General features: G+C 48.8%; 7 protein-coding genes across 11 annotated transcripts; 2 read left to right on the plus strand and 5 right to left on the minus strand.

The window, feature by feature from the left end:
- Positions 1–24,284: 24,284 nt before the first annotated feature.
- On the minus strand, positions 24,285–27,962 carry b4galt7 (xylosylprotein beta 1,4-galactosyltransferase, polypeptide 7 (galactosyltransferase I)). 3 transcript variants are annotated; one of them, XM_029512597.1, is made up of 7 exons: positions 27,452–27,962; positions 27,346–27,384; positions 26,272–26,607; positions 25,961–26,186; positions 25,605–25,688; positions 25,389–25,493; positions 24,285–25,171 (listed from the first exon to the last, which is right to left on the minus strand). In XM_029512597.1, exons 1-7 carry the CDS (start codon positions 27,502–27,504, stop codon positions 25,016–25,018), a joined length of 999 nt encoding a protein of 332 aa, XP_029368457.1. In that variant the 5' UTR covers positions 27,505–27,962; the 3' UTR covers positions 24,285–25,015. The 3 variants fall into 3 exon arrangements, with proteins under 3 accessions (XP_029368457.1, XP_029368459.1, XP_029368458.1); XM_029512599.1 differs by lacking the exon at positions 27,346–27,384 and having other exon boundaries at positions 26,272–26,595; XM_029512598.1 differs by lacking the exon at positions 27,346–27,384.
- Positions 27,963–28,351: 389 nt separating this feature from the next.
- arap3 (ArfGAP with RhoGAP domain, ankyrin repeat and PH domain 3) lies at positions 28,352–46,958 on the minus strand. 2 transcript variants are annotated; one of them, XM_029512974.1, is made up of 35 exons: positions 46,846–46,958; positions 43,064–43,223; positions 41,942–42,844; positions 41,775–41,806; positions 41,608–41,684; positions 41,230–41,294; positions 40,900–41,133; positions 40,507–40,576; positions 40,301–40,421; positions 40,036–40,220; positions 39,736–39,842; positions 39,426–39,625; positions 39,183–39,268; positions 38,873–39,055; positions 34,248–34,389; positions 34,042–34,146; positions 33,744–33,894; positions 33,558–33,660; positions 33,051–33,249; positions 32,904–32,967; positions 32,656–32,819; positions 32,368–32,580; positions 32,149–32,254; positions 31,927–32,074; positions 31,781–31,849; positions 31,607–31,681; positions 31,292–31,409; positions 31,079–31,207; positions 30,862–30,998; positions 30,703–30,785; positions 30,546–30,581; positions 30,406–30,469; positions 30,179–30,316; positions 29,916–29,954; positions 28,352–29,800 (listed from the first exon to the last, which is right to left on the minus strand). In XM_029512974.1, exons 2-35 carry the CDS (start codon positions 43,135–43,137, stop codon positions 29,333–29,335), a joined length of 5,088 nt encoding a protein of 1,695 aa, XP_029368834.1. In that variant the 5' UTR covers positions 43,138–43,223; positions 46,846–46,958; the 3' UTR covers positions 28,352–29,332. The 2 variants fall into 2 exon arrangements, with proteins under 2 accessions (XP_029368834.1, XP_029368833.1); XM_029512973.1 differs by having other exon boundaries at positions 41,775–41,809.
- A 1,779-nt stretch (positions 46,959–48,737) lies between these two features.
- stard15 (StAR-related lipid transfer (START) domain containing 15) lies at positions 48,738–60,079 on the minus strand. 2 transcript variants are annotated; one of them, XM_029512738.1, is made up of 6 exons: positions 59,982–60,079; positions 50,006–50,153; positions 49,820–49,923; positions 49,617–49,734; positions 49,490–49,542; positions 48,738–49,193 (listed from the first exon to the last, which is right to left on the minus strand). In XM_029512738.1, exons 2-6 carry the CDS (start codon positions 50,151–50,153, stop codon positions 48,981–48,983), a joined length of 636 nt encoding a protein of 211 aa, XP_029368598.1. In that variant the 5' UTR covers positions 59,982–60,079; the 3' UTR covers positions 48,738–48,980. The 2 variants fall into 2 exon arrangements, with proteins under 2 accessions (XP_029368598.1, XP_029368597.1); XM_029512737.1 differs by lacking the exon at positions 59,982–60,079 and adding an exon at positions 51,457–51,653.
- On the plus strand, positions 54,822–61,455 carry tgfbi (transforming growth factor, beta-induced). The gene is made up of 17 exons (XM_029512736.1): positions 54,822–55,135; positions 55,428–55,526; positions 57,421–57,485; positions 57,580–57,737; positions 57,829–57,993; positions 58,084–58,230; positions 58,301–58,442; positions 58,526–58,738; positions 58,831–58,968; positions 59,052–59,194; positions 59,506–59,642; positions 59,739–59,869; positions 60,049–60,173; positions 60,262–60,364; positions 60,448–60,515; positions 60,788–60,812; positions 60,889–61,455. The coding sequence occupies exons 1-17, from the start codon at positions 55,011–55,013 to the stop codon at positions 60,948–60,950; spliced, it is 2,046 nt and encodes a 681-aa protein (XP_029368596.1). The 5' UTR covers positions 54,822–55,010; the 3' UTR covers positions 60,951–61,455.
- Positions 61,456–61,911: 456 nt separating this feature from the next.
- LOC115050083 (exosome complex component RRP40-like) lies at positions 61,912–63,997 on the plus strand. Its single transcript, XM_029512816.1, has 4 exons — positions 61,912–62,197; positions 62,624–62,773; positions 63,258–63,409; positions 63,478–63,997. The coding sequence occupies exons 1-4, from the start codon at positions 61,973–61,975 to the stop codon at positions 63,683–63,685; spliced, it is 735 nt and encodes a 244-aa protein (XP_029368676.1). The 5' UTR covers positions 61,912–61,972; the 3' UTR covers positions 63,686–63,997.
- Positions 63,998–64,362: 365 nt separating this feature from the next.
- On the minus strand, positions 64,363–71,863 carry LOC115050211 (beta-1,4-galactosyltransferase 1-like). Its single transcript, XM_029513005.1, has 6 exons — positions 71,120–71,863; positions 68,134–68,369; positions 66,597–66,784; positions 66,098–66,220; positions 65,794–65,898; positions 64,363–65,668 (listed from the first exon to the last, which is right to left on the minus strand). Exons 1-6 carry the CDS (start codon positions 71,502–71,504, stop codon positions 65,539–65,541), a joined length of 1,167 nt encoding a protein of 388 aa, XP_029368865.1. The 5' UTR covers positions 71,505–71,863; the 3' UTR covers positions 64,363–65,538.
- A 952-nt stretch (positions 71,864–72,815) lies between these two features.
- On the minus strand, positions 72,816–83,044 carry LOC115050363 (matrin-3-like). The gene is given in 24 exon segments (XM_029513200.1): positions 72,816–73,228; positions 73,305–73,426; positions 73,578–73,659; positions 74,275–74,902; positions 74,984–75,114; positions 75,298–75,426; positions 75,508–75,527; positions 75,637–75,706; positions 75,813–76,082; positions 76,125–76,237; positions 76,319–76,473; positions 76,540–76,630; positions 76,739–77,124; positions 77,212–77,336; positions 77,423–77,539; positions 78,883–79,008; positions 79,129–79,306; positions 79,437–79,514; positions 79,594–79,632; positions 81,042–81,103; positions 81,246–81,493; positions 81,549–81,764; positions 81,847–82,197; positions 82,845–83,044. Coding segments are annotated over 23 exon segments (3,732 nt in total). The 5' UTR covers positions 82,160–82,197; positions 82,845–83,044; the 3' UTR covers positions 72,816–73,195.
- Between the last annotated feature and the right edge of the window lie 26,416 nt (positions 83,045–109,460).

Here is a 109,460-nt window from a genome sequence, read left to right on the forward strand (position 1 = left end):
AATCTGATGTGTAACAACAACTGAACAAAGTACAGCCTGAAAATGAGATGAGGCTGAAACTAAATTTGAGCCAACAGAGTCACTGATTATTGATAATTATTGATAATTACTAACTGATTGTGTCATAATTGGCTCAGTTTGAATCAAAACCATCAGAATGCAATTATGGTTCAACTTTACCCAGCATGCAATGCACAGAGAACAAACTCAGACCTGACCAGTCTTTTGTACTCCAGCTAGGTTCGACCGAACATGAGCAATAGCAGCTGTGTCGCTCAACATAAAACCTGACGTTGATTTATTTCACACTTTTCTCACAGAAAGTTCTTCACAAAACAAAACAATCTGAGTTCAAACACCAGAAGGTTAAGGATGCTAACAGCTGACCTTTAGCAGTTTATTGTGAAAACACAAAATGAGCCTGAAACGATGAACAGACAAACCATCTTGTCTCATCTAAGAGAAATAATTCAGATTTTCTAAACAGGTTTGAGTTCCGATCAGCTCTGGCGGTTTAATAGACATCGTGATCTGCATCCTCCCCCTCCAGGCGCTGCTACCTGCCTGTATGTTGGTGTTGTTGCCATGGAGACGTCTCAGTGTTCATCGGGAGGCTGAGCTGAAATAACAGATGGTGGGATGATGTATGTAGGTGAGAGCAACAGAAAGAAACCATCTCGCCTCCTTATCTCCTGATGGGGGGTCAGGTGGAGGGGGTGGGGCCAAAACCCACAAAGGTCGCCTTTGAAAACAAAGTTTTGTCTCCCTGATGATGTGAGTGAGTCTGAGACCTGGTCCACTTTTAGACCTGGTCCACCCTCAGACCTGGTCCACTCATTTGGAGACATTTGGAGTTTTTAGAGGAGGAAGTGGAGGCGTCATCACACCTGGGTTCACCTGAGTGACGAGGAGGACACGAGCCAATCAGTATCCAGCTGATCAATCTGGAACTGAAACAGACTCATTAATAGTGCCGGCCAATCACATTCAAAGAAACTTTATTCACACAATCAAAGTCCCATTCATCTTTGTGTGTGTCTATCTAGACATCTAGAGATGATGTTGGGCTACAGAGGGAAATTCCAGCTTGATTACATTGAGATGTTTGTCCCTAACCTTCCCATGAGGCCACAGCTGAAGATCATTAATACCCTAAAAGTCCATATATCTGAACACCTGGCAGGTATCTGACCCCAGGCTCCGCCCACTTTTTCTTTAAAATATGAAACCATCACACTGAGCATTTGCAGGGCTGCATCAACAGGAAGCAGATGGTCAGTTAGAGGTGGAGACAGCTATTCCAAAAATAACATGAGAAGAAGAGATGAGAGTAAAGCTTCAGGCATCGCAGTGGGCGGAGCCTGATGGATTCAATGTCCAGTTCAAGCTTGCGACGTCTCCGAACAGCAGCACTTGTTGCAGCAGCTTCCAAAGAAGAAGAACGTCAAACAGGAATGTAACATCCATAAAATTCAGTGATTCACGGCGGCCAATTATCAGCCGGCGTTTATGTGACACACGTTGACGACTGCACCTCTGTACCTGCCAGGTAAATCACCTGCCCTCATTACCAGCCAGATGATTGATGGGTAATGTTCCTCCCTAATGTGTTGCAGATGACTCGGCACGCCACAGGACGTGAACAACCTGCAGAGTGGAAACGACTACCCATGATGCACCACCACCATCTTGCACCTGCACTGCCAATGTCCTCAGTGATTTCCATAATATAACTCATCTGAACCCCCCCTGCTGAAGGCCTAAAGCCCGCCCCACCAAAATCCTAACCCACCCTGATTTATGGCCTCAGCACAATGCCAAACCTGTCGTGTTACCGGGACAACAGGGCTGCTGGGTATGATTTACAACCGCCATGACAGGATAATGAGGGGTTTGGGTGCTGAGCTGTGAGCAGCGGCGTCCAGGGACTGGAAGATCTGGTTCAGGATCCCAGACCAGCGTCAAGCTTCCACATAGACCAGAAAGACTAACCCTGAATCAGCGCCCGCGGGCTGCCCCACCTCCCCTCAGCGTTTCCTGTGCCGCCACCTGGACGGGCTGCTGTGATTGGCTGAGAGTGGTGCAGGGGAAATGACAGACTGCCTGCAGTCAGAGATGTTTTTATGAATCAGTGAAAGAGCTTTAATTAAGTTCAATGACAGACGAGGAATCAGACGAGGTGCTGTGAGAACAATGATGATGATGATGGAGATAATTAGACTTCATCACGTTAACGCAGCGCACAGGAGGAAAACTGCAGCTCACGCTTTTATTGTGGAGGGGCCAAGTGTTAAAGTTGACGATTTCTGTAATGAGCCAACTGACCATGTGACCTGGAGCCTTGTTACACACACACACACACACCTGCTGAACAGGTGAACACATAAACAGTAATTATACAAATGTTTTAAATACAGTCGCTGTCCTGCAGACAGGAAGTGATGCCACATCACATCTGTCAGGAAAGTGCACCTGAAACACAAAATACATCATTCTGGTAGCTGTTAGCACTTAAAGGTTAGCTTTTATCTGTTACCTGTTAGCTGTTAGTTCTTAGAAGTTAGCTGTTAGCTGTGTATGTCATCACATCTTAAATCAGGATCTAAACGTTTCAGCACACAGAAATCTGGAGCCGAACCTGCAGGCTGACGAAGTGGCTCTCATTAATTTGATACGAGCCAGCACAGGTGGTGTATGTGTGTCGGGGGGGCAGGATCCACTTTGTGGATCTGGATTACAGGGAAGGGATGTGGTGGTGCAAAGGGAAAGTTCTTCAGTCTTACAGCAGAGGTGGAAGAAGAGGAGACAAGCTCCTGGTCCTGTATCGGTCCAACGTCGGTCCAACGTCGGATCAATGCCACTGATATGTTGACAGGTCAGCAGGTCCACAGAGGACACAAGATTTCACAATAAAAGCCTTTGTTTCATAACGCTGTTAACCTGCTGCTGATGCTAATTATACCCCCCACAGCCCCACCCCCCCATTCAAATTAGCTCCTTTCTGCTCGTTTGCACACCTGTGCTCTGCTGTACCTAATTAAAAACCGAATCCTGCAAATTTCTACATCCGTCAATGGCGGCTCTGTTACCAAATATTGAGCAAGGAAGCACTGTGCTAATTAATGTTTGGGGGGGGGGGGGGGCTCATCTGCATAGGCCTGCAGAAGAAGAAGAGGAAGAACAGAAGCTCCGGCTGTTAAGGCCAGAGAAGCTCGTCATGTCGCTCAAAGGCTTTAAACACCCAGAGCATGCCCTTCTTATGCTCCTCCAGTTCCACCTCTTCTTCGTTTGTTGGCGGGGGGGGAACTCATTCACTCGTTACACTGTATCTGCTATTCTGAGTGGGGCTCAGACTCAAAGTGTTAGATTGGGAGAGAAGGTTCCTGCAGGCTTCAAGGTGAATATGCTGTTTCTGAGCCCAAAGCAACGTGTGAAGCAGCTCTGGCTGCAGCTGGGTGATAATCAGCGCCGCACAAACCAACCCGAACATGATGACAATTAGCAGGTCGACAAGACAGTTGCACAAGTGTCAGCGGAGTCACAGCAGAGCCGCTCCCCCGTCTCATAAATGACTAAAACAGTGTCTGAGGAATTGTAATTAGGCTCCAACAGACAAGCAGAGACGAAGGAAGTAGTGAAGACAAAGACCCGACCCAGGACTGGCTGGACCTGAGGAGACAGGAAGAGACAGACCTGAGGAGACCTGAAGAGACAGACCTGAGGAGACCAGACCTGAGGAGACCAGACCTGAGGAGACAGACCTGAGGAGACCTGAAGAGACAGACCTGAGGAGACCAGACCTGAGGAGACCAGACCTGAGGAGACCAGACCTGAGGAGACCTGAGGAGACCTGTGGAGACAGACCTGAGGAGACCAGACCTGAGGAGACCAGACCTGAGGAGACCTGAGGAGACCTGTGGAGACCAGACCTGAGGAGACCTGAAGAGACAGACCTGAGGAGACCAGACCTGAGGAGACCTGAGGAGACCTGTGGAGACAGACCTGAGGAGACCTGAGGAGACCTGTGGAGACCAGACCTGAGGAGACCAGACCTGAGGAGACAGACCTGAAGAGACCTGTGGAGACCAGACCTGAGGAGACCTGAGGAGACCAGACCTGAGGAGACCTGAGGAGACCTGTGGAGACCAGACCTGAGGAGACCTGAGGAGACCTGTGGAGACAGACCTGAGGAGACCTGAGGAGACCTGTGGAGACCAGACCTGAGGAGACCAGACCTGAGGAGACAGACCTGAAGAGACCTGTGGAGACCAGACCTGAGGAGACCTGAGGAGACCAGACCTGAGGAGACCTGAAGAGACAGACCTGAGGAGACCAGACCTGAGGAGACAGACCTGAGGAGACCTGAAGAGACAGACCTGAGGAGACAGACCTGAAGAGACAGACCTGAGGAGACCAGACCTGAGGAGACCTGAAGAGACAGACCTGAGGAGACAGACCTGAGGAGACCTGAAGAGACAGACCTGAGGAGACCTGTGGAGACCAGACCTGAGGAGACCTGAGGAGACCTGTGGAGACCAGACCTGAGGAGACCAGACCTGAGGAGACAGACCTGAGGAGACCTGAAGAGACAGACCTGAGGAGACAGACCTGAAGAGACAGACCTGAGGAGACCAGACCTGAGGAGACAGACCTAAGGAGACCGACCTGAGCTGCATCTTCCCAGAAGGTAGAAGGTGTCGATGCAGATTCATTATTTATTATTTTGGTAGTTGAATTATTCATATATCATCGTTTCCATGGTAACATCAGATTAATGTATCATCATATTTCAGGGACTCTCATGATGTCATCTGACCTTTTCTCACCAGTACGTAAAAATGAAGATGCGTCTTTCATTCCTGAGCTCACTTCCTGTTTCCTGTTGTGACTGAGCTGCCTCCTCCTCCTCAGTGAACCATGAGCTCAGCTATTTGTTTAAAAGGTGCAGGCAGGTTAAGAGGAGGAGCCTCATTATTCAGCTCTGTCTTTTCAGCCCCCCCCTGCCCTGTTTAGCTGCAGCCATGCATGCTTAACCCGGGAGGGGGACAACACATCCTGCAAATTAGCAGGCTGATTTCCCTCACATCGTTTGGACAAAGGATCCCGCCATTCACTGGCAACCCTAAACATGAGGCCAGCGTCACAGTGGCTGAGGAAGATGGCCGCCTGCGATTCAAAACGCTGCCGCCGTGTTGTTACAGCCGGGGATTACACAAATGACACAGCACGGTCGGTTTAGCTGCTGCAGGAAGTGAAGGATCATCAGGGTTAGGGTTAGACCTGGATCAGCGCGTTAGACGCTGAACACAACAACGTCCAGAACGTCTTACAAAGGACCTGGTCTGGACCTGGTCCCTGGAGGTCATCAGTGATCAAGAGGGTGGTGTGAATTACATTCGATTACTGCATGACAAATTGCGCCTCCTGTTACCTAGGAACCTTGACAACACATGACTTTTTAAGGCCGTCCGTTTCAACAGTTAGACGTTAGATGCCAGTTTAATTTTATAACTGCTGCACAATGAACCTTGGGAAGGATCCACCTGATGAAGGACATATTTGTTGGCCAACATGAGAGCGACAGTTAATCAAGTTTCAGGATCAGGATCTGACCCTGAAATGGGTTAACTCTGCTAGCTGCCCTGACAGGTTGAGCTAAGAGGTTGGACTGGGATCAGGGCCCATATAGAGACCTGGAGCTGAGGGTCCTTCAGGTGAAGCTGCTTATCTCCATCAGCTGACACATGATGTCACTGTCTCCCATGACAACTAACATTTACATCACAGTTGGCTCTGGACTTTAGCTGCAAATATCAAATGTGAATATATATCTGAACAGACCTGGTCAAGGTCCTGCAGGTCCAGCAGGTCCAACTCCCTGAGCCCCCCTGAGCCCCCCTGAGGCCCTCTGAAGTGATCTGAGGTGTTCCGAGGTCCTCTGACATCCTCTGAGGCCCCCTGAGGCCCCCTGAGGCCCTCTGGTCTGTGCTTTATAGAGACAGTAAACACACACACTGCCTCCCATGTAAATGTGAGGAGCTGACTGGAACAAGAAGGGTAATAATGGCATACTTGTTTTACATAAGTGCAATGAGGCAGTAAAAGGCTTTGTGTCTGTCTTTCAGTGTGTGTGTGTGTCTGTGTTTCTTTCTCTGCCAGAACAAATTGTCTCACTCAGATTATCAGATAATTAAATGTGGTGAGGCTGACAAAAGCTTCAGAACTTCAGTCAGAAATTTGAAGATTTAAACGATCTGAGGCGGATCAGAGTGCATTATGGGAAGAAGACAAGCTGGCGGAGACAGCGATGCTTTGGACAATGTCCTGCTGGGAAGCCTTGGATTCTTTATTCATTGTTGTTGTTCCTTTGACCTAAGCCTGGTTCAGACCAGGTCTTCACTGAGGATCAGGCTCCTTGTCTCACCGAGCAACATTCAGGAGGAATAAAAACCAGTTCAGGGTGTTGACTCTGCTCCCCCAGACCTCGGTCTAGTCTAACATCTCTGGGATGAGCTGGACTAACAAGTTCGGGTCTATGGGGGCTCCACCTCACAGATTCAGGACTTACAGGATCTGGTGGTGAAGTCTTTGTCCAGCTTCAGGGGTAGAGGAGTCCAGACCTACAGAATCAGGTGGTCATAATGTTCTGGCTGATCATTGGATCGCTCCAGGAGACTCTGGGGTCTGAACCCAGTTGGACATGAACCTCCACTGGACCAGGTGGGCCGCTCCAGGCCTCACTGTGACCAGGACTCTGTCACACTGAGTCCAGCGTCTGTGCAGACTGTGGACTTGATTTTGCAGCGTGATCTGGGCTCAGAGGAAGCTGTGAGCTTCCTGCTCACAGTTTAATAATAGTGAGGTTTGACAGAGAAAGTGAGCGAATTCAGCAGCAGGTTCCTGCCAGAACAGACAGTCGCTGAGTTAAAGCGTCGGTTTAAAAGTTGTAATCAGAAGCATATGCACCACAATCTGTTCTGCTATTTATTGGTGCGCTAATCACCGAGCAGCAACATTTCCCTCCTCTCCCTCCTCGCCGCCTCGCCGCCTCGCCGAGGCTCCAACGAATCTGGAAGGATTTCACAAGTAATAATTCATGGACTAATCTCACTGCATGACTCTAATTAACGCATCATTAAAAGCATAATTCACATAATTATAATTTCTCACTCTTTAAATGAGATGGGGGGGCTGACGAGCCAATTTACAGGAGGGGGTGTGGGGGGGTAACACAACGAGCTGCTGCTGTATGCACAACAACACAGTAACACTGATATAATAACAACAACTTTAATACAACACAACACTCAGAAACTACAACAAACTCATCCAAACAAAGTCAAATCACCAGCATCATCATCATCATCTTCATCCCTCTGACCCTGGTGATGACATCATAAGACGACATGTTGTCCAGCAGATGCTTCTTCGTACCTGTCAATTATCCCACTTTCACAAGCATTCACACACACAGCTGGTCCTGGTCCAGGTCCAGGTTTAGTACTGCTCTAGTTGAGTTTGTGTTTTGAGGATCAGACAGAAACAAACATGGCGGTGTGTTTTCTCACCTGCGTGAGAGCTGAGGTGTCAGCTCCACCGCCTCAGGTGTAGAAATGATGTCACCTTTCTTCCTAAACAACAGCACAACCGCCACACGCTGTGATTCACACCCACGACGCTCTACCTGAAACCTGAAAAGATGGCGGAAGTTCACACCCTCACACCAGGGAAGTGTTTGTCTCTGTTTGAAGGACGTTATTGGACGGCCTGTTGTCAGGATCGCTGTGGTGGACGACGGTCGTTCTATGACATCATCAGATCTGGCCCGCCCAGACTTCAGTCTTCTGTTCAGCTCTGAGCTCATTGGTTCCTCAGCCGCTGCAGCAGGGACTCTTCACCATCTTCTACAGCTTTTCTGTTTCCTGAAGCCAATCCCAGCTCACTCTGGCGAGGGGTGTGGTCACCCTGGACAGGTCTCCAGTCCATCACAGGGACAGACAGACCTACGGACAGTTTAGGGTCACCGATGAAGAGGCCCCAGGCCGGGAACCCAACCAGCACTGTGGCTCTGCGCTGCTCTCTGAGGATATCGTTGATCTAATTTTGATCTGCATTTCCCCAGACGAGTCCACCAACCACCAACCTTGGACCAGGGTCCTTCTGTCAAACAGGATCTGGTTTCCAGTCCAGTCCTTCTTGGCCAGTGAGAGGTCACATATCATCTTTGGCTTTGTTACTGTGATTTATTTCTTGTGTAAACAGGAAGTTAGGGGGCAGAGGACGAATAACCAATGAGCTGTCAGCTCATCAGGGGCTCCTGCTCTGTGAATTCATGTTAGTCAGAGAGTTTATTTGAACCAGAGATTCAGGTGACATGAAGTCAGCTGACATCATCAGGCCCTTCAGACTCTGCTGGAGCTGGAGTTTAAAGAGCAGAAATGAAAGGATTCACTCTGAAATGACGAGTTGAAGCTTTTCCTTCCAAAATGTAACAGAGACGTTTTAGCTCTCGCCCCCCCCTCCCCACTCCCCTCCCCCCTCATTGCACCCCCCACCCCCCCGTTTGGCGGATGAAGGCCTGGAGCTGCAGATGGCCGGCTCGTGCCCAGTCCGAAATTTTCCACACAAGATGTCTGGAGCGGCTCCCGTTTGCCAACGGCGGCAAACACAATGACGAGCATCACTTCTCCTGAAGGGGGGGGGGGGGGGGGGCAGCCGATGGGTGGAGTTGACTCCTCACCCTCCACCTGCTGCAGAAGTCTGAGACGCTGACGGACACTTTTCTTCATCTGCCACGAGTCTCCACTAAAAATAGCCGTGAAGCTGTCGGGACTGGGCGCCGTTTGTTGGTCCAAACTTTCTGCTGCTTCCTGTTGCAGTTCCGTGGTCACATGATGCTGATAGTTCCAGACATGGAATCGGGCGTGTAGGTGTCTCTGTGTTTTCCAGTCATTTTTTGGATTGACGCGTCTCCATTGTTCCTCTGCATTTGGAGGATAATCTGTGCCCCCCCCCATGGTGGGTGTCTGAGGCCTGACCCGAACAGACGCCGGCGGTGAGCGCCCAGCTTCCTCCAGATGATGATGATTGTACGTGGGCAGTTTGGTCCACTTCAGCCTGACGTCACCGTGCGGGGGAGTCACTCCACGTCTGGGCTTCCGGCTTTGATGTGGGGGTGGGGGCAGCTGAACTGGTCTAAGAGTTCTGGTTCTGGTCCGTTCCATGAAGCATCTCTGTGATGTTCAAGTACGTGTTTCTTCAGCTTTGACAGCAGGAAGTGATTCTCTGTCTGTCCTGTTTGTAGACCACGAGGACTGACTTGAAACAAAGTCATCGGTTGTTCCCGCCATTACTGTTGCATCACAAAGAGCACATTCTGTTGCCTAGCAACCCTGACAACTCGTAACTTTTTTCACAGTAACTTTGTTATTAACTCTGCTACTAACAGCTGATAACACTCCTCTTAAAGTTGTTATCAACAGAGCTATAAACTTCTTGATGTGATGTGGAATAAATCTGCAACCCCCGCCAGGAAGACAGCAGATTTTTATCTCGATGTTCATCAGATGATTCATGGAGGAGCAGCAGGATGTTTGGATCGGCAGCACAAAACCGTTTTCATCATGAGCAAAAACATAAAAACACATTTTCACATATTTAGTCAAATTCCTAATTATAGATCACAATTATCTACTACTAGAAGTGTTATTGCCCCACAGGGGATTGTGGGTAACAGGAGGGCAGCAGTGATTGGACTGTTGCTGAAAACAGGCCCAGATTTAAAATCATTAAATTTAATACAGGAAGCTGCATCTGACAACGCCACGATGACCTGCAGGAGATGCCAAAGGACGAGGCCTTCTGTGAGGCGTTCACAGTTAACAACAGCTGGAAGGAGACAATACTTCCTGTCAGGTACATGTTACCATGATAGCTGAGGGTCAGCTGGTTAACATGTCAGGTCATCAGGAAGTGATGTCACTGACCTCATCAGCACAGTGTGTCCTGGGTCCAGACTGAACTCCTTCGACCCCTGACCTCAGTAGGACTTGAAGAGGCTCAGAAACCCCCGCTGGTCTCTGTGGTCCCTCTTGGACCAGGACTCCTTCTTGACTCCTTTGTTTTGGTGCTTGGCCTCCAAAATGCTTCCTGCAGCCAAACCAGAGGAACAAGGGAGCAGGATGGAGTGACGGCGGCTCAGAGGGAGAGAGAGAAGCAAAATGAGCGTTTAGTCACTGGTGTGAATTGCCTTTCGCACCAGACAGATTTCCTGATCCCATAATGGCTCCAGCTCCCGTTTCCTGGTGCAAATTCTCTGCTGCGCTGGTGTCGGCTGCACATGCTCCGGAGGCCTAATGAGGCGGCATTAGCCGGGGGAGACGCAGTAATTAGAGCCAACGTCAGCGCCGAGGACAGATGGCACGTTAAGACAAGTCTCCACTTCACCTCCGCCGAGTGTGTGTCCTGACAGGAGAGAGAGGGAAGGCAGAATGTGTCAAAAGAGAGAGAATGAAAGATGGAAGAACGTTAAAATGTGTCAGAGGAAGGAGGGAAACCAGAAATTAGACCAAGACGAAATCGCCAAAAGTTTGTGGACACCTTACACCTTTCTCTTCACACAGTGATCATGAGTAAATGCCTGTAGAGCTTTTAAAACAGCAAACCTGGACCTGGATCTGGATCTGGACTGGGACCTGAGTGGGTTCAGGTCCTTGGCCTGACAGTTGGAGGACGATGGCTGTGTGGAGGTGGAGGAAAAACTTAAGTTAAAGCAGAGTGAGAGAATTTAAGAAAGGATGAAAAAGAAATAAAGAGAAAGCAGCAGGAGAAAATAACAAAAAATATATGAACCTGAATAATTTTAATGAAGAAAAAGGGATGAAAAGAACATAAAGACAAACAAGAACAAAATGGAAAGATGGAAGGACGAAAAAAGAAGAAGAAAGGAGAAGAAAAGAGAAAATGTGTGGCGCATTGGAGAGAGAGAGGAAGGATGAGACTGTGGAGGAAGAAGGACAAAAATAGAATGAGAGGTGAGGAAGGAGAGGAAGAGGAGAAAGGAGAGGGGAAAGCTCCAGAACAAAGATGGAGGACAGAAAAACACGACAGAGACAGAGACAGGAGAGGGAAATGGGAGAGGGCGAGAAGGGGGAGACACGATGATGATGAAGATGACGGGGCTACAGACTGATCACCTGAGGATCTGAGTGACCTCTGACCTCTAACCTCCTTCATCTGGACATTACTGATATCATCACTATGTTGAGAAGACACATTCAGCTTTGTCTTCACCCCCCCAAGTGTGAACTCTTCTCCATTATCTCACCTGGGTCGTCTGCTCAGGTGTTGGTGACATGAATCTATAATGACTTGATCGTGGCGGTGTCACCAGCCCTCGCCGTCGCCAACGACACTTTGACATAATGATGACTGTCACCATTTTCAGCTGGTTGTTGATGGTAATTTATTGTTCATGTAGTCAAATATTGCAGCATGTTCAGTGTGTGCCCAGCGACACAATGAGCGCTAATTAGACTGTAGAAGAAGAGTGGGAGGGGCGGGGGGGTGGGGTGTGCGTCTCAACGGTTCGTGGACTTTTCTGATTGGGCCTCTCATCAACATTGATCTGAATCACTGTTGTGCCAAAGGACAGGAAGTGATGAGTGTGAGGTCATGATGATGTCACATGATGTCACACAGTGATTGGAACTGGGTGCAGAATTCCAGAAGTCTCTTCCGCTCCTCCTGAGGGACACTGATGGTCCCACGACTGATGGGAAATGTTGTTTTGACCCTCGAGCAGTCGGCTCAACCACCATCAGCTGCCTGGCGCCCTCGCCTGGGTCAGTGTGATGTCATACTTCTGTCACCTGTCAGGGAGGAAACCCTGATGGGAGCAGAACAACTAATAAGTGGAGGGAAATACACAAAGACACAAACACACAGCCTATTGTCATTCAGGGTGTGGTTGTGTCATAATTAGTGATGAGTATGAATATATGTGTGTGTTTGAGGGATAAATCAATGGGGGGTGTGGGGTTCACACACACACGCACACACACACACACACACACTGGTTAGGCCCTGAGCAACAATCTGTTGTGACAACAACATGCTACCTTCATTATCAGCCCCACTCCAACCACACCTTCCTGCTGAACAGCTGAGGTGTGAGAGGGGCGGGGGGCATGGATTAGTTCCTACCAAACAGTTGGGAATGGACGCATACACACACACAAAAAGCAATACTGTTTTTTTTTTTTTATTTCAAACAAACACCATTTTAGCACACCACCAATCAACCAACTTTGCAAAGTAACAACAAAGAAAATGTATTAACAGAGAAAACACAAAGATGTTGTATGTGTTTGCGTCGCTTCAGGACAGCCAGGAAGTAAAACAAGAAAAAGACTTGAAGGGATATCGGAGTCTCCGCCCCGTTCTGGTGACCAACATGCTCCACTTGTATTATGGGAAACGCAGGACTTGTTTCTGGAGTGGAACATGAGGTTAGAGAAGATGTGGGTGGAACTTTGGAGGACAGGGAGAAGCCTACTGATTGACCTCACAGCTGGAAGATGGACACTGTCAGAAAGGTAGGAGGGGCTTACTGCCGCCCCGATCATGAAAACAAACACAGCTCAGATCTACCCGGTCAGAACCTGGTCAGAAGGATCAGGCGATGGGATCATGATGAAATGGCATCATCACTGTGGGGGCACTTCCTGTTGGAACATGGTCTGAGCATGATGAGGTTGACCTTTGACCTTTGAGTTAATCCTGGACTGTGCTGGCTCCCTGATGGCAGTCCAGGGAGACCGGAATTCTGGAATCAGGTCCACCAGTCAGTCCCTGGCCCTGGTCTCAAGATGCCACCTCCTCTTTCTCCCATCATCCTCTGCTCCTCTGAAGGGCGGGGTTTGGGGGGTTGGCAAGCTGAGAGTATAGAGGAAATGGGAGGACAGGTTCATTAAAGGCCCCCCTCCCTCAACAGTAGAAAACACAATGAGGCTCTGCAACTCCTGCCTGAGCTGAAACAAGTTTCCAACATCTGAGGGGTGGGGGGCGTTCAGTTAACGATGCCCCCCCCTGAAGGAATGTTCTGGTCTTCAGCACAGGAAGTGATCAACACAGGCCTTTCCTGCTAATTGAGGGGAACATAATACAGAGCGCGGCCCCGAATGAGAGAGCTGTTTACAGGACGAGGTGTCAGGGGCCCGACGGGAGGGCCCATTGTGTTGCTGCTACGCGAAAGGGATCAGCAACCGGGGTGGGGGGGGCTCTCTGAACTAATCCCCCAGGAACAAAGTGGGATTATCAGGTTCCCAGCGGCATGGGGCTGCTCCTCCATCACGTCATTAGTCGGCATTCAAGCGTCTCTTCACAACTATGAGCCAGTCTACAGAGTCCACAACCAGGTCCCACCGACAGACCAGAACCACAGGAAGTCCACAACACAACAGCCACAACCAGGTCCCACCGACAGACCAGAACCACAGGAAGTCCACAACACAACAGCCACAACCAGGTCCCACCGACAGACCAGAACCACAGGAAGTCCACAATACAACAGCCACAACCAGGTCCCACCGACAGACCAGAACCACAGGAAGTCCACAACACAACAGCCACAAACAGGATCAGTGACTCGGAGCAATCAGAATCCACATCAATGTGGATCAGCAGAGTCCGGACTGAACATCTTCATGTTTCCTTCATCTACAGAACAAAGTGACAGTTCACCTGCAGCAGTGTTCACAGTCATAAGACCTGCTCTGTTCTCTGTCCTGATTGGATGTTGCAGCTTGTCAATCACAGTGTCGCTGACCAACCTGTTCTGGACTCTGAAGTTTGTCCTTCCTGACAAGTGAGTGCAGATGTCAGAGAGCTCGGCTGTTTCCTGTTTACTAAGGTTAAAGTGATGGACAGTTGGGGGTGTGGCCTATTTGACTGACAGGTAGGTGAGTGTTTACATGACAACAAATTTACATCCACCAAAGCGTGAGCGTTGACCTGGATTTAGGGGGCGGAGTCATCTGTTGCCTAGTGAAGCTGCTCAACATCTGCAGTGACATCACAGAGGTGGCATCCATCTTTACTTATTTCATAACGTCTCCACTCCGCTGATTAAACACTGGACGGGAAGTTTAGGCTTGTTGTTTAACTTGTTTTTCCCTCTTCTGGAAAACATTCCCTCCTTTTGATTTTGATTCTTTTTGAACATTTTGATTAATTCGAAGTGACCGACTCCTGCTGCTCCTTCCTGTTTGTCACCCTGCGTCCTATCCGGTGTCAGAACGCCACCAGGCCACGCCACTGCCACTCGGGAGCAAACTCCTGGTCTGTTCCCGCGTCCACTCCAGAGCCCCCTCCAGGACTAATGTCCCACTTCAGCTCCCGCAGTTCCAGCCTGTAATTAAAGGGTGATTAAGAGGCTGGAGCTGATGAATGGAGCTAAATGCCCCACAGAGCTCATGCTGCTGGACACAGACCGGGGCAATTAACTGACTCAGGCTAATCAGCCTCAGAATTAAAACAGTCACAGTGTTTAGGATGGGGGGGTGTGATTGGGGGGGACAGAAGGTTGAAGGGAAAGAAAGGGGTGGGGGGGTGTTATTGTAGAAGGAAGGAGCAGCTCGGCAGAAGGCGTCTTGTTTTATCTGAATAAATTAAAAAAGGATCTCACACACACGCACTGTAACACACATACACACACACACTGGCAGATATTAAAGGAACAGTTTGTAAGACAATTAGGTGAAATGGAGACTCATTATAGGAGTTGGGCCTCAGGCGGCGCCGAGTTAAAGGGACAGTTCACTGATTTAAACTGAACGGAGGCTTTAACACGTCAACCAGATCCCGGTCCTGGTCCTGGTCCTGGTCTTAGGCCCTGGATGGTTCTACCTGAACCTCTTCAGACAGAACTCTGTCTGTCATCGAGGCACTTTACTCAGAGCAGGTTGAGACCAAACTCCATATATGTGAATCTTATTTATATGTAAGAAGTATTTAAACTCATCAGCCATCAGACCGCCACCACCAGACCGCCACCACCAGACCGCCACCATCAGACCGCCACCACCAGACCGCCACCATCAGACCGCCACCACCAGACCGCCACCACCAGACCGCCACCACCAGACCGCCACCATCAGACCGCCACCACCAGACCGCCACCACCAGACCGCCACCACCAGACCGCCACCATCAGACCGCCACCACCAGACCGCCAGACCGCCACCACCAGACCGCCACCACCAGACCGCCACCATCAGACCGCCACCACCAGACCGCCACCATCAGACCGCCACCACCAGACCGCCACCACCAGACCGCCACCAACAGACCGCCACCACCAGACCGCCACCATCAGACCGCCACCACCAGACCGCCACCACCAGACCGCCACCACCAGACCGCCACCACCAGACCGCCACCAACAGACCGCCACCACCAGACCGCCACCACCAGACCGCCACCATCAGACCGCCGCCATCAGACCGCCACCATCAGACCGCCGCCATCAGACCGCCACCACCAGACCGCCACCATCAGACCGCCACCATCAGACCGCCACCACCAGACCGCCACCATCAGACCGCCACCTCAGTGGTCAGCGTGGAGCTGGTGTGTGTCCTCCCTGCAAATAGAACTGATCAATTTCCGTCAGAGTTTAACAATGTTCACTGAAACAGAACAAAGTTAGAGTGAAAACAGGAAGTAGCTTCATTCTGTCTGCTGACCTCTCTTGACCTTTGACCTGCTGCTCTCTGCGGTGTACAAACAGCATTAAGTGTGAAACAGGCAGCATATGTCCTACTACAGACACACAAAATCCAAAAAGTGTGTGAAGAACAAACAACTTCAGAAAACAACAACACCAACACAGAGAACAATGGCCGCTCTGTCGGACGACTTTGGCACAATGCTGCGCTAAAATATGTCACCGCAACATGTTCGCCCCGAGTGGAGAGAAGGCGACGCCTCCACTTCTCACAGAGTAAACTGCAAATGAATCACAAGTGACACACACAGACACACACACAATCACACTTGTTCTCTTATTTAGGCCCAGTAACATTCTACTCCTTATTTCTGTATTTGCTGGGGACACAGTGCAGTTAAATACAACACAACACAACACAAAACTAAACAACAAAACACAACTTGTCAAATACATTTAATTTGGTTTTGTCACTTCGACTCAAAGTTGTTTTTTTGTCCGTTACTGTTTCCAACGCACTCTGACAGGTCCAGGCTGTGTGAGTGTGTGAGTCGAGGCAGCTGCTGTTGAAGTCAGTGTGGTTTGGTTAATGAAGCTCACCTGGAGGTGCAGATGGTCCAGAGGACACAGTCAGCTGATCAGTTGTTGCTCTGTCTCTGAAGTTTGTAGGAGTGACTTTATAAAAACATCTTTAGTGTTGGCCATTTGTAAATTTTATATCTGAGGCTCTTCACCTCAGCAGCATCAGGAAGGTCTGTGTCTGTGCGTTTCGGGGGCACTGCCCTTGGCCGTTGGAGGTGAGAAGAGCTAATCATGAATTAAATGATCTGGCACTTTACAAAATACACGACAATTGCACAGATAATTATACCAAGCCTCCACAAAGAGCCCAGGGTCACAATTAACACACAAGCCCACATGCGCACACACACACACACACACACACGCTTTCTCTCCTTTTGTTCGCTGACACGTTGTGACTTAAGGAGGGTATCAAGTCGCTCGTCCATCTGTGAGGAAGACACACACGCACAGTGGTTGGATGATGGTTCTTGGTAAAAGTGTGAGGTATAAATTGGACAGATGATGTCATAAGTCACCATGACAATCCGTTTCCTGTGAGGGGATGACTTTATCTTTTTGTGTTGTTGTTGTTGTTGACTCGTTACCACAGCCACAGCCTGAACCTCAGTTCAGGTCTACGGACTAAAGGTGGACTGTGATTTCACCTCTAGTGACAAAAAAACTGGAATCACTTCAGAATTCATGTCAATCAAACTGTGAACTTTCACCCTTAATGCTGAATCTGTTCATCCTCCAACTGAACACAGGTGTGTGTATCAGTCTTCAAACTGACAGCAGTGAAGCTCAACACCTCGTTACATAGATCAGTTTTCAATCCAGCTCATGTTTACCAAACAGAAGAGCCTGAAGTTGCAGAGTCAGTGTGTGAGATTTTTTTTAAACTTTAAATAAAATAAAATAAATTCGATAAAATATATTCATTCCAGAACTAGCTGGGTGTGTTTACATACCACACTGATGCATGACTGACACTTCCTCCACTCAGAAGATTACACACACACCACCACTGCCTCTTGTTCAGGATGTAGTTCCACCTTCACTTCAGTCAGCTAGTCTAATTTAACTGAATCCTTATTTTAAAGTCGAGTTTAGTCACGTTTACTTTGGTTTAGTTTATTTTGGTTTGGATGAGATAAATTTAGTTTAGATTAGATTAGGCCGTTGGCACCAGGTTGTTGTGTCGATTCAAAATGTTTGCTTTTATGGAGTTTAGTTTCTCAAAGCTTGTTCTGTGATTTGTGGAACTTTTATGTGATTCTTTTGCTGTGGGAAGCAATGGGAAGCACAGAAAGGACGGGGCTCTGTAGAAGTTAAAGGGAAGTGGGAGAATTGAGATGTGAAGGAACAGAAGAGATGAGTCAGATCAGGACAGCTCAGTTTTTAGAATAAATAAACACAATGTGCTGTGGACAAATCAGAAGCTAAGAGCCTGTCATTTCACAGAGTTAAAGAGGAATCAGGAAAACCTTAATTCCCTTTCTTTTTTTTATTTTGTGTGCCTGGATTTGGGTTGTATTCCAAGTTTTTGCAGGAAAATCATGGGTGTTGAAAAATTGGAAGCCGCCGTAGATATCGCTGAGTTTATTTCAATTTGCAGGATTTCCTGTAGGAGTGAAGCAGAATCTTTCTGTTCTGTGCAGTTAATTGTCCATTCATCACACAGCTCATGGTGTGTGTTGTGTTGTGTGTCATTACAACTTGTATGACTGTTTCTGTGACTCGTCATAGCTGAGTCGTTAAAGCGTCAGAAGCTGCTCACGCTGTCAGTCACTCAGGTATGTTGATGCCTCACGCACTGTTTGAGTTTTAATGGACGTTTTAATTTACGGCTTCCTGTCAGGACTGTTTACACGTCACCCCACCACAACAGAAAACACCTTCACCTGAAAAGTCCCTGTGATTATCCTGAGCAGGTCAATCACGTTGGATCATTTCCAGAGAAGAAGAAAGGAAACTGTCCTCGGAGCATCATTACTGTCTTGTTTCCTGTCTCTGTCTGACGCCAACCTGCTGACCTTTAACCTCCAGTTGTAGCTTCTCTTCCTCCAGGTCAATCAGCTGTCACTCAGTCTTCCCTCCCCCTGCTCCTGGTCTGGGGGGTCACAGGCGTCCAAAGTGAAAACAGCCCCTTCAGACTCTGGTCATTTTTCAAAGTGAGCTTGGTTCATAGTGCGACACTTCAGAGACGTCCAATCAGACATGAATCCACAGGTCATCTGCTGGCTGGTCACTGTGACATCATCATTTCGATGGCCAAAGATCATGTCACGCTGGTGTGGACAGACGATGACACAGGAGATGCTGTTGATGCTGTTGTAACTATGACAACTGATGTCCAGCACACCATCCTGTGTGAAGGAGCCTCTTCAGGAGACACTGCTCTGGGTCCAAGTGATTCATGGTGCATCATGGGATACCGAGTCCTCCAAACAAGACTGGACTAAAACCAGAGCTCAACACCTCAAAAGAGAAGGATCCTGTTTCAGAGGAGGTGTGAAAGGGGAGGAGGGCTGATTCTTATCTGATCCAGACCACTTGAGGAGGACACACCTGTGGTATCCAGGTCCATATATTATCACCTACGTATCCCCTCCCCCTCCCAGGGGTGGGTCAGACAGCCAGGAAGTGATGGTGACAGCAGAGAACGCCTCTTATATATGGAGCAGATGATGAAGGTGATCAGGACCATGACAGGAAGGAAAAACAACCTCAACCAGGTCTGGACCGGGTCTACCGCTGATGCTGAGCCTCGTAACCCACCTGATCTTCAGGTGAAGATTGTATGGTTTCATGATGCGTTTTCCTCAGATTGAGGTAGACTTGATCTGCTCGGGACTCTGCGTAGACCACACTTGATTGGCAAGTCCAGACAAACCTGATGATTGGAAAGAGTCTAAATCTGAACCTGATTCTTTTGTTTTGTTCAGATGATCCTGGTAACGGACCTGACACCTGCATCCTGCTGCTGCAGTGCCGGTCCTGTCCCTGGCTGTGAGGACCTCCTGGTCTGACCCTGTCGATCAGGACTTTGGACTGTGGTCTGATCTGAGCCTCCTGTCAGAGGCTCTTTGATCTGCAGCTCAGAGGATGTTTACCTCTGTGGGGGGGGGGCTCAGGTGAGTGTATTGGTGATAGACACTGCCTTTGTCTCCAGGTGTCTGTGTGTGTGTGTGTTGCTCAGGAACACTCAGGCGTTTCCTCTCAGTTCTACATTGGAGTGTGTTGATGTTTCTCTGCTCTCGTTTGTGTTCTCAGCCAGGTGTGTGTGTGTGTGTGTGTGTGTGTGTGTGTATGTGCCCCCAGGCTCTTCCTGTAGCAGTGTATATTTCCACCCCCCCATTCCTCCCTGGCCTGGGGACTTAAGACTGTTTCATCTCCCCAGTGAAGACTATTAGCTGCTAAACAGCTCCCTGCTCGCTTTAGTCAACAGTCATCAACAGGAAACAGCTGCTTACGTCCTGCTAACATGAGCTTAAAAACCCATTTTAATGCTCAGCAGCAACGACCTGGAAACAGTTTCAAATAAAACAAGTGAAGAAGAACAAACAATCTGGAGGAAAAAGATCAAGTCACCTGGTTTGATTTTAACAGAAGCCGAATCAGGTCATCACTGAGACGTCTTTGGACACGTCTCTGATCGTCTACTTACACACTGAAACGCTCATTTTTAGCACCAACACTCAGACGCCATTTTCACTGCGAGTGGGCGGAGTCTGAGGCTGTGTCGAGACACGTCGTCCGTCAGTAAACACACACTGGGCCTTCACACAAATCTACGAGGTGTCACTTTATAATCTGACAGAGGACCAGAGCTGTCTGATGGACCCCCCCCCCCCCCCAGAGGAAGACCTGCGGCCTTCATCACGACCTCAAGGGAACGAGGGAGGAGGAGCAAGGAAAGGAGATAGGAGCTAAAGAAGGATGAAAGGAAAGGAGAGAAGGGAGGATTAAAGAAAGAGGTCAATCTAGTATGAAAGAGTGAAGGAGAGAGGAAAGGAAGCATTACAGGTATAAAGTGTTTTCTTTGGACTGGACCTGATGATTGGTTTTAATAATGATTCATTTTCAGATTACTGATCAGGTGATTCATTAATTCTCTGCTCTCTGTTGGTCCCTGTTGTCGACATACAGGTGGATTGTGTTACAACACAAACATGAGCAGCTGGTCATCACTGAGATTACCCTAAAAATTCTGTCATCGTGGAAATGTAACACAGTCCCTGGCCCTCCTCTCTGTCCTGTCATGTGACCTCCTAAACTGTGAAGGAGCGCACAGTGAGCAGCACCACCGCCACCACCTTGGCAGCAAATCCTAATATGTTCAAAGAGGCGAACCTGAGACGCACCTGTCAGTCAAAGAGGCCATGCCCTGAATTTGCTGTAACTTCAATCCTTAATGAAAAAACCAGATGGTCAAAGGTTGAGCAGGGCCATCTTGGCCAGTGGGCGGAGTCTTGACCTTTGATGGTCACCTGGACACAGAAACATCATGTTTGGTGACAGGTTGAACTTTTATGACACATCAGCTGCCGTAACACACAACAATGCAGCAACAGGGAGGGCGGAGCATGAGTTAGACTCCTCCCTCATAACATCATCAGGGCCGAGATATGGGTTCAGGATCAGCTGTTTTATTTTTATCAAACCAGGTTTTGGGATTGGTGTCATTAACACCATCATGTCATTTTTGATGCAGCTCTTTGTGTTTTTGTGGGTGAAGTTTATCAACGCGTTTGTTGACGGACTTCCTGTTTCCTGCTCGGACTGACGGGTGTGATCCGACAGCTGTGACAGATGAGTGTCAACCTGAAGCCTCTCACTCTGTAATTGAGGAAATTCTTGTAAATCAAAGATGAGCTTTAAAAGGGGGACTCCCTGGATCCCCCCCCCCCGGCCCCTGGGGGTCCAGACCTCAGCTTGAGCTGCTGATCCCGACCCGTCAGTCAGCGAGTGGTGGGGGGGTCTGTAAACGGTAATTTCTGCTGTAGTGGAGGACAAATTGCTGCAGGAGCCGAACCATTAGTTAAACTGTGTTTCAGAGACGTGTTTTCACCTGCAGAGCAGCTATGCCAGAAATGTCATAACTCAGCGCCGGGCTGCCGCCGGCCAGACACCAGCTGGGGGGGCCGGGGGGGTGAGACAGAAATAATACAGACTGTTCAAGTTCTCACACATGAAAACATTTGTCATCACTGCAGGTAGACACAAACACCAACTACCTGGGCCTGGTCTGAGGGCTGGACTCAGCAGTTGGGGGTGGGAGGCTCCAACAGATCCGTCATGGTTCAGGAAAAGAACCAGGTCCAATGTACCCCATGGTTCTGTGCAGAAGCAATAAACTGAGCTGTCATCACTCTGTCGTGTCAGTGTTGTTGTTTCAGCTCAGATCAACAGTGACGGTTCAGCTGTTGGAACGAGGACCTGAACACACCGATTACCTGTTGTTAAGGTTGCTAGGCAACAGAAGACACACCTTGTGATACAACAGGAAGAATTAATGACCAAAAGACCTTCACAAGCCAGGTCCTCTGAAGAAACTGAACATCAGAGCTCCGGGGCCAGGAGTGGACAGGAAGTGAAATTGGATTAAAAAAAAAAAGAGTTTCAGAAAGAAGTGAGGTCATGACAGATCACGTCATGTGATGCGATGCCCAGTTTGTCTCCAGTCACATGATGAACCTGGTTCAGGAGCAGGAGGCAGGTGTCTTCTTCTGTTCGTCAGACTGCCGATCTGCTGGGACGTCTGGTCTCAGCTCATAATAAACAGCACAGCGCCTCCCAGTGGTCTGACTCTGAACCAGCTCCGGGGGGGTCTGAAGTCCTGGACCAATCCCAGCTCTCCCTGGGCAGGTCTGCAGTCCATCACAGAGACAGACAGTCCTACGGATAGTTTAGAGTCACCAATGAAGAGGCCCCAGGCCGGGAACCCAAACAGGACCTTCAGAGATAACCACTGTGTTATTGGCTTTAATTGACCCTAAATCAGTTAAACCAAAACTGCTTGATCTCAACAATGTCTGAGGATTCATCTCATCATCCACGTTTCCCCTATATGATATACAGCCTGTGTGTGTCTGTGTGTGTTTGTGTGTGTGTTAAATGTCTGTCAGGTTTGGTTCAGATGCTTCCAGCAGCAGTGAAGCAGCCAATCAGAGTGTGACAGACGAGTGAGAGTCCCGACCATCTGTAGGTGGACTGATGCCGGCGCGCGCGCGCACACACACACAGACACACACACACACACACACAGATAAGATGTAGATTGTAAAAACATGGAAGTATCTGATGGTTATTCGGTTGTTTTCTTGTTTCTCTCACTGCAGGATATCAAAATACGTTTAAGTCTGAGCCGTTTTAAATTTACAACCAGCTTCTTCTTCTTCAGTAGATTCTGTGTGCTGGTGAATCTCCGTAGTGGAGCTTTTAAGGTTTTTCTGCTCTGAATTTAATCATTGGGTCGGTTTTCATCAGACTTTGATTTGAACTGTCTCTTTGTTGATGCAGGAAAACTGACTTCCTTCTCAGCTCATTTTGTTCATCTGACAGTTTCACTTAAAGATAGTGAGGAGAGTGACCCCCCAAACACTTTCCTTCCATTAGCTCAGACTTATTTGAGTTTCACTCCATCTGTTCCTTCACTGTTTTATTCCTTGTGTAGTGAATTTGACTCCAGTTTACATTTGATTTTTTTGCTAATTGCTTCATAATAGAAACATAATTCCTCATATTCATTAACAAAGACTGAAAATGAAGTGTTGGCACCACATCTGCTCTGGAGGCCTCAGCATCTATAAATACGTGTGAACCTCATTATTTCTATACAATTTCCATGATCTTATATTACTGCAGAGATGAAGAATTATAATTACTGGGTGGGGAATTAAAGAATGATCATGAAGCCGGAGTACGGCTGTGGTCTATTTGTGGTGAGTGCGGAGGTGTTTCTTCCAGCACAGCCGCCTCCAACAAAAGGTGAAAATTGCACCCGGGGGAACAGCTTTGAGGGGGAAAGGTGTGGATTCTCCCCATTCTCTTTGTCTTTGTCGCCGTCTTTGTCCCCTTCCACAAAATAAAAAAATCCACAACTACACCGTCACAGCTGGATTTGCTGCACACATCAGAGATGGGCTGTTGGGGCCCCCAAGGGCCTTCAGGAAACTCAGGCTGCTGAGTGCTGCGGTGCTCACCTACCTGATCAGAGGCAGAAACCACAGACAAACAGGAAGGAAAAAAAACAACTGTGACTTCACAGGTGACAAAAAAAGATCAACGATCTGACAAACAAACCTGATGATGATGTTTTCTCCCGCCAACAGCTCTGGTATCTACACTCTTGGATACGCGTCTGTCTCTGAGGACATTGCAGCATTAGATCTGTCCATCATCATCAACCTACGAAGGTCACAACCGCAAACAGGAACTGACATGGCCGACAACTTCAGTCCCAACATTCAGTGAGTTCGACTGCAGAAAAATCTGCCAACAAAATTACATTTTTACAGATTAAAAAAAAAAAAAAAAAAAAAAAAAAGCTTGTTGTGCTTGTTGTGACGTCACAATGTCCCAGAAGTGCTGACAGCTGGTTTTAAGGTTCAGTTTCTGAATCCAGACCGTGGGTTTCTCTGAGGACAGAGACCTTTAATACTGGAACTGTATAATATAGAATCTAGACCTTATATAGGATCATCAGGAGCAGGATAACAGACTAGCCAGTTATAACACCTGTGCTTCTGCCTGCTAGTGGCTAGGCTAAAGGCACAGATGCTGGTGGTTCTGGTGTCATTCTCAGCAGACACTTCCTGTGTATTTTGGGTCTCAAATGACATTCAGTCAACAAGTAGCAGTGGGGCCAACATTAGCTGTTAATGGTAGCATGCCCATGGGAGTTAGCATGTTAGCACTGAGTCCCGAAGCACAGCTAACATCTGCACAAAAACAACAGAAGAAGAAACAGCCTGCAGCTCTTTTAACAGTCAGATTTATATAAATAGTTAACATCGTACAAACACAGCGTGAGATCACTTCCTGTACCTACAAGAAGAGACAGGAAGTTCATCAGAGCTGGGCCCTGAATTCCCTATGCAGGTTTATATCTCAATGATCTCACAAATTAAAAAGTTGTGACCCAGACAAAGACCAGGATTCAGATTTTCAAAGAACTTGTAGGCTCTCTGAAGGACCTGGTCTTTGATTCTGGGTGACTTCTGGTTTAATTTCACAGAATTTAACGTGCATGTTCAACAGGAAGTTCCTGCTGCTCAGTGTCAAAGTTCAGATCAGTTTGGCTCAGTTTTCTTGAAGCTAAACAAAACAAACTTTTCCTGATGGGGGTCATTAAAGTCTCCAGGTCTTCTTCTTTGGTTCATTTCATGTTTCTGTTAAGAATAAACAAACTGAGAAAAAAAAGGCTGGGGGTCATGTCTGATCCACTTCCTGCAGAAAAGATTGAACCAGGGACCACATTACTGAGCCACCGGCGCCCAGCCATCATTTAGCCGTTGTTTCATTTGCAACAGACTAAAAACAAAAAAAAGAAAGAGAAAAGAAAAAGAAGAGACTGTTTGTCCCAAAGATGACATCTTGAGATGAGATGGGCATCTGGTCTGTTTGAGCTCAGTGTGACATCATCAGAGTCCCCAACAGGAAGCACCAGTCGCCATTAAAGAACCAAGTCCAGCACCCCCTGAAGGACCATGTCCGAGTCTAGACCAGAAGACACCACGGGGTCAGGTTCTGGTCACAGTCCAGTTTGGTGTTGACAACGGTGCAGGGAGCCCCCCCGATGGTCAGCTCCTGTCTGGACTCCACCTGATACCGAAGGTTTGTCAGCCCCCCCTCTGGGTCCACCTTGAACTGCTCCTGAACCACATAACAGAAGAGACCTCATCAGCAAGATATATAACAACTGTGACCGGGAGCTTTTAGTTTTATCCATTTTCATTAACGACTTTAAACTGTCCATGGTCCCTGGATCTGTCCCTGGATCTGTCCCTGGATCTGTCCCTGGATCTGTCCCTGGATCTGACTCAGGCTATGGACCTCACCCTGTCTCTAGACCTGACTCCAGACCACATACCTGTTTCTGGGCTGCCACCCTTTTCTGGTCTCTCTTCCTCCAGGCCGGGTCATGGATGTGGTGGAAGGTTTTAAATCCAGTGGTGATGCCAGTTGGTCTAAAAAGCTGCAGAGGACACGATGTCCGTCAACCGATTGACGATGTATCAAACTTTTCATGCCTCCAGATGTTTGACACATCTGATCCGACAGGAAATGATCAACAAACAATAATCACCTGCAGCTCAGCTTTCTTCAGCCGCCGGTAGAACTCGTCGTCTTCTCGTCCCCAACCCCAGAACCGGTTGGACATCCCATTACACTGCGAAGACAAGCAGGATCAGCAAGATCTGACAGGACCTGGTCCAAAAAAATTCACTCGATGGACACACTAGACAGACATCCTAAATGTCACATGACTCTTCAGAGCTGCTGCTGATCAGTCTGACCCCCCAACATGGACAACAGGGACCCAGATCCAAGTGAACTGAGGATAGTCCCCCACCAGCAGCCGTTCTGAGGTCATGCAATCGTGTGACATGTGAAGATTCGCTGATCATCAAGCTGGGGACCAGGACTCAGTGTACTCTGTACCATGTGGTAATGGTTCTTGGTGAGCAGCAGGATCCCTCCCACGTAGGTCTTGTAGTGGTACAGCGGGTGCAACTCAGGTGAGGCCACATGGAACGGTCCATCCTCAGGGAAGCCATAGTCCAGAGCCTCATTCAGGGGCAGCAGGTCCACATCATGCATGGCCAAGTAGTCCGTGTCATTTCCGCTCTCCAGGTAGCCCACATTGATCAGAGACGCCCTATTGAACCTGAAACGGGAAACAGTCATCAGGTTTAGACCCAGTCTGGATCTGAACCTGGAAGTAGCCCTCTGTTCCATGATGAAGTCCTCACCTGTAGTGGTCCACCTGGTTGATGACCAGGATCTTGTGGCGGATCTTCTTCTTGTTGAGGAATGTATGCATGAAAGGGATGAAGACCAGCAGCTCCTCGAAGCGCTCCCTGAAGGGGATGATGAGGGCCAGCTTGTGAGGGCCCCAGGACGGGTCGTCCGCCATGGACGCCAGATTGACCTGGGGGCAGGATGGTTGCGGCTGGAGGGGTCGTCCGTCCTCAGTCATGGAGGACAAGTCCCCAGTACAGCTGAGCTGCAGCCAGAGCAGAGAGAACAGGACCAGAAACATGCAGAGAGCAAACAGCTTGTAGACTGTGCACCGACTGGACAGGAACCTGGGGGGTGGGGTGGGGGGGTTACGAAAAGGAAGTGACAAGGAGAGGAAAGGAATAGTCACCACTAAGCAAAACATCAAATCAGTAAAAGATCAATCTAATCACTAAAAACAAACAATCATCAAACCATCAAAAATCCAAAATATATATAAAAAAACATCAAACCATGAAATCAGTAAAGATCAGGTTAAAGATCAAACCATCAGAGATCAGTAAAGATCAGGTTAAAGATCAAACCATCAGAGATCAGTAAAGATCAGGTTAAAGATCAAACCATCAGAAATCAGTAAAGATCAGGTTAAAGATCAAACCATCAGAGATCAGTAAAGATCAGGTTAAAGTTCAAACCATCAGAGATCAGTAAAGATCAGGTTAAAGATCAAACCATCAGAAATCAGTAAAGATCAGGTTAAAGATCAAACCATCAGAAATCAGTAAAGATCAGGTTAAAGATCAAACCATCAGAGATCAGACTGTGTTCACGTCACCCTTTTTGTGGCTGCTGGTCTGTTCAGACCGGGACCTGGACTCCAGTCTGAAGAGCCTAACACATTCGTTCTGTCTAATGACCATCAGGGTTGATTCCACTGTTGCTAACACTTGGAAATCTATGGGAAAAATGTCCCTACTTCCTTTTGCAGCAAATATTTTCATAATAGGTTTGGGGGCCCTCAATGGCCGCTGCGGGGCCCCCGGGGGTCCATGGACCACAGTTTGAACCCATCAGTCTCTACTCACTTCCCGTGGTCCTGATGGGGGACTTTAGAGATCTGGTTTCTTTAGGAGACAGGTCATCAGTTACCGCACAGCAGCTCGGTGTGATGGGTGAATAAAACAACCGTACCTCTTCTCCTCTTTGAAGTAGAGCACCGGTTTCCTCCGGGATGAATACATCATCTTTACCGCCGTCGGTCCGGGTCGGTCCGGTCCGGGTCCAACACTCAGCCCAGGAAGCAGCAGCGGCGGAGCGGCCGTCCTCACTCCTCCATCCCGCTGTCAGACACCGAGTCCTCCCGGCTACCTCTCCGGAGCGGCGGCCTCACACCAGATCCATTGGTCCGTCTCTGTCCGGGTCCCACCGGCCGCCTCCCGGTAACGGTTACCGTCCACGTAGCAGGTACGGTCCGCTCTCACCGCCGCTCCGGACTACCTTCACTCATCCTCGGCCTACAGTTCGTCTCTTCCCCCAACCCCGAGCGAGCTGGACGGAGCGGGCACGGCGGAGCCCGGAGACCAGAACCGGGGACCAGAACCGGAGACCGGACACCGAGGAGGCACGACCAGAGCTGAGAAAAATCCGGTAACGGCCCAACAGGAGCAGACGCAGCGGTACACACCGGAACAGGCTCCGGGCGGATCGGCGGAAGTCACACAGAGTTCCGGTTATTTTAAGTTCCTTTTTTTCAGGCGGTTCATTCAAAGTTCAGGGGATTTACCGCCACCTACCGGCCGGAGGGGGACCGGGCCGGACCTGGTCTGGTCTGGTTCCAGTGTCAGGTACCTCTGCTCAGGCAGCACAGGCTCTGCGCCGGGACACACCCACCCAGCCTGCATACACCCTGCTTGGAGGTGGAGGAGCATCAGGAGCAGAACCTCCAGAATCAGTTACAGCTTCTACCCACAAGCCGTGACACTGTTGAACACATACACACGAATATGTACTCCTGCTTTAATTATTTATACAAATATATTATTTTCTTTTTTTTGCACTGTTGTTTGGCTGAACCGGGCCTCAGCTCTTAACTTTGTTCATCACGTGTCAGTATATATTGGTGGAATGACAATAAAGTCTCATGAAATCCTTGAATCAGATCCAATCCAGATCAGACTGGTTCTTCCTGTCATCCTTCACTCACTCTGGCCTGTTCTCATGTTAGATTATATTTTGTTTCTTTGTTCTCAGTGATTCTTTTGTTAATTTTCTGCCAATTTCTGATAAAATAAACTGTTTTATACGGAGCCTGTTAGATGTGCACTTTTTTCTGGAACACGTTTTAACATTTCTTCCTTTTCCCCAAACACTTTAATCGCCATCAGAGAATTTATCACCATGAACAATGGAAAAGGACAGAAACAGTTTTTTATTTACAGGAACAATATGAGTGTGTTAACTATAAAGAGTCTCCAGTGAAGAGGAAGTGATGTCATCAGGAGAGCTCAGAGGTTGAGAGTGACATCACGTGTTAAACCAAGAAGCTGCTGATTACAAACTAAAATGTATTTAATTTGTTTCCTGAAGATGAAGCAGCATCACAAGACGACTCCACATTCAGACCAGTGACACTGATGGGAACCCCGAGGGGAACACCTAGATTAGTTTGCTGCTCTGGAACAATGAGCTGAGGACAAAGCTGCATCAGACGCAGAGCAGCTGTGGACATCTGCAGTGACATCACCTGTGACATCACACTTATAACACCCACTAAAATGACAGCCCAAGTGCAGTGTGGGTAATATAGGCACCAGGATTAAACAATGAAGAAGAAAGGTTTAATGTAAGATATCTGAAGACCAGGCAACTGGTCCTGGTCCTGGTCCTGGTTCTGAGAGTCTGTTAGAACTCAGCTGCTCAATTAACAGTTTACTTATTGATCAACTTTGATCACTGTCTCCTCCAGTCTGATCTGGATCCTGGACTTGAGATTAAGGACGTCACGGCAATATCTCTGTGCTGCCCCCTGGAGTCTAGACAGGGTCTGTGGCAAAGAGTGCACCCCCCACTCTGTCAGACATCATAGGGCCTCTCCTCCTCCTCCTCTTCTTCCTCAGTCTTCCTGAAAGCAGAAGACAGCTCCTGCAGCAGGAGTTCCTGTGATGGCGTGCAGATGCTCTGGCCCCGCCCCCTCCTCTCTGGCTGCTGGGGGGGGTTGAGGTCTAGAGAGCTGCAGTCTCCTTCTCCATCTCCTCCCCCTCCACTGCTACCGCTCTGCTCCAGAGTCTCCACAGAGCCTCCAACTGTCCGGACCCGGTCTGCGGCCATCACGGGGTCCAGATGTCCGGTTTCCACAGAAACCAGTCTGAGCCCTGGGTGGTCCTGGACCTCATGGGTCTCTGCTGTGCTGCTGGACAGGAAGCTGGTCTCCAAAGACCTGAGGACCTGCAGGCCGAAGTCTCCAACCTCCTCGTAGAGCGGCTCGGGGAGGTCAGGAGATTCTGACCGGTCCTCCAGAGAGTCCTGCTGCACCTTCATGGGCTGAAGACACAGAAATGGTGAAGACCCGAGTCCTGCAAAACCTCCTCCTAAACCCATCTCTTCAAAATAAAAGCAGAGTCATGGCAGTCTAAACAGGAAAAGAAAACATACTCACAAAGTACATGGAGAGAGTTCGTCTGTCATGGAGCTTTCTCTGCAGAGGAAGGAAGAGGAAGTCTGATCATTTCCAGGAAACAGCTGATGTGAGTCAGATCAGTGTCTGTTTGTTCTATATTATATTTAATATGCGTGATAGAAATAATACGCATCATATGCAAACATCTTGGACGGAGATTAAATAAAGTCTCAGACCTTCGCTTGTGTTTTACAGTGAATATCTAAATGATCAGATGGAACCAGGATCCAGTTCAGACTCACCAGCGTCTGATTGGCTGAAAACATGCTGCTGTTGCTCTCATCTCCTCTGATGGGGACGAGTGGCATCGTGCCAAACTTCTGTTTGCAAATGTCCGAGGATGAGTGACGCCTCAGCACCGGAGGACCGGGATCATCGTTCTGCACAATACCACACACCAGAGTCAACGGGGAACTCGCACCACGAGACCTGGTCCCGATCTGAATCCAGGATTACAGAGTCACCCCACCTGAGCTCTTAGGAAGCTGCTGATCCATTCCCACAGGTCGGCCTCACTGCTGCAGCACAGGTACCTGAGTCAGAGGCCACAGATAAGTCAGACAGAGATCAATGCATCAGACATCATCTGACTGACAGCTGGATACTCACAGCTGGTGTTTGTCTGACATCACCGTGAAGCCCCACCTACAGGAAACCACTTGTTAATATTCAGCTGATGGTGTATCAACGCAGTTGACCTCTGACCTCTGCAGGTTTGATCTGTCTGATATTGACCGGTGAGTCCAGCACATTAGGCTCCTCCTACCTGCTTGGAGCTTTCAGCTTCCTGCGGATCCCGATGTAGATCTTCATGGACCTCAGAGACCACTCCTTCTCTGGTTTGATGCTCTGGACAAAATCGCAGACAGGTTAATCTGACAGAACCCTGGTCTACGGATCTGGTCTGATCTGAACCTGGTCTTACCTTCTTGTCTTTGATCAGCAGCAGTTTTTGGTCTTTGATCTGAAAAGTTCTCTCCTGAAACTTGTTCCCCTGAAGAAGCTTTGGAGGTTCCTCTCTGCACCGCAGGAGGCCGAGCTTCATGGTGTCACTGTGGTACGCTGGTGGGGGGGGGGCACAGTGTATAAAGTGTGTGTTTGTGTTTGTGTGTGTGTGCTGATGTGTCATTTTGGGGACCTACAGGTGAGGATGGTGAGGCCTTCTCTTTTGGGGACTCTCTTCACCACCAGGTACGCTGAGCTCGGGTCGGCCATCTTACACCACTGGAGGGCCTGTTCCAGGACCCGCTGCTTCGGGTGCAAGGGACGCTCTGAGAGACAGACACGTGTCAGAGTGAGAGAGACAGACACGTGTCAGAGAAAGACAGACAGGTGTTTCTCTGGTGCTATCTCACCCAACTGTCCGTCCTCAATGGCCTCAAACGTCATCCACACATCTTTGTCTCCGGCCGGGACATTCCTCATGTACAGAACCTGATTGGTCAGTTCCTCAGCACACATGGTGGGAGAAACCTGCAGAGGTCAGAGGTCACTCAGTGTCACACCTCAGTCTGACCACTTCCCAGCATGTAATGGGAGGTAACAGGGAACCAGAAACTTACTGCTGCCTCATGATTGGCTGTGACTTGTCTGTCACCATCATTGATTGTTTACTAATTAATGACAACCAATCAGTGAATGACTGACTGATAGCTAAAATTCAGATTTACCTTTAAAGTGATGCAGCAGTCGGGAATCTTCATCTCCAGATAAACCTCAATGATCAGATCACCAGCCTGGGACAGCTGCACATACAATCACTGATCAGTCACTAATTGGTCACATTTACAGAGTTTGTGATGTTTGTGTAAAATGAGGAAGTGACATCATCACTATGAGACCACCTGTGTGTCCTTCCAGGAAGTAATGAGACTGATCTCCAGCTCGATCTGAGTCTGATGCTCTTCATCAATCTGAGACACAAACAGAGAACCTGTCACCTGATGATGTCATCAGATGATGTCAGCTGATGATGTCAGTGGAAACTCACATCGAAAACGTGCAGGTAGTTGTCTATCAGGTCCTCTACGACCTTGACCTCGTGCTCGCCCTTCCCATCGGTCTGGAACAGACTCGGAGCGAAGAGCAGGGACAGGTTCTTGGTGCACATCTGGTTTAGACCGGCACATTTCTGGACCCTGAGGGACAATGGCTGTTAGTTCACCTGACGGCTCGGACAGCGCCACAGTGTCAGGTGTGAGTGTGACCTCACCTGTACAGGTGACCAATGAGAGCAGCCAGAGTGGTTCTGTTGACCCGAGGAAGAGTCCGGATTATGTCTTTGTACCGGTCAAGCCTCAGAGTCCTCTGGGGGATTTCTGAGGACACACAAGGGACACAGAGGACCTGAGCACTGAGACTAGGCCTGAAACAGGACCTGAGACTAAGAATTGGGACCAGGATATGGGACCAGGCCCTGGTCTGGACTCACTGGCAGCCTCCTGCCACAGCGGATGTAGGTCAGCCATGAAGACCGGGTCCTCGATCTCCCTGAAGAACCTCTTCAGGACGTCCGTCACGTCCTCGATGAAATGGTCTCCAATCCGCAGTTTGACGTTCCGAGCGTCTCTACGAAATTCCTCCATCAGCAGCTTGATCCTGGACTTGGCCCCGTTCTTCCTGTAGATTCCCTCGTGCCCCAGACCTGTACAAACCAGAACCATGAGTTCTTCCCAACATCATCAGTTCAGGTCTCCTCTGGTTTGGGTTGGTCCCTCACCATACTGAGTGATGAAGTTGATGCAGCTGTCCACAATGATGGGAATGTCGTTCCTGCTCAGCTGTTGTTCCTTCAGGGTGTTTCCTTTCCCACCAGCTGCCCTCTGGATGTCCAAGTACCACAGGGAGAAGTCAGAGCGGCCGACCCCCTGGAGGTGTAGAGTCCTGAGGGGACAGCAAACAAAGCCATGAAGACAACAAAACCGGGACAACGTGGAGCAGTATCTAAGGAGATGACCATCCTCTCACCTCCCCCTCTCCACCAGGACCAGGATGTCCTTCTTCTCCTGGTTCTCGCTCTCCGACGCCAGACCTTCAACACAAACACAGGTGGGTTCATCAAACTGTTCAGACCTAGAGCATCTGGAAACCAGGACCAGGACTGAGGACACTGACTGAGCTCCTGGAGGCGGTTCAGGTTGATAATGTCCTCCGCGGCCCCGTCGTTCCGGGGACAGATAAATAGGTTGGACTTCTGCAGGACGAAGTAAGCTTCCTTCCACTGCTGAGGATCCAGCATGGCCCGGTACCGCAGGAGACCCACACGCTCAAACTCCCGGTTCAGGAGACAGTGACAGCTGAGCGGCGTCGCAGCCTGAAGGATGACATGCCACCAGCATTAGACCAAATAGAGTGGGTCCAGGGTTTTAATACGCTGGACCACATGGTGGATCTGAGGACCCATCAAACCTCTGACCTCAGACCAGCTGAATGTTTACACTCTTTAGCGCTAAGGGCTGAGACTGAACCTGGACCACTTGGGCCATAAACTTGGTCACTCTGTAACTGCTGCCGCTGGAAATATAATGATTATAATATCGACCAAGACCAGGACCAGGAATTAAGGAGCTTTAGGCTCTCAAACGAAGATGAAGGTGATGAAGGTGAGTCAGAGTCCCTGACCTTTCCGATGGCCTTGGTCCAACTGTGAAGGTCGTCAGGTGTCTCCAGACCGAACAGGTACAGCTTCTCCGACGTCAGGTACAGCTCAAAGGTGTAACGGAACCTGAGGGAGCAGGGCAAAAACACAGTACATCACTTAGAGTGGCCGTTTCTATTGCAATGTGAGGACAAGAGAGGCATCTGTACCTGTCGATGAAGCCGTTGTGTGAGGAATCTGGCCGGTTGACGCCCAGACAGACGATGTCTCTGACACTGATCTGGAAGCAGGGATCAGCTGATCGGTCCGACTCGTACAGGAATAGACTCTGATCTACTGAGCACCAGAACTTCTGGAAGTCTGGACAGGATCAGAAGAGGGCGGTGAAACACAATCAGACTGAACAGGTTTGGAACAGCATGGAAACAGCTGATGACGACAGTACAGTGGTGACTCCAATCAAAGATTCATAACATTCAGTAACCTTTGACCTCACCCCCCCCTCACCCTCTCGTGTCTTCCTGGACAGTGTCCCCCTCTGGACGGAACTGGACTTGTACAGAAAACCAGAGTGAAGAACGGGCTGCATGATCTCATCATACACACTGGGATCTGAGAAGAGACACACACAGTGTCACCTTGAAGATCAGGGACTGGACCTGGACTCGGTCAGATCGAATTACAGGGATTATAATAGATCACAGAGTCCAGACCTGAAGTGCTAAAGTGATCCACCAGCTGATGGTCTCGCTGGCCGCCATTAGAGCCACTGACAAGACGAGCTGACTCTGCCTCTGAGAAAATCTGAGTGACGGTTTTTAAAAGTGTCTGTTCAGAGACAGCTGAGCACAAGACCTGAGAGAGAGAGAGAGAGAGAGAGACATTGACACAAAGTCAGAGACTTGACTTTTAACCAAAATTTATTTATAGCTCATTCTTAAAAACGTTTGCAAATAAGTTAAAAGTTTTATATATATATATATATATAAAAATCAGGAAATTCAGAAAGTTAAATTAATAAAAAAGTACAAACCAAAAAACATGGAAACTTATATTCACACCCTCTCACACACACTAAGGTGGAAGAAAAAAGCTAAATCTAAATTAGGCTAAACTAAACTGAGCTAAGCTAGGCCAAGCTGAGGGCTGTCCCCCAGTGAGATCAGGACGTGCCCACAAGGCTCTGAACCCGTTCATGTTCCCGGTCAGGGTGAAAAACGCTCGCTCTACTTTCAACCGAGCCACCACCAAACCTTTCAAACAGCGGACCGGGTCAGTCCAGCCTTCACCCCTCATCTGATTCTTTCTGGTTCTCCAGATCGCCAACTTAGCAGCTGCAAAGATAAAATTAATCAAAACCAGGGACTGTCTCTTCCTGGGGGTGTATCTGGGACCAAACACAAATAGGGATGGAGAGATGGTTTCTCCCTGGGTCTCCACCCACTCGTTCAGGAGGTCCATCAGTCCTGCCAGGTGAGGGCAGGACAGCACCAGGTGTTGGAGGGTTTCAGGTTCAGGGCAGAAGGGGCAGTTCTCCTCAGTGCCGGGGTCCAAGTGAGCTCTGTGTCTGGTCGTAGCTATAGCTCCGTGTATAATCCTCCACTGGAGGTTGGCCATCCGTTTTTCAACGGGACACTTATACAGGAGACGCCAGCAGCCTTTAGGGGAAGAGTCTGATTCCAACACCCCGGTCCACCTCGACTCCCGAACTCCAGCCAGCCAGTGGAGGTTCAGCAGCTTGATGCAGCTGAGGTACAGGTGTTGTTTGCTGTATGTGCTAAATGTGGCCAGCACTGGTGTTCCCAGGGAGAGGAGCTGACCGCTGTCCTCAGTCCACTCCCCCACAGGGATCTAATCCCTGCTACCTCAGCCAGTGGTGAGGTGACCCAGCTTCACCACTCCCGCCCCGATGAGTTTCTCCCTCAGTGATGGCGAGGAGAGGGCAGCAGCAGGCAGGAGGGGGTTAAAAAACAAGGGCTCCTCAAAGAGCCAAAACCCTGGCCGAGGTTTAGGGGGTCGGGCGACAGTCAATGTCATCCAAGCATCAAGCAGTGACCTGTAGAAGGGTGTGAGCCCCACCAGGTCGCATCCAGCTGGTTTTAAAAGGAAAAGGTGCTTATCCAGTCCAAGCCGGCCAGCTTTCCGAAGAAGCAGGCTGGCCAACGCCGACCAGCAGGGGGGATGTCCATACAGCAGCCGCTGAGCTGCTTGAAGCCTGAAGGCTGAAGACCTGATGTCCACCAGGCCCTGACCCCCCTCTGCCACAGGGAGGTACAGGACCGACGCTCTTACCCAATGACACCCAGTCCAAAAGAAGTCCACCAGGAGCCGCTGTATTTGTTCCAGGTGGTCAGGTGGAGGCACCAACACCTGCAGCCTGTGCCACAGGGACGAGGCGACCAGGTTGTTGATGATCAGAACTCTTCCCCTGTAGGACAGCTGAGGTAGCAACCATGTCCATTTAGACCACTTGGCCTGCACTTTCCCCAGCACTCCCTCCCAGTTCTGCCTTTCCCTGTCCTTACTGCCCAGGTGAACCCCCAGAACCTTTATCCCTGTACTCCCCCACTGCAGGTTTCCAGGAAGGCCAGGAGCGGTCCCCCTGCTCCATTTCCCCACCAGACAGGCCTCACTCCTCCCCCAGTTTACTCGAGCAGAGGAGCCGTTCTCATATAGGGCTATGCTCCTCTCCAGCTCCTCGACATCCCTCTGATCCTGGACCAGAATGCTGATGTCATCTGCATAGGCTGACACCACGACAGGGGGGGCCGGCTCAGGCAGACTAAGTCCTTTTAGCCGCTTCCTGAGCCTGAATAGGAGCGGCTCGATGGCAATACTATACAGCTGCCCTGAGATCGGACAACCCTGCCTGATCCCCCTTCTCACCTCTACAGGACAGCTGAGGCGTCCCCCCACCTTCACCACTCAACACACACTCTTATATAAAAGTTTCACCCAAGACAAAAAGTGCTCCCCAACACCAAACGCCTGCAAAGTGGCAAATAAAAACGAATGATCCACACGATCAAATGCCTTTTCTTGATCAACTGCTAAAATGCCAACATTTAGATTATAACATTAGCAAATGTCAAAAATGTCTCTCATTAAAAACAAATTGTCCTGTATGGATCTGTGTGGGACACAATATGATTGGTTGACCCCAATCAATTGTCCAAGACAACCTTTTAGTCTGTTGGATAAAGCCCTGGATAAAATTTTGTAATCAGAGCATAAAAGAGCCAGAGGCCTCCAGTTTTTTAAAAGCGTTAGATCCCCCTTTTTGGGCAGCAGGGAGATTAAAGGTTTCCTTTATTAAAAGACTCCTTAAAAACATCCAGCAGGTTGTGCCCCAGTAGATCACAGTCCTCCGCCCGGAACAGGTCAGAATAATAATCCACAGCATGCCTCATTTCCGCCGGGTTGGAAGATAGCCTCCCGTCCGGCAGACGGAGACGCACCATCCTCTTCCTCTGGCCCTCAGACTTTTCTAAACCAAAGAAGAAGGTGGTTGGAGCGTCCATATCCTTCAGTCTGGTGAAGCGAGCTCGGACCAGAGCTCCCTTGGCTCTCTCATTCAGAAGGCCGCTCAGCTGCTGGGGGTGCTGGGGATGCACTCTCCAGCTCCCTGATCTCCTTCTCCAGCTGCTCCACAGCCCTCCTGGTGTTGGTGGTTGAGTAGGCCGTGTACTTCTGGCAGAAAATCCTGATCTGCCCCTTTCCCACCTCCCACCACTGACTAATGGAGGGGAAATCCTCCTTTCTGGACTTCCAATAACACCAAAAGAGTTTACAATTTTCACAAAAGGTATTGTCCATTAAAAGTTTCACATTAAAATGCCAGAATGGTGATGATCTCTGGGTAGGGGATAAAAACAGCTCTGCCCTCACTAAGTGATGGTCTGTAAACCCCACAGGGAGGATGCTACTATTTGTTATACGGGGAATAAAAAACCCAGAGATGTAAAACCTGTCCAGTCTGGCTGCACTGACTCTGTTATCTGTCACCTTTACCCAAGAGTGCTGCCTGGCTGACAGATGTTTTGTCCTCCAAACATCCACCAGATCAGACTCTCTCAGCAGTTGGTCCAGAAAAGAGGAGGACTGAGGGTGGGGCTCCTGTCCCGTCCTATCCACCCAATCTGTGCAGCAGTTCCAGTCCCCCCCCCAGAAGAACAACCTCCCCCTGGTTACATCTGCCAAGCCCATCTTTCAACCTCTGGAACAGAGTGAGGCGTTCAGGGCCGTGATTTGGAGCATATATGTTAAAAAAGTTAAAAACAAAAGTCCCTATTTCAGCTCCGCCCACTTTCCCTCCTGACCACCTTCCTGCCCCTGCTCAGCCCCGCCCTCTTTTCCTCCCTGACCACCTTCCTGCCCCTGCTCAGCCCCGCCCTCTTTTCCTCCCTGACCACCTTCCTGCCCCTGCTCAGCCCCGCCCCCTTTCCCTCCCTGACCACCTTCCTGTCCCTGCTCAGCCCCGCCCACAGTATTTTCCTGACCACCCGTTGCCATGGTTACATGGTCAGCGCTCACCTGCTCAGCCTCAGACCCGCCCCTTGTTGGGGGGCTCAGCTCCGGAGCTGGGAGCCGCGACTTCTCCTCCGGCCTCTCCAGCCGCAGCCGGAGGCCGGCCCCACGCTGTCGGAGCGGCCCCCGCCGGGTGCTGCCTGTGCGGACAGACGACCCGCTTGTGCCCCACATCTCCGCACCCGGAGCTGGCGTACACCATGTAGAAGCTGTCCTCATGCTTCACTCTGAAGGACACCATGAGCACCTGCCTCCTCAGGGACTGAACATGTTTTAGCTTGGCGTCCCTGCAGCCCAGACCCACCGACCGGAACCCGCTCGCGAACCTCCCGAACCTCCTCAGCTCTCTCTCTAGAGCCTCGTTCGGGATGAACGGAGGGACTCCGGACACGGTGACCCGGGTCGAGGGCAGCGCCAGCGGGGAGACCTGGAGGAACTCGTCCTCCAGGTTCGGCCCGCTCTCGATCAGCTGGGTGACAAAGGCCTGATCTTTGAGGAACACCACCACTTTGTTCATCCGGGAAGCCACGAAACACGGTAAAAAACACCAACAAAGACACCAAAAAGTCACTAAACACTAAATAAACACTAAACAATTAAACCAGTAACCAAACAATGACACACAGGAAAGAAAAGAAAAGAGAAAAATAGACTTTTAGTCTGAAAGCTCACTCACACACTCTCACCGATCTCCACTCCCAGCACACACTGGGAGAGAGAGAGAGACATTGACCCAGAGTCAGAGTCAGAGAGAGAGAGAGACATTGACCCAGAGTCAGAGTCAGAGAGAGAGAGAGACATTGACTCTGACCTTGAGCAGCTCCTCCTGGTTGCTAACTGTGGGGTGGGGGAGGCGGTACCGCCCCTCCTTGTACTTCTGGGTGATGAAGCTCCGCCTCTGCTCAGGTGAGGCGTCGCAGTCGAGCTCCTCAGAGACGGACAGACGAGCTGCCCAGAAGTCGTTGGCGCGGTCGTTCCCCAGCATGATGAACAGCTGAGCACAAATACACAGGTAAACAACACACCTGTCTGGGTCGGTCATCGCAGGTCATGTGACCACAACTTGAGCAGGTCAGCTGTCCACAGACCGCCACAGGAGGACCCGGCAGTCCTGGTCTCACCTGGACGATCTCGTTGCTCCACACGCTGGTGTCCAGTTTCAGACTCTGGACCTTAGAGACCATGGTCCCCAGACCTCTGTGCTGACCTGCACAAACACACATGTACGAGTCACAGGTATGTAAACTGGAAATTGATCTGGTCTGTTCCGGAGCAGACTACTCCGACCACAGTTGGACCTCTGGAGGCGCCTCAGAGCTTTCATGAGTGGACTGTGAACCTGGTCTGGATCTCGACCGTCCCACCTGCACAGTTCTTGCAGATGACCACACACAGGTTGATGGAGGCCCAGTCCGGGTTCAGGGCCTTGCAGTCAGCACAGATCCTGTTGGACCGGTTGGACCAGATCTTCTCGGCCACCTCGTAGTCTGACAATGTCTCGGCAATGGACTCCTGCAGGGCCTCCATCCAGTCCCGCTTCTCCCGGTCCGACTCTGCTGTGAAGCTGAGGACGCCAAACAGATTTCTGATGTGAGGCGGAGGGGTCACCATGGTAACAGTATTGGGGTCAGGTCCTGGACCAGTTCAGTCAGGTCCAGATCAGACTGCTGGTACCTGAAGGTCTTGTAAGGCGTGATGAGTTCGAAGCTCCGGTGCTTTCCGTCTCTGATCGTCGAACCTCGAGCTTCAATCACTGTGATACCAATACCTGAACGGAAACACTACACAACAGACACACAAATGGAGAACGGAGGAACAAAGGAGACACCACAGACACACAGAGACATACACTGGTTACAACAGGTGACGTCACCATGACTCCACCAATCAGCTTGTTGTCTCCTCCCCAATTTACTGGAAATGATGTCACCATTAAGTGACCTAACCTGCAGGTGGGTGGAGCTTACGTCTCACCTGCTCACTCTTGTGGAGCCAGATCTGGTCGGTGTTGATGGCAGCATAAACTTTGGATTTGGTTCCTTTCAGCTCCAGGGCGCCATGCTTCTGACAGTGAGACCCAGGACCGAACCGCCTCCGCCCAAAGACCAGCTGCTCCTGGACGTGTTCCTGCAGTGTGGACACCCACCGCCGCCGCAAGCCTGAGGAATGGGGAGGCCACCATCTTCATCATCACCGTCATCATTAACATCATCATCACTGTCATCACGCTGTGCTTTACCTTCGTTTTCTGTTCTGAACACAAAGACTCTTTGACTTGTCACTATTTCAAACTTGTTGTCTTTTGCTGGGCGGGTCATCTGGATGACAGCCAATGGGATCACTCCTTTAGGGTAGACGTCCTAAAACAGGAAGTGAAAAAGAGCTGGTACTGACTGGTCACTTCCTGTTGCTGTTGTTTGTTATTGTTAATAGTTGTGTACGTACCTTGTCACTGCCGAAGTACATCAAGTTTTTACCATCAAACTTCACGTAGCGTTTCTGGAAAACATAGTTCCTGAAGAACAGACACGCACCTTCGTCACCATCATCATCACCATCATCATCATCTCCTTCATAAAGTGTGAATCAACACTGACTGAGGAAGAGGAAACAGACACACACCGAGTGGAAGATGAAGAGTCAGAGGAGGAAGAGGGGGAGAAGGTGATGAGGCAGCTCCTTAGGAGGCAGGAAACACAGGGAGGAGCAGAGCGAAGGAGACGGAGCAATGCAAGCAGCACTGAAGAATGACTCCTGACACACAACACAGACACAGACGCTTCCTTCAGAATCTCTCTCTGGGAATCAATCACACCCAGGCGTGTAAATCAAACACACCCCTGTGGAGACAGCTTGTCCAGCCAGCCGCTGATGATGGGCGGGGCTCTCTCTGTGAGGGATGTGTAGCTGGCGTACGGCGAGATGGTCAAGTCCTCATCGGCCTCAGAGGAGGGGGTGGGGGGAGGCAGGAAGAGGGTGGGGGGCGGAGCTTCCCCCACTGTACTGTAGCCCTGAGAGTCTCCGGGCTGAAGAGCCTGAGACAGACGCTTCGTCCAGGACAACTTCTGACACCTGAGGGGACACTGGGACTATTACATCACATGATTGACATGTGGGTCATCCAATCACATGCTCATCTGGTGATACAGCTACATGGTCTGGTCTTACCCATAATCCTCTTCGTGGTCATCTTCCTTTCTTGTCTCACTTCCCTCTACTCTGCCTCTCTCACTCTGGACAAGGACGACAATTAAAGAGTTTAGGACTGAAGGACACAGTGAAGGACACAAGGAAGGACACCGTGAAGGACACAGGGAAGGACACAGTGAAGGACACAAGGAAGGACACAGTGAAGGACAAAGGGAAGGAAACAGTGAAGGACAAAGGGAAGGAAACAGTGAAGGACACAGTAAAGGACACAGTGAAGGACAGTAAAGAACACAGTGAAGGACACAGGGAAGGACACAGTGAAGGACACAAGGAAGGACACAGTGAAGGACATAGAGAAGGACACAGGGAAGGACATAGTGAAGGACAGAAGCTCACCTTGTGGACTTGTCTCCTGGTCTGATAAACCGTCTCACAGTATGGACTGATCTTCTCCTCCTGGTCTTTGGTGGACACTGTAGGACACTCAGAGTTAGCTGAAGCACAGATCTGGTCTAGTTTGGACACTGAATCTGGTCTAGACTGAACCCGGATTCTGAACTCACCTGGACCTGGTCCTGAAGAGTTGGAGAAGATTCTGCTGGAAACAGAAACAAATGGAATCAGAGACGGAGACTCACTGACCCCTCCCCCCTCTCCTGATTGGAACTGACCAGCCTGTAGGACTTGTGTCAGTGCCCCGCCCCCCTCCTCTAATAGGCTCACACTGTACCTGTTCCTCTCGGGGGTTTGTCTGGGAGGGGTAGGAGGGGCCGACTGTTGACTGCAGTATCTCCGCCCTTCTTCAGGGGCAGATCCAGGTAAAGTGCCCCAGTAGATGTCGTTGGAGATCATCTCCAGCCCCCCTACTTTGGATGAGCTGGAGGGGGAGGAGCCAGAGAGCACACTGCTGTCCAGACAGGAAGTCGGAGCAGACACGGCCTGGGTGTCTGTTTGTATGGGTGAAGAAGGCGCCGAAGAGGGCGGGGAGCCCTGAAACACTGAAGGCAGGGCCCGATGGTTCAACCTGGGCGGGACTGGAGGTAACAGCCCCCCAGCGTCTGACAGAGACAAGCTCCGACTCGGACTCGGCCTTCTGCTGGGTGTGGTCAACTGTTCACTGAGGCCAAAGGGCAACCTGTCCCGGGATGGCGCCGTGTCCCCTGACGTAAAATCCTCTAACACGGTGAAACATATGGACTCCTGGGACAACCTCCTGGGGGGGGGCAGAACTGGGTCTGGGGGACAGAAGTGGATGGGTGCAGTCCTGCGGCGGTTGAAGACAGTTCTGGGTTTAGGAACAGGCTTCACTTCCACTCTGCTGCTGCCTGGATCTGCGTTCCTCAGCATGGCAGTAAGATCCGGAGCCGAGCTGTTCCTGAACGTCGTGGACTGACCGGGGGACACGGTGCCCTGACCTCGCACCGTCACAGACTGGCACCGGGCGCTAGGGTGGTCCAGCTCCACCTTGTGATTGGCTCTTTGAGCTTCGGTCCTCTGAACGTAAGCAACCAATCGTAGGATCCTCTTCCTGTGACCCGTGGCGGTCACACCCAGACTGACAAGGGCATCATGATCCAGGTGGGTGAAGTCTCTGGCCAACAGGAGGCCAGCTCGGCGGAAGGTGTTCAGGTACCTGCAGAGACAAGAGGCCAGCAGACGTCAGCATGTGGACCTGGACTACATGTAAAATGTAGGATAAAGTTGTCGTTGATCACAAACCAAGGAGTGGATGTGGATCTGGAATCACAGGATCCAGATAGTATCTGGATCAAATTTTATCTGGATTTTGTCAGTGAGTCAGTTACATCATCAAGTTTTTGTCACTGCCCCCCACCCACCCCCGACCCCCCACCTCTCTAGGTGGATGGCTCCCAGAAGCGTCTCAACCGGCGTGCTGCCATCCAGTGAGGCCATGACGACCAACATGGAGTCTGGGTCTGATGGCGTCTCCTCCACGTCTGGGAAACAGCTGGGCCATTTCTGACCTACTGGAGCTGATGACGGCAGTCCATCTGCAGGGACCAAGACAGAATAGGTTTCAGTCCACGCACAGGGACCAGGACCAGAACCGCCTGCACAGCCTGTAGTCACTACAGTGAGATGGTATCACTGCAACCTTTGACCCTCGAAGGTTATTACCCCGCCAGCCAAGTAAAGACACAGAGGATGAACATCACATGATGAACACAACCCAGGGTGACCTTTGACCTCTGTACAGACGACCCCCACCTCATCAGGAATGATGTCATCTTTCACAGAAGCACAAACAGACACATTTGAAAACTCATGGACTCACATTTTTCTTTTTGGAGACACAATGAACAAAGAACACCGGACACACACACACAGGATGCAGGGAGTGTCAGCAGCTGAGGCATGTTGCCCCGAGCTGAAGGGCGGAGAGTTTTCAAAGAGACAACTGTGTGAGTGTGTGTGTGTGTGTGTGTGTTAGCGCTTTGAGGTTTTCATGAAGACCAGGTCTGCAGGTCTACAGTCAGTCAGTGAAGACACCAAAATGGTTGTGAAGCAAACACACACAAACACACTGTCCAGCATGAAGGAGGATGTGAGTCACAGCTTCCTGTCCTGTTCCCTCCCCCAGACTCAGTGGAATGAGGGAATCAAACCTTTGACCGCCCTGAGCCTCAGAGGTGGGCTCATTCTCAGGGCTTCAGGATCACAGGACTGGTCTGAGGACACGGAGGAAGAAAAGACCAGGTCCAGGTTTCGAGGGGACAGGAAGTGGAAGCTGCAGATAAAGACAGAGATGAGGAAACAGACACTCCCATCCTACTTCCTCCTCTGGAAGGAGGAGGCCGAGACCAGGTCTGAGACCAGGTCTGAGACCAGGTCTGAGACCGACCCCTTCGTTTAGTCAGCCTCAGGCAGGGATGTCCACAGAGCGGTCTCAGACCGGACTGGGACTTCTGGTGCACCTGATCCTTTTGGTGTCCACGGACGAGGTTGATGATGGTAAAGATCTGAGCCATTTGTCCTCCAACAGATTGGACACACCCAGACGCCTCTTCGTCATCTTCGTCTCCTCCCCCCTCTTCCTCAACCTCTGACCTCTGAAGGGTTTGTGGAATAATCTAACCCTTTCATAATAATAGTCCAACCCCAACATCACCTTCTGAATAAAATGATACAAACATTTAGATGAACTCTGTGATGTCATGACTGTAACCCTGACAACCGTTAGCTAACCAGCTACAAGTCATAGCTTCAACGCCAACTGTTCATAAAGTTTCCCAGTTCAAAGATATTAGTTTAGCAGCTGAAACAGGAAGTTTAGACAAACCAGGGCGGAGCCTAAACACAGTGAGTGATACGCTGAGAGGCCTGTCAATCAAAGAGATAGACAAACAGAGAGAGAGAGACAGAGTGAGACAGACGGAGTGAGAGAGACAGAGAGAGTGAGACAGACAGAGTGAGACAGAGAGTGAGAGACAGAGTGAGACAGACAGAGTGCGAGAGATAGAGAGAGTGAGACAGACAGTGAGCAAGTGAGACAGAGAGACTGAGAGAGACAGAGGGACACAGACAGAGAGTGAGAGAGACAGAGGGACACAGACAGACAGAGAGAGTGAGACAGATGGAGTGAGAGAGACTGAGAGAGACAGAGTGAGACAGACAGAGAGAGTGAGAGAGACAGAGGGACACAGACAGAGAGAGTGAGAGAGACAGAGGGACACAGACAGAGAGTGAGAGAGACAGAGGGACACAGACAGACAGAGTGAGAGAGACAGAGGGACACAGACAGAGAGTGAGAGAGACAGAGGGACACAGACAGAGAGTGAGAGAGACAGGGTGAGACACCTCCCCTGAATGGGAGGGTTAGAGAGAGGGTGGGCGTGCGAGGCAGAGTGATAACAGTGAGCTCTATTGTGACCAACAGAAGGCTGATTGTTTCCGAGCTGTGACTGGAACCAAACAGAACTCTGGGAACTCTGTGTGTCCGAATGGGGTGGGGGGGTCCAGATCCAGAACCAGGATGAACACCTGTCCTTCCAGGACCAGGACCTGTTTGCATGCTGCGTTCACAGACATCCAGGACGTTCTCTCTGGTCCTGCCTCAGGGTCAGGTCTTTGAGGATCCTGGTTCCTGTCCAAAGACCAGGATCCACCAGGTCTCAGTTAGACCCTGCACTGAACTCTGGGTAATTTTAACTTCCAACGTCCTGTTTAGGAAATTAAGTGGTGAAACACACACATACACACACTTTGTTGGTCTTTTGTCTCTTAGCTAACAACTGAACCCCAGACCTGGTCCCAGACCTGGTCCCAGACCTGGTACACAGGTTTTTAAACTAAACCTGGAGAACCAAAAGGAGGATACTCTGCAGGGGCGGGAATCGAACACAACAACCCCAACTCTAATATCAGTTGTTTCCTGATGGGGAGGGGCTTGAAGTGCTCTGACCAATCAGCAGGGTTGTTCCCCAGGTTGACCTTCTGAGTGACATCACAGTGACATCACAGTCAGCCAGGTCTGTTTTACTCTGAGGCTGAAACAGGAAGTTGAGTTTCCCTTTTAGAGGATGTTTGTGTTCCATGTGAACGCCCAGGTTTCCTGCTTTCCTGAACGTCTCACACAGAATCACTGCCTCACACCAAACCGTCCAAATGTCAAAATGTCAAAATGGTCAAACTGTCCAAACCGTCCAAACTGTCCAGACTGTCTCACTGTCATTGTCTTATTGCTGGGGCAAACACTGGAGGCAGAGAGGGTTCACTGACTGAGGGTCAACAGGAAGCCATGACATCACAGCTCCACCCTGTAGAGACGTCTCCACCACAATCTGTCCTAACTGATGAGGACCCTCAGACCCCCAGACCCTCAGACCCCCAGACCTTCAGACCTTCAGACCCCCAGACCCCAGGACGTTCAGACCCTCAGACCCTCAGACCCCAGGACCTTCAGACCCTCAGACCTTCAGACCCTCAGACTCCAGGACCTTCAGACCCTCAGACCCTCAGACCTTCAGACCCTCACACCCCAGGACCTTCAGACCTTCAGACCCTCACACCCTCAGACCTTCAGACCCTCACACCCCAGGACCTTCAGACCTTCAGACCCTCAGACCCTCAGACCTTCAGACCCCCAGACCCCCAGACCCTCAGACCTTCAGACCTTCATACCCTCAGACCCCCAGGACCCCCAGACCCTCAGACCCCCAGACCCTCAGACCCTCAGACCCCCAGGACCCTCAGACCCTCAGACCCTCAGACCCCCAGACCCTCAGACCCCCAGGACCCCCAGACCCTCAGACCCTCAGACCCTCAGACCCCCAGACCCTCAGACCCTCAGACCCCCAGGACCCCCAGACCCTCAGACCCTCAGACCCTCAGACCCCCAGACCCTCAGACCCTCAGACCCCCAGGACCCCCAGACCCTCAGACCCCCAGGACCCCAGAGCGTTTTTGACGGATCAGATGGGTCAGTTCTCCCGTCAGAGCCGAAGCCCACCAAAGTAAAACCGGACTGGAGTCCGGGAGCCAGAACTGATCTGGTCCGAGGGATCGGCACTCTGAGCGGGATGAGCCGCTTCCTGCAGGACTCGTTGGGACCGACCGGACCCTAACACAGATCTGATCCAAGTCTCGGTCTAAAACAGATTTAAAGAGTCTCACCTCTGAGCCAGTCCGGGTTCTGGTCTCTGGACTTCGGCAGGTGTGTTACCTGAGGACTGAACCAGTAGAGTCCGGAGCTAGTCTGAAGTGGACTGGAAAGTCCAGGAGCAGAAACTCTGTGAGCCGGACGTGAAGTTACCGTGATCACCTGCTACCACCACTTCCGGTTCACATTTCAAAATAAAGGTATCCAGCCCACTGAAAATGCACTATCTTCGGTTTGTGTACCTCCAAAGTAAAATACATGGCTTCATATAAACAGCTTTATTTGCAGCAAAGATAAAAAACCATAATTCTAAACGTCTGGCCAAATATTTAATAAAACATATTTGATAATTTATGAAATGTGTCAGACTGAAATGATTAAATATTGACGAGTGTTTAGAACTCATGACAGGTTTTTAAACACTCTTACTTTGAAGTGTCACTGTTGGAGCTCACTATTTGGACCCAGCCCTGTCTTCTGTCCTCACCAGTCCAACACCAGATAACAGATCCTAAGTCCCAGTTCTAAACCACATCAGACCAGACGCTCTGATCCAGACCTCGTCTCCATCTTCATTTGGATACTGAGAGCCTCTTCCTCTTCCCCCTCCTGTCCCTGCTCCGGTCCATCAGGTCTGTGGTCCGGGTGGGTACAGGTTAACCAGGGTCCGGTCCTGTGAAGTGGACTGGGTGTGACAGGATGTCCTGAGAACTGTGTCCCGTCCGGTGGGAGAAGTTTCCTCCTTGCTACCCAAACAACAAACCAACAGACAGGAAACAGGAAGTGCCTGAGACAATAGAGCCCAAAGAGGATCCGGATCCAGCTGCATTCTTCAGGATACAGGATCAAGACCTCCAGACCAGCGAGAAGACTTGGGAGCAGTTCACTCAAACACAGTTTCAATTCTTTACAGATCTGCTCCATGTTTCCCAACCTGCACCCCCAGATCCCGTCAGGCCCCCTTCAAGCCCCGTTAGGCCCTGACAGACTGTCAGAACAGGACGGTATCATCCTTTCTCACCTGCCAACGTCTGTTTACATTTGAATCTGAACTTTATTGATTTAAAGACAAATCAGTGAAAAAGAACAAAGATAGTTTGTGGGAAAGATGATCCACTCCACTCCACGCCCTAACCCAAACCCTAACCCGCTGACCACTAGGGGGAGCTGCAGACACACACAGTCTGTCAAGTTTAATTCAAACCAACCAGGATGGAGGGAACCTGTTCAGGGGTCAGAGGTCAGAGGTCATTAGGTCATTGCACAGAGTTCTTTATTCATCATCAGAGAGAGAGAACCTGATGAGTCAAATGACACACACAACATAAACAGACATACACAGACACACACACACAAACACATGACCAGGACCAGAACAGGACCAGAACCAGGACCAGGACTAGGAACTGGACCAGAACAGGACCAGGACCAGGACCTGGACCAGAACAGGACCAGGACCAGGACCTGGACCAGAACAGGATCAGAACCAGGACCAGGACTAGGAACTGGACCAGAACAGGACCAGGACCAAGACCTGGACCAGAACAGGATCAGAACCAGGACCAGGACTAGGAACTGAACCAGAACAGGACCAGGACAGGAACTGGACCAAAACAGGACCAGCACAGGATCAGGACCATGACCTGGACCAGAACAGGATCAGAACCAGGACCAGGACTAGGAACTGGACCAGAACAGGACCAGGACCAGGACCTGGACCAGAACAGGATCAGAACCAGGACCAGGAATAGGAATTGAACCAGAACAGGACCAGGACAGGAACTGGACCAAAACAGGACCAGAACAGGACCAGGACCAGGACCTGGACCAGAACAGGACCAGAACTGGGACCAGGACAGGAACAGGACCAGGACCAGACCTGGACCAAAACAGGACCAGAACCAGGACCTGGACCAGCATGTATTGCTCAGGTTGAACTTGGGTCTTTGTCAGAGTTCTGTCCTCCAGGTTCACAGACCAGGTCCAGATTAGGACCAGGAGCTGTGATGTCATCTCGGTCAGATGACCTTTTGAGTTCCAAAATGAAACCTGACTAAAGATTATCTGAACCTGATTCACAACGACAGAACCAGTATCACTTCAGGTCCTGGTCTGGTCCTGGTCTAAACCTGTGTGCTGTCAAACACATCTAAGTGTCGTCGTCGTCGCTGTGGCGCTTCTCCTCGCTCACGCCACTCTCGTCGATGTTCTCCAGAGATTCGACTCGCTGCAGCGTCAGATCCGAGGCGCTGATGTTCTGCAGCATGTTCTGCTCCGGAAACATCCACGGCTTCACCCACGGATCGTGCTTCCTCTTCCAGTCCGGATACTTCAGGGACGCCTTGTAGATCTTCCTCATTGCCTGACGGTCAGGGACAGAGAGACAGACAGGGGCACAAAGAGGGACAGACAGGGTCAGAGAAAGGGACAGACAGAGGGACAGGGAGAGGGACAGAGAGACAGACAGGGACAGAGAGAGGGACAGAGAGACAGACAGGGGCACAAAGAGGGACAGACAGGGTCAGAGAAAGGGACAGACAGGGACAGAGAGAGGGACAGATAGAGAGACAAAGAGAGGGACAAGGAGACAGACAGGGACACAGAGAGGGACAGACAAAAAGACAGACAGAGACAAACAGGTATTGGACAGGACTTTACCTTTGGACCTACAAACTGAGAGACCCTGTTGACCACCCACTTTGGCAGAGAGCCTGTGGACAGAGACAGGACGTTACTGTGAGGACCCTGAGACGTTTGGAGGACATCTGAGCTGACGTGTCCTCACCTCTGGGGTCCACCTGGGTCAGGTAGTACAGGGTGGAGCAGCTGGCTCCATCGGACTGGATCAGGTACCCGGTCAGCAGGGACACGGCTCGGACAAAGTTCTTCTTTGGAGGATGTTGCTGCTCGGACGGGACGAGACAGGTCAGACCTTCACAATAAAACACAGACCTTCAAAATAAAACCGTCCCTGATGCGTGGACCGACCGGATGTTTGACAGACGAGTTGATGATCAGGAAGTCGTTTCCCAAAGGAAGCCAAGACCGCATCGTCACAAAATCCCTGTTCTTCAGAGGACTGGGACACTTCCCTTCACACACACACACACACAGAGGACATTAGCAGCCTGTCTCAACCCGTCTGAGCTGTCTCTGATCTGCAGCGTCTCTCACAGGAATAATATCCGACGTCCGCATTGACTGTCAGCCGGCCGATGTCATAAGTCTCGATCATGTTGGTGTCCCACTTCCTGCGGTAGCTGGTGTCATGGAGGACATCGTACAGCGTCTCCGCCGCCACGTCTTTACACACTATCCTCATCTGGGACACAATGAGAGGACATCAGAGTTAACGCAGTACCAGAGCTGTGGACACCCTAACCCTGGGGACACCTGAGACACCTGAGGACACATGGGGACACCTGGGGACACTTGAGACACATGGGGACACCTGAAGACACCTGGGGACACCTGAGACGCCTGAGGACACCTGGGGACACTTGAGACACCTGGGGACACCTGAGGACACATGAGGACACCTGGGGACACCTGGGGACACCTGAGGACTCCTGAGACACCTGGGGACACCTGAGGACACTTGAGACACCTGAGGACACATGAGACACCTGGGGACACCTGAGGACACCTGAGACACCTGAGGACACATGGGGACACCTGTCACAGGTGACCTGGTTTTTGAGACATTTCTATGAGGCAAGTAGAAGCCACCCCCGTCCCCGTCCCCGTCATGTGAGACGTCCCTGCAGGACGTCACTGTTTCCACTGCAGATCCAGTGACTGACTGACTGACTCAGGTAACTTAATCGGCGGCAGCTTCAATCATTGATGAAAACTTCAGAGTCCGTCACCAAAAGACCAAGTCCTCCTAAACCAGTCCCCTTAACCTGGCCCCTCAGCTGGTCCTTTGTAGACCACCAGGATCCAGTTCAGATCTAGGGCAGACCCAGGAACCAGAGCTGAGACAGATGTTGAAAGGCTGAGCTCTGTGAGACACCGTCTCCTCACTTCCCCTGGGTGGTGATGTCACACGTGGTTATGAAACCAGGATTTGAGCCGCGGCTGAAGTGACACATGGTCTGGATGGACCCGGTCCCTGAATCAGACAATGGGACCAGAGAAACCTAAGAACCGAGTCCAGAAGAATCACGTGTCCACAGATATCACGTCACATGGTGCTTGAATTATTGATGCTTGCTGCTGCAGGTGGACGTTGGAGACAGGTGTGACTTCAGACCACACAAGACCTTCACAATAAAAGCATGAAAATCTTTTTGGCACAGTGAAGATAGATCATGTGGTCAGGTCAGAGGTCACTCATCAGACAATCAGCTGTTTGTCTCCCAGCTGTTCCAGGTGTGCCAGCTGATCAGTGTTTCTACTTTTTAGCTTTAGTTTGGTCTCATCCAGTTTGGACTCTGCAGTGACCTGTAGACTGAGGTGGATTCGATTGCTTTCATTTTCTTTCTCACTTATCTCGTCTCTACAGTTCTCCAGAGGCCAGTGCTACACATTAGCCAGTTTTAAAAAGACCAGTTAGGTCCGGGTCTCGGGACAGGATCTGAAGGAGATCCATAGGGATCCTACTTCTACCTGATGGTTCTCACCTTCAGTTTCTGGACCGTCTGGTTCTCCTGGTCCCGGGTCCAGACCGTCACCCCTCCTTTACTGTAGCGGCTCGTCCAGCCATCCGGACTCAGACATTGGTCTTTGAATGAAGAGAAGTCTGAGTCGTCTGGGATCTGGACCGGCATCTCTGCTCTGGAACAGCAGAAGTCTACAGTGAACCAGAGACCGGGTGTCCCCTTGTACCCCTAACCCTCGGCTGCTCCAGCTGGAGGGACTGAGTCTGGACTGGGAGACTGCCTCTGTCTGGTATTTGATCCTCCCAGTGAGGACAGAGGTCCCACTCTGCTGCAGGAGCCAGAGACCAGCAGAGACCAGGAAGACACATTGCGTTTTTCAAATTAAAGGCACCTACCTCAGCCCATAAAAAGGTTTGATTTTCTGCCACAGAGGATGAACTGTGGAGCCAGAGGTCAAAGGTCGCCACAGAGTTCTGGTTTTGGTAATAGAGTGAGACATCTTCACAATGACCTGTCTTTGGTCTCAGAGTGACGCAGCCTTCAGGTGCTGCAGTAAATGCCGCCTCCCAGGCTGATGAGCGAGAGACAGATCATGTGATCAGGTGAACAGGTGAGTCACTTACCTACCTTAGCATTTCTTCATCCATGCACTCGAAAATAAAGTGTCACCAGTCTTTCAAAATAAAGCTGTGGCTGCAGATTGATATGTATGCTACTTGATTTCTCACAGCACCTGAATGCATCAGTCATGGACACCTGCTGTTCAGGTGGAGTAGTGGGAGGAGCCATATCAGGTGTCACCTGTGACACAAAGCTTCCACAACCTGAAAGACATCTCAGGATCCTCCCCCTCCTTCTCCTCTCCCTCTCCCTCTTCTTCTTCCTCTCCTCTGCCCCTCCTCTTCCTCTTTCCTTCTCCTCTGCTCCTCCTCCTCTGCCCCTCCTCTTCCTCTTTCCTTCTCCTCTGCTCCTCCTCCTCCTCCTCCTCCTCTTCCTCTTTCCTTCTCCTCTGCTCCCCCTCCTCTTCCTCTTTCCTTCTCCTCTGCTCCTCCTCCTCTTCCTCCTCTTCCTCTCCTGCAGCTTCAAGATCATTTTTAATTTCAGGCGAAAAAAAATTGAGCTTCAGTCTATAAAAAACTCACCAGCGGAGGGAGCACTACACAATGGGCCTGTGTGCGTCTTTGTGTGTCTGTACGTGTCTGTGTGTGTGTCTGTGTGTAGCAGTTGTTAACACAGAGCTTCTTTGTTTCGGCTCAGTTGAGGTTTCCAGCAGATGTTCTCAGAGGTCAAAGGTCATGAGTGGGGCGAAAAGAGTAGCTTTCACTGACTTGTGTGAGGACTTCACTGAGGAGTGTGAGGAGCACACATACACACACACACACAAACACACCCTGAAGTCCCACCAACTCCGTTTCATCTCTGACCTTTGACCAGACCAGGACTCAGTTGGACTCCAGTGGGAGGAGTGGTGTGTATGTGTACTTCTGTACTAATGAGGTTCGAAGATGTCCACCACAGAAGAAGAGAACTTGCAGCTGGTGATTCACCTTTCTGTATGTCAACAGTTTCCATCTTCAGAGCAGCTTTAACGGGTTGTTTCCAGCTGATGGACGCCGTCCTGGGTTAATGATCAGGTCATGTGATCAATACCGATAATTGCTGCTTTAGCTTTTCTTGAGATTAAAGATGAATCTTTAAAACTGACAATTCAGACTGGTGGAATGCTGTGATGTCGCTTGGTGGACATCCAGCATCAGACTAAACCTCATCTGATCATCTTCCTTCTCCTCTGTTACTGGGATTCTTCCTCAGATCAGGATCGGGATCAGATAAGGATCAGATCACAAACTGGGATCTTGGGATCGACCACTGAGCTTCAGGACAATAACTTTATGTGTTTTGAAAAAAGATGGATTATTTTGGCTCTCACTACAGCAAAATGGATAACATTAAGACACTGGAGAAAAAAACAGCCACCTCCTTACGAAGAATGGACGACAACAATGGCACAGTTAGCTGCCTACGAGAGGGTGACTTACTCCCTACTGGATAAACTGGATCGGTTTATTTGGAGCCTTTTTACTGGCTGGTTGTCTAAAAGTTAATGGTTGCCTTGATAATACAGTGTTGTCATTGATTTAATGTGTTTATGTATTGAGAAGTATCAGTGTGGTGGTCTATTGTTGTGTTTGGTTTGTCTTCATTTGTCTGTTTTTGTTTTTTCTACTCATTTACTAAAAAAAAAAAAAAAAAAAAAAAAAAAAACAACTAAGGGAGTAAACTTCTGGCCCTGATGACCCCCTGATTGAGTGAATGGATCTCTCCCTGCCTGTATTATTTGTTTATTCAACTTCAATAAAAAGTCGATCACAAAAAAAAGGATCAGATCGGGATCAGGATCAGGATCAGATCAGGATCAGATCGGGATCAGGATCAGATCAGGATCAGATAGAGACTCATCTCTCCATTGCTTTTAAGTCTTCAACACCTTGAGTTCACTGTCACTGCTCCAGAACCAGAACTGGGAGAGACTGTTGCTCAGTATAAGTCTCAGTCTCTGATCCAGGTCCAGACGGTGGCTCCTGGACCACGTGAGTTCAGATCCGGAGCGGAAGAGGCCAGCTGGCACAGACCGACAATGTAAACAGAATAAATCTGCGATGAGTTCACTGACACTCTGTTTAAAGTTCCATGTTTAAAGTCAACACTGATCCTGTGACTCAGCTCTGAGTTTGGAAACTGTCCTCATTAGTCCTCTTGTCCTCTGTCTTTAGTCCACCATCTTCAGTCCTCAGTGCTCTTGTCCTCATAGTAGCGTCATGACTCATGTGTGTTTATGTTGTTGTGTGTCAGAAGAACAAAATGTCAATTTGTTAAAACCTGAGAGCGGCCGTTTGTCAGGACTGGACAGGACAGTGAACACAGCTGCTCCTGTGGACTGACTCCGCCTCATCTGGACCAATGATGATGACACCAGGTGGACGTGGACTGGATCAGACCCGAGGTGTCCACCCTCAGACCTTGGGGGTGTTTTCATGTCTGCCTGTCCCTTTCATGTCCTGGACTGAGAAATCCAGAATGTCTTTAGCCTGAATGTGGTCTGTGTTGGTCTCAGGGACAGGACCTGGTCTGAGCTGTGCACGTATGATCCAACTGCTCTGAGTGTCCCTGAACGCCTCACCTGTTGAAACCCCCCCCCCCCCCCCCCCCCCCCCCCCCCCCCCCCCCCCAGATGTTTGACAGATGTTTGACAGATGTTTACTTCAGGCAGAATGGCGCTGCCTTCACTGACAGTCGGATATTCTTGGCACTCTTTGGTCTCTTTATTCCCGTCTTTTTGTACTTCCTTCCTTCCTTTCCTCCTCAGGTCCTCAGCCCTAACCTGTCAGGACCTGGTCCGATGTGGTTTTTCAGATTCTTCTGAGTCGGGGTCTTTCGTCCCGCCCCCCCCTCGGCCCCTCCCTCCCCTCTCTCCATAAATCCGGTCTCTGGTGGACCGGGGACTTCGGGCTGCGGAGCAGGAAGAGAAAGAAGCAGAGACCGAGCTGCAGGATTTGAGTCTTCAGAACTTGGAGATGAACGTGTTCGTGCTGGACCTGGTCCTGGTCCTGGGTCTGTCCCTGGTCCTGACCGTCTGCGTGGCCCGGTCTCCGTACCAGGCGGTCCTGCAGCATAGCCGGATCCGGGGCCGGCAGCAGGGGTGAGTTCTGTTCCGAACCGGGACTTCGGCCTAAGTCTTCTGGTCTATGAAGTCCAGGACTTCTGGATATAAGTCCGGGAGACTAAAATTTAGTGGAAAGTCCACCTTAAACATGCAGTCCTCCGTTTAAGGTGGAAATCTGGAGTCCGTTTGAAATATTTCACTTCTCCGCAGCAGAGTCCCCAGTCCACCTTAAACTGTTTAAAATGATTGATGCTGGATTAAACACTACAGCTCGTTCTGGTCTTGTTCTGTGTATTGACTTCTGACCTCTGACCCCTCCTCTTTACAGGCCCAATGTGTGTGCGATGCAGCAGATTAAAGGCAGTGATAAGAAATACTTCACCAACTGTAAACAATGGTACCACCGCAAGATCTGCAGCAAACCCACGTGAGTCTGAGCCAGCTCAACCAGACCGTCCTGGATCTGGACTGATCCAGTTCCGGAGGAGCCAGGAGCTCCTCTGCTGTCTGGATTTCTACTTGAGTGTGTGTCTGTTTGTGTAGTTGTCGTCCTGCTGAACGGAGGAATGTCCTCTCCGGAGGAATCCTCCTCTCTTATATAACCACAGAAGAAGAAAAGATGTCAGTCTGGCAGAGCCATCAGTGTGGTGGTCCAGGTCCCTGAGGGTTCGGTCAGAGACCTGGACCCTGAGGCCCAGAGCACAAAGTCTCTACCTGCTGCTGTGTTCAGGGTCCTGTGGGACAGTCTGATATTAGACTACTGTGTGTCTGTCTGTTTTAGTGTTTCCTGTGACAGAAGGCTGTTTGGAGGTGCTACCAGGACCAGTTCAGAGTAGAACTGGTTCAGGGTAAAACCAGTTCAGGGTAGGCCTGCTGTTATATTTTCACTACCTTCTCTGCCTCTCCCGGAGACCTGAATCCAGTCCACCAAGGACTCCAGGTTAAAGGACTCCAGATGCTGATGTGAGAGACCAAGACCAGACTGAATCGTGGTGCTTCACCAGGATTAGACCTGATTTTGTTTCCATGGAAACAGCTGCTTCAGCATTTTAACTGAAGCTGCCAGTAACTGTCAAAATGATTCACTCGTCACTATGGTAACGGTTTCCTTCCTCTCTCTGTTCTCTCTGTTCTGATCTGGTCTGGTCTGGTCTGATCTGTGTTTGTACAGGTCTTCAGGACGTTTCTGGTCTTTAGTTAGTTCTGGACTGACGTAGTCTTGAAGACTCTCAGTGAGTCTCAAATGTCTTCACAAAGACTCTTTAGGCTCAGGAGACAAGGAGACAAGGAAAGAGGAAGTGAGAGTGTCTGTGGTTGTTTGTAGGAAGTGAAGATGTTAGACTCAGTCCAGACCTGGTCCTGGTCCTCTGGTCTTTGTGTCAGTGACCAGTTCCTTCACATCAGCAGCTGAGTGCACATCTACTCACCCCCCGTCTCCTCGCTCCTCTGTAGAAGACTTGTCCTGCTGTTCTGTCTCTCTGCTGGTTGTCTCCCCCCAGATGAATTATTGAGGCCTCTGTTTGTTTTGTCAGAGGTCCACAGCGGCCATCTTTGTTTATGTGGGGAACAAACGAGAGTCGAATTTCCATCTGGTTGGATAATCAGTTCAGTGTGTGCCAACACACACACACACAGACACACACACACAGTCAGTAGCTGATCTCCATCTGTTTACATTTTACTGCTGCTGAGATTGGAGTCTTGGACCTGAGACCTGACACCTGAGAATGGGATCTGGACCTGAGTCCTGACACTTGGACCCAGTTCTGGACCGTTCAGTGCAGCTGAACATTCAGCCTGGCCTTTTATTTTGTAGTAACCAGGAAGTGTGGCAGTGCTGGCAGTCCAGTGTTTTTCCTGGCGGAGTCGGGATTCCCAGATTCTTCTTCTCTCAGAGGAAATTAGCTTTATGAGCCCAGACGGCTGAGCCACATTTATTATGGAAATCTCCACAGGAAGTGGTGGCGCCGCCTCATTACAGCCCACATGTGCTGTTAGTCTCAGGGGGGAATCGAACCTGAGACTTCTATGCCCTGTATCTAGAGCTAGTTTTGATTAGAGGTCCTGGACCTATGGTTGTGAACCAGTCCAGCACCAGCCTTCTCTGTGTCAGTAAACTTGACCGGTCTGCATTGATGCGGTAAATTCTCTGTAAACTGGTGCATGATGGGAAACGTGTTTATGATGGAAACAGTGGTAGGAAACTTTATGAGCATCGTTACACACAGACAGGAATTTATGAGCCTCAGAAACGGAGCAGCTACAGTCTGGGGGGGGGGCTGTGGTGTTGGCTGATGGACTTCCTGTGTCTCCTGCTGCAGAGTGATCACCTATGAGTGCTGTCCTGGATATGAGAGGATTCCTGGAGAGAAGGGCTGTCCTGCAGGTATGACCTCTGACCTCTGACCCCTCAATGCACACACGCACACACGACTGACCCTGTAACAAAAGCTCTCTGTCTGTCCCTCTGTCCATCTCAGCGCTGCCCCTGGTCAACATCTATAACACTCTGTCTGTGGTCGGAGCGTCCACCACTCAGATGTATTCTGATCGAGCCAAACTGAGGGACGAGATCGAAGGTCCAGGAAGCTTCACCTTCTTCGCTCCGAGCAACGAGGCCTGGGCCGCCCTGCCCACCGTCAGTGATGCCAGCGCTACGAGGACGGTCGCTTCCTGTGGTTTGTGCAACCGCGCTTACCCACGTTGTGTTTGTTGTCGTCCCACTGTAGGAGATCCTGGATGCGCTGGTGAGCAACGTGAACATAGAGCTGCTGAACGCTCTTCACTACCACATGGTGAACCGCCGGCTGACGTCCGAGGAGCTGAGACATGGCTCGTCCTTTGCCTCAATGTACCAGGACTTCCATGTCCACATCCACCACTACAGCAACGGGGTCAGGGACACAGAGACACACTGAGAGACACTAGGAATCTATGAGACAGATGATGATGCAGAGGCTGACGAAGCTCCTCTTCTTCCTCAGGTTGTGACAGTTAACTGTGCCCGTCTGATCAAACCGGATCAACACGCCACCAACGGCATTGTGCATGTGGTCGACCGCGTCATCACCGCCATTTCCAACAATGTGCAGACGCTCATCGACGTTGACGAAGACCTGGAGACGCTGCGTGTGAGTCCCAGAGTGCTGTTGAGTCTGACCCGAGCCCGGGTTCAGTCTGACCTCCTCTGTTGTGTTTCAGACTGCCATCGCCGCTGCTGGTCTGACCGCCATGTTGGAGGAGGAGGGGCAGTATACCATCTTCGCACCCACAAATGAAGCCTTTGAGAAGATTCCGAAGGAGACCCTGAACCGGATCCTGGGAGACCCCGTGGCCTTGAGAGGTGACCAGGCGGCGTCCTGATGCTTGTTCTGACAGACATGACGATCGTGACTCTGATGTCATCGTCTTTCCCCGCCCTCTCAGACCTGCTGAACTACCACATCCTGAACCAGATGCAGTGTGCTGAGTCCATCGTGTCCGGGACCCCGATGGAGACGCTGCAGGGAACGGTCCTGGAGGTCGGCTGTGACGGAGACCAGATGACCCTGAACGGGAACGCCATCGTCACCAAGAAAGACCAGCTGGGAACCAACGGAGTGATCCACTACATCAACGAGCTCCTGATCCCAGACTCAGGTACTGGTCTTGGTCCTGATCCCAGACTCATACTGGTCCTGGTCTCAGTCTCAGGTCTTGGTCTAGTTCAGTCAATTCTTTGTCTGTTTCAGCTAAAACTCTCCTGGAGCTTGCTGACGGTTCATCTGTTGCTACGGCGACCAGACTGTTTGTGGAGGCGGGGCTTAGGGCCCACCTGACGGGGTCTGAGGCTCTGACCATGTTGGCTCCACTGAATGACGCTTTTAAAGGTAACGCTCGACCTTTGACCTCCGTGGCTGCATATTTTCATTCAACTGACAGGACATTCTGCCCTTATCTTTATGTCCAACAGGAAGCGTGGCGATGACACCAGAGATGAGGAAGCTGATGACCAACCACCTGCTGAAGGAGCAGCTGTCGTCCAAGTCCCTGTATCATGGACAAGAGCTGGAGACTCTGGGAGGAGCCAAGCTCCGAGTTCTGGTCTACAGAAACGTGAGGACTACGGGGGGGGTCGGGCTCTAAATCCTGGTCTACCGAGACTTGAGAACCATGTGGGGACTGCGTGTTGTGGTCTGACAGAGCAGCTGCTGATTCTGGTCCTGAGGCTCCATACCACAGAATTTATTTCATAAGAAAGTGGTTTGGTTTCTTCTATCTGCTCTGGTTCAAACCAGTCCAGCAGGGCCCAGGTCCAGGTTTTGGAGTCAGTTGCCAGGCAGAGTAGATGGTCCTGTGGGTGTGTGTGTCTGTGTTTATAAATGTCTGCTCAAGGTCCTGGTCTGAGACTCTCTGGTTCTTTGTAGAACTTGTGTATAGAGAACGCCTGCATCGCCGCCCACGATAAGACAGGACGTTACGCCTCCATGTTCACTGTGGACAAAGTCCTCACCCCCCCCATGGGGACCATCATGGACGTCCTGAAGGGAGATGACCGTTTTAGGTGAGACCAGAAGAAACAAGATTGTTCTGTCGCCTGTTTGTTTGGAGCTTTATTTTGATGGGACATGAGGACTGATGCTGAACATCCTGTCCTCAGCATCCTCGTTGGCGCCGTCCAGACTGCAGGCATGACGGAGCTGCTGAACCAGCAGGGGGCACTCACCTTCTTCGCCCCCACCAACGATGCCTTCACTGCTCTCTCACGGACTGAACTCAACAGGCTCATGGGTGAGTAGAAACTTATTAAAGGCTACTTCAGGTCCTGGTCTGTCTCTGGTTTGGACCAAATGAAGCTCCAGTTCTTCATTGTTTTTCACTTTAAATGAGTTTGAAGACTTACTGTGAGCAAGACAAGGCCCAGACCTGGACCCGGACCCAGACCCAATAACAGGTCTCTGTGTTCTCAGGGAACCCCCAGGAGCTGGCAGGTGTGCTCCGGTTCCACCTGGGGGAGGGGATGTTGGTCAGTGGAGGAGTTGGCTCTCACACCAGAGTCCACCCTCTGGAGGGAAAGAAGCTGGAGCTGGGTGTGGTCAGTCCCTTCCCTTCCAAAGCACACACACACACAGGAATACCTGTTATTGATCAGTGATCAGTGCTGATTGGTCTCTTCCTTTCAGAGAAACTACACCATCTATGTCAATAAGGTCCCTGTAGCCGAGGCTGACCTAATGGCGACGAATGGCGTTGTCCACGGCATCAACAGCATCATCAAACCTCTATGTGAGTCTCCGCTCAATCCAGACTCTGGTCCCCGTCCTGGTCCTGGTCCTGGCCTCTTGATGGTTGTTTTTGTGTCTCCACAGCTTTGAAGGTGGATCGAGAGCAGGCCGATGGACCTGCTGCTGCTCTCAGATCGGTGACCTCTGCCAGGGTGAGACACGGGACCAGGGAAAACCTGCCGCACACTCTGATCTGAATCAGAACCAGTCCGGGTTCACATCAAAATCTGGTTTAATTTCTGGATCAGCTGAATTCTAGACCGGAGTTTGTATCCAAACTCTGAGTCAGATCTGATTCTGGATCAGAGTCCTCGGACCAGGTCTCTGAGGACATGAGGGCTACAGGGTGGTGATGTGTTCAAGGGGCGTGGGGGACAGTGGTTCTGAGATTGTGTGTTCTGACTCCCTGCTCTTTGTCTCACAGGCTGACTCCAGGAGCTTCAGGAATGGTGAGTTTGAGTGTTCAAGTGTAAAGTCTGTAAATGAGAGCATCAGGAGCTCATCCTGTCCACCTATGTTCCTCAGACGATCTGTTCCAGAAGGTAATCCGCAGCCGTTCCAGTCGGACCATGAGCCAGGGTCAGTGAAGGCAGCACGATGGCTGAGCAACCAAAGAAGAAAAACTCAATGGGTTCTCACTCCAAAGGATCAAAGGTCACGAATCTTCAAGGAAAAGACTCCAGGAATCCTCAGACACTGGTTCCCTGAAAGCAGGAAGTGATTAACAAATTAAAAGTCTCCAATTCTTATGTGTGTTGGAGGCATTCTGGGAAATGTAAGAAATGTAGTAGGAGGTTTTCCTGCAGTCAGTGAATGTATCAGAGGTTCCGAAGCCTTTCTCTTCTTTTTCACTTCATGAAGAAATAAACAAAAATGTTATTGACATTTTGAATGATTCTTTTTTATTTTTGTGTTTCCTGTAAAAAACAGATGTAGTTTTGACCAAACGTCACTTCCTGCATTTTTGTAAATGTTTGTTGCTTTACTTATTGTCGTTGTTGTCATCTTGTAGCAGGTCGCAGGCTGGAGCTCAATCAGACAGGCTTCAGGATTTTTTCCGTTTTTGTAAAATAAAGACGAAAGTGAAACACACTGTGTGTCCGTGTGTGTGTGCATGTTAATGAAGTGTGACCTTGTTCTGTGAGACGTTCGCTGGCTCAGATTAAACCCAGTAAAAAGCAGCCTGCCCTGTTGACTTCACCTGCGCCTCATTAATCAGTACCTTTCCTGGGTCACCTGAGTTTTATTTTGATAGTATCCAGACTTGGACTTCCTGCCGCTCTGCAGTCCAGCAGCTGGACGCCGTCTGTCTGTCCTGGTGTGTTTGGGCGGAGCTTAGACCGGTGACATCATCAGTCAACGTCTCACTTGATCTGCAGCTGCTGTATTCTGTATTCTGTATTCGCGCTGTCTGTGTTGTCATGGTAACCCCTGCTGTGGCGCCACCTGCTGTACAGAGAAGCTCGTTACTTGTGACGTCAGAAAACACGAGACTACAGACTGTTTCCGGTCACGTGTTGTTTCTCCGGCCTCCCGTGGCTGACGGACCTACTTCCGGTGTGTCACCGTGATTTCGGTCCGTCGGTGTCAGTCTTAGCACGTGTTCCTGATGTTTTCCAGGCTGAAGGACAAAGTGGGGCAGGTCCAGCTGCCGGGGGACGAGTTCTCCTGGGAGGCTGAGGACACCATCCCCCTGACGGACCCGGTCCGACCGGAGAGGGTGGTCTGCGGTCCCGGACTGAGGCGAAGCGGAGACCGGCTGCTGGTCTGTAAGAGCGGCGTCCTGCGACACAAACAGCCCAACGTGTTCTGGATCGATTCCCAGCAGCGGAGGGTGAGCCAGTCCGGTCCTCGGTCAGTCGGTCTACCGGTCCACCGGTCCTCCGGTTCTCCGGGTCTCTGATCAGTCGGTTCACCGGTTCTCTGGTCAGTCGGTCGTCCAGTGCTCTGGGTCTCTGATCAGTCGGTCTACCGGTCCACCGGTTCTCCGGTTCTCCGGTCAGTCGGCCCACCGGTTCTCCGATCAGTCGGTCCACCGGTCCTCTGGGTCTCCGATCAGTCGGTTCTCCGGTTCTCCGGTCCACCGGTCCTCTGGGTCTCCGATCAGTCGGTTCTCCGGTTCTCCGGTCCACCGGTCCTCTGGGTCTCTGATCAGTCGGTCCACCGGTCTTCCATTTAGTCAGTCTTCTGGTCCACCGGTTCTCCAGTCCTCCGGTCAGTTGACAATGGCTGAGTCTGTCTCTGTGTCCTCTGTCCTCAGTATGTGCCCGCCAAAGGAGAGACCGTCATCGGCATCGTGACTGCCAAGTCCGGAGACATTTTCAAAGTGGATGTTGGAGGAAGTGAAGCTGCATCTCTATCCTACCTGGCGTTCGAGGGGGCGACCAAGAGGAACCGGCCCAACGTCCAGGTGAGTCTGTGCTCCCGATTCATGCCCCCAGGTGAGGGATCTGATGTCCCCAAGGTTAGGGGACCTGAGTCCTGCATCACAAATTACGCTTCAGTCACAAAAAGCCCTTCAAAGGAAACTGCACATCCTAGTTATACTTTGTGTAAAGTTTAGAAAAGTCACTTTTATTTATCAAAAAACTGATCGAAACATGACTACAGCTGTTTGTCTGCTTGAATTATGACCTTCATACGTTGTTAATATAATTTCCTCCTCTTTTTGTCTTCTCTGTGATCCGATTGGTCGGATGCAGCAAGCCCCACCCCTTTTGTGAATTGATCTAGATGGAAAATTCATCTTAATTAGAGCCGTTGACGGCTTCATGGGGCTGATCTGGATTATGAATGTCTGGATAAGTGAAGCATGTTAACGAAAAGAGATGTTAGTCCAGCTTCGTGATACAGGCCTCAGGTATTTAAACCCCATTTATTTATTTGCCCCCCAGGTAGGGGACCTTGTGTTTGCTCAGTTCATCGTAGCCAATAAGGACATGGAGCCAGAGCTGACGTGTATCGACAGTTCAGGACGAGCCAATGGGATGGGAGTGTTTGGAGCAGGTGGGCTGGTCTTCACCGTCTCTCTGGGATTGGTCAGGAGGTAGGTCTTCATCATCATCATCACCGTCATGATGGGGTGTAAATTGGTGACACGTGTTGGCCCCCCAGGCTGCTGAGCCCCCTCAGTGAGATCCGGTCTGATCTGGATCAGCTGTTCCCCTGTGAGCTGGTTGTTGGTATGAACGGGCGTTTGTGGGTTCGATCCCCGAGCATCCAGCAGACGCTGATCGTCGCCAACCTGCTGCAGAGCTGCGACTCCATGACGGCACCACAGAGACGGGAACTATTCAGACGAGTCCAACAGGGGGCGCTGTAGACTGCATCAGACCACATCGATGATCCTCCTGGATCATCACCTGGCTGCAGTGATGTTACAGCGTATGCTGCATCACCCTGGTCCTGATGTAAAGATCATCAGTTGGATGGAAACTTCTGCAGCTGAGTCCTGCTCCATCTGAACCAGACCTGAGATCTGTTACCATGGAGACCATTTTCTGAGTCCTGGTTCAGGGCTATCTTGATGAGATAAAATAAAGACCAATAAATCTTGTGGACCTAGTTTCCTGAAGGTGCTACCTGGTCCATGTGAGACCAGGTGCTCCAAGTTCTCATTCATTTCATAATAAAATATTTATGAAACAATGTAACTCCGTTCTGTCTGCTGATTGATTGAAATCACTCATCAGGTGGTGGTCTGTACCAGGGTTTATGATCTAGGCCTGATGAAGGAGAATCCAGTTCTGGCCTGGATTTTCATCAACAGACCTACAGAGACCTGTATCAGGACCGGACAGACCCTGTGAGCAGGTCCACACCTCCTGTTTCATGAGTTTTTCCCTGAAACTGGAAACTAGGTCCTAGATCTGGTTTATGTTTGAGAGAACATGATGCGACTGGGAGACTCAGGAATAGGACCTGGACCCACACAGACTTGAACCAACTCACAAGGAGGATCAGAAAAATGTCTCCCGTGGACGTTTACACAACACAACATCACAATCAAACTGGATTTAATGTGGACACAAAAAACTTTGATCACATGATCAGACCTCAGGTCAAACAGTCACTGGGCTGAGTTTAAGGCACAAAGGAAAAAACAAGCAAACCTCCATGTTCAAGGGACTACAGCGTCATGGCAACACACACACACACACACAGTGAGGATGTTTGTTCTGCTCAGACTCATCAATAATGAGCTGTCAGCTGATCACATTCACATTAAATAAAATCTTTGGTACCAGCAGCTCTGATAAGGACACTTAGATACAATCAAACATTTACTCAGCTGTGGACATTAAAACAACCATCCATCAATCTGCAGCTGTTCATTAATCAATTATCCTGATTGATCGCTAATCAGATCATCCTGAAATGGCATTTTGGTTTGAAGCTGATCTGGTATGAGTTTAAAGTTAAAACTAAAAACGGATCATTAAGAACTTTGGGAAACGGAAGCGCACGCATGCGCACACACGCACACACGGCTGATCTGGTTCTGAAGTGGAACTGGTTCCACAGAGTCCAGTTCAGTGAAGTTAATCAGGGAACAAACTTCACTGCTGCTAATGCTAACGCTAACCTGTTCACAGAGCCTGCGACATCATGTGACCTCTCAGCTGTCAGTTTGAGACAGAAGCTTTAATCTTCCTCACAGCCGATGATGAACTTGAACCCAGACTGTGTGAACTGGATCGGTGTAGTAACAGTTCTTCCTCCTGTAACATGAAACCTTAACTTGGATCTGGTCTCTGTTGAACCTGGTCCAAAGTGCTATGAGTTAAGAAAAATTTGACCTTTCACAGGAAGATCTTCAGATATAATTTAAGGCCAGAACCAGATTATCTAAATCTAGATCATGAAACAGACCAGATCTAGAAATACCCTGCTAAACACCCATAATCCTCCAACATGTAACCCAGCAGCCCCAGTGGCTGCTGCTCTGATTGTCTGATTTTCAAAATTAAAGGCTTGCTCAAGGACTATTGCAGCAGCGCTGAAGACGCTCCAACTGTCTGATGTGCAAAAACAGGAAGAAACAGAACAGCAGAAAGGATCAATCCAGCAAGTCCAGTTGTCCGGACCAGAAACGAGAGATTCAAGTGTCAAAGGCAATGTGGGGTTTCCTGTCAGCCTCCTCCTCCAGTCACATGTCCCTCGGCCACGCCCCCCTCAGGGCTTCCCCACGTCCACTGTAATCATGGTGAACAGGTCCAACTTGTCCACCCTCACCAACTTGTAGGACAGAGAGTTGAACCCGTCTTTGTGCATCGTCTCCCTGGTGTGAGCGATCCGGTTGAACCTGCAGGAGAAACAACATCAGTCCTGATCCTGATCCTAGACCACCTGACACCTATGTCGAGTCCTTCATACAAATCCTCCTTCGCTGAAAGCAGTCTAGACTAGTCCTAGTCCACCGGCTCGTACCTCTGAGGGTTGGGCTCGTTCTGTTTGTCTCTCTGGTGTCGGATCATACGACACTTTCCCACCTCCCCACTGGGTCTGGAGATGGACATGCCTTTAGTCGTCAACCTGAAACAGGAAACATGGAAACTATGACATCACACACAGGATGGAGGTCAAAGGTCAGAGGTCAATGCAGTGGGCAGACATGCTTCTGTGATTCATCAGATCCTGAACACTGAGACTCAAACAGAGTCTGATCAGCTGACCCAGACTCCATGGTGTGGTCTGGGACCTTAGCCCAGATCCAGCTGAGTCCTGATTGTACCTGTTGTAGATGTCGTCGTCCTCGCCTCCCCAGCCCCAGTAGTTGTTGGGGAAGCCATTGATCTTCAGGTACTGCTCTTTGCTCATGGAGGAAACGCCGCCAAAGTACTGATTATAGGGCAACCTGCAAGACACAGAGTTTACTGAAGAGGCCCTGAACACACCACAGAAACAGGAAACAGGAAGTGTAGCGCCAGGCAGATGGTCTTCCTCTGTGGTGTCTCTGTCAGCATTATCTGAACACAAACAGCTGCTACCCTGTGACAGAAAGCGCCACCCCCTCCGTTTTCCCTAACAGACACACAGACCTGATAAATGTTCAATCTTTAAATTTATGGCAAATTTGTTTAATGATGGCTGCTGAGGCTCATCAGCAGAGTTCAAGATAAAGCTTCTGCTGACATCATAATGATGTCATTAAAGATGGTGGGTCTTAACTGACCAATAAATGTGAGCTGTGGGAAAGCTGATTGGCCCAGTGCCGTCAGGTGTGATCTCACCTGAAGCCGAACTTGTCCATGGCCACAGACAGGTGTCTGGGCTGGGAGAAACACCTGTAGGTGTTCCTGTCGTCCATGGGGATCAGGTCCACGTCACTGAAGACGAAGCAGTCGTAGTCGTACTCCTTCAGAGCCTCCACGTAGCCCACGTTCAGCAGCTTGGCTCGATTGAAGATCTCATCTCCATCCTGTACCAACAAAAACAGGTCTGAGTCCAGAACATGGTCTTGGACCATGTGGTCAGAGGGACGGAGCTACAGTCCCATACCTTAAACCTGGACTGGTTCAAGGCTGACAGCTGGTGTGTGTGTGTGTGTGTGTGTGTGCGCAACCCCTCAATGGGCGTCTGGCTGCAGTAAACACACATCAGGTTGCTAGGCGACCAGCACCTGCTCTCAGGTGGCCACATGAGAGTCCAGAGCAATCAGTGTCCTCTGAGGGAGGGGCTACTGGCAGCTGGGAGGCGTGTCTTCAGAGTGATGACGGTGAGGTGAGGTCATCAGTTAGGATTCACCTGAGCGTCACCCAGTTCACCCAGCCACAGCCCAGGTGTGATCTGAAGCTCCGCCCCTTTAGGGACTTGACCGTCTTAGTGATGTGAAGTTGACTCACCTGGTCTGGATCATGGTTGACTCAGACCAGGTGAGCCCATCGAACACAGTGAAATATCAGAGTTGTGTTGTTGGTCAGAAAACGGCATCTTGAACAAATAAAGATGGACCAGGTGAGTTCACCTGAGACGAGGAAGCTCCATCAGCTCAGAGGAAACAGAATAAAGAAACTAGTTTACCAGAGTGACGCTCAACGCCAGCTGCTACTGGCTTAGACCCAGCAGGGGGCGGGGCTCAGCGTCTCCAACAACCACAGCCATTGGTCAGAAACACCTGGCATGCAGGAGGGGTCGGGAGGGCGGGGGGTGAGGAGGAAATAAGACAACGAAGGAAGATGAAAATGAAAGAGGGAGGAAGGAAGAGACGATGTGTGAGTCAGAATCAAACACACACACAGCTGGAAGAAAAAGAAGAGGAAAATGTTAGTAGAAGAGAAGTCAGATCACCTCAGACCTCAGATCTGGTCCAACACGGGACTCTTAAAGACGCACTAGGTGCCAATGTTGAAGTCTATGGGAAAGATGCCCCTACTTTTCCTTTGATTTACCAGCTCAGTAAACGTTTATCGAGTCAGCCTCTAAATGAAAGTCTACAGTACAACATCCTGAGTGACGAAACCGCCCGAGCACAGTAACAGGAACACTCTTGTTCAAACAATAGACGTATTTTTCATTCCGACAAACGGCAAAATGATTGCCATGCTATTATTTCACAACTTTTTGATGTTGCCATGGCATTTTTTAGGACACACCCAAGTTAATACTTCTGTTTGACAGAGTTGTCTGGCTCACCTGTCCATGGATAAACGGGTAAGTCCTGTTTTTCTGATGAGCCATTACAGATTGAAAGCACTTCTTCAGTGAACTGAAGCTGCTTGGACTGATGAGACCGGTCCGGTGTTCGTTGGACTGTGACATCACACATACCTGGTTGATGACGTAGACTCCATAGTCCAGCTGCTGCCTCTGCAGAATGGGGTGCAGGTAGAACAGCCAGTACTTCAGGTGTTCTTCACGTTTGCGAAACGGGATGATGACAGCGACCTTCTGAAGCGCCTCACAGTCTTTGGGTTTGTAGCGACCCCCCGGCTGCAGGTTGGGATTGTCCTCCTTCACCTGGTCCAGATTCACTGGGATGTTGAACTCCACCCGCAGAGGACCCACTGAGGACAGAAACATCAGTGAGTCCACAGTCGCTCAGCTGGACCCTAAAAAAGGACTTATATCAGGTTCTTCAGTTCAGATTAATCCACAATTTAACTAAAGATCTGGACTACAGATCTCGGGAGGGTCTCTACTGGTCCTGGACTCAGGCAGTGACTTCACAAAGACTTTGATCGGTAAATAATCAGAGGATCAATATATGGCGTTCAGTGTCATGGGAGACATCAACTTCATAGATCAGAATCATTCGAGTGCAACCTGATGACACTGGATGAATTCATCAAAATTACCAGGTTCATGAACCTGAATCAGCAAGGTACACACACACACACACACACACACACACACCAATGACAAGTCATTGAGTCTCAAACACTGACCTGATGTCTGGCTGATGTGAGTCAGGAAGTAAACAAATGTTTCGCAAACGCAACTATGACCACAAGCCCTCACTCAAGCATCCCCAAATTGATGTCCCTGCTGAAAAAATATATAATTCATACTCAGGATAGAAACTAAATATTCAAAAAACCCAAACGCTCTCGTTTAACTATACTCCCCACCCAGATATTCAAGGAAAATATAACTTTAAATGGGACTCGCCCCAAAGTAAATATAGCCTCACTAAAGATATATCAAAACTCTTCAAAAACAACTACAGCCTCATTAATTGAGAGATCAAATCTGATATTTTGAGATGGTCCCTCCTCCCACTTTATACGAGTAAATGAATAGAAATAATTAAAATGAATGTGTTGCCACGGTTCCTTATTTCTTCCAATTATTGCCTCTAGAGGTTCCCCAAAAACAATTTGATGAGTGGAATGCCTGGATCTCAAGGTTAATTTGGAACAGTTGAAGACCTAGGGTTCAGTTTAAGACTCTGCTGCTGAAAAAAAGAGAAGGGAGGAAGAGCTTTACCATGCTTACAGGATTATTACTACGCTGCACAACTGAAACCCTTAGTATACCGGTGCTCCCCCAATTACAAATCTAAATGGAAATGCTTGGAAACCACACAGATAAAAATTCCAATACAATCAATCATAGGAAACAAAAAACAAGCTAAAAAATATTATGACAGCTTGAATGAATGGACTGTATTCACTCTAAATCAATGGTTTAAAGTTTTGAGGAAAGTACAAATAGAGAAACAGGCCAGAGTCCTGAACTGGGTTGCATATGACCCGGAGTTTGATCCTGCTAGTTTGGATGAGTCCTTTAAGCAGTGGGTTAAGAGAGGTATCACATTTTGCTCCCTCGTTTCATAGCAGATTTCAGAGCTATGAGTTAATTTCAGACACATTTGGACTGGAGAAGCAGGACTTTTATAGATACCTGCAAGTCAGAGACTATTAAACTAAAAAATTAAAAATCATGAAGGAGAATGAATGCAATTTGATCTCTATATTTCATGATGCTTACAAAAAAAGATAACAAGAAGTTTGTCTCAAGAATATATGAAAGAATACAAGCCTCTAAAAAGCATTCTACGACGTACATAAAGCAAAAATGGCAAAAAAGGCTAAATTGGCTGGAAGAACATAGTGAGATTTTTCTTAACTTCTAAGATAACAACATTGCAAACAGGCTCACAGAGCCGTGGCCTCGTTGGAGACAATGTGGAACCTCTATGGCTAACCACAAATCCAATCGTTTTGGAGGGAGGTGTCAACTGAGATAAATAGGATAATAGGGGCGGATCTAGGTTTCTCTTTTGTTAACTTATATCTCAGTAGAACCCCAGAAACAGTCCTACATAAGGACAAAAACTTCTGGCAAGTAGCAGAAAAGCTATAACTAGAAAATGATTGCAACTAGAGCCTCCAACATTGGCCAAGTGGCATGCGATCATTGAAGAAATTTATTGTATGGAGAGACTTATTTTTGTTGTAAGACTTCAGTTGGAGAAATGTTCGCTGGGAAAAATTGATTGTGTATGCAGCATAAACAGCATGACATAACATGATGGATGTATTTTTATATGTGTAAAAGAACAACCTCAGTTGTGCCCATGATGATCTCATGTTCCTTTTTCATGGAAAAGAATTAGTAAAAAAAAAAGAAGAAAAGAGCTACGACAACAAGACCTCCAACTTAAGGGTTGAGAGATCCAGACTCAAGCCGACAAACATCAACAGAGTGAAAAGCTTCTGTCTCTGGATGGAGACGTCAGACCTGATGGTTCATTTGGAGGTTTTTAGAGCAGACTCAGACTTGGGGGGGGTCCCAGCTGAGGAAACATGAAAACAATCAGTCTGATAATAAACTGCTCAAAGTTAGATCAAAGTTACATAATCTGAGACAAGGCAGAGGATCCAACACCCAGAAACCACATCAGACCTGCAGTCCACCTGTAGGACCCACTGCGTCCCCGAGACGCCTCAGAAACAACACGCTGATCAACCAACCCGGGTCAGCTTTAGCCCCGCCCCCTGACTGACCTGCAGGAGGATCAGCTGAGGCTGTGATTGGTCCAGAGATCTGACACCTGGAAAAACTGTGTGTGCTGGAGAACTACCAAGGATATGATCTGGGCTTGGCCCCCAAAACCCCCAGAACAGTGGTGGAGCCTGGTCCAAAAGTACACACACTTACACCGAGGTCAGAGGTCAGAGGTCATCCCCTCTAATCCCTCTGATTAATCTGATCAATGATTGGCTGCAGTAGAGCTAACTGACTCTGTGAATCCTGAATGAATCTGGATCTCAGATATGTGTGGTGGTTTATGACCCCAGTTCAGTCTTACCCAGTAGAGGGGATGTTTCTGGGCATTTGTGCCGCTCCTGCTCCAGGTCCTGCCCCGGTTCTTGCTCCGGTTCTTGCTCCGGTTCTTGCTCCGGTTCTTGCTCCGGTTCTTGCTCCGGGTCCATCCTCCGCGTCGCCTTCGGGGGCACCGGGTCGTCTACCGGCTGTCCTCCGGCTCCATCCTTCTTGTCCTCGGGTTCGGGTCCGGGTCCGGTCCACTGAGTCCCGCTGTTGGCGGACTGTTGGTTCTGGACGAAGGCGGACCGGATGTCCAGAGAGCGGACGTAAAAGACGACAGTGACGGAGATGTGGAGGAGACACAGCAGGACCACCAGTTTACAGGTCCGCTGGAGGAGGCTGAAGTTCGGCCCGGAGTCTGCGGACATCGCGGCGGCCCGGTTCTTCTTCTTCCCGGCTTTAAACACGCCCGGTATCGACCTGGTTCTGCGTGCCGGCCCGGACTCGCGGACTTCCGTCCCCGCTGAACCGAAACCTAGCTGCTGCTGTCGGGCTCCATTTTCATGAAGTTCACACCAAAAACTTTTGTCGCCGTCGGTTCCTGCTTCCGCCGCCGGACTCGGCTCTCTGCTGTCGGCACCCCGCTCCGCCGCTCCAGGCCGTTGCGGTCCTTCGGCCCGGTTCCGTTAAACCTCCGGTAATAGACAGAAAATTCACCCGCCGCGAAACTAACCGATCCGAAAGGGTGACGAGCTGAGAGCGAGCTCCGGAAACGGCTAGCTTTAAGGCCTACGACGTTTCCGGTTAGATTTCACAATAAGACGGCGGAGTCAGAAAAGGGGTCATCATCCAGAGAAACAGCAGAAGAGATGATTGACAGTGGCCTAAAATAAACAGAATAAAGAATAAAGGCTTGGTGAACCGGACCTGCAGCAGAAGCTGTTTCCATGGAGACTCCGGTCGTAACAGGTCGGCAGGTGTATCAGACCGCCCACTGACCAATCAGCTCTCTGGAAAATTACCTGCCCGTTTGTTTTTTCACTTATTGGTTAATCTGTAACCTTCTTGTGATGTCTTATAGTCCCGTGTGTAATGATTTACAGGACAAGAACGACAGGAGAGTGAAATGTGGATTATTTATTAGTATGTTAGTTAGTTGATTAGATTAGACTGAATGTTATCTTCATAACGGCCTGAAACTGTTATATGAAACTCATCAAGGCTGTTTCTTTTCAACTTTGGGGCAGTTCAGTGAAGGGCTGCTGGGGCACTGAGGATATGCATGCCAACCGTATATAGAGATAACCTTTAAGGTCATCAGGGCCCATTTCACCCGCTCTCTGTGGGCTGACGGCGGCCCCGGACCGGGCATGCATTGTTATAGATAGAGTGTAATCCTGAGTAGCAAGTGTCTTCAGGCAGAAGGTCCCTCATGACCGGGCGCTCACACACAATCATGTCAACCATCTGTCTTAAAGAGAACAGCCTGAAAAAAGGAAAAGGATCCAGTGAGCTGAAGTTCTCTGGATGAAAACGTCTTTTTGATGACAGAATCATCTCTGAACACGTGAAGACGGGGTTTTATTACTGCACCTTGTTTTAGGGTTCACCTTATTTATACAGCAGTTTTGATAATGAGATAAAATGAAAAAGTGAAGCTTACTGCAGAAAAAAGTTTCTGTGACAGAAGAAGAAAGGTAAGAATACAACATGAAAACACAAAGAGCCAGATCTCAGGTCACAACATGCAACTTTTTAATTTTGATTTGAAGATCAGTCGCAAAGAACATTTTATTTTGACAGGTGATGGATGTGATGACAGAATGAACAGGAAGTCCATCTGAATCAGGCCATCAAAATAAATATTGTTTCAACAAACTGATAGTGTTGTTTAGTTTTATGTTTTCTAAAATAAACCACTGTTTAAATTCAGATGTTTTTTATTTATTTAACTTTTTCTATTCAACTGGAAACAGAAACAACCAAACCCCTTTAAAGGTGATGTCATTGTTGAGGATTTCTAGGTAATGTAGTCTTGGAAACTGGTTCCTGTTGTTCGTGGTTGGAGCCAGAAATCTGGACGCTTTAGATCAAGAGAAAAGCCAAAGATGAGTTTGTTTCAGCTCGTCCACGGATCAATTCCCGTCTTCTCCTGAAAACAACCAGAAAAAAGATTCAAACTGAGCTCAGAGCCATTTCTGGTGTCTGGCTGAACTGCAGCTCGTTACCTGGTACTTCCTGTAGTGGGCGGGGCTTCTGCAGTGCTGCACCTTGGCCTCGTCTTCATCGGCATAGATCACCTGACACAGGTGACAGAAATAACCCACCACTGGCCGAACAAACTCTGTTCCTGTGGAGGCAAGACACACAAGACAGGGCAACAGTGAACGCACCATAGGTACTGCAATGTTTCCTCCTCAGGTGGAATCAAACCATGGTGTTGGTCCTCGTGCTCCTCCCTGCATCAACTGTTCAGGTATGTCAGCAGTTTCATTCCTTACCGACAGGTTTGGTGGATCTCTCAGGGTCTGCTGTTCCAGGTTTTAGCCCCCAGTCCTGCATGTGTTTGTCACTGTCAGGTTTCTGAAAAATAGATTTCAGAGAATTCCTCATAGCTCAGCTGAATCACCATTCCTTTACCTGAGTGCGGCTTAGGACACACAAAAAATTATTTGAACATCTCAACCTTTTATTGATCATGATTAACATGTTAATGTTGCTAGCTCTTGACAAAATAATTATATTACAAAGAATTATTAGATTATTATAATTCTGCTTCTTCTTATAATCGTTCAGTTGTGCAACCTGATTGAAACAATTAGGAAACTAATTAAAGAAGAATAAAGATCCAGTGTCTGTCTGGTTTTAACTAATCGGACACTGACGTTAGCAGTTGTTAGCTAGCTTAGCTCAACTGTCTGAACAACAATAACCCATAAATTTGCAATTTGGCATACTTAAACAAAATCAACCGCAACTACCAACATTCACAGTCCTTAACCTCTGAGCTAATATGTGGTCAAATGTTGGATTGTCAAAGTTAGAAAAATAACAGCTTCAATCCCTGGCAAGCTACGATAGCATGATACATGATGCTGCTCAAAAATCAGTGTGAAAGACTTTCAGCGCCCCAATCGAACCGAGTCTGCTCAGTCAGGTGTGAAAACGACCTGGGTCTGTGACCTTTGGTGGTCGTACCTGTTGAGTTTGTGGCTCTGGAGGATCTTCGGTACATTCTGCTCCATCTGGACTAGATTCTTGTGATCCTGATATCTCCTCCCCCTCAAGGTCCTCCTTCTGTCCAGGACCTGAGTCGTCCTCCTGTTCCTCCCCAGACTTTCCTGACATGGACTTGGTCTCTGGATTCTTCCTAGAGACCAACTCCTCTTCTTTAGACCTCTTGGATCTGGTCTCTTTTTCTAGTGGCAGTCTAGAGGTTTCTTGAGACGTGCTTTTGGGGGTGAACTCCTCCTCTGGTCTCTCCATGGAGACAGACATGTCTTCTGAAGGTTTTGTCTTGGATCCAGATTCTTTGCCCGGAGGCTTCAGGGAGTCCTGCTCTTTAGATTCTTCTGACGTGGTTTGGGTGATGGATTCCTCCTCAGGAGTGTTTTTATTGGTTGATTCCTTCTCTGGATTTTCTCTATGGCCAGACTTTTTGGCTCTAGACCTTTTGGATTCTAACTCCTTCTTCCCCTCAGACGGTTGGCAGGTCTCGTCTCTATCGGAGGTTCTGGAGTTGCTCCGACTCTCACTCCTCTTCCTCCTGCTGCCTCGACTTCGGCGCTCGCTCTTCTCTTCCTCCTCGTCCGATTGGACATCCCACCTAAAGACACAGGGATTCAGGATTAAGGACCAGAGACCTGATGGTCCACAGGGACATCTAGGACATGTTGAGGACACTGACCCATTGATCAGTCTGTGGTACTTGTGTGAGATGCGGACACTGAGTTTGCAGCCGTGAAAGGTGGCGGGTCGGCAGCTGAGCTCCTGAGCAGCTTGCAGAGCCTCCGAAGAACTCGACATCTCGATGAAACCCTGAAACACAAACAGACTGAAAAGGAACCGCCAGGTAACTGCAGTTGGGATCAGGTCGCCAAACAGGATGAGCTGCTGGATTTGTGTTAGCAGGGAGATCCAACAAGTGCTCCTCCAGAGAGCGGGGTTAAAGTCATAATTTTCTGTTTAGAAGATGAACAACAGAAAGTAAATGCTTCTCACCTCTCGCCGACGGCGGACCAGGAAGTAGCGCACAACTTTCCCAAAGCCTCGGACCAGTTTAACAAACTGAGCGTCGGTGTAGAAACGCTGTGGCAGGTTGGACAAATACACAACTCTGGAGCAGGGAGGCTGCAAATGGAGGACGACAACACGTGACACCAGGCAGCGACAAAGTGTGAGAGCAACAACGGCTCTTTGTGAGATACTCACCTCAGGTTGACCTCCAACCTCTGGACAGGAAACAGATTCAAGATAAAGAAGAGCAAAGAGTTACTGGAAAGGTCAAAGGTCAAATGGCAACTGCCACCCCAAATCAGTCACACTCCTCCCTTCATCTACCTGAATCAGACTCCGCCAGTTCATCTAAAGTGATGCAGTTCTCCAGGTCTACTGGGAAACCTGGTTCTTCCTGAGGACACACCCACACAGTGACATCATCACATCACTGGGTCATGTGACAAACATGGTGATGTGTAACTGTGTAACTAAACTGTGAGTTAAACTGGTTCTTATACCTTGTCTTCTGGAGCCTCAGCTGCATCCTCCATCTCTCCATCCTTCCCTTCCTCCTTCGCCTCCTCCATCGCTCCATCCTTCCCTTCCTCCTTCGCCTCCTCCATCGCTCCATCCTTCCCTTCCTCCTTCGCCTCCTCCATCGCTCCATCCTTCCCTTCCTCCTTCGCCTCCTCCATCGCTCCATCCTTCCCTTCCTCCTTCGCCTCCTCCATCGCTCCATCCTTCCCTTCCTCCTTCGCCTCCTCCATCGCTCCATCCTTCCCTTCCTCCTTCACCTCCTCCATCTCTTCATCCTTCCCTTCCTCCTTCGCCTCCTCCATCGCTCCATCCTTCCCTTCCTCCTTCGCCTCCTCCATCTCTCCATCCTTCGCCTCCTCCATCGCTCCATCCTTCCCTTCCTCCTTCACCTCTTCCTCTTCTTTCTCTGTAGACAAAAATCACTAGTTTTTTAATTCCTCAGTTTCCTGTTTTTGATGTTTTTAAAGCACCTGAGTTCTTTTTCTACCTTCCTCAGGTGAGTCACTTCTCTCTGCTGGGCTGCTGGATCCTCTATAAGCATCCTCCTCGACATCTTCCTCCTCCTCCTCTTCTTCTTCTTCTTCTTCCAGATCCTCTCCGATCACCTCCATCCCCTCAATGTCACTGTTGTATGTTGATGACCTGCGGATCAGTGAGGCGTTTACTGAGCTGCTCAGAGTCAGGACTTTACAGAAGTATCTGACTCACTCTGCCTCCTCTTCACTCTGCTCATTCTCTGCAGGTCCAGGCCTGAACTCACTGACAGGATCTGGTTCAGGGTCGGTCCTGGACTCGGAGTCTGTGGACAGAACAGTTCAGGTCATTTCCTGCTGCAATGTAAGACCGATGACACAAGCAGGACATTGATCGATAAACAATAACTGCTCTTTGAAGAGTCTTCTCCTACCCAGTTTTTCTGGTTCCTCTCTGGACCCATAGTCCTTCAATTTCTCTCTGGATTTGGACCTTGTTTTGGTCCTCCTGTCTCTGCTGGATCTTTCTCTAGATCTGGACCTGGTCCTCCTCTCTGTGCTGGATCTATCTCTGGATCTGGAACTCATGCTCCTGTCTCTTCTGGATCTACCTCTAGATCTGGACCTGGTCCTCCTCTCTGTGCTGGATCTCTGCTCTGTTCTGTCTTTACTGCTGCTCCTCCTTTTCATCTCCTTCTCTTGGCTCTCATTCCTCTTCCTCTTCGTGTCTTTCCCCATTTCCTTCTCTTCAATCTGATTCCCCTCCTTCTTGGTGGACGCTGTCTCCCCTTCCTCGTACTTCTGGGCTGAAGCCACGTGCCTGCAGGAGGAATCAAATGGAGACTTTAGTCTGAATCGTGACACTAGATCTGAGCCCGCTCTGGCCCTGCAAGGTTACCGTACTCACATCAGGCTCTTGTATTCACCGGAGAAAGAAACTTTGAGGGCATCACTGTTGATCCTCAGGATATTGGAGGAGTAATAATCCACCATCTTCTGAGCATCAGGAGCGTTTTTCATCTCCACGAAGGCCTGAATAACAAAAACAGCTGATGTTTCCATGGAAAATGGGAAAACCACACTGACTTGAGGAAAATGGTCGGGGGGTTCTATCTCACCCTGGATGGCAGGAACAGCGTGTATAGCGGAGGGCCAAAGCGTTTGATGATGCTGATCAGATCGGATCTGCTGTCGTCTCCTGTTGGAGCTGGACAGAAACTCACCACCCGAGAGCTCTGGAAGGAAATGAAGGGAAACAGGTTCAAATTGTGCTCCAGCACCCAGACTCAGATTTTGGTCTGGATTTAGAATCTGGTCTGACACCAACTGTTATCATAGGCCTTGTTCAAACTCTGGGCGTTCAGATGCCAAAGTGACCTTTAACAACATAACCATTTATCTGACGACAAGAAGAAAATAATATAATATCATTCCTGAGCAGCAGGAACCGGGACCAGATCAAGAGTGTTGACGAAAATGGAGACAAAAAAATATTACAGACAGAGAGCCAATGGGTGAACTGCTCATCGAAGGCATGGGGAGAGGTGGTCAAAAAATTTGAACTCCAAAAACAGATAGAACAACTTATGGCCAGCGCATGACCCTGAATTTACACCAGCATTACCAGATCATAGGTATAAACAATAGGCCGATTATCGAGTTACCACTGTATGCAAAATCATTTAAAAATGCTTTAACTATTTATGTCAAATGTATGGGTTGGGTGGGCAACCCATACATTTGCAAGAGAAGATCCAGGTACTCAGAGTTTGGTGATTATTTTTGTAAAAAGCAGAAAGGCTGTAACCTCACAGATCCACCAGCAGTTTACATATTATACACAGTCATCCTCCACCAACGTCTGGACTTGTTTTTTTATAACTCCCAAGCAGGAGTCCAGACAGACTGGGGCACAATTGGCCTGCTGGAGAGAATGTGGAGAGGTCCTGGCTGACCAGGCCCATGTTTTTTGGACTTGCCCCACTGTCCAGATTTTCTAGGGGAAAGCAGTAAAAATAATTTCAAAAGTTCAATGTTTCATTATCAATGTAGCATTCACAACCCTCTATCTTGGAGGTATGCCAGATGGACTGAATAAAGCGGATATTTATCTTCTTAGGGTCCTGCTGGCTGCAAGTAAAAAGGCCATCACAAAATGGTGGCTCCAGAAAAATGCCCCCACCACAGATACTTTTGTTAATATTGTAAAACAACATGTCCTAGAGCAAATGACTTACTCAATCTGACTCCAAAAAGATCTGTGTGAAAACGATGGCAGAAATACATACTTATTTGGCCAATGAGTGAGACTACTTGCACGTACATGTATATTTTGTCTTTTGGATATACTGATCATCCCTGGACCTTGAATATGTCTAATTGTTCAGTGTCTCGTATTTTTCCTTTGTTGTATCTTTTGTACTAAAAGATGAAAATTATCTATAAATAACAAGTAAAAAAAGAGTGCTGTACAACAGCTGTCTGCTCAGGCCAGACAAAGCCTCCCTCTGAGACACTCTGGATTTCTGCTCTCCCAGGTCTGATTGGGGTCAGAAGTTTTCCCACAGATGGTGCGTACCTGCAGGAAGTGGAAGGTGCTGGAGATGCTGAACTGGATCTGCTCTCCGTTCACGGTTGGAGGATAGTTCACATGGAACGTCACCAGGTCCTTGGCCTGATCAACGGAGCCAAGCTCCACAAACGCCTGCAGGGTTTCAACAGCATTCAAGATGAACGGGAGAAAACATGACGACGGATCTGCATAAACCAATGAGAGGCAGAGAAGCGTTAACATCTGGGCATGTGATGGATGACATCGACTCACCAAAGATGGAAACATCAGGATCTTGATGATCTTTCCGAACGGGTCGATCAGCTTCCTGAGATACGCCTCGTCCACTGACTGAGCGGGAAACTTCACACACACCACTTTACCTTTGTCTGACGCCTGGGAGGAGAGTCAGGACAATCACGAGGCGAGTCAAAGATGGACAGGAAGTTAGCTTGAAGTTTCTACTGGAGTCCTCACCTTCTTCTGTTTGTTCAGCTGAGGCTCTGTGGAGAAGCAGGCATTACCATGGTGACACAGATCGCACTACTGCTTGCATCACACTGGAGCACAGCTGGATCAACTTACTCTGTCTCTGATTGGCTGTCTGCGGGGGCCAAGGGGCTTCCTCTTCATCTTTCCTCTCTGACTGGTTGTTGGCCCTTAAATTGGAAATTTTTTTCTGTCAGGTGTTTATGACATCATGAGGATGACGATGGTGACATGATGATGTACACTGACCTGCTGACTGTCTCCATACGACAGTCCCATTTTGGACACCTGAAGAGGAGAAGTGAGCCATGAAAGCAGTCAAGAAAAGGCTGTGTCAAAGTCAGTGTCTCGTCCTGATGACATCACTGCGTCCCAGGCTGTTGTTATCTGTTCTGTCTTCAGCTGCTCTTCGTGTGTCAAATCAGTTCATTTTTACATTGAATTTCACATTTATTGTTTCCAGGCACTTTGTCACACTGTTTACATTATTAATGTGTCTGACGTGGAGAAAGCCTTGAGGTAGTCATGAGCGCATTCTTTCAGATAACATTGTTCTGGGCCGAACCGGCGGATAATGTGATCTCACTCTGCAAATAAGCAGAATAATAGAAGCCTTTGTGTGTTTGTGTCACTCTGAGCTTTCCACCTGATAAGGAGGGTGGAGTCCTAAGCTGATGTTTGCTCTGAGCTCATTCAGCTCACATTAGTTTGTAAAAACCTTCAGTTCAACTTACCTGAAGACCAGAGTGATGTTATTTAATAGACTGACAGTAACAAGACCGCTTCTGTAAACAATGACTTAACTATGAAGACCAGCTACCACATCCAAGCTCAGAGGAGCTGGACGGAACCTCCAGAGTCCAGACTTCAGTTTATGTTCAACTTTGTTGTTGGAAATCAAGTCTGTGAGGTTTGTGTCCCCTAACAGAAACACCACGCTACCACATGTGGAGACTGTTTTAACACTCAGATAGGTGTATCGCCAAAACTCTGAACATCACAGCAAAGGTCATTTCTTCATAATTGTTTAATTTTAGTTTGGGTAAATGTTTCATCTGGATCTTCATCCAGGATAGGAACAATACATCTCTGGTTTGAGTTCAGGTCACACAGCCTGTTGACTGGACTGTTAGAAGACAACCATGGACAATGCTCACAAGAGGGGGACGTCACAGAAGCTCATGGTTAAAAGTTCTGGCTGTTGGGAGAGTCCTGTGTCCAAGATATTCATGAAAAAGGCAAGTGTGGACAAGCAGCAGGGAAGACCAGCCTGAGCTTTGGGCGCTACCAAGACCAGACATCTTCAGGAAACAAAACTATCCCAATCCTGGTGCCAAGGTGCTCCAGGACCAGAGACAATGAAGAGGAGTCTTGCCTGGGCTGAGGAGGCCAAAGTTTTTTCAGATAAAAGGACAGATAGAAGGATTTGTGTAGATCTGGTTTTAAGTACGAGAGACAGACTCAGAATCCAAGCTGCTTCAAGTCCACAGTGAAGTTTCCTCAGAGGGGGATTATTTGGTCTAAAGTCAATGCAGCGTCTCACCACATTATTGCAGTGTCCCAGGTTCGGCTGAGGCTGCAGGTCATTCTCTCACTCTCTCTGTTTCTTGTCAGCCCTTTGACCAATAACTGTCTGAATAAAAGCATAAGAAACAAACAAAAATAAAATGATGCTTTGGGTGTGTGTGTGGACTGACCGCTGCAGCAGGTTGAGCTGTCCATCTGCATGCTGAGTGCTGTTGATGTGTTTGGCCCAGTCCTGAAACACACAGAAGGAAATGTGTCACTCTGCAGCTGACTGAGATCAGAGGTGGAGCCTCACTGACCCCTCCCCCCACACCGAAGCCCCGCCGCCCCCCCAAGACTGCAGAGAGAGGACTGAGGACCAGGACAGTACTTACCCTCTCTGACAGCACAGTGATATCACACAGAGAGCACGAGTATGGGTGGACCCGAGGGGACGTCCCGTGGAAGTCCAGAGCCTCCTTGATGGACGGCATGGAGGCAGTCAAAGCCTGCTGACTGACAGGGGACGTTTCAGGCTGAAGGTGCCCCCCCCTGAGGTTTGTGGGGAGGGGCAGACCTGTGATCAGCTGATCCAGGCTCAGAGAAACGGGAGGGACGACTTCTCTGTCTTTGTCCTGTGGACCTGAAAGAGGCTCTGTCCTGAGAGGATGAGGAACTCGTGGCTCTGCTGGTCTTACCATACTCAGAGAGTCCTGGTCTATGGTGGAAGTAGGCCATGTGCAGGGATGATGATGTTAGTGAAGATGAAGATGGTGGTGGTGGGTCCGCTCTTACAGACCTGCTGGCTCTAGAACCCCCCCAGTGGACCTGGACTGGCTCAGATGGAAAAGAAGTGGCTTGGCCCAGCGGGTACCGGACCGGCTGGCTGCGGAGCTGGTCCCAGTCTCTGACAGCTGGTTGGAGGTTGGAGCCGGGAGGATAAGAGGAGGAGGAGGATGGAGCAGTGGGAGGGCAATGCTTAAGGTCCCCCTTCTTCCTTCATCTGTTGGAGCACATGCGGCAGGGACTCCACGGTGAGGACATCCTCGGGCAGCTCGGCCAGCAGAGACAGGTCGCTGGGCTCCAGACCGCAGCTGCTCAGGATGCTGAGAGCGCCGTCCTGCGACCACTGAGCCGAAACCCTGGAGGACGAGGATGACTGCTGAGATGATGACTGGGACTCCTGAGGCGGCCTGTAAAAGTTGTGGTCCGACGAGGTGTGACGGGAGTCCGAGGAGCTGTAAGGTCCATGATCGGGTCTGAGGTCAGTGTCAGATGGCGTCCGTCTGTGCGGCTGCTTGTGAGACATGACTGGATGAAGCTGAGGAGAAACGCTCGCTGCGTTTCCTGCAGACAGAAGGTGTCAGAGAAGACAGGAGATGTAAATTGGGGCTGTAGGACAGACAGGAAGTTGAGGACGGGTTGTCCAAAGAGAAATATTTCAAACACAAACGTTTGAACAGCGAGGAGCACGAGGTTCAGGTCTGTAGGACTAAAACAGGAGAAGAAGATGACGGGATGTTACCTTCAGGAAAGGAACCAGAGGAGACAGCAGAGACACGATCAGAGATGGGACAAGTCCTCAACACGTGATTATTACTGCTCTGATGATGTCATCGGTTCAAGCTGCTCTGGTTGGTTATCTCCCATATTTACACATTTTACTGTATTTCTGAGATTTAACCAGAAAAACAGGAAGTTCATTGATGTTTTACGAAAATGATCAATGAACAGATTAAATCAGGATGAACTGACGAGGAGATAAAACAACAGACTGACTCAAACATGAAGATCCAGGACTAAGACTAGACTGGATCAGCTGAACCGGATCAGACTTTTACAGGAAAAAAACACAAACACTGACAACACAGACAATGACATCATCGGCCCAAAACATTATCTACCCGGATTAAAAATAAATAAAAGCCTTAGTTTACTGGGAAACGTGAACTAACAGTGCTAACAGCTTTAGCCTGCTGAGCTAACAGCCTCACCTGAACTGAAGCAGCTTCACAACAAAAACGGAGGAAACTCGGTGAAAATGTTTAATAACGACCAAAAAGCAGGTGGACCTCAGACTAGACGGGGAACAGCTGACTGCAGGTAGAACAGCTGACTGCAGGTAGAACAGCTGACTGCAGGTAGAACAGCTGACTGCAGGAGGAACAGATTTTCGTTCTGCTGCTGGCTTTGGCTCTTCTTCTTCTGTGGTGTTTCCGTTTACCGCCGTCGTGCGGCTCGGCTGCCCCCTGCTGGTATTCAGCTGCTGCCACTTCTTCTTCTGATTACATTTACTGGAGCACATTTAGATCCTCCAGATTTATTCAGTCTGTCCTCTGTCCTCTCTCCTCTCTCCTCTGTCCTCTCTTCCTCTCTCCTCTCCTCCTCGTCCTCTGTCCTTTCTCCTCTCTCCTTCTCCTCTCTCCTCTGTCCTCTGTCCTCTGTCCTCTCTCCTCTGTCCTCTTTCCTCTGTCCTTTCTCCTCTGTCCTCTGTCCTCTCTCCTCTCTCCTCTCTCCTCTGTCCTCTCTCCTCTCTCCTCTGTCCTCTGTCCTTTCTCCTCTCTCCTCTGTCCTCTGTCCTCTCTCCTCTGTCCTCTCTCCTCTGTCCTCCGTCCTCTGTCCTCTCTCCTCTCTCCTCTCTCCTCTCTCCTCTCTCCTCTGTCCTCTGTCCTCTCTCCTCTCTCCTCTCTCCTCTGTCCTCTGTCCTCTCTCCTCTCTCCTCTGTCCTCTGTCCTCTCTCCTCTCTCCTCTGTCCTCTCTCCTCTCTCTCTCCTCTGTCTTCTGTCCTCTCTCCTCTGTCCTCTGTCCTCTCTCCTCTGTCCTCTGTCTTCTCTCCTTTCTCCTCTGTCCTCTCTCCTCTGTCTTCTGTCCTCTCTCCTCTCTCCTCTGTCCTTTCTCCTCTCTCCTCTGTCCTCTGTCCTCTCTCCTTTCTCCTCTCTCCTCTGTCCTCTGTCCTCTCTCCTCTGTCCTCTTTCCTCTGTCCTTTCCCTCTCTCCTCTCTCCTCTGTCCTCTCTCCTTTCTCCTCTCTCCTCTGTCTTCTGTCCTCTCTCCTCTCTCCTCTCCTCTCTCCTCTGTCCTCTGTCTTCTCTCCTTTCTCCTCTGTCCTCTCTCCTCTGTCCTCTCTCCTCTCTCTCTCTGTCCTCTGACTTCTCTCCTCTCTCTCTCTCCTCTTCCTCTCTCCTCTGTCCTCTCTCCTCTTCTCCTCTCTCCTCTGTCCTCTGTCCTTTCTCCTCTCTCCTCTGTCCTCTGTCCTCTCTCCTCTCTCCTCTGTCCTCTCTCCTCGGTCCTCTGTCCTTTCTCCTCTCTCCTCTGTCTTCTGTCCTCTCTCCTCTCTCCTCTCTCCTCTGTCCTCTGTCCTCTCTCCTCTCTCCTCTCTCCTCTGTCCTCTCTCCTCTGTCCTCTGTCCTCTGTCCTCTGTCCTTTCTCCTCTGTCCTCTCTCCTCTCTCCTCTCTCCTCTCTCCTCTGTCCTCTCTCCTCCTGTCCTCTCCTCTGTCCTCCTCCGTCCTCTCTCCTCTCTCCTCTGTCCTCTGTCCTCTGTCCTCTCTCCTTCTCTCCTCTCTCCTCTGTCCTCTGTCCTCTCTCCTCTCTCCTCTGTCTTCTGTCCTCTGTCCTCTGCAGCCTTACAGGCTGTGATGTTCGTTCAGGTGTTCTTTATGAACAGAATTGTTGTGATGCTGTTGCGTTGAGTTGTTGTGTCCATCCTTAATAATTTGTGTGTTGTGTATTCAGTCTGACTTTGGTCCAAACTTTCCCTCCTCAGGTCCCAGATGTCTCTCCAGACTAAACCTACCTGATGTTCCAGTGTGAGAATCAACTGATCCTTTCTTGATCTGATTCTGATTTGAAGAGATTTCTCAGAGAAAAAAAAATATGATTGTAAATATAAACCTTCCATCACCAAGGAATAATTTTTTAAGTTAGAATTAAAACGTTTTCTAGCAGTTAGTATCTGAGAATAAAACTAGTTCAGTGAAGAAAAGAAAGTCAAGAAAAAGTCAATTTTGTATCACAATGAAAAGATGTTTTTAAATATAATGAAAAGTCCCTTTGTTTGATAATTTTATGTTGAATGCCCCTAATGAACTAAAATAATGAATAGAAGGAAATTTTACTTGAGTTCATGAATCTTTCAGGCCTCTAATGTGAAAAATGACAGTTAAGTAGAACAATTAAATACTATGAAACAAATGAAAATAAAAATACAGCTAAAGACAAACTAAAGTGCTTATCAAATGAATAAATGGAACAAAGAGGATGAACATGTTTTAAATGACAGTTTGCTGCTTGTTGAGTGAAAAACCCGGCATGTGACTTTTGATGCGTCGTCAGTTCAGCAGGTGGAGCCAAAGACCAGATGATCCAGATCAGACTGCAGACCTGATCCTACTGCTGGTTCCGTGTGCTTCTGAAATAAAGACCAGAAAACACAGCTGATGATGTTTGATATTAAGATCAGCTCAGATTAAAATACTTATAATACCAGCTGATTTATTGAATCTGCACATTTTTGTCAAGTTTAATAAAAGGCAGATTTTTAATGGAAAATTAATTTCACTGATCAGTCAAACCTGGATTGAATGAAATGAATGAAATGATTTAAAAACATAGCAACGCTGTGTTCAGTGAAGTAAATAAATACATTCACACAATCAGAAAATACAGCATCACAAATCTGATATTTATTTCTTTCCATATAAAAGTGAGGGAAGTTGAAGTTATAATTTAATCTATTAACTATGTGTGATCAAATTTGCAATCAATAATCAATCAATCAATCATCTGCCGCAAAGAAATATAGGATATCATCATTATTATTATTATTAACACCACCACCACCAACTACAACAACAATAATAATAATAATAATAATAATAGTGAACTGTCATATACGAGAGATGCAACTGCAAAAAATTCACATAATTTGTTTTTTACATAAACTTTAAATGACATGATGTGAATCATTTAAAAGCAAATGAATTCATAGAGGCAGAATTAAAAAAATACAAATATGCTTATTATGAAAATGGTATTTGTAAACTGTACTTTATTTAGATGTTTTAGAAGGTTGTAAAAATAATACTATAAATCTGTAATATTGTTGTGTCTGACATGAATCTGTGTTTTTTACTGTTTAACGCGGCAGCACACTTTATTTTATATTTTACAGTGATGTGAAAAACACGAAGACCAGTTGGATCCAGGTCACATTCATCTTCATCTTCTGTTTCAGTTTGTCTTCTGTTCATTATATCTCTCGTCTTCATGTCTGTTCATGCCACCTTGATATCTGCCCAGGGTCCTGGTCTGAGAGCCAGCCTGAGGCCCAGTTCAGCACCAGGTCTGGGAGGAGTCTCCTCCACCTGCAGAACATTTGCTCATATAGCTATAATTGCACATAAGAGTGTGTATTTGTAAACTCAGCTTGCTTTATTCTTCCTTTACTGACGTCTGCTTCACCTTCTTCTGTTGTTGTTCATGTTTTCATTTTATTTCACTGCTGTTGTCTTTAAATTTTTCTCATTGGATTTTAGCTGTTGTCTGGACGACCTTTGACCTTCTGATGGTTTACAGTTTACAGTTCACAGTTAAATACAGAAACCTACGAGGCAACACAGCAGATTCTGGTTCTGGTTCTAAATCCTGCTGAGTTCTTTCTTCACACTGACTCTAATTATTTTAACATTGCTCAGCGACTGAGTGTTACTGTCTGTACAGTCACAACCACTAAAATGATATTAGACAGAATAATAACTGATGATCAGGACCAGAATCAGGACAAGGTCTGTCAGGTCTGTGCTGCATCTAACCAGGCCACTCGAGGCGTTCAGGGACCAAGCTGAAGCTCAGGTTGAGTTCCTTCAGCTCGTGTTCTGTGATTTGATCATGCGAGGAAGGTCCCGAGGGATCGAGTGGTACAAATGGAGGATTTCTTCAGCTCCGTTTTTACTGTGAATCATGAAACATGTGGCGCTCTGATGGGATTTACTTTACATTTCATTTCCAGTGTTTTACGTTTAGTTTTTACGCAGGACAACAAAACTGAGCCAAGAAAATAAAACTAGTAAAAAAAAGAAAATAATACAAACAGTTCTGATCTGTTGGTACAATGTTAATTATATTATATGACTGTGTGAAGAAAATGGTCAATAAAACGTAGAATAAGAAGATACAACTAAAGTTACAGAAACTATCAGAAGAGTAATTTGACAGAAACACAAAACAAACTCCTGCTTTATTATTATTATTATTATTATTATTATTATTATTATTATTTATTTCATTCTTATTTATTACTTATAAAGTTGAATGTTTATTTTTAATGTTTGTTAATTGTCAGACTAACTTTTCTGAATTTAGACGGATTCTTGGTTCGAAGCACCAAAAGAAACAGCTTTTTTCAATTGATGTTTAAAAGACAGATTTGAAATTCTCCTACTGATTTACTCCACGTTGTATTTGTTCAGTTTTGGTAGAATATCGATAGCATAATTTTTTTTTTTTTTTATTCATCGTGTCAGAAATGTTCTTCTGTCATAGCAGAAAGTCATTGAAGGCTCAAACTGACTGATTTTTATAAGAATAAACGTGATTAATGCCATTTTTATCTAAAATGATATTTTAAGTAGTATATTTTTATATGATAAAACAATATTTAAACTTAGTTTTTGGATTCAACATATTGTATTATTATCATATTACTGATATTTTAAATGTGTTTTTGTTTTGAAATTTGATGGAAAATGTTTTTTTTGATGGAGCTGAAAAGATTAACCTCCGTCTGATGTGTCTCTTCAGATTCAGATTCTCGTCCATCCAGTGATGACACATTGTCTCTGTCTTTGATCAGCTGAGTCTCCAACTCGTCCTTGAATGACAATTAAAACTCAACATCACCATCATCATCCTCGTCATCTTCATCTACTGTATTTAAAATAAATTGACCAAATCAGACTTTAAGACTTTGTCCCAACGTTTTCATCATTCCCCTCCTCCTCCTCATTTGTCCTCTCATCCCCTCTTCTCCTCGTTCCCTTGTCCCTTCATTCTTTCATGGCAAAGTGATTCTCTTCACACTATGAAGGAACAAACAGAAAAAAAAAAAACAATAAAAGAGAAAAAATCTAAATCATCGCCGAGCCTATCAGTCCTGAATCTGAAGTCCTGAACCTGATCATTGAATTTAGTTCTTAACTTAAAAATAAACTTCGGTTTGAACAGAAATGGTGAAATAAATTTATTTTGCTTTTAGAACAAAATGAGGAGAAGGTCACATTCAGTGATGATCAACAGACCACCTTTACTTTTGGACCAGATGAAGGCCTGAGATGTGATCTGGTCTAAGGTCTGCCCTGCCACATGATAAATGGATGTCTCTGCATTATGAATGGCTGTTTTGTTCATCGGAGCACTTACTGCTCTCCGACCCTGAAGCTCCTCCTTCACGTTTCCGCCCCATTTCCCTCCACTCGGCTCGTCCTGATATTCTTCTGCAGGAACATGAATGTTTAAGTGAAGTGTTTTGTCTGAGCTGCAGTTTGTTTTGTCATTAAAATGGAAGAGCAGCACGTTGCTTGCTCCGCCGTCTGAAGGACAATATTGTTTAAGTGAAGTGAAAGTGAAATATTCATCAGCTGGTTGATTCAAGTTGATGTGACACTTTTCACACAACAACTGGAGCTGAAGTGGATCCTGAACCTGATCCTGAACCTGATCCTGATCCTGATCCTGATCCTGATCCTGACCCAGATCCTGAACCTGATCCTGATCCTGAACCTGAACCTGAACCTGATCCTGAACCTGATCCTGATCCTGAACCTGATCCTGATCCTGATCCTGAACCTGAACCTGAACCTGAACCTGAACCTGATCCTGATCCTGATCCCGAACCTGATCCTGATCCTGATCCTGAACCTGATCCCGAGCCCGAGCCCGATCCCGATTCTGATCCTGATCCTGACCCAGATCCTGAACCTGATCCTGATCCCGAACCTGATCCTGAACCTGACCCAGATCCTGAACCTGATCCTGATCCCGAACCTGATCCTGATCCCGAACCTGATCCTGATCCTGATCCTGAGCTCACGACTTGGGACACAGATGTTGAGTCACATCATGATGAACAAACAAATAGTAACTGACAGTCACAAACAATAACAGTCTGAAGCTGGTGTGAGTTTGTTGTGTTGGCAGAATGAAGATCAGATTTTTCATCATTACTGAGCAGAACTCCTGATCAGATACAGAAACGACCCAAACAGAGAGGAAGGAAACATTCAGTCTGAACTGATCAGACAGAATCAGGTAAGGAGACTTTTCAAAAATGACAGACAAAAATAGTCAGGCTCTAAAGGGGTAAATCCTCAACATGTTAAGTTTAACGTCGACTGAAGACATTTATCAAGGCAGCAAAGAAGAAGATGGTCGGCTCAGGTTGGGCCCCTGATCCTGTGGTGGGCCCCTGTGGCTCCTGTCGGGCCCCTCTGCAGCCTGATGGCTCCCTGCGGACGGATTGAACGTAATGGTCGTTCTAAATGTAGCTCTGTTATTTAAATTGCTAATTATGGAACAAATAAATAAAACATGACCTTGTCGTGTTTTTATCTGACACTGTAAAAACTTTAACGGCTGTAAATCAGCTGCCGTCGTCATGGCGACTCGACAACGTCGGGCGGTTTTATTGGCAGCTCAGGAAACGTCTCTGAGCTTCAGACTCACAGATCCTTTATTTTAAACAACCACAAACTCATATTTTCATTTCAGATTTTTCTGTTTTAGATTTGCTCATCAGAAAAAGTTTAAAGTTAACATTTATATTAAACATTAGAACCTTTTAATGCCAGCGTCACATGCTTCACTGGTATATGAATAAGTTTATATAATGCTGACAAGTATACCTATCATTCCATCAAGTTTATTTCATATTTTCATATTTTTTAAGTTTTATTTAAAATATGACAAATAAATCTTTTTATTGGCACAACGGCAGAATTTAAACAGGAAGTCTGTTTGAACTCCTGTTTTTGATATTTGATGTATTGTTATTTCCTGTGTTTGAGCTGACGGAGGTGACGTGGCGACACTCCTGCTCCTGTGTCGTCCTTTGGGGGGCGTCACCTTCACGGGTCCGAGTTTCATCTGCACTGAACAACTTAAATCTTCAACAAAGTCAATTATTGGCGCAGCAGCTTCGGAGACTGAATTCACGTCTTCAGGACAGAAAACAAACTGAGCTGCCGTGAAAAGAGCTCAGCTTCATCCTGTTTGCAGCGTGACCACCGCCACCACTGCTGCCATGTCCACCGAGGCCCCGACAGTCAGGACTGCAGGACTGTAATTACTGCTGGTCTCACAGGGACGGATCAACACTGACCTGATTGGAAACTTCAGAATGTGCATCAGGAGAAGAGTCATCATCATGAAGGAATAATGATGTTTCCTGACTGGCATTCACTCCTCAGACCTTTCTTCGGGGTCAAAGGTCGTCTGACAAGTCCACCTTCTCCTCCTCCTTCTGGCGTTAGAAAACCAAGTCGGAGACGGAGTCTCTGCTCACCCTGACCGGTGAGACGTCTTTGGGTTTGACACTGAATGATTTTGATTTGTCAGCTTCACTTTCAGATCAGTTTGTGATTAACTGTCTCCATGGAAACGACCGATCTAAATATCACAGACAGATAAATCAGAAAAGTTTGAACTCTCCAGCAGCAAACGGACGCTCCTTCTTCCTCTTCTGTGGATTCCTCACTCGATGAGACAAAGTTGGATCGGCTCGTTTATTTTGGTCCAACTTTCCTAAAATTTCCCTGAAACAAAGAATGAAAGTCAGTTCCTCTGGCAGCGGCGCCATGGCACTGTGATGTAATATTGATGACCCTCCTCGTCTCCCGACGACCTCCGTTTGGTCGTCTCATGTTTTATTTTTTATTCATGAGGCCCCGTGTCCCCTTAACCGCCTCCCTCAGATCCCATAATGCATCTGTAATGTTCTGTCAGGTGAGGCATGATGGGAGAGGTGATGACGGAGAGAAGCTCCTGGAGGGATCTGGATAATTTCTGATGACAGGAAGTCTGACTCCTTTTCTTGTTCTGAATCTGACAGGAGCCGAGTGACGAACCCTGAGGAGCTCCAGAGGACTCAGTCTGCACCCCCCGTCTCCTGCTGTTCTTATTTATCACCCTCACTAACATGTCTCACCTCCCTCTCCCTGGTCTCCCCCCTGAGTCTCACCTGTCCCGTCCATGTTTGTTGTCCCTCCCCTCATTAACACTGGTTCCTGATGGATGTCGGGTGTGGGGGGGGGGCTCACCCACAGCATCATTCTCGCCCCTGTTGCTATGCGTAGGAAACCCCTCACCTCTCTGTGGGGGTGGTGGTCCAAGTGGCTGTTTGGCTCGGCCTAGAGCTGCTCACCATCTGCCCCCCCCCCCCACCACAGACCGCCATGAGCTGACACAGCTGGTTCACCAAGGTGATGATGGCAAAAAGACTGACTGCTGCATTCATGGCCCACAGGAGAAATGGGACACACTGAAAGGGGGAAAAAAGCCACAAAACAGGAAGTGAGTGTGCCTTTTAAACATGCAGGTACCGACATCAGAGTACGGCAACAGCCAGATGACACACTTCTGTTGAACGCATGTTTGTCAAAAGTGTTGTGTGTCACTGACCTGCTGATGATACCGCTGATGATGACGATGATGAAGATGACCACACAGTCATTATCATTCACTCTGCTCCCACAATCCTCGGCTCCAGCTCCAATTACCGTGTGATTGTGTGTTTGGCACAGGAAACATAATTAACAGGCGGCGTCTCTGCCAACCCAAGCAGCCAACATACCGTTTGTGTCGAGCGTCGATCTGAACACGGGAACGCAAACACAACAACAGCAGCAACGACGACAACAACAACACAACTCTGCACAAAACAGTTTGGAGTTCAGAAGCAGAGCGCTGGCTTCGTGTCCCAAGAGGATAACACAATTTGCCGTAATGGTGGCAGCAGCTCAGCGGCCCGCTCTCTGATGGACCAGCCAGGAGGTAACACACAGATATCTGACACACAAATCTGTGTTTCTTCATGACACCGATCGTGCAGCGACATATTGTTTTTTTTTCCACCATGACACCAAGTTTCCTGTTTTAACATCAGTGTCAATAAAGTTTCATTAAAGTTCATTAAGTTCAAATGAAGGACTAAGGGTTGATTGGGTGGTACAGTCTGTCAATCACACAGTAGCCACACCTCCTGCTATCATGATTTTATTATTTTTATTTATTTATTTTTTTATTTTTGGGTGAATGAAAACAAAGATGGGTGATTTCACAGAGGGTTAACAGCTGGAAACACCTGACTGTTAAACCCTTTATGGATGTCACAGGCCTGCTCAGGATTCAGACCTGGTCTCAGGTTTCAGGCCACGATTAGTGAGTCCTCACAAAGATGGGAGAGGCTGCTGCTTCCCTTTTTATTTATCGGGTGGCATCGAGTCACCGCTGCCTATTTACAGCAGATTGTTTCTCCAGATGTTTTACAGGGAGAGAAATCCCCAAACACAAACACACACACACACACACAGTCCTGCTTTTGTCCAGATGGAAGTCATTCTTTAAAAGACTCCATAATCCTCCTTTTTCTGTGTGATTCCTCTCACAGTAAGGAGAACACATCTTCCTCCTCCTTGTGTTGCTGATGCTCTCCAGTTGTGTCCATTTGTTTCCAGTTAAAGTGATGTTTTGCTGTGTCAGTTCACCATCGTTGATTTGAACTTTGACCTGATCTCACCTGGTCCACTCACCGCAGGCATCATCATATCGACTTTTCTGAAACTTGTTATAAAATGTCCATTAAAGCAGCTTTTAACTGAACATGGATAACAGATGTCCCCTGAACGCCTCACATGCTGCCTTCTATGGACACTAATGGCTGGTGTCTCATTCAGGGTCAGGGATCATGGTAGTGGACTCTGGACCACCTCTGAGGTCTGGACCAAAAGACAAAGTCACATCAGACCGGAAGATTTTGAGCCGACCCGAACACAACATGAAGAGAAGAAGGAGAAGAGGTGATGATGATGTGAGGGTGAGGTTTTACCCAGAATTCCTGTCTGCCTGAGCTGAACATCTTTGGAACCCAGAATTGTACATCCATGTGTCACTTCCTGTGACTCCGGCAATCACGTTTCCTCATTTGTTCCTCTGGTGAAAATGAAGTCCCAACTTTGATCTGGGAGGAAACTTCAAGGATCATAACAGAGATGAGAAGATTCCCCGAGCTTCTCTGGAAAAACATCCACCTCTGTGAAGTCCGCACTTCCTGTGAGGTTTCCTCTAAACAAGAGCTGACGGTAAAACTAAAGGAGAATAAAACATCTTTGTTCTGAGTCTTTGTATCGCTGCTTCCTCTCAGTCAGTGTGGGCGAGAGGGAGAAACAGAACAACACCCCGTAAAAAAGTGAAACGGCAGATTGATGAAAAGCCAAACTGATCCCAGGACACCGCGTTCTTCTTCTCCACAATATTAAAAACTCCCACACGTTTCAGGAGGAGGGCAGAATTAGCCTGGTGGGACGCGCTGGAAGCTGCCGTAATGACTCATTTGTTTCATCCTGATAGATGTCTCTTCTGGATGGAGGAGGACCTTGTTTAAAGGAAGCTGCAGATGCTGATGAAAGGTGGCGAGCAAAGGGCGGCGCCAATGTCGCCATCACGGAAAAGGTCTTCGGCTCGCAGGTTCAGAGGGATTCAGACCGGCGCCTTCACACTGAGGAGGAAGAAATACCATTTTTCAAACAACACTTTAAAGAGGGCAGGTGGTGCTGATGAATATTCAGCCACCAGTTTGAAGCTTTGCTGCCAAACGAACCTCCTGCTCAGTTTCTGTCACCGTCCAAACTTCTTCCCTCCTGACGCAGATCTGATGTTTTGGATGAGCATTTTTTTGTGGTCTGGACCCCCACAGGTGGTCTGCAGGTCACCTGGATTTGGAACACATACTGCAGGTTTACTCTAGCCTGATGCAGCTCCAGGTCAAAGGTCAAATGTCTTCACCTCTGACCTTAAAAAAAAAAAAAACCCTGAAAGAACAGATCTGACTGAACTGTTTGACAAATCAAACAGGTTAAATAAAACACCGGTTCAGTATCAGAAATAGGCCCCAAGCTGCAACTTTCCTTTACACTTAAATTGTGTAATACCTTTAACTGAGGGGCCTCAGGTTCTGCTGGGGGGGGCCTTAGTGACTCACCTCAATCCAGCTGCTGAACATCAGCCACCGATTTACGGCATGTCTATAAATGCACCGTGTGGGTCATTCAGACTAACTGGTTTACAGATCTCAGCGTTAGTCTGGACCCTGAAGACCTCAGTGACCCCCACCGACCTCTGAACACATCTGTATGTGTCCAGTTCAGTTTTAAAAGCTTACTCTGGGACTATAAAATGATGTCACTTCCTGTAGCTGATGGAAACAGACCTGGTTCTGTTTCACTTCCTCATTCCTGTCAGGTGATGTCACAGAGACAGCATCAAACTTGGATGTTCAAAGTTCTTGTTACTTGTTGTTTCCACTTCCTGTTTCTCTCTAAACTCCCCACAACCAGTAAACCCATTAAATCTGTTTAATGACCACAACAAGTAACTGGGGCAACAACAGCAACAACAACAACATAATAAACAGCTTACCAGACAGTGATAATTAATAAATAAATGACATCAGAAACTGCAAATCAACCTCGGGTCCACCTGGATTCAGTTGGTCTGAAAAATGGATGCTGGTCGTTCAGGACCTGAACCGTCACATGTGGATGCAGGCGGACGGTTACTGAGCATGTGCAGCAGCCGCCTGTGGTGGAACTGCAAGGTTTTTCTTCATGCTCACTTTACAGCTGCCACAGAAGGTAAATCCTGCCGGTGGATCCAGTCGATCAGAACCAGATCAGAACAAGATCTCCATGACCATGACGTCCAAACCGTCCTTGTCCTCCCTCCGGGTTCAGACACTCCTTAATTAATTGTCTCTGCACCAACATCTGTTGTCTCTGGAGTCCCACCGGCTGCTGCGATTCAACATTTATACAAGCCACAGTTTTAATGATGAAGCATATGGAAAACAGCCGAGCAGAAGAAGAAGAGGAGGAAGAGGAGGAAGAGGAACAGCAAGTGGAAGAACATTTAGGCTGGGATGGCTCAACTGTGCAACACAGAAAAAAAATGAAATACACAGAAACACACAACAGAGTGGACACACGCAGACACACAGAAACACGCAGACGTGAATTTGAGTTGATTTTAATTTAGTGTCACCACATCAGGTCCAGCTCAAGTCCAGAGGACCAGAGGACATCTGGACCAGGTGGACCTGATGGACACCTTTTAGGCCAAAGCTCTGGCCCCTGTCCTGATGTGTTTGTTTTCTCAGCTGCTGTTCGACATCAGAAGTTTTATCTTCACCCGTTCAGGTGAAACAAAAGTTCTATTTCAGCTCAGAGATGAAGTTCATCTTCAGAAGGAGAAGGTCATATCAACACTTTTCCTCCTGGACCTTGATCACTGACCTGATGACCTTAGCACCTGCTGATGCGTTGCTGGTGATGATGTCACCAACAGGATGATCTCATTTATTAAACCTCAAACTGAGAAGTGAGGATCTCCATCTCTGCAGGAACTATCAACACTGATGTGATGAAGCTCTCCGGTGATGTTGTTCAGTGCGCAATGCATCATGGGATACTTAGCCAAATCCACACGCATCCCACCCCGATGCATTCTGGGTGAAAAAAGGTGAGGAGTTTCTTCTGGCTTAAAATAAACAAGTTGGCAGACAGAGCGAGTCTAAGGTCACAGAAGGCCGGCCTCCGTGAACGAACCAAAATGGTGAAAGTTGGAGCTTCAAATTAAATGATGATGTTTCTTTGTTCCCTTTGTGACGTCACAAAGGGAACAAACTGGAGGATTAGTTGGAAAGTCTGCAGGTTTAATTTAAGGAGACGAGATTTATTCGTGAACATAAAGGAGTTGTGTCCAGGAATGTTTTCACAGTGCGGTTGTGTAGCGATCATGAACTCATCGCTTGTCTTCCTCCTGCTTGTCCTACATCTGTGGAAGAGATTCCTCCACCATCCCTCAGTGTGTGACTTCCTGTGGTCGCTTTATGTTTGCCCCGTTTCCCTCCAGCGAACATCGGATGTAACCAAACCAGAGGACAAAATCAGAGCATGACTTTTTAAAGACGTGTCCTGAAGATGGAGACGGTGATGCACGCTGACAGCGGCTGCTAATTGGACTAAATTCGTTTACCTCGGGCTGATGTTCGCACAAAGCGCTGCTCACCGCCTGAATAAGTGATGATCGGCAGGCCCATATAAGCCCTGACTTTTTGAATCATTTAACGCTGCAATCTGCTAATTAGCAGGGAGAAAAGCAGCTTTCAGCCACAATTAAGACAGGCCTCTGTCAGTCAGGGGGTTGGGGGGGGGCTGAGAGGGAGCGCTTCATTTATTCATCCTCTGAGCAGATGCTGAGTGCAGTGGGGGTTTGGATGGAGAGATGCCGGGATGGAAAGGGAGAGCTCAGGGATCTGAAGGGCTTGGATGGGGGGGTTGGTGGTTGGCGTGTGGTTGGAGAAGAACTTTTCCACCCCCCCTCACCCCTCCCACCTCCTCTTCTTCTTCTTGTTGTGCAAATCTCAGAGGAAGAAGAGGAGGGCCCGCCACCAACCAAAACAAAGGCATAACAAAAGACCTGATATACGGGAGAGGGATGTGGGGGGGTTAGCGTTGTAGCATCTTGAGACACACACACACACACACTGGAAGGCTTCCTGTTTCACACACAGTGTTAACCAGTTGTACAGCCCAAGGTCAAACATGGAGCCGCAGGTTCCCCAGGTCATAACACCCCCCCAGCAGCAGCTCTGCCTGGCACCGCTCCAGATACTGAGCGCGCTCATGGTAGATGTGACTTTAAAGAGTGAAATCCCAGAATCCCCCAGCTGAGCAGCGGTGCTTCCTGTTTCTACCTGCTGATGTTTCCAGGAAGAATCGATCTGTGTGTGGTGAATAAATGAAACGCGTCCTCTCGTTCTGTGACACGGGCTTCCTGAACAAAGTTTTTTCATGTTTGGATCAGTCTGATCCTGTCCAATCTGTCAATCACACTGAAGCCCCACCCCCTAACCCCTCCCCTTTCCCTCTAAATGGAGCTTTATTCAAAAAATTTACTTTCCCATAGACTTCAACACCTTTGTCCATTTTTTCCACAGTGAAATTCAACTTGAATGTTTCCTTGTATTTACATGTCAGACTGGCTCATAAACAACACATCTGATTGCTCCGATCATTGTGTGTGTCATGTGACCTCCGCCGCAGCTCCATTTAATCCAAAGGGGGGTCCGACCTCAGCTTCACCAACCACACGGTGACAGACGCAGGAACGCCAGCCACATAAATCAGACGTGTACAGTGCATCAGGGCGAGGGTTCAGGAGATCTCCGCCCCACGCCTCCTCGCTCTCATTACGATCCGGAGCGACGTCTCTGCTGCGACCCGGTCAATTTATTCATGCTCAGGCCCGGGGAGTCCTGCCCCGGACATCCGGCACCGAGCATTATCACTGCTCAGCACCGCAGACTTGGAAATGAGCGGCGGGCTGGAGGTAATGAATATGTTAAAATGGGAGGCCCCGAGGATTTATGTCCGACAGCCAGCGGTGAATGTATGAATGTGAGCTGATGTTTATTCAGACACGGCTTGTTGATGGCGCCGTATTTATTCGGAGCTGGAGGAGAAACTGGACTGTAGTCCAATTACAGCAGACTTCAGACTTCATCTGCTGAAAGGAATCTTAAAGCAGGCCATTCCACTGGCTCTAGCCTGTATTGAAGTCTATGGGAAAATGTCCCTCTTCCTCCTCAGTAAACATTTTCCTGATGAGTTTATGGTCTCACTCTGAAATACAACATGATGTTCATTTTTAAATGATGCTCAGCTCAGCTCCACCTTCTTCTACAAATCTTCTAAAAAGCCAAACTTTGGCCTGCTTGGAGGCCAACTGAACTGGAGGACCTGGTTTTTCAGACATGAGCAGTCAAAAACTGTGTGAAGCTCATCTACTGGACTTCCTGGTTTAGAAACCTGGACCAGGCCTGATCCAGGTTCACATGGCATTAGCAGTTGTGCTAATGGTGTCACTGGCTTTCTGTACTGACACGAGTTTTTCATTTTGGCGGCATTTGGTCTTTGAAGCTCTTTGGAGGATTTTTGCGTGTCCTGTCCAGAGCTATTTTGACATGGAACATATTTTCAGAAAAATGTGAGGTCTGATGGTCCCTGGTGGTTTAACAGATATATCCAGCACCGACAGGTCCTCAGGCTCCTCTTGGTGTTTTACTGCCATATCATTTTCATGACTGGTGTGCAATGCATCCTGGGATATGTTGGGCTGCGAAGGACCCACATGTTTGATCCTTCATTTCCCAACAAGCGTAGGAAACACATGAAGGAGCTTCTGAAGTGAGACAGCCTCATCTAAAGATTCAGTCCCTGAAGGATCAGATCCTGAACTGGAACAATGGAGGTTCAGGTTGATTTAGCTCCGCCCTCTGTCAGGATTCCACAAGTGTGACTGTCACTGGTGGAAACATCAGGATCGAATCAGGATTTTTATCAGAGAGCCTTTACTGCAGAACTTTGACTTCCAGCTGATCACAATTTTACAGTTTTACTATAAAAGGTTAAGTTTGCTGTCGGTTCATCTGTAAAGTGAAAATTCATTCATCCTCTCCCTCTGATCTGTTTCTGGGTAACGGGGGGTTCTGGAGCCAATCCCAGCTTATTTTGGGTGAGGGGCGGGGTCACCCTGGACAGGTCTGCAGACAGAGACCAACAATAACTACAGACAGTTTAGAGTCACCAATGAACCCAAACAAGATACCTTTGGAGGCCCCAGGCCGGAGACCCAACCAGGACCTTCAGAATCACTGTGACACCGTGCTGCCCCTGAACGGATCCGGTTATAATCTATAAGTAGGAGTTCCTCATCACTGGACTTCAATGTATTTCCCGATGTTCCTGGATCTTCTGTCAGTGGCTCCGTTGAACCCCCCTCCATGCCCGACCACCACCACCACCCAGCACCATCTAAGCCATAAAATAAAAAAATAAAAGCCCTCATGCTTCCTTCAGAGGCTGAAGTCTTTCACTTTGATCTGAAAGTCTTTGCAGCCTCATTGACTGTAATGAGATCTGGAGAATCCGTGAGGACGGCGGGGATTTGATGCTGAGCCGAAAAACTCCGGCCGGGGAATCGGCAGCGGGCACAAACAAAATCGAAAAAAGAGAGAGAGGAGGAGGAAGATCTCAGATGGCTTGGCAAGCAGTTTGCCTTCACCCCTCCCTCCCCCCTCCTCCATCCCAGCGTTAATTTCCCCAATGTCTGAGATTCCAGGGTAGGTGGGGGAGGGGACTCGGATGGTGGGGGGACGAGTTGGCACTGAGGCTGCTGGATGTTTCTCTTTGCAGAGGCATCCCCAGAAGAGGAGGCGGCGTTTCTGTAATCTCACCAGCTGACTGCCGTCCAGTCCATTAATCAGTCAGTCAAGGTCTGAGAGGCCCCCAAGACCCAACGCACCCCAAGGTGGGAGGTGGGCGGGGTGAGGAGGGAGGAGATGTCCGCCGACTCTGGGTCAAGGACACAACGTGTTGTGACGTGCTGATACTGAAACATGCAGATGTTGTTATTGTTGTTTGGTCCCTGAATGCATCACGACGTCTGCACGTCCACTGGGTTTGATAATCAGTCCCCCCTCCAATCTCAAGTCTGGACCAGGCAGCCAATCAGGAGTTAGTCCAGGCAGTTCAGATGGCGCCGTGCCAGTCAGTCAGTTGGAGTCACTTCCAGTCAACTTTTTATTTTATTGTTCAAAATATTGCTTGGTTCCATCTGGGCCTTTCAAAATAAAATCACTGATACTTCCTGATCCTGCTCTGATTTTCGGACCTGAAGAGGTAAAACGTCTACAAGAAAAAAAAAATAGTGAACGAGACCAGTTCAGAACCAGAACCAGTTCTAGTCTGGACTGAGTCTGTTTCAGCTAGTCATGTAAACTTTCACCACCTACTAAAATTCATTTATAGAGCAAAAGAGAAACTGGAGGGACATTTTCCCATAGACTTCAGTACAGTCTGAGTCCTTTAAAGTCATCTGAGATTCTGACGCTCCTGTTAAATCATGTGACCGCCCCCAAGTGTGTGTTGGATCATTTGGATTTCACGCTGCACTTTTTCATTGATTATTAAGGAGTGTGTACATAATGAGGGTGGGGGGTTAAATCCCAGCCTGAGGCCTCCGGCTGAATTAGGTGGATCGTGTTTTTTGTTTCTGGCTCTTCGGGGGTCTGAAGACGCTCTGACCTCACAGCGTCCTTCTGCCCTTCATCCTCTCTCTCTCTGTCCTTGTTACTGTGAAGCTCGTTCTCCCTCCACATGTTTTCACTCACAGTCAAACATAAAGCAGCTCCTTCATGTATAAATAATGAAAACTCAAAGTAACGAGATCTTCTGTCTTCAGTCCCTGACGATCTTGCGTCCTCTTCTTCATGAAGTCCAGACTGAGGACCTGCAGGCTCAGCTGGTCCAGAATTTGGTCACAGCCATCTCCAGATCAACTGCAGCTCATCAAGGAAGGAAGCCCACCGGACCACAGGGTCAGGGGTCAGGGGTCACTAAGGGCTGTAGGGAGTGAGGCTGCTGGACGACTGCTGAAGAAGTTCATGGTGGTTCTGATAGAAAGCTGTCAGAACAGAGAGATCACAGACAGTCTTGGTGGATCAGGTCTTCTCTTCAGTTCTTCGGGTGAACTTACTGAGCTCCAAGTGATTCCTTAAATTTCAGAAGAAATCAGGAGAAGCCTTCAGCACCTGACAGCTAAAAGAAAAACCTCTGACCCAGACCTGGTCCACCTGAGACCACCAGGGTCTGCGTCCCTCTGAAGGTCCCGGCACCGAGCTGGAGGATTCAGGTAGATTTGAACTTCTGGATGTGTGTGCTTTAATTAAAACAATGTATGAGTAGGAGAGGTCATTAGCGTGGAACAGATGGGGCCCTGGTTGCCATGGAGACGCTCCTCATTGTTTACCACACTGCTCTTTGTTTGGCTGCTCCTGCAAATGAGCAGCAGCACATTTCCCGCCGCCGCAGAGTTCGCCGCTGCCTTTGTTTGAGTAAATGTTCGTGTTTGCCGAACATCTGCACCAACACGACTCCCAGACCTTTTCTCTGTGCTGCTGGCGGCGGCCAGGGGGGGGGTTTGTGTTAACGACCTTCTCTCATTTCATCATGTGATTATGGAGTTGAACGCGCGGCGGGCGGGTCACATCCCTGCTGGGCCCCCGAGCCACCGGGCCCCGGGGCCACAGGCCGGGCCTCCCTGACTGACAAACACCTGAGGTGACGATTTAAGAAGTCAGAGGTCAGAATCTATGGCTGCTCTTCACCCCCTCCGCCAGTCAGGTGGACACGTTTCATTTGTATCATCACATGCAGGTCAGAGCGTTGGTGGGCAATTAGCTCCAATCCCATCGCTCTGCAGAAACGCTGAATATTATGGGGTGTGTGTCTGTGTCTGAGAGTGTGTGGGAGGGGGGGTTCACTGTGTCCTGCAGCTGGACGGCGGTTGGGGGGGCGTTTGTTTGTTTGTCGTTCTGAGTTGATCAAACCTCAACAGGCCGAATAAACAAGGAGAGAGAGAGAGAGAAAGCCTCAGGGCGAGCAAACATACACGCACACACACACACACACACACACACACACCTGTGTGACTAGTGAATGGGAATCAGGGATTTGTGAGGTTCTGGTTTAATTCTTTATCACAAACACAACAGAGAAAAAGACGGCTAATGAAGATGAGCTCAACATCTTCAGTATCTGGACTTGGACTTGGACTTGGACTTGGACTTGGACTTGGATCACCAACATCTGAACACCTACATGTATCATCTTGCTTGATCGTCATAAAAAAAAAACGTCTGAAACTAACAACATTCAGGAGGACCAGGTCTGAGGAGGACCAGGTCTGAGGAGGACCAGGTCTGAGAAGGACCAGGTCTGAGGAGGACCAGGTCTGAGGAGGACCAGGTCTGAGAAGGACCAGGTCTCAGGAGGACCAGGTCTGAGAAGGACCAGGTCTGAGAAGGACCAGGTCTCAGGAGGACCAGGTCTGAGAAGGACCAGGTCAGTTTGTTGGTCAGGACCCTGAATCCAGTTCCAGGTTTACAGACAGTCTGCGGTCCAGCACAGACCAGACCTCAGTAATGGGGCTGGACCCTGAGCTGGTCTGGGTCTGAAACAGCTCCTTCAAATTAAAGCTCAGATGATAAACTCCCAGGAAACACGTCCATTAGATTAAAAAGGCTTCATATAGAAACCAGCTTCACCTGCTGCATCATGTGATGAATGTTCATTATAGACGGGCGGGGGGGGCAGGAACAGGGGAGCCGTGCTGGAAAACAAATTATTTGGAGGCAGCGATTATGGCGGACCGGTCCCACGAGTGCGCCGGATAATATTAAAGTCATTGACGTGCTGAAGGAGCGTCCACGACGATGATCGACGTCTAAATTAGTCACAGAAGAGGAAGGCGAGGCTCAGAAACAGGAAGCTGTGGACTGTGAGGTCATCACGGCCGCCTGCCACAGGTGAGTCAGGAGTGTTAAACCGGTCCACATACTATTGTGTTCATATTTTTCTCACACACACAGTTAACTTTTAAACAACTCTTTTTGAACTTATGTAACCTTTGAAACACACACATGCTCACATGAACACACACCTACACACAGCTGTAGGATAAACATAAAGACACATGCAGACACACACACACAACACCTGTGCCAATGTAGATTGAGCATGTGTGTGTTTGCTCACCTTTACACACACACACTGAACCAGGTGTGAGTGCAGCTGTAAACACACACACTCCGTTTCCCAGAGGGCCATGCTACTGCTCTGAAACTCCTCTGAGACAGACAGGAAGTGGAGGCCAAGCGCTGACTCCATCTGGACCCAAACTCACCTGACAGGAGTTCGAACCCCGAGCGCCCGGCGCCATGGTAACCCATTAATAAACGGGGAGGAAGTAACGAGACGCAGATGGCGGAGTCAGGTGACTTGGTGAAAACTTCGTTTCAAACGTTTCCAACTTTATCGAACAGATGAATTCACAGAGCAAGCGGCCGTCACATGCTGATGACACGGCTTTGCTAACAGGAAGTACCTGGATAAGTCTCACCTGAGCCTCATATGTGCTGTGTTCAAATCAGATCCAAACTTCCCTCTCTCCCTATGACCTTTGGCCTCTAACCCAGTGGATGTTTGGACCTAAGCTGAAGAAGTTGAGTGACCATCTCCTGTGAGGGGCTTGTGGGTAATGTAGTTTTGTGTTTTTCAAATATGAAAACTTCATAATCGGAGTCTTTGGGAGAAAAAGAAGCAGGAAATGTTTCGGCGCCATAAACCTGCAGGAATTCCTCGGCTCGCTCAGATTGGAGTCTCGGCTCTGCTCGCTGTTCTCCACCTTTCCCACACCTTCTGTGCGAGCTGCAGGCCTCCCGCTGCTTCCTGTGATGAGGCCAGTAAATTATTGGCCTCCAGCTGCAGCGTTATGGATTAGCACACTCCATTCACTCTGTGATTTACAGCGCCAGCAGAAATATATGATAGCTTTAACACAGAACACTAAAACCTGCTGTTGGAGTGGAACTTGGCTCGGCACCAAACTCCATTTCACCTAATTAGATGTGATTGCACAATCAAGCGGCACCAAATGGGTCCGTGTCCGCCTGAAGCCGTATTTCAGCGCGGGACAAAGGCGGCTGACTGCCGGCCAGACGAGCTCCGGATCAGAAACATCTTCAGCAGACATCCATTATGACGCTCAGTGATTCTGGCAGCTCCAGGAAACGTTCACTTCTCTCTGAAAAATGGAACGTTTGGCTTCCTGTCAACGCTGATCGGCTCCGAGCGGCTCTCAGACCCGGAGTGTGGTCGCTCAGAGCCGCCGCGGCGCTCCAGAGCTGCAGGAAGAAAATAACAGGTCACTTATTAACACCACCATTTTAAAACAAAAAAAAAATCAGAGATTAAAAAGACTGCAGCCCCCCGGTCTGTGTGGTTCTGGTCTGTGTGGTCTGTGTGGTCCGGTCCGGTCTGTGTGGTCTGGTCTGTGTGGTCCGGTCCGGTCTGTGTGGTTCTGGTCTGTGTGGTCTGTGTGGTCTGTGTGGTCCTGTCCGGTCCGGTCTGTGTGGTTCTGGTCTGGTCTGGTCTTCGGTGATAATGTGCAGGTGACCCGGCCCACAGCGGTCTGGGCTCTCCGTCCTCCCTGGTGTCTCTGGGTGAGAAACACTCGTATGTCATGCAGATGGGGCTTTAATTAACCAACAGCCCCCCCCTGAAGATGCAGCCTGTCCTGCTGTTGGCATGGAAACACACACCTTCACCTTCAATCAGAGATATTCAGCGTGAGACCTGAAGATGATGAGGATGAAGATCCCGGACTGGATCAGGAACTTCAAATCAGTAAGTTCAGGTTAACTTTAGTCCAAATAACTTTAATATGTAAAACTGTCACACATCAAACGATTAACAGACAAACACATAAATTAATAAAGTAATATGTTCGTCATTTTTAAAAACTCTTCTCACATTCAGAATCTTCTGATTCTGTCTGGTCAGTTCAGACTAAATGTTTCCTTCCTCTCTGTTTGGGTTGTTTCTGTCTGTATCTGATCAGGAGTTCTGCTCAGTAATGATGAAAAATCAGCTCCAAATATCTGACTGTCTTTATTCTGTCAACACAAAAACTCAGAAACATACAGCACTGATCCAGAGACTCTGATTGGCTGTGACATCACCCAGCTGAGCCAATAGGAGCGTCCGACGTAGAGACGTGACTCTGGACGTCACTATCAAAGATGGAGGATGAGAACGGACGGATAAACACACAGAAGGAGTCAGAGAGTCGGACTGATCCAGATCAGCTGATTCTGTTTAACCATCAGAGAGCACTTCCTGTGGGGGTAATGGGTTCAATTCTTCTCCTTCGGTAACAGTTAAAACACTTTAAACGTTCACAGACAGTCGATTGCTTTTGTGCTGATGAATGTGAGGCTGGTATTTGCCGGACTGGGAATTGAACCCTGTCAACCACCAGCTGGAGGTCGAGGCTCTTTCACGTTAACGCAACATAAAGCAGACTGAGACTGAGAACTTGACCTTTGACCTCTGACCGAAGGTTTGGTCTAAAGCAGAGGAACTCAAAGGAAGTCTGGATGGGACCGTGGACCACAGGACCAGGCCTCACCCAGAGGTCCAGGACCCGACCTCATAGCATGCTGACCTCTCCGGAATGTCTGGGGGCGGCGGCCTGACTCGGGGGCTGTGAGGTAATTGCAGCTCATTTGTAGCCTGACAGCTGGGCAGAATTCAGGATTACCATTTGGCCCGGACTGGAGGGGAGGAGACGCCACATGTTCTATTAAAATGTGATGATCCTGGCTCCCGCCGCGCTGCCGCCTCCGCCCGGTTTGATGTCCCGCTCTTTAGGGCCTTAATGGGAGAAGACTCTGCTGCCGTGTCACGCCACTCTCGCTCGGTTCAGGACGCTTATTTACACCAGCAGTTGGCTTCTTCTTTTATGTACGAGCGGCTGTGCGTTTGTGATGCTCTTGTTTGCGTCCAGATGTTTGCGGTCGTGTCGCCGTGGGAACGAGAAACTGTTGCCCAATTTGGTTTATTTAGGAGATGTGAGAGTGGGAAACGAGTTAACGGGAGGAAGGTGATGAGGAAACGTGTCCACAGACGGATAACGAGATCGGACGAGTCCAGATCTGTCAGCTAAAGGCAGGAGAGGAGCTGAGGTGTCACATCGTGTCAGAGCGGCGAGGGCGGGCGCAGATGGCGTTTAAAATGGAAGATTTGTCAACACGTGTCGTCTCACAAACAGATTAACAAACAGCAACCCGACGGCTCTTCGTCTTCATCAGTACCTGACTTGTCAGTCTGCCCCGCGTTACCATGGAAACAAACGTGTCCACAGCGAGTCGACCCACGCCATTTCTCTGGTGGCCATTTTATGTTCTTAAAAAGTCTGGATTTCCCCAGAACTCGTGCCTGTGAATCTGGTCTGGATCAGCTCTTTGTTCTTTTATTAGAATTTATCTGTAAGTTTAATTAATCAGAAATAAATGAACAGACATCTCATATGAGTTCATCACGTTTCCCTTAAATTATCAGGATTATTCTTATTTATATCATCAGAACATTTGACCAGAAAAATAAACAGATCAATAAAATCATTCAAAAAATCCTTATTTAAAAACATTTTAATGTGGACATGCATGTAGAAAGATATTAAAATATATTCTATTTGTACAAACAATAAATAAAAAAACTAAGAAGTCAAAATCTCATTTCAGTCTGAAGGCGTTTGATTTTGGAGATTTGCTGAAGGACGGACTCACACGTGTTCACTTCCTCCTCTTCATCAACGATAATGAAGCTTTGTTCTGTTTCCTCAGGTGTTACAGGAAGTGAGTCCAACAATGGCACAGGTGCAGTGTGTCATGAGGACATGGGCTCAGATCATCAGACCAGAACCAGGTCCACGTTGGTCCAGATCAAACTGTTTTGAACCTGAACTTTGAACAGAGAGAACAGGAAGTAAAGAAACACTACACACTGTGTGTGTCGGTGTCTGAAGCTGATAAACGCTCCGAAAAACAGTCGCGTCCCGAACACCTCAGAGCCGCCCGACCCGTTGCCATCTTCCTCATAGCTGCCACGCCACGCTAACGCTGCAGCCCTCACCCTCCTCACCCCCCTCAAACCTCCACACTTTCATTTCATCTCTCCTTCCTCCTCTCTCTTGTTTTATTTCCCTCCGGCTGCGTCTGTTCTCTTTACAAAGCCCCGGAGCTTTATCAGAACATTACGGCGCGCAGCATGTGTTTGATTAAAAAAGTGTAAAGTTACAAATTAGTTAATAAAATCATTTAGGCCGATCGCTGCAAATGGTGATAAATGTCTTCCATATGTTCCCAATAAAACAGCAAAGTGCCATGTGCCCGTCCCCTCTGTCTTCGCCATAAACAAATAAATTAAAACAATTACGGCGCCTCCGCCTTCCGCGTCTTTAATGAGAGCGCGGCCGCGTGAAATATGTGACAGCTCTCATTGGCCCAGAACGGCGGGAACTGTCTCTATCGAGAGGCTGTCGGCCATCTTTCAGATAGATCGCTCCTCCACTGACGGCTCAGCCTGCTGCTGGATCCTCTGCCGGTCCACCTCAGCTGGTCTACCTGAGTTGGTCCTGTGGTCCACAGAGCCCCCCATTGGGGGTCTTGGATCCTTCAGGTTCTGCTGCTCCGCCCCATCCTGTGTGACATCACTCTGTGACCTCGGCTGGTGATGTCACCTGTGAGGAGACAGTCCAGAGACCTGGTCTGGGCGTCCATCAGGTCTGAGTCTCAGAGTCCAGTCCACTCCTATTTTAAGGTAATTTCAGTATTTACTGGGATGGTCTGCATGTGCATGATAGACCCGAATGGGCCACCTTAGACCACCTTAGACCTGAATGGACCACATTGGACTGTGTTATTTAGGTGGATGTTGATGTGAGCAGAGCGATGAAGGACCTCACAGACAGGAGGAGCTGATGGGGGTTGTTGGGACAAAGCCACAGTCTTAATGGACTCAGGTAATGGTCCTTACACTGCTCATGGGCGGTGGAGGGGGGCGCTGACCTTCACAGTGTTCAGGACTGAGGGGGGGCCGGTCATCTGGACTCCGCAGATAAAAAAATACACCACCGTAGAAGCAGCTGAGAGTAAATGAACCTTTTAATGGAGCCTTTTACAGTTTGTAGAAATTAGTGACGTACGTGCGCATTTTGGCAACGGAAGTGTGGCGGAGTTTAGGAGCTTGTCGAGCTATTCAAGGAGATTAACAGCAAAAGATCACAAAAGCTACCGGGATAAATTAACTTTGGCGATCTGTACCGAGTAGGTGGAAGACATATTTGGTGGAGAGAGCTAACGTGCACACCAGACAAGTCCCCGGATGCTCACTGCCATGTTGACTGCGATCATGGAATACTACGACAGACTCTGAGTGCCCTTAAATCCGACGTCTTGCCGAGTCAAAGACGGCTGAGTAGCACGGATGGGTCATCGTAAAGAAGCCACCTGCACAGGGGAGGGAGCTCAGGCTTAAAAGATGTCAGTCTACATGTATAAACATGAAATGCCTTTTGCTGTAACTCAGTCATGATAAACATGGCCTGAAATTTCCATTTTCATGAACTCCACAGTGTGTTGTTGGTTCAGAGTTGTATGTGTGTATATAAATAATTTGTGTTGTGCGGTAGGTCAGTGTCTTTGATTCTGTCTTTGTTACATTTCACTGTTGGGTTATTTAAAGTTAAGCAAACCCAGTTTTCATCCACGATTCTACGGAGCCTGTAGAAGGTCTCCTGAAGAAGATCATGTGATGTCACCTGCAGGACCTTTAAAGCAGGAGCTGCCCTTCAGCCCTCAGGGGCCTCTGGGGCCCCTCAGCTTCCAGAAGCCCTCACCTCTTCAGGGGACCCTCACTGAAAAGATAGAAACAGCTGAGAGGTTTGTTGAGTGTTTCCGAAAGTAAACTGTTGTGTATCAATTTTTAAGAACTGCTTTGTGGGATTAGTGTTAGTGCTGCTCCTTTGTGTTTCTTCACCTCTCAGACCGGCCTTGTGTTGCATTGGTAACAAGAGCAGGATGAAATGTTGCGTGATCAGGACACGCATCAGAGACACACAAACACACACAGTTTCTCCTTTTATACAGCTTCAAGGTGCTGAGTGTGTGTGTTTGTTCCATTATTTGGTACTGTGAGTTTAGACAGACTGTACGTGTGTGTCTTATTGTGTGAATCTGCTTCAGTGTGTGAGCAGAGAGGGGGGAGGAGTGTGTGTGTGTGTCCCTGTGTGTGTCCCTGTGTGTGTCACCGTGTGTGCAGCAGCCTCTTGTCTTTTCCAGTTTGGAGCTTCCAGATGGGAAGTGATTTTTTATTCGTCTTGAGGCGGCTCTTCACATCTGCCGGCCCAGATGTCTAATGAATCCGGGACCGGGTCTGGTCTGCCGCCTCATTAATACTGCAGCGGCGGAGGGACCGGGCCGGCCCGGCAGCTCGGAGCGCCGCCGCCCACCGCGTCCCTCCGCGGCAGCGGAGCAGAACGCGGCTCCGCGGGGCCGCAGGCGGCAGCTGGCGGCGCTCAGGAACAAAGCTGCCGCTCCTGCCGCCCCCCAACACACACACAGGTGAAGAAGCTCCGCCCCCTCCTGAAGGTAAAGTGACTGGCCCCGCCCCCCACCTGTTGCGAGGTTCGGCGACATAACATAATCCAGTCCAGATCCCAGACTTGTGTTCCTGGGTTGTCCTGAATGACCTCCTGAGCATCCTTGTATCACCTGTACCCCCCCCCCCCCCCCCCCCCCCAGATCCTGGAGGTCGTCTCTCAGTCCCTCATCAGGTCATTTCACCGAACGTCCCGAAGACACTTAGAGTTAATTCGTCATAA

This window comes from Echeneis naucrates, chromosome 10 (genome assembly GCF_900963305.1).
Source record: "Echeneis naucrates chromosome 10, fEcheNa1.1, whole genome shotgun sequence".
Taxonomy (NCBI): domain Eukaryota; kingdom Metazoa; phylum Chordata; class Actinopteri; order Carangiformes; family Echeneidae; genus Echeneis; species Echeneis naucrates.

Coding starts and splice junctions, on each gene's coding strand:
- LOC115050083 (XM_029512816.1), top strand. CDS start 61,973: ATGTTTTCCAGGCTGAAGGACAAAGTGGGGCAGGTCCAGCTGCCGGGG. Junction 62,774..63,257: donor GGAACCGGCCCAACGTCCAG/GTGAGTCTGTGC, acceptor TTTGCCCCCCAG/GTAGGGGACCTTGTGTTTGC. Junction 63,410..63,477: donor TCTCTGGGATTGGTCAGGAG/GTAGGTCTTCAT, acceptor TTGGCCCCCCAG/GCTGCTGAGCCCCCTCAGTG.
- arap3 (XM_029512973.1), bottom strand. CDS start 43,137: ATGTTGGTCGTCATGGCCTCACTGGATGGCAGCACGCCGGTTGAGACG. Junction 39,269..39,425: donor CATCTGCAAGAACTGTGCAG/GTGGGACGGTCG, acceptor GTGTTTGTGCAG/GTCAGCACAGAGGTCTGGGG. Junction 30,999..31,078: donor AGGCCTCACCATCCTCACCT/GTAGGTCCCCAA, acceptor CCCCCCCACCAG/CGTACCACAGTGACACCATG.
- tgfbi (XM_029512736.1), top strand. CDS start 55,011: ATGAACGTGTTCGTGCTGGACCTGGTCCTGGTCCTGGGTCTGTCCCTG. Junction 57,486..57,579: donor AGAGAAGGGCTGTCCTGCAG/GTATGACCTCTG, acceptor TGTCCATCTCAG/CGCTGCCCCTGGTCAACATC. Junction 59,195..59,505: donor GAGTTCTGGTCTACAGAAAC/GTGAGGACTACG, acceptor GGTTCTTTGTAG/AACTTGTGTATAGAGAACGC.
- stard15 (XM_029512737.1), bottom strand. CDS start 51,603: ATGCCGGTCCAGATCCCAGACGACTCAGACTTCTCTTCATTCAAAGAC. Junction 49,924..50,005: donor GGACGTCGGATATTATTCCT/GTGAGAGACGCT, acceptor GTGTGTGTGAAG/GGAAGTGTCCCAGTCCTCTG. Junction 49,543..49,616: donor GACCCAGGTGGACCCCAGAG/GTGAGGACACGT, acceptor CTCTGTCCACAG/GCTCTCTGCCAAAGTGGGTG.
- b4galt7 (XM_029512597.1), bottom strand. CDS start 27,504: ATGATGTATTCATCCCGGAGGAAACCGGTGCTCTACTTCAAAGAGGAG. Junction 26,187..26,271: donor AACCAGGTGGACCACTACAG/GTGAGGACTTCA, acceptor TTCCCGTTTCAG/GTTCAATAGGGCGTCTCTGA. Junction 25,172..25,388: donor GGGTGGCAGCCCAGAAACAG/GTATGTGGTCTG, acceptor TATGTGGTTCAG/GAGCAGTTCAAGGTGGACCC.
- LOC115050211 (XM_029513005.1), bottom strand. CDS start 71,504: ATGTCCGCAGACTCCGGGCCGAACTTCAGCCTCCTCCAGCGGACCTGT. Junction 68,370..71,119: donor AGAAACATCCCCTCTACTGG/GTAAGACTGAAC, acceptor TTCTGTCCTCAG/TGGGTCCTCTGCGGGTGGAG. Junction 66,221..66,596: donor ATGGACAAGTTCGGCTTCAG/GTGAGATCACAC, acceptor TGTGTCTTGCAG/GTTGCCCTATAATCAGTACT.